This window comes from Drosophila mauritiana, chromosome 2L (assembly GCF_004382145.1).
Source record: "Drosophila mauritiana strain mau12 chromosome 2L, ASM438214v1, whole genome shotgun sequence".
NCBI classification, from domain to species: domain Eukaryota; kingdom Metazoa; phylum Arthropoda; class Insecta; order Diptera; family Drosophilidae; genus Drosophila; species Drosophila mauritiana.
Window position 1 is genome coordinate 2,560,982 of NC_046667.1, and position 118,238 is coordinate 2,679,219.

General features: G+C 44.5%; 11 protein-coding genes across 13 annotated transcripts; 8 read left to right on the plus strand and 3 right to left on the minus strand.

Annotated features, from left to right (window-relative positions):
- Positions 1-9,559: 9,559 nt before the first annotated feature.
- LOC117146320 lies at positions 9,560-10,775 on the plus strand. The gene is made up of 2 exons (XM_033312384.1): positions 9,560-9,922; positions 9,985-10,775. The coding sequence occupies exons 1-2, from the start codon at positions 9,650-9,652 to the stop codon at positions 10,552-10,554; spliced, it is 843 nt and encodes a 280-aa protein (XP_033168275.1). The 5' UTR covers positions 9,560-9,649; the 3' UTR covers positions 10,555-10,775.
- Positions 10,776-46,227: 35,452 nt separating this feature from the next.
- LOC117150499 (casein kinase I) lies at positions 46,228-47,409 on the minus strand. The gene has a single exon (XM_033317403.1). It carries the CDS (start codon positions 47,301-47,303, stop codon positions 46,344-46,346), a length of 960 nt encoding a protein of 319 aa, XP_033173294.1. The 5' UTR covers positions 47,304-47,409; the 3' UTR covers positions 46,228-46,343.
- Positions 47,410-47,554: 145 nt separating this feature from the next.
- On the plus strand, positions 47,555-48,059 carry LOC117150500. The gene has a single exon (XM_033317405.1). The coding sequence runs from the start codon at positions 47,593-47,595 to the stop codon at positions 48,016-48,018; it is 426 nt and encodes a 141-aa protein (XP_033173296.1). The 5' UTR covers positions 47,555-47,592; the 3' UTR covers positions 48,019-48,059.
- LOC117150498 lies at positions 48,052-52,118 on the minus strand. 2 transcript variants are annotated; one of them, XM_033317402.1, is made up of 3 exons: positions 51,842-52,118; positions 49,755-51,781; positions 49,589-49,689 (listed from the first exon to the last, which is right to left on the minus strand). In XM_033317402.1, exons 1-3 carry the CDS (start codon positions 52,008-52,010, stop codon positions 49,678-49,680), a joined length of 2,208 nt encoding a protein of 735 aa, XP_033173293.1. In that variant the 5' UTR covers positions 52,011-52,118; the 3' UTR covers positions 49,589-49,677. The 2 variants fall into 2 exon arrangements, with proteins under 2 accessions (XP_033173292.1, XP_033173293.1); XM_033317401.1 differs by having other exon boundaries at positions 48,052-51,781; positions 51,842-52,116.
- Positions 52,119-52,815: 697 nt separating this feature from the next.
- LOC117147300 (probable proteasome subunit beta type-2) lies at positions 52,816-53,630 on the plus strand. Its single transcript, XM_033314150.1, has 2 exons — positions 52,816-52,944; positions 52,996-53,630. The coding sequence occupies exons 1-2, from the start codon at positions 52,854-52,856 to the stop codon at positions 53,538-53,540; spliced, it is 636 nt and encodes a 211-aa protein (XP_033170041.1). The 5' UTR covers positions 52,816-52,853; the 3' UTR covers positions 53,541-53,630.
- A 212-nt stretch (positions 53,631-53,842) lies between these two features.
- Positions 53,843-55,037, plus strand: LOC117143350 (odorant receptor 23a). The gene is made up of 2 exons (XM_033308025.1): positions 53,843-54,558; positions 54,614-55,037. The coding sequence occupies exons 1-2, from the start codon at positions 53,843-53,845 to the stop codon at positions 55,035-55,037; spliced, it is 1,140 nt and encodes a 379-aa protein (XP_033163916.1).
- A 120-nt stretch (positions 55,038-55,157) lies between these two features.
- Positions 55,158-56,004, plus strand: LOC117143360 (probable proteasome subunit beta type-2). The gene is made up of 2 exons (XM_033308036.1): positions 55,158-55,254; positions 55,317-56,004. The coding sequence occupies exons 1-2, from the start codon at positions 55,158-55,160 to the stop codon at positions 55,850-55,852; spliced, it is 633 nt and encodes a 210-aa protein (XP_033163927.1). The 3' UTR covers positions 55,853-56,004.
- A 6,971-nt stretch (positions 56,005-62,975) lies between these two features.
- Positions 62,976-64,166, plus strand: LOC117145822. The gene is made up of 2 exons (XM_033311627.1): positions 62,976-63,071; positions 63,129-64,166. The coding sequence occupies exons 1-2, from the start codon at positions 63,016-63,018 to the stop codon at positions 64,063-64,065; spliced, it is 993 nt and encodes a 330-aa protein (XP_033167518.1). The 5' UTR covers positions 62,976-63,015; the 3' UTR covers positions 64,066-64,166.
- A 4,469-nt stretch (positions 64,167-68,635) lies between these two features.
- On the plus strand, positions 68,636-70,972 carry LOC117150831 (gustatory receptor 23a). 2 transcript variants are annotated; one of them, XM_033317899.1, is made up of 3 exons: positions 68,636-69,505; positions 70,675-70,833; positions 70,889-70,972. In XM_033317899.1, exons 1-3 carry the CDS (start codon positions 68,636-68,638, stop codon positions 70,970-70,972), a joined length of 1,113 nt encoding a protein of 370 aa, XP_033173790.1. The 2 variants fall into 2 exon arrangements, with proteins under 2 accessions (XP_033173790.1, XP_033173789.1); XM_033317898.1 differs by lacking the exon at positions 68,636-69,505 and adding an exon at positions 69,736-70,617.
- A 5,475-nt stretch (positions 70,973-76,447) lies between these two features.
- Positions 76,448-117,875, plus strand: LOC117150288 (protein O-mannosyl-transferase TMTC1). The gene is made up of 8 exons (XM_033317107.1): positions 76,448-76,752; positions 82,470-82,749; positions 103,420-103,530; positions 108,963-110,380; positions 110,486-110,600; positions 116,753-117,233; positions 117,297-117,381; positions 117,459-117,875. The coding sequence occupies exons 2-8, from the start codon at positions 82,721-82,723 to the stop codon at positions 117,797-117,799; spliced, it is 2,580 nt and encodes an 859-aa protein (XP_033172998.1). The 5' UTR covers positions 76,448-76,752; positions 82,470-82,720; the 3' UTR covers positions 117,800-117,875.
- LOC117150289 lies at positions 93,844-95,018 on the minus strand. Its single transcript, XM_033317108.1, has 3 exons — positions 94,935-95,018; positions 94,594-94,878; positions 93,844-94,537 (listed from the first exon to the last, which is right to left on the minus strand). The coding sequence occupies exons 2-3, from the start codon at positions 94,851-94,853 to the stop codon at positions 93,919-93,921; spliced, it is 879 nt and encodes a 292-aa protein (XP_033172999.1). The 5' UTR covers positions 94,854-94,878; positions 94,935-95,018; the 3' UTR covers positions 93,844-93,918.
- Positions 117,876-118,238: the final 363 nt, after the last annotated feature.

Consider the following 118,238-nt stretch of genomic DNA (forward strand, 5'->3'; position numbering starts at 1 on the left):
CGGGTTGTATTTCATTTTACTTCAACACTTCGTCCGGCGCTCGTGTGCGCCTGGGGCCAACTTTGGGCATAATACATAACACAAAAATGAAGCGAATTCAACCTCAAAGTTCAATTCAAATAACCACTCAATAGATCTGCCGACTACTCATGGGAACTTGGCTTCGCAGATGCCTTCTTCTTGTGCATACGAAATGGCCGCCGGCTGGCTGGAATAGACGATGAATTTAAATATGGCCAAATTGAGTATTGGGCACGTAATAAAAAAAGGGCACTGGGCGGACTGGGCGGACTAAGCGGACAGTCGGGCCAACGGACGGACGGCCGTTATGTATGGCATCGTAAATAAACCCTTTTTTTACTTAATCCAAATTCGTCCCCGGGGAGCAATTTGTTACACAATTTAAAAAGGGACGGGCGTCGGCAAAAGGCGTTTAGATTTAGTCAGAGTCCAGTCCGAGTCGAGCTGTGTCCTTGCCAGGATTCGAGGACTCGAGGATTGGAGAACTGGTGGGCTGGGAGACGACTCAGGTCAGTTGTGCATACAATATTTTCCCCATAAAATATTTATATTTTTTCGCTTTCCACTCTGCCAGTAATAAGGTTTTAAATTTCCATTCCGAATACATATTTGATGTGCTTAGACACAGCGAATGTGCTGGGCAATAAAAGTATCCGACAAAAGAAATGTAGACGGTCGAGAAAGATTCGCAATTGCTCTACTGGCTGTAGTTTCTTCTATTCGGGTTCTCCAGCTGCTGATTCGATGCACTTTGCTGGTATGTGAATAATGCACTCAGCCATTTTGATTGTATCACTGAAAGTTGAATGAAATAGAGATTTCTAATTTATGAAATAACTTTGTTGTACTATTTAAGTGGGTAGTAGAGGTACGATAGAAATGTGGTGATTTGAATTCCAATCTGAACTGTATCTACAAAATGAGCTTTGAGCCTAATCAACTGTTTCGAAACTCATTTTGGCCAGCAACTATAACAACTCGGCCAGAGACAAAGGCACATGGAAAGAGCAGTGGGGCGAGTTTTCCAAAAATTAGCGGAAACGGAAGCCAATCAGCTGGCAGCGGAAACCGCATTGTGCCGCAGTCCTTCAGTTTCGTGGCTTCGATTATGATGAGGCGATGGACTCCATGGACTGCGCCCATCGAAGGACGATGAGTTCGCTTTGGCTTTGCGGCCAGAACCGAAAATAATGGCCAAGAGCCAAATTACGTTTCCGCCATTTGGTGCCGGGCAGCTTTCGCTTGACCGGAAATTGTGAAAAATCAACTTGGGCCACCCGAGTGCCACCACCCAGTGTACGAGTGGCTTTCTCCCTCCTCGAAATGAAAGTTCGGGTGGTTAGTGCACGGAGTACTGACTTCGCAGGGAAAATGACCGCGTAACGAGCAAATTTCTATATAAAATAAACTTAAGCAGCATATTCGAGAGCAGCGAAAGGAAATACCCCAACGAATTTGTTTCACTCTCCAATGAAAAGCCTCAAGGAGTTGAAATTCGAGATGGACGCGTGACTGCTTAATAATCGTTAATGTGAGTTATAAATAATGAGGGTTACATTTTTGAAATAAGTTTTATCACCTATTACCATTCTTGTGAAGTTTAAGTTTTAAGATTTGATGACTTTCCTAGTTGAAATTCGCGCCCACCTCTATTCGATATGCCACCCCATTCCCCGAAAAGAGCCTGGCATCTGGCAAATGTCTGCGAATTTTATAATGAAATTCCAGAGCGTTTAATTATGCCCGGGGCAGTAAGTGCCATAAGCCCCCAGATCCGGCAGTGGAATTTGAACTCTATCCAAGCTCAGCTCTGCATGAAATGTGTAAAATTATTACAACAAATACCAGAAGACTCACTAAATCGAATTTGAAAAATCAACAGCCATGTGCACGGAAATTCGGCCCTTCGGCATTCTCGTGCAATTCAATTATGCAAATGTTGTAATGAACATTTATGGCTTTAATGGCGTTTCAGTAATGTTATTAAATTCATTAGGCTCTGTCATTTTTTGGATTTTACAATTGTTCATAATCCATCTCAAAACTCATACGTTTTGATAATGCTCTTCAGTTTATCCTATATCCTCCTGATCTTCAAGCAGATACAAAAAAGGTTAAGAAGCAAACCCTTCCAGTTTTTCCAGCTTAAATGCCATCGTTTAGGGCCGTCTTAAAGTCCCTTGTTAACATGCTCGTCCTGGCCAGTCCGATATCATCCATCCCAGCCGTATATATATAGACCTGTAGTTTGTCCCCTTATCTTTGCCAGTACGTGAGCCCACGTATGCGCATTCGTTAGCCAAACTAAGGCCGCCTGCAAATCCGCTGCAGACCATAAATTATAAACGGAAAATGTTTGGGAAAAATGGGAAAAGCGGGTGCCTGCGGGTCGCGCGATGAACGTGATGGGTTTTTTTTTTTGGAAAATGTGGGAATCGCTGCGGAAAGTGGCAACTGTTGCTGGTGCATTCGATAATTAAATAAGGCAAAACAAGATGTCGACAATTCGGGATTTGAATTAACACACATACCCGCACACGAAAGCTATTTAACTTTGCCGACCAAACATCCGCTTTTCCGCCGGGCCATTTTCCAACCGAGCATTTTCCGCGCACGCAAAATTCAAAGCAAGCAAAGTTGAGGCGTCGTGGTCGAGGCTCTGTGAAATTAAATAAGTTGGGGAAACCGCTAACGAGAAAGGTGTCTGGCACTAGGAATTAATGCGGCGGTTATGCCGGGCCGCCGGGCTCCAGGATCCGGAGTCCCGAGTCCTTGAAGAGACCTGGCAGCCCGGGAATCCGGAGGAGAATGGGTGGCGCACAGGTGGCGGCGGCGGCGGTGGTTGCAACGCGTAAAATTGCAAAGCACATGTGTTTGGAGCTTAATCTGTTTAGGCAACACGAGAAGCGCCTGCCGACAACTTGGTCTAAAACTTCAGGTAGCACTAACTTCCTTTGGCACCCCGAATGCTGAGGGAAGGGGACGGAAAGCTGGGGGCAGAAGCCGCACCAGCACACAGAATGATGCACTGCAGCCGGAGTAAGGAGAGTCTGGCAGATGGAAGCGACTTCCTCGCAGTCGTTAAAAATGTTCAAGTTTCAGCCTTTTGTTGCTCCTGACAGGGAATTTATTTCCGATGTCAATTTGTGCAACTTGTGGCTAAAATTTAATTGCCATTCTGGGCAATTGCATCGCCTGCTGCCTCGGGCATCAAATTTCAAGCCAGTTGGCCGAGACATTCCTGGAAATAAACTTGATTTTGGCCACAATGACCAAATGCAGTCCAAGCAGGCGGCCACACCTTAATTAATACACAATATTTGAAATTACTATTTCTTGCGGGTCGGAAAAGCATTTTCCTGGCCAACCGCAAAAATTTCGATATGTGCGAAATAGTGAACACTTTCATTTGCGGTTGGAATAATTCGCAAAAAATGTACAAATTATTTTATTTGCACATTGAGTTGCTTCCCTAAATTTAAATGCATAGAGAGAGAGACAAAGTTTCGGCTTTTGTTAAATATCGTTTTCTATAATTAGCCACAAAATTAATAATATTTTTCAGTTCTCAAACTAATCGGCTTAAGGTATTAACTTTTGCACACCATTAAATACTTCACCGACTTATCTAGTATCTAGATGCCCTTTCGAGCTGCAAATGTTTGTTCTGCAATGGCAGTGGGAAAAAGCATGGAACTTTCAAAGGACCATGGAAAATATTTGTTTTCCATTAGCAGTTGACATCCTTTGATTTAATTACCTGGCCGACTTAAGTCTCCGGACTTTGCATCGAATTTATCATCGCCGGACAGAGGGAGTCCTGAATGAATTATGCGCAGGGAGACATTATAAGTTTGCTTGCAGCAGTTTTCATTTCGCATTCGGCACTAGCTGGCTTACCTTTGGCCAGGTGCAAAATTAATATTCGTTATCAGTTTGTAAGCCCTGTGCATGTGACAAATAATGCCAACTGATTTACGGTCTGAGTTCCACACAAAACACCGTCAAAAAGCCCGGCAGGCTTAGCAGGCGGCTACTTTCGGCTCAAATGCAGGTGCATTTCAGGACGTGCCACCTCCACTGCCAGGACATTCACAGGACATTCTCCCTGCCGAGCGGTAATTTACCGAAAGGACCGAACGGCCGAAACTCAATTTATGCGAGCGAACAAATCCTCGAGCTGGCAGAAGTCTCATACAAAAGTAAGCGAACGAAATGGACAGGAAATATTTTCAGCAAAATGATTAGTTAATTAAAACGTCAGCCATCAGTTGCAATGAACTGTTTGCCCTTTGGTCCTGGCCAGGACATTTATTAATCGAAATTTGCACCGAATTTAATTGCTTAATTGAAGATGCCAGCATCTCTGTCAGCCAGCGGGACCAGGATCTCAGTTCTTGGTATTGCGAATGCGTATTGCCAACTTTCGATTTACATAATAAGTCGCCAATCTAAATTAAAATCAACGAATGGCCATGCCGCCATTTGCATTAATTAAGCGCTCGTTGGCCATCAGCCAGAAGTATTGATTAGGATCGCTTCTTTTCTCCGTTTCCAGTCCGTCGTCCGTCGGCTTCCTGTCATCATCACGGAGCAGCAGGAATGGCCCAAATCCTCTGCTCCGAGCATTGTCAGCGCCCCTAAATGGTTCAGGTAATAAACATAAAAACTAATTTCCCCCGAAAAAAGCCAAGAATGTTAATCAAAAGATCGTCCTGCTAGATTGCGGCGCAACAACAACCGCCAGGACGAGGACCGCAGCCAGGACACTGCACCCCAGCATGGCTGCCCACTGGATGTGGATGTGTGTGGGGCCACCGAAAGTCCTTGCTGGCTGGTTGGGTGGTTGGTAGGTTGGTTGGGTGGTGGAGCTCCGACTTCGGTTGCGGTTTCTATTTTGTGGTAATTTCCGTTTATGTTTTTGAATTTTTTACTCACGGCTGCGCAAACACAACTGACTGCTGATGATGTTCGGTCGCCTGCACAGGGCCCACTGTACTTTAACGATTGTCTCCGGTGAACTTTGCTCCCCTCGCTTGTATTTGTTTTTATGGAATTAAAAATTCCTGCTGGCGAAGGACTTCAATTAAGCGGCGCCGCAATTCCATTCCATTTAAACAAAGGGATTTTTAAGGCATATCTGCCGTTAAATGGCCAAGTACAGATTTGGCCAACCAATTAGTTTGTTACCATATATTTGGTAAGAATGTTTCGTCTTCTATTAGAGCTAGTTTAGTTTAGGCCTTCCTTCGCCTGATTTACCTGTAAAATAAATACTTTTATTGTTCAGCAGCTTATGCGAAAAGCCAAAGTTAATCCGAATATTGGGAAGCTCTTTATCGATATGTGTTTTTGATTCGTTTTATATGCATATGCATAAGTGAAGTGGAGTGGCCAGCAAACAATTGTTTTGTGCAACCCGTCGATTGGTGTTGTTTAAAATGCAAATGGTAAAAGCATTGCTGAGATAAGCACCACATTTGGCACCTGCAACACACACAAAAAATAGCTTGTATTAAAAGTATTATTCTTTCACGGCTGCTGTGCATATTGTGCATTAATAAAAAATATACAATAAAAAATGAAAAACCGAGAAACAGAACAGCAACAAAGCGGCAATGCTTTCAACTGTAATGATAAATGAACGCAAACTCCGGACATAAATCAACGAGGGAGGAGCAGGAGGAGCAGGAGGAGGAGGGGCGCGGGCACCTCTGATGCCGCTGATGGGATAAGCCCGACTTCAGCCGCGAACTAACTATATATATATATTCATATATATTTATACATCCCCCCTCTTGGATGATTTAAAAGCGAATGCCTCGGCTCCAAAATGTGTTGTGGGAAATATGCATAAAAGGAACACGGCGGGGCATCACAGGAAACCAGTAGAGGAGCAATACACCGGGGAATACACCTACACCTACACCCACACTCGCACATTGTTGTGTGTGCACGCTCACAATATTTTTAATTTTTCACATTTTTACCAAATGAAAACAGTAGCGAAGGCTGCAGCGAAAGGTGCAGACCAATCCCGGTCCCACAGAGACACCTACGGAGCGCGAAAGACCGCCCGGAGGCAAATGGCGCGGCCACAATGGCATCCATGTGGGTCACCAGGCCCCGCTCCATACCTATCCCAGTCAACCCACTCATCCTACCCATCCTGGCCAGCACCCGATTCCAGCACATCCATATGCATTCGCATTCGTGGCCGTTTCGAGTTGAAACATTTTTTATAAAACTACCCATTGCATCAGTGGGAATATCAGACATGAGGGTTACCTTAAAAGTGGGGATGTATGGAGGGATGAATATATATGATTGTATCTAGCTATATGTTAATAGATGTATAAAACATCTCTATCGTTGTGCAATCTTTAAGATCCTTTCTGTAAGAACCAGCTACCCTGTATTATGGCTACTGTGCAGTACTGGGTACTCCCCATTCGAACCTCCGGTGCCCATTACCCTTTCACTTGTTTCGAAATTGCATTGTGAATAATGTAGTGTTAATTCTCGAGAGTGCCATGTTCCCTGTTTTATGGGTTTAATGCTTTTGTTTATTGGTCTGCTGTTGCGTCAAGTAAGGCTTCTGTTGCTGTTGGTGTTGCTGTTTCGGCTTCGGATTCGGCTTGTGCCGGACTTCGGGGCAGGGATATGATGTGGCAGGATATGGCAGGACATGTGGGACTTGCTGCGAAAGGGATGCGGATGCTCGGCTCTCCTGCTGCTGACACGCGATAAGAAAGCGCGCATTGTTTGGGTCCTGGCTTTGGGCCCGGTAAGTTGTCCAGTTGGCCACTTGGCCAGTTGGACAGCTGACACGGTTAACAAATTAAATTCGGCCGACCAACGCCCCAACAATTTATGACCATAAGCAATCCTGGCCGGTAGGCAGTATCGTAAATATGCGAAACGGATACTCTAATGTCAACACCTCACGAATGCGAGTCGTCCTTTTGATGGGAGTGCCGCCAGTGTGCCAATGTTTCTATTTCTGAATCGTGGCGGAATTGATGTGGCCGACAAACATTTTAATCGATTCCTTACCGCCTTTCAGCACGAACACTTTCCGTCGCGTATGCATAAATTAAGCTCGTAATGGACAATCAATAATTATGATTGACAATACGGTCGCTGTCGCATTTATTCATTAATTGATGGCCTGACACATTTCAATTCGGCGATACAAGTCCGCAATTGGATTGCGTGCGTTTGTTTGATTTTGTTGGACTGCTGGACTGTTGGACTGTTGGATGTTTGGAATCGGAATCATATCGATGAATAAATTCGCAATTCATTTTGTGCGCCATGTAAATGTCATGTGGCGGAAAACGGCTCTATTTGAAAATGCCCAAAAATGATTTGTGGCCTAAATAATGTGAAAAATGCATCGACCGCAGTGGTTAATAATTCGCCAAAATGCCGCAAAAAGGGGATATTTTGTATGGGTTTGGGGTTTCAGTTTCGCCATTTATAAATGTATATATTTACGAAAGTTATGTTTGGTCAGTTGTGACTAAAAGTGTCATATTATATTAGATTAGTATAGAGTAAACCTTCCATTTTTTTATAAAATGATCAACTAAAAACTTCGCCCGAGTTCAATTTAAAGTTTAAAGTTGCTTTTCTGTGCAGCTAACTGCTCGATAATAATGTTTTTGTGTGGCAGGATGCGCACATCCGTGAGGAGCAAGGACACACATGGCCACACACGACAGACCCGAATAAACAATTTTAATAATTTCGTTTTATGAAAATGGCGCTGGGGTTAAATGGTTCGCGAAGAATGTGGGCGAGCAGGAAGGTCGTAGCGTTTAATGTTTTGCACGGATGCGAACCTGTTTTTGTTCCGCCCCATGGCGGCTCAAATTTCAATCATTCCGGGCGCCGGGCTTTGAAAGGCTCCGCGACCTTTGACACAATCCAATCCAATCAAATGCAATCAGCAAAAGTCGCTGCTGCAAATCTCTTTTAAATGAGCCACTAATTGCGAACTGAAAGATAATACACAAAGAGCCACGGCCCCGCAACCCGGTTACAAACTAATCAGGAGTGGGTTTGCTGAAACTGCTGAAATGGGGGCAAGAGGAAAAAACTGCGAAAAATCCTCTAGTTAAAGGAGCAATTATCGCAGAGATAGGAAGTACGGGTTTTTGTTTTGCGGCAAGTTTCGGGGATAACTTTTGCTCTCTGTTTGTGAGGCACGTTTATCAGTCGGTAAGTTTTGCCCCAGCCAGCGCACTCCTTTGTTAACTTTCCGCCCGGCTAATGTCCATCAGAGATATAAGGCCAAACTTTTATTTGGTAAGCAATGTCGGCTATCTGGCGGGGCTTTTAAAAGTTACCAGCTTATGTGCCGGAACCCTCACGGATCAACGGACATGTGTATTTACATAGTCTTAATCAGGATGGCTGATTTGCTGGCAGCTTCAACTCTTGGCTCGACTGGATTATGGCACATGTCTGGGCCACAAACTTCTTTCCAACTTGTTGTGGTTAATCAAAAAGCGTGCTGGATTGGCGAACTTTTAGAGCCCCCCCTCCCCTTTCACTGGGAAAGTGAGTGTGAGTTTCCCGATGATAAGTGGAGGAAATTACTCCTAATTCCCCCATTAGCTGCGACACTTTCCACTGATTACCACGGCACTGTTTGTTTGCTTGTTTGTATTCAATGTTATATCTATCTATTTCCATTTACAATTTCCTTTGAAATATTTATTCCTTTGTTTTCATATAATTTGTACCATTGAATTGCATATTTTTCTCTGCATCAAACAAACAAAATTAATTATCAAACTATTTTCGAGCGCTTTCGAGCTGATATTTCGCATTCATTAGCTGGGCCGGATTAAAATACACATATGTGCGTGTACATTTCGCACTTTTATATTCCATCTCTTAATCAATTTAATTATAGAGAACCTTTTTAATGAAATCCAACGAAATCTGTTGCTGAATATTAAATTTCTCCCACACAGCAGGGCCAAATAAAAAGAAAATGTTAAATTTAATTTGATTTATTTGCAGTGCTCGCTTTGAAGTTGTCGTTGAAATGAAGGGCGGAACTCTGATTCGAACGGGGACTGGGATTCACCACTCCGGAATGAGGACTGAGGACTCCGGACTGGAGACTGGAGACTGGGGATGAAGGAGCAGGGCAGGATACACAGCTAGATTGTGTATGATGAGATTATTTGAATTACCTTTGCAATCAAATTGACACCACATAGACGTCCCGGACTGACGGGGACAGACAGTTGGACAGGAAAATGACAGCTCGCCAGCGGGGCGGGGAGTCACTGCCACGCCCTCTGCACCGCCAGCGTCACCGCCACCGCCACCGCCTCCGCTTGGAAGTGCATCCAGCTGGGGAGCGGAAGTGGCAGGCAACCACCGACCATTCGGAAGCAAGTGTCAGCCGGAATACTTTACATTATTCATAGCAGCACGTCCAAATGAAATTTTCACTAATGCCCAAAACATTTTCATTTGAAACCTGTGCTCAGAGTAGGCCGATAATTGAATGTAACTGAAATTCCAGCCACTCCGCATAAGCTGCCATCAACGAGAGCACAAGGCACAAAGCAGCAAGCACATCCCGGAATTACATAGTTCGTATATGATAATAATGTCGGATTCGAAAGCGGAGTACAACTGGGGCGATTTGGGTGTGGAGCCGATGGAGAGCTTTGCATCCGGAATATGTGAGGAGTTACCCAGACTTCAGCAGCATCGGGAGCAGGTGGAGCAGGTGGAGCAGCTGCCGAGACGTGGCAGGCAGATTGTTAGCCAGGCCAAGCAGCATTCTCAGATTTTGGTCTCCAATCTGTTCAAGAATATGAAGATCTCCTGCGAGAAGCCCACATTTCCACCGCAGGTGTCGGCTCCAAAGGTAATGCTTACTACTAAGAAAGCCGTTTATTTTTATTTCGTATAGAATTTTGCATGCACTAGGCCTATCGCTTCAAGGAAATCTATTCCAGTCGCAAGGATCAGCTGATCCGCGAATGCGAGGAGCAGGAGCGCAAGCAGCGCGAGTTCCACAGCCGACCGATGCCCGACTTCCGTCAGGCGCACTCACGCCAGTCCTCCAAGGTCGTCGTGCATCGGATCACCTGCCCCACGACCCCCAATGTGCTCAAGAATTCGCGTGAAATGGAGGAGAAGCGCCGCTTGCGGGTGGAGCAGTTGCAGAGAGAGCGCGAGCTGGAGTGCCAACGTCACAAGATGCAGGCTCCCAGGGCCAAGCCCATTCCGCAGAGCAGCCGTCAGCCCTTGAAGTCCTCGAATCGACCTTCCGCAGTTCCTCCGGCAAAGGTAAAGGTCGAGCCCTTCAACCTGTCCGCCGAATCGCGCGTCCAGCAGCGGCGCATTTTCAACATCCAGACGTCCAAGGCGCAGGAGGCGCGCCGTCGCGAGCTGGAGGATCAGCGCCAACGGGCGGAACGGGAGGCCTACCAGAAGCTGCGCCAACGAACCACGTTCCGCGCCAGACCCAATCCATTCTCGCAGACCGCACGTTGACCTGGGGGATTTCCCTCTATTCTGTTTTTGCTTTTTTTTTCATTTCCTTTCGGGCTTTCATTTCGTTTGGATTTTCGTTGCAAATTTGTTTTGTTCGAAGAAATTAAATTACTATAATCACCAGCAGACAACCGCAAACGCACAGTGCGGGCTAAATGAATAGCTTTCTAACTGTATAAACTTGCATTAAAAAATCATGACATTGGGCAAAAAGAACGCTTCAATCGGAAGTGAGATGAGCTTGCGTTTTCTTAATTAATCACTCGTTGCTATGCCAATGCCCGCTGCTGTAGGTGTGCATGTGTGCTGCCGCACATTCAATTTGTTCATTTAAAATGGCTTAGGTCGCTGGCTCCATCAATCAAGTGCTCCAGCCCCAACCCCCCACCCACCAGATACACATATACATAGTATGGCCCGTATCCCATATCCCCGAGCGAACCGATGCAATCCCGTCCGCAGGGCCACGCCCACGTGTTCCACTACAAACAATTTGTTGTAAGTGTATCAATTGATGCGCCTGCATGTGTGTGAAAGTGGGTGTGTGGCGGGTGTATGGGTGTGCGAGTGTGCGAGTCACATAATCAAAAGCACAAATACTAAAACAAGCACTCAAACTGTCAAAGCGATGATTGATAGTGTTGACATTTGCTTTTTGGCTCCAGCCATCAGCCATAGGATCTGACTTTTTGCGCATTGAGCTCCTGTTAATGGGACGTTTTGGCGGCGGCCTCGTCCTTTCAAAAGATTCCATCTCCCATTTCCCTGGAAAACCGCTCGCGAATCCCTCTTTCACCGGCAGATCATCCACGTGTGTGCGTGTGTGTGTTTGGCTGAATGATGAATTGCATTGCATGTGTTTATCGAGCTACACTGGAACAGGTATTTATTGCAAATTTGCCGAGCAGGCTAAAAGGTGGGCATCCATCACCTGCTCTCGATTTGAATGGAAATTGAATGTGATTAAATTGTAACAGGCTGTGCGTATGTGCGTAGGTCTTACATAAGCTTGGGAATTACTCAAAGATGGTGCTCAAGTTTTAACCAAGGTGCTTAGGTTGAATTCCAATTTTACAGCACACATAACATTTGTGAGTTTTCTTCGTCCTGTTAGCTGTAACATAACATACAGCGAGGCTGCTCTTAACAGTCTGTAAACAGAAGGACACGGGGAAAACTGTGCTAACGGTTAACAGATACAGCGGGGTTGCTGCTAACATTTTACTATAGTGGTGCTGTTATCATGTCCTTAACAGAACGTTTGAAATAACGGCCAACCAAATGTTAAGCACTCTGGTAACATGATTTTAAGAGGAAAGAATTAAAGTACTTACTCTTGCCAACACAATTTTCTATTATTTACACTTTTTAATGCTCTGCAAAAAAAAAACTGGAACAAGATATGGTTGCAAATGGTTTCATAGATATTCCGTAAAAATAAAACCAGAACAGGTAATATTTTTTATGGGCAAGCCGGAAAGTGTTGGGCATGAATACGGATCATGTTTTACAGCGATTTGTTGATTGAAAAAATCGCCATTGATTGGAAATAAAATGGTGTGAAAATTCTTTTAAAAAAAGTTTGCATATTGCAGCTAGAGTAAATTAAATAGTATCCATTTCCATTTCAAGCCATTTGTGTTTGGTAATATCCTGAAATTTAATTAAAGTTGAAACCCAACGCAGAGCGAGAAAACCTACGACTCTTTCACGTCTCCTTATTGACAGCAACTTCCTTAAGCTTCTCTTAGCAGGGGAATTACTATCTAAACACAATATACATCAGCTGCATATCAGGTGACAAGTATCGGAGTTCATAATGGTGCGCCGGCGAAAGTGCGTGCCTTGCATTCCGGATGCGGATGCAAAAATCCGCGGAGTGCCTCGAATTTATACGAGCTAGCAAACGGAGCAATTGCGAATTCAAGGCGGAACAATGTGCCCAATTTGATGATGGAAGGGGGGTGGTGCGGCAGAATGTATACGTTTCTTGTGTTATTTTTTGGCTTTTATCGCAAGGAGCTTGCGGTTAAATGAGACGCCAGGACGAAGGATGCGGATGCTCGCTCCTTGTGGAGCGCGGAATTTAATAACGCGCCGATGCATGCAAAATAACGCATAAAAACGTAAAAATGCACACGCAAAAAAGTAAACAAAGCACATACATACATACATACACATTTATGGACGTACGCCCGCAAAACTTAACCCAAAGGGGGGCGCATGGCAGGGGGGCGTGGCAGCGCCAGTCGAGCTGCAACCGCCTCGGTAAAAACAATTTTCGCAGTCAATTTTCTTTTATGAGCAGAAAATATTTCACAGTGAAAATATTATACGAATATTGGCAGCCGTCAGCCGTCGGCGGTTTTGAGCCTGCGACTCCAAAATGGGCGTGCGCCTCTTTCGTCGAAAGTGGGCGTGGCGTGGCGCTGTATGTACAAAAACTTGTGCAAAAATTGGCCGACGTTTTTAAGCGCCCAGCAATACACTTTAATTGCAATGAAAAACCTTGGTAACGAAACGCCTCCATCCTTCACTTCGTCATTATAAAAAGTTCCATTTGTGAAATGTATATCTTTTATGGAAAATATCGTTTGGGATATTTGCAAAAAAAAAAGCATAGAAAATGCAGCGAATAAAAATGGCGATCTGTGTGAGCCATCCAATATTCGGTACTGCATTTTTTTAAGCTGTTTGATTTTATTAAAAAGTATCTTTTGTGCATCGGATTCTGTCAGGGATTTGGTGACACATTGAAATAAGTAGATGTATGCAAATAAGTAGCATTGTTGTTATGTGTCTTTGCCACTTTATAAGTAATTCTCTTAATGCCAAAGCTTTCGAAAAAGACGTGCTCGTGCCAAAAAAGTGAAATCAGAGGATGATACAAAGGATGAGCAAATTTAAAGCGAACCAATAAAAATAAAAGCCAGCATAAAATCCAAACGAACACCCGTCAGTCGTCGGTCTTCAATGAGGCCCATAAAACGAAACAAAAGTGGCAGAATTCCGAGTGCCAGACGCACACCAATTGCTGCAGAAAGTCAAAGTCATTAAAAAGTAATGTCATCGTCAACGTTTCTCAGTTTCAGAGCCCGGCTTTTCCCCATTTCCCCCAATCCCCCCTCCACTGCTTACTTTTCCGTACATTTCCCTAGTAGCCCGTGGCGCTTAGTTGCCATTTCAACTCCTTCAGCCCCCGTGCGCTCCATTAATGATGGATGACGACTAGACTCCAGATCCCAGAAACCAGATCCCACAACCCAGACCCCATATCAACTCACTCCAGCGAACTTCGGGGTTTTCCCTGGGTTTTCCCAGCGTTTTCCCACTGCCGCAGCTAAGAAAACCTCACCCAAAATGATTTGATGAAAACATTTGAAATTTTTATCGGGTGCAAATTTATGCAGAACTGTTGATGTCATCGCCGTTGCGTTGGCCGCAGAAAAATGATGACGACGCCGTTGTGACGTTGAAATATGAAGGCACCATTACCTTCCTGCTCATTGCTGGATGATTCCGCCTGTCGCCACCTTTCCCGCCAGCGAAAGCACTTCCTGTTTTTAACCGTGTACATGGCGGCTGGCGATAAGAAGTTTCTGTCGCTCTTCCTTTTATGGCATTTAATTTTGATTAACATTGGGCCAGCACTTAAAATTTGTAACAAATGACTTTGAAATTGATTGAATGCAGGCGTTCCTCGCTTTTATATGCATCGTAAAGATCTTTACAGTTGACTAAGCTGATTTAACTCACATATGATTAAAAATAAAACCATAACTGTTGAATTTGACTTGAAATGACTTTTTAAGCACGAAAAGTCTTACCACAAATATGCAACGTTCTTCGGCTATTTCAAATATATAAGTTTTTGCTTAATGGTCTAATGGAAAGTGTATTTCCTTGTTTTATATATATTATTTCAATGACTCTGACTGCTGTGTCCTTGTCTAAAGACACTATTTTGCGCTCTTCGAGTTTTATTCTCTATATTTCAAAGTACTTTAGTCTGGAAATTTTATATTTATTGAAGTTTTTCCACAGACACATCGATGGTCGGGCAGAAAGAAAAGACTTTTTGCTTCGTTTGCAACTCCGGGTTTATTATGGTCCATACACCTTGGCGAACTTTTTATTGTGGCGCACCTATTGCATAAACTTTAAGCAAATTGCAAATGAAAGTTTCTCGGATTTTACATGACAGTTTATGGGTTTGAAATGTAAGTGCTCGGTGTGCGTCGCTCATGGGGGAATCTCTGTGCTCCATGGTCTATGGTCTATGTGTACAGGGTCTATATGGTCATGTGGCATTCTCGTAATGCGAAAGTTTTGCTTTTTTATGCGTGTGCAGCACCCTGGGGGCGAAGTAGTTTCCGCTGTCGGTGGCGTCAAGTTTTATTGCCCCACGGCTTTGGCGCTGGGATGCGATTGTGATGGTTCCGGGTGGGTCAGGGCAGCCTGCTGGGGGTGGCACGTGCACTCCCACAGGTGACGATGGCCTCGTTTATGAACAAACAGCAAAATGTTGTCAACATTTCAAATTTATTTGTTCAATATACAAATACACACACAAACAGATGGCGACATGTGTATGTGGTGGCAGTTCTACACACGTCTGTGTGTTGTCTCTTTGGCAGTGTGTGGGTGTGTGTGTGTGTGCGTGTTATTAAATTAAACACAGAGCTACCATCAGTGGGCCAAAAGCATTCATTAGCCACGTTTACTGCACCCGTGGCGACCTCCATTCCGCCTGATGAGTTTTTTCCTATTTTCGGTTTTTTTTCCTGTCTCTTCCATCCTGCCAGCGAAACTTTCTGTGTTTGCTTTCTCTATGTACTCGGGGTTTTCAGGGGATATCATAAATAATATGGGTATTATGAAATGCACACTAATATTTAAGTACAAATATACAGCAAGGAACAAAAATTATAATTTAGAAACTACATTGTACAATAATATACTAAAAGTTAGTAAAACAAAACTATTGTGTGCACTGCTTTCATTAAAATGTATTATTTTCATTACACTACTTAGCAGATATGATTAGTTATTTCGAAAAGCAAAACCAGCTAGTAAATCATACCCATTACTTTTAGTGATATTATGAAACCGCGAACTTCACGTACGGTATCGCCTATTCGAATGTCATTCGGTATGTCTGGGAGTTAGGGAATTTTTTTCATTACTTTGTCTATTTGCTTAGCATTGTTGTGGCAGTTGCTGCTCGACTCCTGTTTTTGTTGTCCTGGCTGGGTGGTGTTATTATTGCTGTTGCGGCTGCTGGTGGTGTCGCTGGCGCTTCGTGACTTTGTGAATGTTGGATTTTAATATTTCGTCCTTGCCGGGTCCTTATTTGGCCCTCCAGAGCGTCACGATGACGACTGCTACGTGAGCCCGTTGGCACACACAGAAATGATTATTGCACACCATTTTGGCAGCCCGCCGACCTGCCCCTCTTCGTCCTTTTCGTCCTTCCGCGCTCCTCGGCGGAAGCCCATTGGCATTTAAATGTAAACATATAATATAGCGAAACGGGCCGGCTGCTGGTGCACTCAAATGCGATTCTGGAACAGCCCGGCCGGCGCATTAATTCTAATTAACTTTCTGCGGTCGTCTAACCCAAAACTCGCTTTATGAGCACTTTTTTGGGTTTCCGCAAAGCGGAGCAGAGTGGAGCCTCGGGTCCGAATTGCGTAGCAAATGAAGTGCAGGCAATAAAAAGCGACAAAGGCAAATGGCAAATGGCGAATGGAGCATGGAGATCCGTGGTACTGGGCCTCCTTACACCGTTTTCCGTGCGTTGAGCCATGAAACTGGAAATGAAAATTTATACGCTCTGCGGCGGGGGCAGCGGTACGAAGGACGAAGGACGAGGGACGCAGGATGAGGGTCCCGGCTCGGCGTGATTAAAACACCTGTGCCGACAGCTGCCTGGAACTCACACGCATACAGCTGAATTCATAAAATTAGTACCAAAAGCAATTGTGTTGAAAAGTTCTACAAAACTTAATTCATGAAATAAATGTTAGTTTATGATTACTTGTGAGTTTGAAGCAAAACATGATTCCTAATTAATTACACCCACTGCTACTTAGTTGAACGCGTCTGTAGCTGGAGCATTAGTGTCCAGCTGTTGGCCAGAATAACTCCCTTGATTGTCTCTGGCAGCTGGCTAGGCGATCATAGCTTTTCATTTCGCCAGGCTAATGAAACGTCATGTTATTTATGGCCAGGATGCGCTCTAATGCAAAGGCATTTCTCCTCATTTAGGCCTTCACCAGATGACCGCCGAGGGAGAAATTCAGGAGCAAATGGTGTCAGTAGTGGCTCCTTTGGGGGTGCGTGTTTTTTGCTGTGCAATAAGTGGGTAAGTGGGAAAAAACGATCATTTTACTCCTATTATCAATTGGCCAACGGAAAGGACCCTTCACTTTTCCCTCGGTCAACAGATAAACGACAATCGAAGCGTCACCAATGGAACCATAGATTTCGTTGGCACATAATTCATTCAACTATCCCCGAAACTAAACAAGCAAAAAGTTGAACTCGAGTCGGGCCATTTGACACGCTGTTCAATTTGTCTTAAAAATCAGTGCAGGACCCCCGAGTGCCCCCAAAATACTATAGAAACCCAACGAGGAGCGATCCAGACATATTGCTCACTTGTCACTTCAGTGAATGCGCTCCACTTCGCATGGGGGTCGGACTTGGAGGGGCTGGGATATCTCAAGGTAGGGCCAATCCCTGGGTTCCGGACTCCCGTCCAGAACAGACCTTTGCCAAAGCAACCCAAACGTGTTCGGCATTGATAAATTCTCGGGGCGTGATGGCGAAGGGAAGGCAAATGACTTCCAGCGGTCACGCCATTAAGAATGCTAATGTGTCTATTCAATGCGAGTTTTATGCAAATGGCAAGGTTAAAAGCAAAATAAGACCCGCGCTCGGGTAATGCGATAAAAAATTTGACACATCATCACTTTTCAATAAAATCAACAAATTTTATTTAAGTCACCCTCCCCCCGAGGATGCGCCTCGCTGGCCCCCGAAACTTTTTGCCCACTCGTCCTTTTCTTTGTGAGCTTTTCTCTCTGCTTTTTTCGCACAAAAGCGGTACCAGGAAGGATGTGGATTGGTGGGTGGCTGGGATGGCTGGAATGGCTGCTAAAATGGCAATGGCAATGGTAGTGGCACTGGCACTGGCACTGGGAGCTTATCCATTTTGGCCATACGGTTTTTGCCTCCGCCTTTCTTCTGGCTTTCCGCTTTTGTCCGACAACTGGCCATTGTGTGGGCCACGGAAATAGCCCATAGTTGGACTCCAGCCGTCGGTGGCGGGGTGCCTGTTCGGGATCGGACTCAACTCGAAAATACTTTGCATTTGGAAAATTTGAAATCCGGTTATGCTGCTAATTTCTCCCCACTGCTCTTTCTGATCCGGCTTACTGGGCCATTTCAGCATTCCGGCATTTCAGCCTCGATTACAACATCCAGCTGGGAGTTCTCAAAACGCTAACCCAAATGTCAATCACGTGATTGATGGCACTGACAATTGAGCCGCCAGCGAAACGGATTGGATTCAGCTGGCGAATACACTGCTTATATGCAGTCGGTTTGCCGGAAAACTCTGCTTCCCCTTCCACTTTCCTTCATCTAGGTTTTCCACAGCCAAATGCGTTTTCCGCTGTCAACTCGAGCCGCAGTTGGTCAAATGTGGCAGTTCGATTACGCGAATAAATGCACAGACGAAAAAGTCCTAATGTCCTAGAAACGGATCTTTTAATCCAATCAATTTGGTATCGGCTGTCATGAGCAGTTTTATGTGGCAAGTTATATAATTCTTATTAAACTATGATTATATTTTCTGGAGATTAGTAATTATTTATGGCCATTAGCTGAATGCTCTACGATGAGCTGTGTAAATGGAGTTAACACCTGCTTCACGAGTGGGTGCCAAAAACATTTACGTTTATGTTCATTGCTAAATGGCCTTGGTTTTAATTGCCTCGTTGCCCTTCGCTCAATTTGCCTCACCTTTCGTGTAAACATCGCGTGCAATTATTTTCCTTTTTCCGCTGCCCAAAAAAAAAATCGCGTTCAATTGAACAAAACGAAACGCTTATCAAAAACATTAAGTCAGCGCCCAAAGTCGCGACAGCAAACAAACAATTAAGATTGCCAAACAGTTTCCCTTTATTAGGTATATATAAAAATATATTTTTTAAAACTGTTGCAATATGCCTACTTGAAATACTACTTTTTATGATACCATACACGTAATACTTTACTGCCATTTTTAGTTACAAAGCCATGTGATTTTCCTTTCAGTTTTAATCACGGTTCCAGCCTACATTTTTCCCTATCTTGATCTGCTCCATTAAATATGGAACCCTTTTACACACCCAATCTGACATAAAAGTCGGCTTCATTAAAGGAAAGGATCTATGTTAGGGCAAAAAAGAAATAAAATAAAAAAAAGGGAAATAAAAAGAGAAATGTGACGGCAATTTAATTAAAAACTTATGAATGAGTGAACAAAAAAGTTTGCTCATCCTTAGACCTCAAGATGTTTTTATCGTTGTTGTTTGCACAAATGGAATCTCTCCCCCACACACACACACTCAGCACACACACACACTTGTAAGCACACACACACTCTCGCAGTGAAAGTTTACGCTGTGTGAGTAGTGTTTTGTTGGTGTGTGTTTGTTTTGGCCGGATGCAGATCAGCATACGAAGTCAGCTCGGCATCAAACTTTCCATAGCGTAAAAATATAATTGGAGAAATTTAAAAAGTTTTTGTTTTAGTTTCTGGCTTTTCCCCGTCAAAGGACCCCTTTTCCAGCATCAAAGGCGGAGAATTTCTGCTGTGGAAATGGCCAATCGTTCATTCACTTATTCAAATACTCTTTTCTTCATAAAACAGATTGGTAAAGTACACATTTGAATTCAGTTGGGTTTGTTTACAAAATGCCTGGCAAACTCCAAACGGAACGCAGTTTTTCGATTATATTCGCCCGCAAATCCAATTGGTAAATCAATTTCCCAGAGTTTTCGTATTTGGCCAGGGCTCAAGAATGCATTGTAAATGTGTTTACACAATATTGTCTCTTAGTCGCAATTTCACTTGGCACGTTCCCGGTCCGCATTTCTCAACGTTTACCTTCCAAGCCAGAAATCTAGAAATCCAACAACCCAGCAATCCAACAATCCAACAATCCCCCCGGACCAGTGCCAATCCGTTGGTTTAGTTTGGTTTAGTTTAGTTCAGTTTCGTTTCGTTTCGGTTTGGCTTGCCCATTTCATTGTGTGCACTCGGGAAAAAGTGAATAAGAAAATTTGTTTGCCAACTTTCGGTGTAATTTGTAAACATCAAAGAGAATGGCAAAGAAAACATGTCGCCGGCTGAGTCAAAGGGATCAAGAGTTGCTTTGCGAATTCGTGCGGAAATCTTCTACGTGTGCGGCATGCCAAGACCCGGAATATGTGCTCCGTGGAGTGCCCCCGGGTTGGGATTTTCCGGGGTCACCACCCACTCCATCGCCCTCATCGAAACTGATCCCGCAGGCGGAGTGGGTTCAAGGTGAACTGACTGCCCTGGCCTGGAAACCATTCTGCGTGCAGGTTACATCGCCAGTCAGCATAGATAATACATTGAGAAAAAAGCTTTGAAGATGAAAAGAAAATCCTACAAAAATCAAGTAATTCCTTTTTTTTACTGAAGAGTTGTTCTGTTACATTGAATGAATTATGGAATTTCTATAGCATTGACACGCTATAAGTAGACGAGACTCGATCGATTTTCCAGCTTGTGCTAATGAAGCGTCCAGTCGCAAAGTCGAGAAGACCAGAAGTCCCGGGCGCAGCCGTTCAGCTCAGCAAAGTTATGATAACAAAGAACTAATTAAGAAACATGACGTCCTTATGACAGGCCCAGCCTCCGCAGGACCACACTTCCAGCCCGCCACCCTCCATTTCAGCCAGCTTTTTGGCCGCATCTCTGGCGCGTTGATGGTCTGATGTACTAATTAAGTTTTGAACGTGACGAGAAATTGCAAGTAGCAATTTCGTTGTTTGATTTTTCGCAGCGAATTTCTCTGGCCCCGATTCTTTTGCCCGGTTATTTCATCTGAATAATTAGCTGCAAAGTGGGCAAGTCTCTGGCGGCGAAGGCTTGATGAGCTCCACGTCCGGCTGTGGGCGTGTGGTTTTTCCGGGCGGAGCTGCAAATTAGAATTAATTTCCATGATGCTTCGACAGCTTCACGCATAAACAGATGAGTTCATGGAGGAAAATAACTATCGTTGGGGGTTAAACAATTACATTTTAGTATAACTTTCGTAAATTTAACTGTTAAATTGGTAGGAGCATCACAAAATTCAAGAGGAGACAGACATCGTTTGAATCTACCATAGATGCGCAGAAAAGTATGCTACGTTTTTGAATCAGCGAAACAAAACCTATATTTTGGAGTTCTACCCAATTTCATACTGATGTGAAGAATCTGTTCTCTACCGATATTACTATTTAACCAGTTCGTATATATACTATTTTCTTGGTATGACTACAATCCAACTCATGAGCTGAATATGGCTTATGTATAATCCTTTTCGCGATGTCGGACATTTCCTTTCTTCTTACTTTCTTTCAGATCGCTTCTTTCTGGGCTTTCATTTCGCTTTGAAAATGTTATTGCAACGGAAGCGGAACGCTTTCCTTGCGGCGCGGCATCCTTTAATATGAGTTTTCCACGTTTTCGCCTTTGTCTCCGAGTCTTTTGTGTGTGGGAATGGCGAAAAAGCGATGATAAGAATTACCGTTGCGGGGATTAAGAAGTTTCGCTATTATCATTCAAATTATAATTACTCGCAATTGTTTTTGTAATGTTCATTACCATTTAGCGCCTTCAGAAGCTGCCTGCCAGCGCTTTTCGCCGCAGACATTTTCATAATTATTTTTTAAATTGCCATTTTCCAGTGTTTTCCGCTGGCTTGGGGCAAGGATTTGCGGCAAGTGCGATAGCATGTGTTAATTAGTTTCGGGATCTTCCGCCAGGGCCATAATCTTTCTTAATTTTCCCATAGCAATATATAGTTGACCTTCCGCAGATCGCAGAGACTAGAGGCTAGAGTTTGATGGGACTTCGCCAAGTGTTAAACTTGTGTCGCTTTCTTTGTTTTCCCGACAACAAATTGCCCGCAAACACGCAAGTGTATCTTCTAGTGAAATTAATTTTTCATAGACACGAAGCTCTCTTTTCAGTCAGTCGCTTTCGAGGTGGTGGAGTTGTCTACTTCAATTTATCTGATGATAGTTTAATTAAATAATTTCCACTCAGTGTCAGTCGCACAAAGCGAAAGTTCAATATGACAATGCAAATGTAAATATAACCCGCTCATGCTGCTACCCTTTTTTTATTGCATCGCAAATCTTTATCGGTCTGTGGCAAATTTATGATTTATTTCGGTTTTTTTGCAGTTCAACGCCCACAATTAGTTCCACTCAAATAAATCAAAAGAAAATTTGTGTAAATATTTACACAGCCAGCAAATATTGCACTTGCATTTACAGTCATATATTTTTATGACCACGGACCTGTGCATTAAGCCACAATGAATTCTCTTTTGTTTTTTATTTCTGGTCTGCCAGAATGCATTATTTATTTCTATTTGAACGTACATATCTGCAAAATTGCGCACCCGCCTGCGAGGGAAATTAAAGCCAAGGGTTTGGAAATGCCTTTCTGTCGAGATATTTAGATGGCACATATGTACACATACATGTACACATATAAGGCGGCCTTAAGCAAATGACATCGCAAAGTAATTAAGTAGTAGTCTTGTTCAAATGCAAGCACACATTGTCCTGCCCAGATGCACATTTGTGCTCTGTGTGTTTAATTACGTCGGGCATTCGGCTGCAATTGCCATTAATTTGAGTTTACAAAAGCCTATTTGTGATTTGTCAAAATTGAATTTGCTCCTTATCAAGATTTGATTGATGGCCAAACGTTGGACGTGCTCTGCTCCCAATTTGTGAGCGTCCACAGGCTCCTGCATCCTTCAGCTGCATCAGGTCCTCCACTGGAGCAGTCCCAGATCGGCGACTTGGTACTCGGTACTCAGTACTCCATACCCGGTAGTTCGTACTTGGTACTTGCGAGTGCTGAACAACTTTTCCCAACAGCACAGCACTTTGTTCCAGACATTTGATTGAGAGCTCTGCGAAATGCAAATGCAATGCGGATGTCATTCAAGGAGTGGCGAGATGTGGTGCGGGGCGGCCTCCCAGGGAACAAGTCACTCAATGCCATCGCCCCGAAAACCACCCACTGCACTCCACACATCAGCACATCAGATTGCATTCGATTGCAAGTTGATTGCGGCACTGCTGCATGCGGATGCGAATGCGGATACGAATGCGGATGCGAATGGAGTGGCGGAGGTAGTATCTAACGCTTTTCGGGCGCTTTAAAAGTGCAACGGCCATTACTCCACGGGCTCTAAAATGTTTCAAACATAAAATAAATTTCGGTTTTTTATGCACAGCATTCGGAACGGGTGTTAGATTTTACAGGGTCGAGGTGGGCTATTCCATTCATATGCAGCTGCATCATACCTTTTTTTGCTAATATAAATTTCACAAATATTGCCATTCGCTTTGCGTTACAATGCAAATACAACGTATCCGTTACGGGGATTTTTGCATAAAGGGAGTAAGCAACATTTTGTTCTATTTTTTTTGCTAAATGTTGATCTTCGTAAAAAAACTTAGTTAAAATAGGTTTGCTTTATATGGAGAGCTATGAGTTTCTAATTTAAAATTATTTATAATCTATGAAATATCTATAGGATATACTCAATTTCTAACTTTAAGATATAGCTCTACCTTTTTTTTTATATATTTAATCTCTTACCAACTCGGTATCAACAAGTCCGTAGTCCACAGTCAACTTTAATCCATTGCAGTTGTTGTTTTGGCCGGGCAAATCTCAAATGGAGTCACATTTTCAATGGCTGCTGCAAAACTTTTGTCAACTTGTGGGCGGCCAGGGGCGGTGGGCGGGGCACGGGCCGGGTTCGGGTCCGGAAAAAATGGCAGCCGGAAGTTGAAGTGCTGTTGGGAATTGCAAAAATTTGCTGCCTGCCATTGTCATTTTTGTTTTGCGCCGCGGCTGCGATGGCGGCGCATTCGTGCGTTTTATTCCCGGCCAAAACCCGTGAATTCAAAGCCGTCGGCGCAAAATCGAACAACCAAACTCAATCCCATAACAGCAGAAACAGCAAAAGCAAAAGCAACAGCGAAACTACCAGCAACTGGGGACTTTTGCAGCCATTGAAATTTCGCAGCTATTGTCAGATTTTGGTGTTGCCTGTCATGCAAATCCCTGTCACAACGTGAGCAGCCCATCAAAATTATGTTTGGTTTGACTCTTAAATGCGAGAATCTGCTGTGGGGCACCTGCGTGAAATATATTTAAGGATCGAATGCAGCTTAGTTGCCCGTAAGTCCCTCGTTCGATTTGCAAACATTGTGGAGCAAATGTGCCCCCAAAAACCCGATGCCCGATGTCCACTTAATGCCATTAATGGACTTTTAAGTGCCGGCCAACAGTGCTCTCTGACTTGCTGCCGAAGTGTTCCTTTGATGCTGGCGTGCATCTGGCCACGCCCCTGCCGAGGGGCCGGTGGGCGGGTGTCCTGTGGTGCGAGGTGCTGATCCCGATGATGCCGTTGCTGCTGCGACATTTAGCCCATAATCCTTTCGCTCGATGCTCCAGCACGTGCGAACTTTTCGTCACTCGCCTTGTTTCACTTGGTCGGCAAACTAGCAAAGTTTTCGCCCCAAATGGTGTATTTAAATTGAATGATTGCCTAAGCGAACTCAATTATTGGGAAATGGGATGGATTTGAATATGGCTGCACCGATATAGGACATAACAAACCATGATGGTTAAAATGAGATATTACACATAAGAATTGATTATTCTAAATATTACATTTAAATACTTACAAATAGCCGTATCTATTCTGTGAGAGGCTCATTGAAGCCGACACAGAAATCGATACGCCAGACAGTAAATGTATATACACAATAAGGACCCCCGACTCCTGCTCGTCCTCCTAATCCCCAGAACACAATGACTCGATGTCCAGATTAGACGCATCCAATGGAGCGTAACAAGTGGTTGCTCTCTTGAGGGTTTTGCATTTCAATATGCTTAGCATTAATGGACCTCAAGTTCAGCAACCGCATGAAGTAGAAGTACGGTGACTTGGGCTCTTCCAAGTCCAAATCCATATTTCCCAGGCAGCGCCGCCCGCTGGCCAGGAATTTGTTTTATTTATGATCCTGGTGGGCGATGCCCTGGCCATATGGCCAGCTCATGGCCCATCCGTTGGCACCGTCCGCCTGCCTCTGCCACAAGATATTTAAAATCAAATTTGTTTAATTTACATGCATAAACGCGTCAAATTTGCTTTAGAATTGTGTAGCAGGCCGGACAAGAGCAGCGGATGCGGATGCGGATGGATGAGGATGTGGATGTGGATGTGGATGTGGCTCTGGATGTGGGTTCCAGCTGGGGGAGCTTGTGTGCTCAAAGGCAACAACTGTTTCCGTTAATATAAAATGCAAATTTTGAACAATTTTTAGCATCGCCCCGAAATTGGTCCACCTCCCGGAATGCCACATCCTTTGGTCCTGCGGTCACTTTGGTTGCGAGCGGCACAAGATATGAGTTTGTAATAACCAAATCGGTTGGTTGGTCGGCATGGATGGGCACACCACCCCGTGTTTGGCCAAATGCAATGAGTGGTGAAGGGCTGTTGGAAATGATGGCCCGAATTCGCCGGATGTTGTTCATATCCCTTCTGTAAACGCACGGAAATACGTAGCCAGCCAAAAATGGAAATTTCGGCCAGCAAATGATGTTGGAAAAACAATTTCATGATGTTTTGATTTCAGCCACCATATGTGCGTAAACACGCACCCAACAGATAAGATCGTCCTGGTCGTGTTATCCTTTCCCCGATTCGATTGACAGTTGTAATTTAAGGCAGGCCGTGAACAATTTACACACCCGTCTTTCTGGGCAAGGACTCGAAGGACAGCCATTCCATTTCCATACGAATCACCCGGCGGCGCTTGACTTCGATTTTTGCCATATTTATGCAGTCATTTATTTACATTTTCTCACCCTCTGTGGGCATTTATTTATTTAGTGCTTATCTTTGAGGCGCATAAATGAATATCCAATCGACTCGCTTCGCCTCGAATGACGAGCCACCACAGAAATTCCTCGAAGGGGGGACTGCTGTCTATTTCTATGCTTTTGTAGCCTGTTTGTCCTGGCCCAGGGCATAGTTGTCAACTTGGCCATTTTCTAGATAGATCTGGAATACATTTGATGGCTTCGACCCCTGGAAATGGAAGTCAACCAGGACTCTTTGATCGTTTAAGTTGGGCAGGGATGAGAAACACATCGCATCATCAGTGCAGAATGTTGTTTATATAACCAAATACTTTACAGCACCTTCTTTAAATACTTATAATATTAAGGAGGTATTTATGCAGATGTATCTTTACCTTAGGGAACGAAATAAAAGTGAAGCATCTCTCTGGGCGATGGCTCGACCCTTCGGAAGTTGTCCGACTGTTGGCCAAAAAAACCCACTTTTGGCCAACTGCGTCTTTTCTTTGCACTCGTTCGAGGGGAAAGCGATACCCTCTGCTTCTCGTTTTCAAATCCGATTAGCATCATTTAGTTGGGCCACTGTTGTTGCTCTCGAAGGGTCTATTATTTCCATTAGATTGATTTCCCCCGAAGAGCTCCCATTAGAGTGTCCCAAATGGTTAGCATCTTACAATCGGGCTTAAGGTGAACTGACATTCAGTGGAGAATCAGACCTTTTTGTGAATTCTTTATTCCATTTATTCCTTCGTATTAACTACTAGGCATGTTTGCGATCCACTTTGCATTTGAGGGACCATATCAAACACCCCAAATGTATTCAAGATTTTAAAGGACATCCTCAGGATCCATACAGAAAAGCAGTGGACTCCTATGTTTAATTGTCTTTCAATTGCCTAAATCTTTGAAACGGAACCGAAATGGGATCGCACAGACAGACAGACAGACAAATGCGACCTGGAAAAGTGCCACCTCCTCGACTGAGTGACTTCAATTACCCCACACACTTTCGGATGGCAGATGGCAAAGTGTTTCACTCGCCAAACAAGTTCCAGATTGCATCTTTATCTCGGCCCGTACATATTCTTGCAGGCAATAAAAGTTTCTGGGCAATAAATCTGCAAGTTTCTGGAGCGAGACCTCGAACTGAGTGGAGGAAAAACATCTGCAGTCGGCGATGCACACAAATTGCCAAAGAGTTGGCCCGGGGAACAGGTGGCCCGGGATTGGACGGGATTTTATGTCTTGCAGGTCACTGAGTCACTTGGCCTCCATTTCTTTGGGGGGGTCGCTTCCGGGCGGTCTTATCAATAGGGTTTTTGATATTTGCGTTGATAAGGACGAAGCCCATCGGGAGGGGAAACCCTCCCCCATTTTTCGGCTGACGAAAGTGTTGACGCATACAAATTGTGCATTAGCGCAAAAACTCGCAGCTTTCGGCGCATTAAGTTGCAAATGCATTGCCCTCGGGTTCACGGGTTTCGGAGGTTCCCCGGTTTCGGGGTTCCCGGGTTCCCGGGCTCCGGTGGCTCCCACTCCGGGCCTCTTTTTCCCGGACTAACGCGACAGCCAGTGGCGAAAATCTGCGAGCATCCGCATTTGCATAAATGCAATTTAAAATCTGAATTATTCATGAGCCCCGCCATTTGGCCATTTGTCTGAATGACCACTTGTGGCTTGCTTTTCCCAAATGCACCACCAGCATGGCCCGATTCCGGCGCACAACCCGATGCCGAATCCAAATCCGAGTCCGAAAGCAATGCCCGGCCGGCCAGCCAACCGGGCGTATACGTATTTATTTTTTTATGGCACTGGGGTCGCCGCCGCCTGCATGTGACAACTTAATGGCTTCCGTTATTTGAAAGCAAAAGCATCGAAACTGCTGATGTCAAATTGTCGATGAGGATTAACTCTTCCGTCTGTGTACATTTCATATTAGCAGCTGCACATTTGATTTGCCCAGTCTCCTCCCGCAGGACCAAATGTTTATTCTGGATTTAGAAATTACATCGTGTGTGTGCTCAGTTTATTGGGCAAACACACTCGCCGGATGTCCAATGTCCATTACTCGAAGGCGGTTGAATCAATCTATGTATTTGCCAACGCTTTCGTTAATTACTCACTTTGAAGTGGTAAATGCACTTAGGGCTCCGTTTGCATTTATTGTAAAACTACAACTACAAATCACTGCAATTAGTTGAGTACATTGCTCGTGGCTAATATACACGTTACAATCATCGTTAATCAAAATCTAAATTTCATTTGGAAATTACTTATCAAAATCAAACGATACTGTTCCGACTCACACCTCCAGTCTTATATAGAAAGTTTTCCTTTGAAGTCGGCTAGGCTTTGTCGAAAACTTAACCGCACTTTGCAAATTGCCTGATAATGAAAAAATAAATATGAGGAAAATCGGCCGGGAAACCCTATAGCGAGAAACCAAAGGCAGAAACAAAGCCAAAGTTTTCCACTCTGCCGCACAAAATGTGTGGCCGTCCTGCTTCCTTATTTTTCCAGTACTTCCCTCCTTTCATGTTAACAATATTATAAAACTTTGGCGATTTCCTTGCGCCTCGCTTGCAGGTGTAAAAACTTTGGCCCCGCGGCCCGGGAATTGTGTTTCACTTTTCAATTACGGAATGTACTACAGCTGACCCTTATTGGCCCCGATAAGTCCGGAATTAGTTGGTATCAGCCTACGATTGCATGGCGGATGGGCCATGGAATACGGGGAAACGGCATCCAGGGAATGGGAACGGGGATGGGAATCACAACAGAGTGAAATTGTTTTGGATGCCGGCCAACGAGCAAGCCGTCTGCTGCGAGATAATTTCCTGTCATTATTTTGTGGTCTTCCGCAGTCGAACGTAAAAATTGCGACTCAAAGGTTTATATCCAGCACGGCGGACAAACAAGCGAGCAGGACAGATTGGGCCTCCGTAGTCCGTTGTCCGCAGTCCGCAGTCCGTAGTCCAGAGTCCGTAGTCTGCTGTCTGGCAGTTGGAAAAATTGACTGCATTGCCAACGGGTCAACAAATAAATTGGTTGGCCGGGCTGCCATGTTGATTTTGAGGTCATCGCTGATATTGCGGATGCGAATCGTTTTTGATTGCATTGGCCAACTGGAGTCCCGAGATGATGACGCAGTAACCGCACCGCCATGGCCATGGCCACTCCATTCCACCGGACAGACGGACCATGGACTACGGACTTGGGAGTCCAGACTCCCGATCCCCGGACTCCAAACTCGAAACTCGCAACTCCGAATGGCCCGACTCCGGGCTGAAAGCTGTACCGGCTCTACGGTGTATTAATTGTGGTTGCCACTGGTGAGAATTTCCATTTGCCATTTTAAGTGCGGCTTGACGTTGTTTTCATTCCCGTTAAGGCCATAAAAGTCCGTGCGTCAAATATTTATTACAAATGGCCATATACGCACACACCCACAGACGCACATCCATCCATTCGTTCGCAGGATGAAAGACAGTCGGGTTTTTTTGGCCACCACACCTGCAGAATGTTAAATAAATCAACTTACTGCCACTCACTGCATTCTGGCCGACTGCGGAATGCACGTATTTTAACATAAATGGAATGCTTTCTCTTAAGATTTGTATATAGATTATTCATTCAATATGTAAAAGAAGAATATCTAACTAAATAGCAAACTATTATGACATTGAATTTAAAATATTAAAATATTTATTTATTTACTAGGCAAAACAGAATGCTATACTTTTTGTCAAGTTCTCTGCAAAGCAATCACTTCAAAAGGGCTTAAGTTAAGACTTAAATTAGCCATCTTGTTAAGTCTAATACTAATCCAGATACATGATGACATTTTAAAACGCAGTGTAGCCTTCATGTGGCATAAGCCATAACCCTAACACCCATACAGTTGCAGACTGAGAGCAAGTCCTCTCTTTTTTCGACTAACTCACTTCGAAAAAAGTGGACACAACCGGCTTTCGAGTGTGTGCGTGTGAGTTTTGGTGAATATTTCACGAATTGAGCTGTCATGCAAATGTGGCATTTCTGTTTTTGAAGTTGACAGGCCTCGAAAATTGCAGCGTACATCTAGATTGAGGCATTGACATGGGCACGAAGTTTCCCCCCGTCAGCGGGGGCGTGTGCACACGTGTGTGTGTGTGAGTGTCAGTCGACTTATTGTTACACGGATCCTGCCGCAATTGTCAGTGCCATCAGTCAAGGATGTCTGACAGCCACTTGAACGAGAACGCGGATCGTCAGCGAATAGAAATGCCACACAGACCCAAATGTGTTTGTATATTTTGAAACACATTTTTTAGGATTTTGACGATTTTCACTTCATTACCATCAAGTAAATGGCAAAAAGGATACATTAGAAAAAAACGAAATTTCTTGGCAAGCAAATCAAAGTGTCTGTGCTTTGATTTCTTAGCTCACGATTTTGTTGCCGTTTTGGGCTTACTTTTGATTCTTAAACTTTCATAGTAAACACTAAATTTGCTAGATTTTAACTTTCCGAGTGGAGAAGAAAACAATTTCAGACTTTGGCTGTCACACAAATTTTGCCACTTAATGCGCTAATAACTCAGCTGGCCGCACCCGAAAAGGCAAGAGCCCAAGAAATGGTAAAAGTTTTATTGAAAGCGCCACACAATTTGTTTGTATATTTAAATTATCATACAATTTCCCAAAGTTTCGCCCGAAATGAGCGCTGACCCGACCCCAGCCAAGAACCCTCCTCCCCTCGCCACACCAATGAAAACCCCCTCCCTCGCCAAGTCATTATGGCCCCCATTTCGCTTTTGGACTCGTTTTTCGGGTTCTTTTGGCCGCCTTGCCATTTTGACTTGCGCCATTTGGTGTGGGTTGAATGGCTTGGGTGGTCCTGCAGTCTCGTGGCCGAATTACATTTGTGTAATTTTGCGGAAAAACTTTTTTATTTGCTAATTTCGTTAAATTAGAAGCGAAAATGAAAGAGAATTGCAAATGGCATTATAATATGCGCAGCGAACGAATTTTTGACAGGCACGTCGACGACGTCGCTGGCGGCCAAAATAATTACACATGTAATTTGAAATTCTTTTTAGTGTCCTGCCAATGCGGAAAACTTTGCAGAAATTCCTTAATTACCCGAAAGTGAGGCTGTTTCCTCGGACATTCCCACTTCTCCGCAGAGGCGCACTCAGTTATGGATATATTCAACACAAAAATGCTCAATTTGAATAAATGTTACTGAATAAATAACGCGTTGCGAGTTCTGAGTGCCGGGTGATGGCCGATGGGTTTTCGGGGCAGCTGACGTGCGGCTTTTATTCTTGTGAAAGGTGTTAATTGAGTGGCTTCATTTGTCCGCCGGAAATGCCCATCAATTAGGGTAATCACGCAACAAAGTCACAAAATGCCACGCCCCCCCGAGGGAAAACGAGACGAGGGCGCGGACGAGGACGAGGACGAGACTGTCTCATCGTTCGCTGGTTTCTGGCTTCCAGAACGCCGGCTTGGATCGTCTGAAAAACTGCGTGACTGACATGCCATGCCGCGCCACGCCACCAAGTCGACATCCACGCTCACATCTGTGTGCTGCCCGGTTCCAGGTTCGGATGCGGATCCAATGTCCACTGGCCCGTATCCGGGGCTTGGCCACCGCCTTTGTGTTTGGCTTTGTTTGCCGGCACAAAAGGCAGAAAGCGCTCTTAATTGGGCGGCTAACTGAAAGTGGCTGCGTCTTTGCCCATTCACATGTCAATCAAGGCAGCACCAGGACACATCCTCGTCCACATCCACATGAACATCCATTCCTGAACCCGGTCAGCCATTAGGGGTATCAATTTCAAAAAGAATCGAGCCCGTTCCAGGGTCGGATTGGGGATGGTGACGGTGATGGACATGGGGCTCGGAAAACGGGGGTCCCAGACGCCTCCTGCTGGCACAATCAATTTATTACACACCGCTGCTGACAAGTTCTACGAGTCCTGGCAACACAAGGGAAAAGTAGAACCCTCCAATTTACATCTTCTATTCCAGCACACACACTCGCGCACTCACAAAAAATACTTTAAACCATCTTTGCAAATAAACACAATTTGCCAGAGGTTGTATAAGGGAATTACTAAATATATTTTACTTTTTTTATAATCAGTGCAACTGATTTGCATTATTGAATAATTTTATAGTTGTGCCATAGGTTTTAACAAGCCAATTGTTGGGCTGCGTAAACTTCATAGTAACATCCTTGTAAACAAGTCCTTTGCACATTATGATCCCATCAACTCGTTTCTCCCTGTGCACAATGCAAATATTGTAGAGCATAAAATGGGCATTGACGAACGTGCTGCAACATCAAATGATGAGATTATCGTAAACTCGAGCCGGTCCATAAAGCAGGCCTAGAGAGCAGGACAAGACTGGAGGAGCGGCAGTGGATGGAGGTCAGGGCCTCTTGTGGCCGTAAAAGCGCTTAATAGTCCATTAAAGGGATTAAGAGGGGCACCAGCACCCGACGACTCCAAGGAGCAGGAGCCGTAAGAACAAATTTCCGAATCTGTCCATGTCAATAGATGGGCGACGTTAAAAATCAAACAGACCATTCGGGTCGTATGCGTATTATTGAAAACTTGCTGGAAAAGCGGCGGTGGGTAGAGCGGGACAATTCTTTATTGCTGCCCATTTGGCCGGGCTTAATACGAGCAAATTAAACTAAGCTCGGCAAATTGCGTTTCGGTCACGTTCCGAGGCCAACGGAAAAATGGCTCCATTTCCATTTTCCGTGGCATTTTCTCCAGCACATTCCATTCCAGAATAAACACATGCATAGAACGACGGCCCCCGCTGAAAATAATGCAATAAAAGCGGCATAAAAATAAAAACCAAAACAATGCGAAAAGGAAAGGAAAGCCAACAGTATCAGTATCTTGGCGATGGAAAAGTGGGAAAATGGCACAACGCGCAAGAAATCATAAATGTAATTGAGAATTTTATGGGGGTGCCAGTTGCCACCCACCCTTGCATGTTGTGCAAATAAAAGTTGAAATTGTCGCGTAGAAATTCTAAGAATAAAGCGGCGAATTTTCCACAAAGCCAAAAAAAAAAAAATAGGGCGGAAGAGGGCGATCCAGCAATTTCCACCACCCACCCACTCGCTTACACACACTTACACTCACACACACGCACATGCATGACGTTGACGCTTTTCCATTTAAACTTTTGTGGGGGGGCGGGATTTCAGTGGGTGGAAAAGCGAGGCACAAAGGGCGCCTATTCGGTTTATTGCCAGCAATCAATTAAAACGGCAAAGTCATTTGTGACAAAAACATTCACAGAAAATTTGACTTTTTGCGCCGGGGGAAAATTCTGCCTATGGCACGCAAAATCGATGGGCCCACTTTACACACATGCATACATGTTATTGTAATATTTCAATGTCACGTCCTTGGGCATGAGGGGCAGCGGTGGTGGGTACTGCCAAAAAACTGAGTAAGTCCTCCCATGCACTTGCCAAATTGAATGGGAAAAGCGGCGGAGAACAGAGAGTGACTTTCCATTCCAGGAAAATGCCAGCTAACGAGGAAATACTTCGAAATCTCGTGGCGAACAAACAAAAAATCCATAAAATTTTAGAATTTAATAAATGCTTTAATTAAGATGTATAGATATTTAAGCACTTTGATTTGAATTTAAGCTCAGACCGATTGCAAATCACCTAAATTTAGTAATCATGGCATTTTCTGTGACTTCTTAATCAAACTTTTCGTTTTCAATGCGTTGTCGTATTTGCTGATTTGAATAAAATAATTATATTTAGCTATCAATTTCACTGCTTACAACTAGTCAAATCCAATCAATATTTTGTTATGTTCAACGAAATGTGTAGGCTTTTCACAGGTTTACTGATTAAACCCACCCATATTCAATTGATGCTTAGTAAGTTAAAATCAATATAGAGCGTGGCGGCATATTTGCAGATTTAAATATGGAAACAAATCGCACTGGCTGCTCCCCCAAACATCGCAATTTCCCTAATCAGCTTAGAGGAAAACAAGCGGAAAACGCTTTTCGGGGGGCGGGGCGAAAAGGAAAAGCAGCCTGGGCGATTTCCCCGCCCAAAAGTCGCCACGACTTAGTTCGATTGCAATTAACTAAATACACGGAAACCCGAAGCGGTTTTGGCACGGCACGGTTTGGAATGAATATGCATTCCATTCATTAAATCAACATTAATTTATGTAATGTATTGTTTCAGTATCATTGTTTTTTGCCCCCGATTCTTTTCTTGCGCACAAATTCTAATGAACAGCCCATACATGCGTGCCACAATAATTGATATTGATGGTTGTAATCTTATTTAATCCCTAATTACAATCGCATTCAATGGAATCGAGCAGGTCGTCGGCTGGGGGCCAATATGTGTGCCAGCATCCACTCTGCGCAGAACAAACATCATACATAAATTATTTTTACACAGACAAGACATATTCGGTGTGCATAAGCCGCCCCCTCTGAATTGCTAAAAACATGCAAATACTTGGGGGCACACAGATCCCCTCCTCCCCGCCCTTCTCGAATGGAAATAATTTCCTAATTAGTTTGATTAGTCGAAGTAGTCGCGAAAATGCCTCCATGCCACATGGCTCAGATCCATTAATTAGCCCCGCCCACTTGGCCCCAAAGCATCGGATTAATTGGACAAACATCGCGGGGATAGCCTGGTTAAAGCCACACCACCGCAAGTCCTGGTTTTGGACAAACAATAATTTGCTTGATTAAGAATCAATCATAATTCGATTGCCAAACATTAAAATTTGAACGAAAGTGATATAGCACATGCACATGGGTGCCTCGCAATCGCAGCTAATTAACATCTATGCTCTAATTAAAAGTCAGTTGTCATCTATGCTGGCTTTTTATTTAATTAAGTTATTGATTGCAAAGCGTGAACAGCACTAATCACCACTGTTCGTGATTTATTATTTTGGCAAAGGGTTTTAATTAGTTTGCTGCATTAAATAATGATTGGATATGGTAAATTTGATTGCTGCACCATTTAAGCTCGTTAGTCACCTTAAATCGTTATCAAAACAAAGCATTTGCTGGTGGGAAATTCAGTTAATGGACTTCTAATCCACACAACCCCGCAAAATGCAATATGCATAAGGCAACCTTTTCGATTTTACTCTGCTATTTGCTTAAGTGCCGCGCCACAAGGATTTCCGCTTGTCAGCAGGAAATCGAGAGAAATAAAGAACTCGCAGCCTTTCGCCCCCTGATTTTCCCTATTCCCCAATCAGTTTCCAAAACCTGCGCTCCACTCTGATGCACATAAATGCAACAAATCCGCGGAATAATATGGATGTGGCAGCCACGGGGATTTTTCCGACCGGCCAACGGGGATTTACCGGGTTTCGCCCATTGTCACATGAGCGGCGATGTCAGTTGTTGATTAAATAAAAGAGTCCCCTAAAAAGTGGAATATATATATATAGGATATAGTGGAAGCAAAGCTGGGCTGTAACAAAAAATAAACTGAAAAAGTTAACATTTCTCATCGATTCCCTGGGCGGTCGGAAAAGTTGGGGGGGGCTGGAAAATGTGGAAAGTGCAGCGAATAAATAATGCAGGCCGAAATGTCAAACAGCGTTGTGCCAGGATGATTTCTGCGGAAGTCCTTGCGATGTCTATGTCTCTGCGAGCACTGCGAACTTTGCAGCATGAATAAGTCAGCTCAGCCATTGTCTGGCCGCCGGGAAAGCCGGAAAAACCCCCTGGAAAACCCCCGTGGAATATCCCCCCATGTCAGCCATGTCCTTGCAGCGTCTTCAGGACTCGTCGCCTTTGTTAAAAAGTTGTTGACGTTGATGCTCTCTACGTGTAAAAAGGTGAACAACATTTGTAGACTACTCCGATCCAACTCCAACTCGGAATCCTGACAATTGAAGTGGCATTTCGCACTCCGGCGTCATCTGTCTGCCAAGTGCCTTTTGGAGTTCGCTCACGTCACAATTATTTGCAGCAACTTGAAATTCATACCCAAGCCCCCGCCGACACCAACACCACCCCATCCCCAACACTCTCCGAATTAATACATCAAACAGCCACCCCCATTCCCCCCTCAGACCGCAACAAAGCAAAACAAGTAATTTCCATTGGGGGTGGTGGTGGGCTGGGTGGATTTGCTGGGTGGTGCGAACATCCCCTGCGGAGCTGCGGAAAATAAGCTGGACTGGCCCTTTTCGGGTTGAAGTTCCATTGTGTTTCATTACTGGATGCCAGTTTATTAAAAAATTTGTGAACTTAATGTCCAGCTGGAGGAGATGGCGATGCACGCTGCTGGAATTTAATAAAAACGTCAGAACCGAGAGCCCGGGGCAAGAAATCACAACCCTCCAAACTTGGAGCTAGGGGTGGAATAAAAACGTAATGCGCCACTTGGCCACTTGCGACACACGAATTTTAATTACTGCCCTACACTCTACAGCAATATATATGAATATAGAGAAAAAGTTTGACCACAAATCAATAAATTATTTATTAATTTGTTGTAATGCGACTGCTCTAGAACTAATTATAATCGAGTTAGGAATAACAAACTATTTGTAAAAACCTTTTTCTGAAAAGGATGTATAGTGCATAATTGTGTTGTATTGTTTGATTTACATTTAGTCAGGGGTAGAAAAAAAAGGGTTTGAAAGGTTTGAATACCACATAAGTGAATTCGGACATACAGAATTTTTGTCATCTCTATCTATAATTGTTTGCCAACCCTATGCGGTAGTTTCCCTGTTTCCCTGGTGGAGGTTTTTCTTTCCCATCTTTTCGGAGTTAACACAGAATTTCCTCCTCTGTTTTGGGGTGATGCAACCCAGGGGGTGGCTTCCGTTTTCCGCCCTCCAACTCCCCCCTGTGATTCCCCCCTTGCAACGACCTTGCTTGTTTGCAACTGTTGCTTCTGCTGTCTGCCCCCTGTTTGCTGTGCTGCGTGGCAATGTCCTTTGTTTTTCCAATGTGTCGCATCATTAATTTCGCACAGATATTTGCCTGCATCCCACCATCGACTCCCTTCGTCCTGCCAACGAATCACGCCTTTGTATTTGGCCGCTGTTGTTGCCATAAATTTCGATAATGTGTCAATTTATGAATGGCCAAGCCCATCCGAAGTTATCCATTCACCCGGGCAGCAGGATTTGCAGCTGTCAGCGTCTATTGATTGTTTTATTGATGGGCCCAGATTGACTTGGCCAGCGTTTTTTATGGCCTGCCAAGTGAATAGCCAGACGGGCAAGATAAACAGCCGCAATATATGGGTGAGTAAGTTGTTTTGGCTGACAGACGGCGGGCAAGTTGAAGATGTTTCATTTAGATATCACTCGAAATGAAGCCATGAAATATATATTTATTCGACTGCCAAGGAGCATATAAAATATCATATTTATATCCTTGTTTATTCGAAACTTTTCCAATTATTTACCTATCAGGAGGGTGCACGCACATAGGAGCTCATTAGGTGGAAAACGAACTACAAATACAGCGCATCCTGTGCCATCCTGGTTCGAGTTAAGCCAGCAGTTCGCGTAATTAGTTGGCAAAATGCTGGAGCACTTGGAAATGTACGTAAATTGTTTAATTGTTGTGCCAAAGGAACTGAATAATTTGCTAAATTTTCGTTCATTACTCGCACTGTCTTGTCTCGTCCTTGCAACTGGCTCTATTCCAATCCATTCTCCTTCGTGCTGGCTTTGCCTGGCATTTCGCATCATCATCAGCAGCAGCGTCCTTGGTCGCATCTCATCTCATCTCTCGGCGTCATAAAAGGCACTTCATTTGCATAAATGAATTCTGTAAATTTTGAGTAGCACTTGACGCTGCCAAAGAGATCACAACCGACCGGATGAGGAAGGCAGTGGCCGTAGCAGTGGCGGCGTACTACTAGGAATTCCCATCTGCGAAGGCTTATCCACAAACCGCAATTCAATGCGTAGGCCAAACAAATTGATATGAATGGCCTCGTTTCGCCAGGACGATGCCAAGGTCCTCGACTCGAGTTGACTCGACTTTCGAGTGCAATGCATCGGGCCCGTCGGTGCTTTCTATTTAATTAACATGCAAACTCCTCGAGCGTATGCGTATTCAATGTTGCCATTCAAGAGCTCACTTCATTCGCTTCTTCATTCGCATTTTTATGTGCCTTTCTCTGCCCTCAATGGGGAAATGGTTGGGGCTGGGATGAATACTAGTTGTGGGTGGGTAGTTCGCAAAAAGCCAGGCAGCTTTTTTCGGTACGATCCCAGAACAGAGAAATCAGATGTGATTTTACCAAAAATCAACAGGACTTTTAAAGCAAGTGCAGAATGAATCAAAAATGAATCTCGATAATTTAAGGACTTCCATTATTTCTCATCAGTTGCACCAAGGTGTGTAATTATTTATTCCAAATTTCCCACACACATGCATATATATTTAGCTACACATATCCTTTTGCTGCAGGGACATTCAACTTTTATCATTATGATGCGCAAACGGCAGCAACTTTTTCGCACGGTTGTAGCCCGCAAAGCAAATTAGTTACAGTTCGCGCTGCTAAGCGATTTAGTTTGTTGATTAAACTTTTCGCATAAACGCCAGGACCTCGCCCGAGGGTCGAGCGAAAGCCCCAGTAAAAAACCCAGCCCAACTCGTGAATTAATGTAGCAATTTGAGAATTATGCGTATTATTACGCATACGACGTGTGGAACGAACTTTAATTTGGCCAAGTTTTAACTGCAGTCTTTCAATTATATATCACATAACTCAATTAGGGCCCAAATAAGCATTAGCAATTATCCAATATGATGTAACGATTCGTAAACTGGTGGTAGATCATACTTTCCAGTAGGCAAATCTATATTAATTAGGCTGAGCAGTCACTTCCAAACTTATCACATATGCAAATGCCGTATGTAAACAAAACACAACGCACTCACCTGCAGGAAAAGTTTATTTTCCATTCATTTTGAAAAGTGCAATTTGGAAATTACATTTGAATAATTGAAACAACAAATGTTTGGCAGTAGAAATTTTGACATTTTAGAGACTAACGAGGTCGCTCAATTTGATGAGACAAAGCCGGATGAATAATTCATGCAAAAAATAAACTAACTGAGCCCCCAGCCTCTTCACTCAGACCACTCAGTCACATGTAAGAGCACTTGTTTTTCGGCAGATCTGGGATCCCGAGACATATGTACGTTTAATAAAGCACCCAGGAGCAGGACGCAGGACGAAGGACGACGGAGCCAGGCGCACACAATGCCCTGGCATTTTGCTCGCCAGCTGTGGGTAATTTGTAAACGTCAGAAGGCAAACATCGAGTCCTGCCGGCTATTCCCAGCTTCAGCTCCAGCTCCTGTTTCTGTTCCTGTTCCGAAGCCAGCCTGCCATGTCAGAGATCAGGGCCAACGCCACACGTCCTGAATGAATTCGCACGTGTCCGGAATGAAAGAAGTTGCCGGGCGACTGTTTCATTTTAAATACAATTTATTGTGCATGTCGGCTAGATGAAACTAAACTGAGCCACATCCCGAGCCGGGCATAATCCGCATTTGCTTCCCTGGCATTTAATATTTAATGCGGCCCCGAAATGTGGCAAAAATGCGATTAATAAAATAGGCCGCAGAACATGTGTCATTCTCGTACATGCCGGGTATGCGTGTCACTCGCTGAAAACTATTTCCATTTCCACTGCCATCTCCGATTCCCATCCCGATTCCTGGCCCGATCCTGGCTGTGGCTGTGGTAGGCTCCTCCAGGACTCCTGGCAGGACTCACGTCTTCGTACGTGTTCGATTCCAATATGGCGCTGTATTTTCCATATTTACCCGGCATAAATTCTTAATAATCCGCTCGAAAAGCTGCCACAATTGATAAGTGAAAAGCCAAAGAGCCAACATAAGTGGCACAGTGGCATGTGTGGAAAATGTGTATGTTCTTCTTCGAAAACTAATGCAAAATACAACCAATATGCTGGATTCATTTTTAAATTGAATCCTCTGCAGAGAATAATATATAATTTAATTGACAAATACTGTTGTGTTTTAATTTTCTAACATCAAATGGCCTTTTCAGTTACGAAGTGATTTATAAATAAAACTGTTGATTTTCTGGCGAAAAATTTAATTATGCAATAAATGAGTTGCTCGGCATTCAGCATTCAAATAAGCAAAATATGCTTCAGAAAACTCGAATCCTTAAATTCATAATGACGCCATTCCCGGACCAGAGCTCATTTCACGTTTGAAATATTTAATTTATTTTAATTGCGAGTCAATTCTTTTGATTTCTGCACTGCCATTATGAGGCAGTTGTTATTTTCGCATTTCTCCATTTTTTTTTTTGTTGAAGAACGCCAAGGAAGCGTTTCTCGAGGAGCTGCGACAAGTGGCAATTATGTGCTCACCCGGCCACCGAGTAGAGCACTCAAATTGCCGGCAAGGCGGGCCAAAATGCATTTAATTTCTTAAAGGGGCGCGTAATTAGTTTGCCTCGGTGACGGGCAGGTCCTCGTCCTCCACAACGCACACATAAGCAGGTGCACCGCGGCAGCTCCCGTGGAACAGCTCCTTTGGAACACTTCCAGGAGTGCCCACTAATGTGTTTCTTTGAGGTTATGCAATTACACACTTTGCAGTCAAGCAGCATAATGACGTTTTTTATTAGCAGAAGATTCAAGGGCTTAATGGTGGCCATTACTCAAAAAATGTAAGTGAATTAGGCCCTGCTGAAAATGTAAGTGTAACATAAATTGATAAGCTTACTCAAGGAAAGCAGGTCGATGTTTCTAACTCTATATACTCTTATCATAAATCAATTGCCAATGAAATAATATTATATTAACATCTCTCATATTCAATACAACTTTGGTTGTTAGAAACCCAATCCAGTTGTTCTACTGAAGCAATCAAAATTGTTTGCTGTGTGATTGGAATTCAGGGGATTCGATATTAACACATTTCGCATTTGTACCCCGACATGCAGTTAATGGCCATTCCTGGCATACGGCTCAAACACAGCTCACTTCCAAGATGCAGCCGAGTGCAGAGCACACAAAATCAAGCCGAGTCCTCGCCCCAGGCGACTTGGGGTGGGAAAGTCCTGGGGCTGGTCATACCACACACCCACACAGTGCCCCATTGTTTGGCCGGGTGTGGCTGGCACTCCAAGGAGGAGCCTGCTTGGAACCCACGCCACTTGGCACGTTCACCTTTGTGCAGATGGATGCTGTTTGGCAACATCCAGTTGAGCACCCACTTGAATGGAACTTTGTCGCCCCGCCAGCTCTCCATTTGCGGCCCGCAGGCGCTGCCAAAGATCAAGGATCAGCGAAGGAGCAGAGCCACTTCATCCGGGCTGCAACAACACGAAGGGTCCACAACAAAGGCCTGGACACTTGAACTGCGTAATCGCGCCTTTGTAGAGTCCTTTGGCTCTCTCGAAATTTACATTTTTAATGCAATGACAATGCAGGTACCGCATCCAATTGGCCGTGTTATGGAAAAGGTAACAAATCAAAATTAATACCATTAAAAGAACTAAAGTTCCGTGGTTCTATGGAAACCTAAACAAAAAGCCTTTTACGAATGCGTTAAGTGCCGACCGCAAAGGGCTGATATATACATTAAACCAACGCCCAGGTGGCAAATATCCTGTGGGGACATCCTGGCCACACCTGTCGCTGCAATCAAAGCCAAAAGTCAACGCCTAGGCTTTTGACCCCGACTTTGGACTGACAACTTAATTGTGGTCCTCGGACAAACAAGTTCTATTTTTCGCGGCGCACTTTCAACGCGCCCAATCCCAATGACAACAGCATTAATAATTCAATTTCGTGACGGAAGCGGAAGCGGAAGGGGAACTGCTAACGGGACCCGCTCCCACCCGCTCCGTTGTCTCAATATTTGGCAATTACTTGGCCTAAACCTGTGGCAGGTGCATAGCACAGCCCACGCCACTTGGCTGAAAGCGATATCCCAGGCATAATCCGTTTAACCTCCATGTCAACTGGGTCTGTTATGACCCGACGGCAGACGCAATCTAAATTACCTCTCCCTCGGCTGGGATTGGGATTGGGCCAGGGTCTGGGCTCGGGTTCGGGGTTGGGCTCCCCCGGATGTGTCGTCACATCCTGTCACAGGGCCAAAGTGTCGTTTTAATAAGCGTTTCGCAGCCTCACCTTTGTGTGTCTGTGTGCCGGCGATGGGATGGCCTTGTTTTCATTTTTGCTAATGGCCCACAAGTTGGCCATTGTAAATCCGACCTAAGACTTACGGCTCTCCATGCCGGTGATGATGTTCTCAGCCGAGGACATTAACCTGTGTGCGAGTGGGCGGGCAGGTGTGACTGCCTCCTCTGGGACGGCCTCATAATGCATTCCGGCAAATGATCTTATTACGCTCCGGCTACAAAAGGATGTATGAATGGCCTGTGTTCCGCTCTAAAATGGCAAAATCTCAGCACTTAAGGACTAGCTATCGAACATGGCTTGCCATAGAAGGTGTACCCATGCCAAAGATTGTTGTTAATGCCATTCTAAGAGGCCAGCATACATGCGAGTTCCACTACCCATTAGATACTAAAGGCTGAGCACATACAGCTCAATCTGGGAGTACGAAGCCCCAGGGGTGGATAACTGCAAATGCGTTGGGCAATTTGTAAATGTAACTAACAGATACAAATCTGCTCGGAATGCTTGGCCGGAAAAGAAGAGCGCACATAATCAAAATTAAAATAAGAATCTCATCGCTCAGCCGCAGATACAGATACAGATACATTCCGGGAGATATGACACTGGGAACAAACGACCCAAACAAATTACACATTTTCCTCCGCTTTATTGTCGGCAATTTATTCGCAGCTAAATTGAAATACACACCATTTACCTGCAGACAACAACGCACAGCCGCTGACTCCCGGTGACATTGACAAACTGGAGGAGCGAAATGGATGTGAAAGTGGGGGCAGTTGGCATGGGTTTAGTTCTGGAGCAGCCAGCCACATAGTGACATCATCTACTCCCGCTGTCCTGGAGTCACAGTTGGGGTCAAAGGCGCGATTGGATGCGACGGCTTGACATCAACCAAGCCCCGAGGAAAATTCCATTAAAAATATCAATTTCGATCATCTTGTTAATTAAACCGCTGCGAAATAAAACCTACTCTGCCGGCTTACAAAAGGATCCTTATCGAGATTGGTTTTCAAAATACCCTTACAAATATTGCCTACAAAAACTAACTCGAATATTTTGAACTAATAACTTGAGTTTCATTACCAACTATTTAATTAATATTTGATGATGAATTTCCTGTAATTTCTTATCAGAACAAATAACATATTTGCAAATTTAGAGAAGCAGTTAAGTGCTAGTAACAGCGTTTAAGGCAACAACGCAACTTCTGGCCCAGTGGAGTGGCCACACGTTGTATCCTTGCGTAGTATGTACCCATATATATCCACCAACTAACTTCCAGGACAAGGCTCAATTGCCGTGCTGAATGAATGGCGCTGGCTCGGCAGAGTTTTTGATTTTAATTTAGATAAAGTGCGCTATGGAAATCAGTTTTGCTGTAACTTTCCCGTTTATCCGTACTCGAATCGGGCCCAGACAACTAAACACTCCATAAATACAATAACAACAACGGCCGGGTGGTAGTGGGCGGGGCAGATCGGGGGGCGAGCTTAAGGTAAGCTGTAAATTGCACGCTTTCATGTAGATAATTAATCACCGCCAGCTCCAGTTTCGTGGGTAGCGAAACTCTTCCACTGGCCATTGAAGATTTGCTTTTGCGGCGAACGTAAATGTAAACGCGAATGTAAATGCAGTTCCATGCAAATTTATTCCCGATCTTATCCGTATAATTTTAACCCGGCTACACAATGCGAAAGCTGAAGCATTGTGTTGTCCGAGATTTATTGGCGGCGCCATTTTCGGAGGCATCCGCGGAAGTCGAATCAATTATACGCCCTCGTTGCACGAGAGGAAATCGAAATTATTTGATATAAATTAATGCAATTAACCATTCAGCTAAGCGCGTTGAGGGATAAGTATTTTAACAGGGATCAGCAGCTGCGGGATCGGATAAAACTGATTGATTAAAACATTCAACGAAAATGGGAGTCTTTAATTTGGTTATTTTGGCAAAGATCATTGTTAGACCACTTACTTCGATTCAAATCTGCTCGTACATTGACAATTTAGTTTATTCTTGTGCGAAGAAAATGCACTTATCGTAGCAAATCAAATGGAATACCCATTTATCTAAAATAAAATAAATTCATCGGGTGAAGTAAACACATTTATAAAGTATACACTCCTCTCTAGTCTCTGGCTATTGCTGGAAAACAATCAGCTCTCCAGCCAGGAGGACGAAGGCACTCGAAACTCAATCGCCGGAGCAGCTGGGACTGGGAGTGGAAATCTTGGACCTCCACACTTGGCATTGCAAATGGGAAAATATTTAAATGTAACTCAATTTCGAACGCAATATGCGCTTGGGAACCACTCACTTCGTGTCCTTCTGTCGTAATACATGATATTTTGATTTGATTTATTTATAAGTTCAATTTGTGCACATTATTTTTCCAATATTAAGCTTTGATGCGGATGCAGTCGAGGCGACTGCAGTCCACCGGGAAATGCAAACGAAAATCAATTCAATTTGCAGTTGGCAAGCGCAAAGCGAATGCCAAATGAAGATGCCCAATACTCGTGACGATGGGAGCATAAGTCCCATCAGAAAGCAGCCGCCAGCTCGGAGGAAATGGAAACATGGGGAGCAGTCTTTCACACATCGCAAAAAGTTGTGTCCTTTGCATTAGCAACCTCAAGTTCTTCTTGTCGGGCTGGAAAAGTTGCTGGAAAAATGCAGCAGACGAACAATTGCCGCCGAAAATAAAAGAGAGAGCGAGCGACTTTTCCTTTTTGCGAGCTGTTTCTTCAGTTGCTGCACATAATTACATGAAAAGAAAATTAGTGTCGAGATTCGCCTTGGGCGGCTCTTCAGGTGAAAACTTTTAATGAGCAATTTTCTCACAAATTCCCAAGTGTTGCCGCATTTAATTTTTTAATGAGAGACTTTCTTTCAGCCGCACGGAAAACCTAAAGAGAGTGCCAAAATCCGGCGGCAAGGATTTCCATTTTCATTTCGACCATTTTCCCCTTGGCTTCTCAATCAGTTTCGGCTTCATTTAGGACTCGCATATTTCTTTATCCTATGCGTAATTGGGTGGGTAAGTGGGTGTGGATTTGGAAGTGGGCATGTGTATGGATGCGGGTGTGGGTGGTGGTGCTCCATCTAGGTGTTTGTTTTTATTTATCGGCGGCACAGGGAGAGCTCCCTGACCCATGTTAATGGCCGATTGACACGCCACTTGGCCTTGATGGGGCTTTTAGCACGGCTCGCACTTGACTACTGCTCCCAAAAAAAGAAAAGAGACTGCTGCTCCACACTTTCGCAGGATTAATGGTGGGGGAAAGTGCTCGTTCTCGTCCTCGTCCAGGGGATTCCCACACTCGCCCAACGAGGTGCTAAGCGAGCGTGCTGATTGCTGCCATTTTTGATAAGAAGTCCGCATTAATAATTCCCTTGCGTTGGTTCCCACCGTTTTGACCAGTTCGGTGATATATGGCTCCAACTCCAATGCCTCATTAACACCAGCTACTTCACACCTCGTACGGAAGACAATTTAGGAAGTCATATACAATTATACCTACCGAACTAGATATTAATAGGAAATCTTTCCTAAAACATCCCTAACTACAAACTATGATTCAAATCAAATCAAAGCTCAACTTCAAATTATTTTCGACAAACTGCCAAACAAATTGAAAATTCTGCCCGCCTGCACAGTCGGCTTTCTTCATTAAGCTCTGATCCAAAGAACCAAATCCAAAGATGGCCGACTACACGGGCCTGTTCAGGTGCCACAAGGCGGTGATGATCCTAACCGAGGAGGTCGCACTCGCACCCGCACCCGCACCCGCTCCCGCATCCTGCTGAAAGGATGCATCCTGCTGGTCAGGTTTGCTGCCACATAAACAGGCAAATAAAGAGCCATTTGGTGTGCTTTCATATTCATAAATCTGCTGGCCGGCAAAGTAGTTCGACTGCCCACGTCCATAAATCGACATTTCCCAGAACCGAGTGACTTGAGGGTGGCTCCGGACCAGGCCCAAGGACTGACTGGCTCCCGACTAAATCAAGTGTCTGTTCGGTGTCAGTTTAATTGCAAACGTAAATTGGATGCTGTCATTTGCTACGTTTTCATTTGTTCGAAAGTTGCTCGGCCCTCCCGTTTCCAGATGGAATCTGTGCAGCATGGCACCCCTGGCTGTTGCCATTGACTTTTGCTGCCATCCGTTCTGACGGACACTTCTGCCAGCTGCTCCAGAATCAGAATCTCAGCTAACAGCTCGAATCTGCCCGGAATGCAAACGTTGCACAAATGCCAGTTTTGTTAATTGGACTCATTTTGGTAGCTGGCAGCTTGTGTATTTTAAATTGGCATTTGTGTCATCTAGAAAAGTCGGAGGGTTTTATTCAACATGCAATATTCATCGTACTACCCTGCAGTCCGAGGCCCTTAGACGACCTTTTTCGCCTCCACACTATCTTCCTTCGAGTCGCTCTTGTCGCTGTTCTTCTCGGCGAGGTCCCAGTCGTAGATGAGATCATTGGTGAACTTCAGTCTAAACAGTAAACCCAAGAAGGAGCATCTAATCATCCGATAGTCCGGTTCCTCTTCGAAGCCCAGTTGCCGGGTGTAGCAAATATAGTTGTGGAACTCGCTTGGATAGCCGGCACACAGGCTCTTCGGCGAGGTGGACATCTTCATCTCCATGATCACCTCCGCCTTCTGCAACTTGCTGCTGTGCAAGAGGCCTTGCCACGGCAGGCAACCACGCAGAAGGTACATGAGGACGTAGCCCACCGCTTCCAAGTCATCCCGCCGGGACTGCACGACGCCGCACAGTGCATTAACGGAGGCGTAGCGGGCGGTGCCGGCCCACTTTGTGCCGCGCCTTTGGGGAACATGCCTGTTCTTAGTCATGTCCCAGTACCGCTTGGACAGGCCGAAGTCGATGAGGTGGAGCCGGTGTTTGGTCAGGCCAACGCCCATCAGGAAGTTGTCCGGCTTGATGTCGCGGTGCACGAAGCGATGGAGGTGCAGGTACTCCAATCGGTCCACCATCTGCTCAGCCAGCATTAGTACAGTCTTCATCGAGAAGCGGCGATCACACATCACGAATAGCTTCTCCAACGAGTGGCCCAGCAACTCCATGACCAGCACGTCGTGCCGCCTGTTTGAGAAGAACTGGTACGTCAACGGGACTCCGATACCATATCTCAGCAGATTGTACACCGTGGACTCGACGGGCAAGTGCGAATGGCCGGCATTTTTGCGCTCGACCTTGAGAGCTACGTGGAGTCTCGACGCCAGGTGCTTGCCCTCGTAGATGTCTCCGAAGGATCCGGATCCCAGTTTTCTAATCACCATGATGCTGTTTACGCGGAGCATGGTTTCCAGTTCGTAGTCGTCCATGTCTATTTTTGAAAAAAAAGTGCTAAACTATTATATGGCGAAGCTTTACTGCAGTCTGTCACAGTTTTAGCTGACAAGGTTGTCGATGAACTTTTATCGATACCGACTATCACCGAGAATTGAGCAATGGGATATTCACCAACTAACTTTGCAAACAGTTCGTGAATAATAAGATTTTATGACAATATATATTTTTTTATTTTCCATATGTTTCAGACTCAGGAATATATGTCAAACCTCCAACAGGAAATCAAAACTATCAAAATAAGTCTTGAAAAAGGCATTCAAAATGTCTGGGCAAAAATATAAAAGTCGTGTATTCGATTCCCAAGATTTAAGAATAATGCAATCCGAATGCGAGCAGAGGGTAAAACAACTGGAAAAAGATGTTTACGACTGTTGCCGAATGATAAACAATGGCGAAGATGTTGAAGATATCAGCACTGCATGGGAAAAGCCCAGGGAAAAGGAAAATAGAGTGTCCTGGGAGTTCGATATGCGTGATTTTCCCATTGAAAATATTTGCATTCAGCTGAAAACTAGTCACATCTATGTTCGGGCTCATTATAAGAACGTGAATATCAAGCAAAAAATTTTAATGCCCCAAAATGTGGATACATCCAAACTTGCGGCGATTCTGACAGCCAGCGGAATACTGACCATATCAGTTGCAATTGAATCCCCCATATCTGACAACCAGAAGATGAGGTGTTGAATATGTTTTATCTATTTTTATTTATTATGTTATTCTATAGAAAAAGTATATTTTATTAAATCTTAATCACCGCTTTTGCAGCTATGGGGTACTGCAGGTTTTCCGGGTGTGATGGATGTAAATTAGTTGAACTGAGCGGGGTTTTGTGGCTTGGAGCTAGGTATCCAGCACATTTCAGACTCCGGCCTAGGGAATAGATTGGGACTCGGATTCATGTTCGCTCTGGGCTGGCACATGACACTGGGAACACAGGGGAATATCATAATTTGCGGAGTGGGTCGAAGAAAAGGCGACTGACTCCTGATTTGCTGTTCGGCTCGGAAGGTCTGCAATAGCTCTCGTTTCAGCTCCTCCACAATGCTTTTCGGGCAGAAGGATTCTCTCTCCAAATCAGAAACTAGCTTTGGACAACAAAGATCCCCTCGATTCGCTGATTCTGTAATATCTAGACCTCGCATAGCTGTGAATCTGCTTCCATATTCACCCTGGGACTGGCAAGAATTCGTTAAATTGGGATCGTCATCGGGATAGCAAACCAGTTGCATATCATTTGGCTTGTGGCTGGTGCCTTCTTCATTATTTCCTGACAGGCCACCACTGGAGCATCTACTTATGGAGGACTCTAAGCTTTGAGTTGATGTTTTGGGTGACAAGGTCGCTTTGCCAAGAGGTTTAGTATCTGTATTCCAGATCGGTGGTCTTGGAAAGCTTCGTAGATTTTGGCGCGGCCAACTACTTGTTTTTCTTGGGATTACCTCAATTTTCCTAGCTTCGCCAAATTGAAAATTGTGGCTCTGGGATCTGTGGCACTCACTTCTGTCATCGTTCTTCGTGTCCTGATTTTCCCATGTGCAAAGTGATTTCGCACTGCTACCAGAACTGCACATTGACCCACTAATCATACTTTCCGAGCTATTTGTTTTCAAGACTACCTTTTTGGGCACTGATTTCTCGAGGTTGTTATCCACCCTTTTTAGGCTCGACCTTTTTGTTATATCGCTTTGAAACAAAGTCGGTGGTCTAGAACACATTTCAATGGTGTATGGTTGGCGCAAGCCTGGTCGGGAAGGGTTTGGTTCTGGCCTAGAATTATAGGACTTGGACTGACTGGTTAAGCTCCATTTGGTGACATGGCGATGACGTGGAGGAAGGTGTTCCGAAGAGCTACCAATTCTTGCAGGCATTTCGGGTGGCTTGGAACTAGCCTCAATGCTCTTCTTTTTCAAGATATGCTCTTCCGAATGTATGGATGTTTGAATTCTCGAAGAATTGCTTTCGGAGCTGCTTTGAGTGGAGGAACAACTATTGTGGGTAAAGTGCGAGGAGGAAAACCTGACATTCTTGAATTGGTTTTCCCCACTAGCACTTTCACAAATTGTGCTTCCACTACTTTGTCTCGGTTCTAAACGAATTGCTGGTCTGGAGCGGCTTACTTTGGCTTCACCACTATTGCTTTTGCAGGATAAGCCACGATCCTCAACGATTTTTGATGACACTATCCTCGGACTGCCCGTCAAACTCACATCAGTGGCCCGAATCGTTAGGCAGACGTTAATTTCACTTTTTCCGATGGGATCTCCACTTATTCCCTCTTTGTAGAGACTGCAATTTCCACTGGACACGCGATCGAATTCCTTGTAGGAACTCTTCTTAGGCGAATCAGCAGTAGGTCTGAAATATCGACTGGTTCGTTTACTTAACCCCGGATCGTAGTGGTCATAGTCATCGTTATTTACCTTCGACCTTTGGTTGGTGGAGCTCAGAACATTGAACATGGAGTACTGGTGAAAGATCTCGTTATTATTTTCCGGCAGCTGTTTGTTGGTTCCCCTGTAAACAGTGGGATAGTGGCATTCCTTCCCCCTTTTTATTCCATATTTTTGGTGTTCACTTTCCTGAGAAGGAACTTCCACATTTTCCGACTGCAAAGAGTAATTACTTGCTATAGGAGCGTTTACGGAGTAATCGGGGCTAGGATGACTTATTTGAGCGCAGTTTAGGTTTCGCTGTGCTGGCTTACAATTCTTAATCAGTTTAGATTTGCTTCTGAAAATGTTCGACTTGGACAAGCATAGTTTTGACCTCTTAAAAAATCCAGATATTTTCTGCTTCATTGTTTTCCGCTTCCGACCTTTCCCAACATCATAGAGCGATGTTTGCGGCCTAAACGACTTCGGGGCAAAATTATCACATCCCGAATGTGATCTTTTAGATATATATTCCTCTTTTTGGGGATATGTAAACCTTCGATGCTTCTTTTTATACGGTATCTCGATAGTGAAAAATATAGATGATGGCGATTGACCGTTCTCACGAATTTTATGCGGAATTTCTGAACCATCGTTTAAGTCTGTTAAGCGAACAAAGTCAACCGACTTTTTTCTATCTGGCGAAGATTTATGATGACTACGAGTTTTATAACTATCATATTCCCCATTTGGCCTATCGTACTGTCCAACAGATTTAGTTCTTAAGTTTCTATGCGGCTCACGTGTTTCATTAATAACTTTTTTCGGGCGATATTTGTGAGGAAGTTCTTCTTTAAAGATTTTTCTATGGGTACTAGAAATAGAACGTTCTCTATGAGAATTCCCTTGCATAGTAAATCTGTCGTCTTGGACTTTACTTGGATACTTTTCGTGTTGAGCAGGACGTGAAATATCTTTTGAAATTTTGTCGTATTCTATTGGGTCTTCTCTCCGCTCTTTAACATAGTTGAAACCTTTCCTACGTGGAATTTCCTCTGGATGATTATTTTGTTTAATTCTATTGGATTTAACATGACGAGTTTGGGCTTCTTCATAGGGGGATACCTCAACCTCATTTACTTTAGATTCCCTTTCAGGCTTATAAATTTTAGTTGGATAGTTCGGGGACGGTGTTTTAGAGTAACTTTTGTAGTACTTAGGTTGAGGTTTCGGAAATGGTATCGGCGGTGCTTTACTGGTTTTTTTATAATCTGGATATTCGTAGTCATGGAATTCTTCATAAGGATTTTTATAGGCATCAGTGGTCGGTTCCTCAAAATAATCTCTGTAATTTTTGTAATTTTCAGGGGATTCATCATAGTCATTGTCACTCCCATATTCCGTTGAGTCATGTGGGTAACAATTTGAGGCATAGTTGGGTGGTAAAGATCCCGATGCCTGCCTACAATTCTGTTTCATCCTATAAGAACTAGATCGTAACTGACGAGGAACAGTTCCTCTGAAGTCTCGATGATAATCATCTTGAGTTGGATGTTCAGTAAAGGGATATCTGTAGTACCTTTTAGGTTCTCTGTGATGTCTATTTGTTGACCTTGGACCATGGGGGTAGTATTCATATCTGCCATCCTCATATTCTTTGTTAGCTCTTGGATCTTCCTGTTGTTTTGTATAATCAGAGGTTGAGACGACTCTATGGGGTTCATCTTCCTCTAATTCATAAGGTTCATCTGGGTAATAGCTATCAAAGGTTTTCCCAGTCTCAAAGTCTGCATAGTGAATCCTTTTGCTCTCATAGTAACCCGTAGAATCGGACGATGGAGATGGGGAAACTAAGCCCATTGCGGCACGACTTCGTCCTGATTTAATTGGTCTATAATGAAAGTGACGACGTCTGTCGGAATAGGCAAAGTTATCTCTTCGCCGGCCAGAAGTTCGTGGCGTATAATTCCCATGATCAAAATTTGAATGTCCGCGAGCATAGAATTTATTGGCTGCTCCAAATGACATCACACTCTCCGTAATTGGATTGGCCAATCCGCCACCGGGAGCTCGTCCTGGATTTGCGTATATATTGGGGTTAGTGGACGATTGCCAAATGTCGTTAATCAACTCACGCTTTCCATTGCAAACGGAGGACCTTGGCTGCGTAATCTTGTTTTGGTGGTCACGGCACACTCCGCCCGAAATATCGACATTGAAGAACATTAATGTCCGATTCCATTCATCCTCGTCCTTGGAGCTCTCCAAACGGATTAAGCTCTGATTCGTCAGCGTAAATGACATTTTCAGCAGCCACGGAACTCATGCTCCCCAGAGTCGTCATCAAATTGAACTGCAAATTTAATTCATACCGACTGTTTGTTTATGTCACTGTGTCCGATTTTTTGATACTCTTTTCAAATGCTTTAAAGGCTTAACTAAACAGTAGGATCAGATCTTAAAATCAAGGTAAACACTGCGTCCTGCGACCCATTTTATTATCCCAGCGAATTCCATTAACTTTCGCTTCCTTCGCTGTTTGCAGCTCCCGCATTTAATTGCAGTATAAATGCCTGAAATGGCAAACACAAAGGATGTGCGAACCGGGATGGAAATCTGGATGAGGATGGAATGGTTGTCATTACTTGAAGGGTGCTAGAAAATATGTTTTTAATTGCGGAAATATTTCCATTTCACAAATAGATGCGATAATTATTCAGAATGGCGCGAATTTCCATCACATTAAAAGTGCAGACAATGGGGGATAGTAAAATGCAGCTAGCGGATAATGAAAATCGTGTTCAAGTGCGGAAATGCTGAAAATTATTTCAATGAAACACAACTAAGTGCTTTTTAAGTGCCCCCCCACGGTGGCACAAACCGAACGGAAATGGACGCAGACGAGAATTGGTTGGGTGTTTGGTCGAGGGGGAGGACTTGATGACAGGACACGCAGGACTCTTACGGCCCCCGAACTTTATAAAGTGCACTGACAAGCGACAAATGCGTGGTCTAATATGGAAGGAAAGTGAGTGAGTTATTACTTATGTTCTGGCAACTGAATGTTTTTCTGTCTTTATGAGCCAGAAGTAACTGAGAAGGCTTTCGAAACACGACTAAAATTTACTGAAGCAAACATTATTTAAAATGGAAACCATTTTGGGTGTTAAAGGAACTGATTTCGTCATACTGGCCTCGGATACCATGATTTCCAGGTCGGGGATGTGGCTGGATGACGGTGAGTAGGCCTCTGATAAGCAGGATAGTAATAAATTATAAATGAGTGTAGAGGTGGAAAGGACCAATCGAATCTCGGACTGCTGCATGATGTCGACCGCTGGGGACGGTGGAGACTGCCAGCAGTTCTCGGATTTCATCCAACGGAACATGGATTTTTACAAGGTAACCAACGGATACGACTTGACTGTTCACGGAGCGGTGCACTTCATCCGGAGCCAATTGACCGCCTATCGCAAGAGCAATTGCAACTACAAGGTGGCGTTGTTGGTGGGAGGATACGATTTGAGCAGCGGTCCCGAGTTGCACTACATGGATTATTTCGGAAATTCGGTTCCCGTCCGGTACGGTGGCCACGGAATCGGCATCAACTTCTGTACTCCCATTATCGAGGAGTTCTACAAGCCGGACATGGATACCCAGGCAGCCTATGATGTTATCAAAAAGTGTGTGATTGAGCTGTATAAGCGATTCGTTATCAATTTGCGCAACTTCGATTTGTTCCTGATAAACAAAGAGGGCATAACCAAGATGAATCGCATCAACCTGGAGTCCTTTAGAGGGGATTTCTTAGCTGGTCCCAAGCGAAGGATATAAAACACAAAATAATAATCCAATTCCTTTATATTTTTTGTAGCTTATCAAAGATTTATAAAATTTGAATGAAAATAATTGTATCAAGTGATATATATACACTACTTCGCTGAATGGCAATCAAAGGGTGTACATTTTCCCAAGTTTTGGCTATACCTTGGTGTCCTTGATTAGCCCTCGGTAATGATTTAATTTGCGATTTAATAACCCCTAAGCTAATAGCGCAACTGACATCGAAAGGTGATATAAATGGTCGCGCTCCTTTTGAAAGTATGCCAGTGAAAGAAAGACACCAAGAACTCAAAATGAAGCTCAGCGAAACCCTGAAAATCGACTATTTCCGAGTCCAGTTGAATGCCTGGCGAATTTGTGGTGCTTTGGATCTCAGCGAGGGTAGGTACTGGAGTTGGTCGATGCTCTTGTGCATCTTGGTGTACCTGCCGACACCCATGCTACTGAGAGGAGTATACAGTTTCGAGGATCCGGTGGAAAATAATTTCAGCTTGAGCCTTACGGTCACTTCGCTTTCCAATCTCATGAAGTTCTGTATGTACGTGGCCCAACTAACGAAGATGGTCGAGGCCCAGAGTCTTATTGGTCAGTTGGATGCCCGGGTTTCTGGCGAGAGCCAGTCTGAGCGTCATAGAAATATGACCGAGCACCTGCTGCGGATGTCCAAGCTGTTCCAGATCACCTACGCTGTAGTCTTCATCATCGCTGCAGTTCCCTTTGTTTTCGAAACTGAGCTAAGCTTGCCCATGCCCATGTGGTTCCCCTTCGACTGGAAGAACTCGTTGGTGGTTTACATCGGAGCTCTGGTTTTCCAGGAGATTGGCTATGTCTTTCAAATTATGCAGTGTTTTGCAGCTGACTCGTTTCCCCCGCTCGTACTCTACCTGATCTCCGAGCAATGCCAATTGCTGATCCTGAGAATCTCTGAAATCGGATATGGTTCCAAAACTCTGGAGGAGAACGAACAAGATCTGGTCAACTGCATCCGCGATCAAAATGCGCTGTACAGGTAATCCACCTATCTATCACTACGTATCCAGTTCTGATAATTTCTCTTCCTTCAGATTACTGGATGTGACCAAGAGCCTCATTTCGTATCCCATGATGGTACAGTTTATGGTTATTGGCATTAATATCGCCATTACCTTACTTGTCCTGATATTTTACGTGGAGACCTTGTACGATCGAATCTATTACCTTTGCTTTCTCTTGGGCATCACCGTCCAGACATACCCACTGTGCTACTATGGAACCATGGTGCAGGAGAGTTTTGCTGACCTCCACTATGCGGTATTCTGCAGCAACTGGGTGGATCAGAGTGCCAGCTACCGTGGACACATGCTCATCCTGGCGGAGCGCACTAAGCGGAAGCAGCTTCTCCTCGCCGGCAACCTGGTGCCCATCCACCTGAGCACCTACGTGGCCTGTTGGAAGGGCGCCTACTCCTTCTTCACCCTGATGGCCGATCGAGATGGCCTGGGTTCTTAGTAGCCCAGTCATTTCACTCACATTCAATCAAGTAGTACCACTGAACACGAACACGAACATTTTAAAAGTAACACATAATATTCACAATAGTGTATCAAATTAATAAAATTTGTTGTTACCATGGCGATGGAAACTATTTTGGGGATCAAGGGACCCGACTTTGTGATGCTCGCATCAGATACCATGCAGGCCAAATCGCTGGTTTTCATGAAAGATGGTAAACTTCCTCTTGTTGTATATCTGATATTAGGTACTTATATAATGCCAATAAATTTGTAGACCAATCGAAAATCCATCGACTATCAGACTTCAACATAATGGCCACGGTGGGCGATGGCGGCGATACCATTCAGTTCACGGACTTCATATCAAAAAACTTGCATCTGTACAAGATTTCCCACGGATACCATCTGAGTGCCAAGTCAGCTGCCCATTTTACCAGAAAAACACTGGCGGATTATATAAGGACCAACACCAGATACCAGGTGGCAATGCTCCTGGCAGGATACGATGCGGTTGAGGGTCCTGACCTCCACTACATCGACTCCTATGGCGCAGCTCAGTCAATCAATCATGCAGGTCACGGTTGGGGCAGCATGTTCTGTGGCAGCATTCTGCAGAGATACTGGAACTCGAAGCTCAGCCAAGAGGAGGCCTACTCGCTGATGAAGAAGTGCGTCCTGGAGATCCAGAGGCGACTGATCATCAACCAGCGGAACTTCGAGGTGTATGTGGTGGACAGCAAGGGAATGCGCAAGATGGAGGCCATCAACCCAGGATCACTAAACAAGGAGTCGATTAGCCTGAGTTGGTAAAGGGAAAATATTAAAGCCGTGCTCGGCGCAACTCGTATGCTTCATAAAGCATCCTCTAATGCCTAATAATTGTGAAGTTGGTTTTTGGCTAACTTTCACTGCGATGCTCGAACAACTTCCCAGGGATTAGTTGACGTGACCGGTTGGATTTGAGTGGCCAGTAGGAACAGAGGGAGGTGGGCGAGTGGGTATGCTACATGCCATGGTCGACTGCCTCCGTGTATTAGCATATGTGGCCTTCTCTTGTTCTCCATGTGAGCCATCTGTCTGACTGTGTGTGGCACTGTATTTGTTTGTGCAACAATGACAGAAGCTGCACTCAAAAAGAAAAGAAGTCATTTGTACATAAATAAGTATTCTCTGTTGAAAAGGCATAGTCATATAGGCAGAGTCCACTTAAATGGTATCGTTTGACGGAGAAATATTGTTAGATATGGGTATGAAAACTTGTTGCATGATTTTCCCCAGTGCATGCCTCACATACAGGAAACGTATACGGCTGCGAATCGGAAGCAGAAAAGCCAACATGTCTCTATTTCCCATTTGAACAGCAGTCCGTCAGAATGTCGTTGGTTTGGAGGAGTGAGCGGAGTCGCCAGCAAAACTCATAAAAATGAGCACAGATTGCTGCAAAAATGCACTGAATTGTTCGCTGCTTGGCAGAGGTCTGAGTTGAGGGTTTTCCGAGCTGTGCTGCCTGCATTTTCCGGGATTTCTATGCTAGTCAGAGGGTTTTGTTTGTCCGCCAGCGTGGCAGTTGCCATTGCTAATTGGCCGCACATGACAAAGTATCGCCAATTGAGTGGATCGCCCACTTGCGGTGATCGGAACCATGAAATGTCAACAGTGACAAAGAAAAGGTAGCGAACGAGTTTACCTCAAAGGTACCGGTTTCGGTGTAGTAGCTAACTAGCTCCAAAATTTTCCTTTGAAGGGAATATGTATCTAAGCTACGACTTAAATTACTCACTGCTTTAATGGAGAATCAATTTCGAGTCTCCATTAACTTTACCGTGCATGCAGAGAGCCAATTTAAATGTTTGTTTTAATTACATTTTTTTGGAACAGCACTTATCAAGCTTAGCACGTAAAACGGATGCCATTAGAAATTAATTAGCATTTATGTATTGGAAAAAAAAAAGAATAACATTAATTTATCTATCTCGTCATGTAATACATTTTACTGCAAAAACTAATGTAAAAAATCGAATATCAATTATTATCATGGCTTCCTGTTCATTTTACTTTAAGTTTCCCTGTCGCACAAAAACTTTTCCGCAGAAAACTTTTGACATGTGAGCGTCTCAAATGAACGCGGCTGTCTCAGGACACCTGTCCCCCTTTTTTCCACCTGAAGCTGTGAAATATATTCACAATGCTGAAGGGGAGCAACTTTGGGGGCTGGTTGGTAATGTGCATGTAACTTCGAGTCACTCCCCCATTGTCGCCCCCCACCATCCATTCCGACCGGCAATTTGTGACGTTTAAGGGCGCAACGAGGCAGCGACTTCCTGACAGGACATTAACTTTCTCGCATCTTCGCAGTCGTGGCTCCATCCGACTGTCTCGCTGTTTTCTGTTTGCTGTTTGCGTGTGACGACTCTGATGATGATTCATGATGATGATCCTTGCAGTTTTCTTCTTCCCTGTCATTTTTCATGGCCCCGGGAGCAGTGGCTTGGGTTAGTTGCCTTTTTCGACAGCCTATTAGTTTTTATTATTTGCTGCAATTAGTTTTTCGGCCTCGACTGCTCAGCTCCGTCGCTCTCTTATGACATTTTCTCCACATTTTTCAACGGAATGAGCGTCATCTGTTGCCGCCGGCAATGTTTTCCGGTGTGCACTCAAAGAAATACTAACAATGAAACTAACTAATTTGAACGAAAATTCTATTGTCCGACTTGAATGACCACGTATTGAAAAGCGGTGCATTAGGAGTGAGGTTTACTTTTGATACAATTTTATTTTTCTCCAAGTGCAGTTGCTGAATCTGCTGTTTTTCTCGCTGGCATTGACAAGAGCCAAACAATGGCCCGCTGGCTGGCTGGCTGGTATCTATGATAAATTATGGCCAAAAGTCAAAGTCATCAATCAGTGGGCCATGTTTTATTTGCCGCCCGCGGCCGTTTGCCATTTGTTTCTGGCCAAAACCAGAGGCATATGCAGCGCCAGAGGATGGGGTATATATGTACGGGAGGAGAAGGTCGAGGAGCAGAAGCGAGCAGAGCGGCCAAAAAGGATTAAATATAAATCGCAGACGCGTAGACGGCGGTGGCACAGTTGTCGGTGGCCGGACGACAAGCATTTCGATTTAATTTTCATTAAAATTCACGCATTAAATATGCAAAGGGTAAACTGCGGCAACAAAGTCCTTCTGCCCGCCCGTCCAAAAGCAAAAGCCCATTAAAATTCCTTAAAGACTCTGCCGCCGGGGCCAGGTGACTCCTTTTCATTCTCGAGTGCTTATTAAAATTGCAAAGGTCCAGGATTTGCGGACATTATGATGCGGTGGCTGCGAATTTATGCCGAAACGGTCGACATCAGCTGCGCTTTCGTTCCTCGGCTGTTTAATTATGCATTTTTATCTGGAAGTCGTTGTGGCAAAGGGCAAGCCGTTTTTGTACAAAAAGGTAAAGCGCTTCTACTTTTCGCCACTAGAGTTATGAAAACTGCAAATGTACGGGATAAACCAAGAATAACCGTACTGGAGCGTGAATAAGCCAATTCTTTCATCTGAGTGACAGATATCCGGCAACGTTGCGTATACGCAACTTGTGATTGAAAGCAGCAGTGCCACGTGTTCCTGTATCGATTTGCTGCCTCCTGGAGTTGGGTATTGATGTCGTCACCAGAAGCATCGCCCGTGAGTCCTGACAATTGACAACTAAAGTTGCAATTAGGAGCAATGGCAATCCTTCCTACCATTTTACAAACCACCAGAGCCTCAGGATTACTGAAATAAAGAGAAAGAGATGGAGGTTTTAGTTATGCAGGGGAAAGCCTTGGGGAAATTAGCGAAAAAGGTAAATGTTTACGGAAACATTCGTTCGAATAGCTTTTTTCGGCACGCAGTTTATAGCACCCAGTTACATCATTAAGGAAAACCTTAAAAGAACTTTGTAAAAAGGTAAAGCGGGTTTTTGATAGGGGTTTTCATTTAATTCGTTTGATTTATTTTTATAGCATTTTCGGTAGATGTGCTTTAAAACCTCTGATTTTAAGGCTTACCCTACTGATTAATCCGGAGTGCCCTAGAAGGATTCTATTCCCATGGGATTACAAATTACAACATGCATTCAGCCGCCGATAAACGGCCTATAAATCAGCCAGTTGGCCAGCGATCGCGTCAATATTCGGCTCTTATGCAACCAATTTTATTTCGTTGCACTCGACGGACATAAATCACGGCTCCTGATGGCTGAAGCGGCGGGAAATTGGGTGAGGAGATGCCGTTTCTGCAACAAAATGTGCCCGGAATTAAACACCAGCGATGGCATAATTTATGGGGACGCCGGATTCCGGGCTCGCGATGCCCGGAGACAGATGTGACATCAGCAATGACCATCGGGACATTAATACGGCCCTCCAGGCGTGATGCTAATGGATTGCCAACTGGAAACTGAAGAGCACTCCGCTGTGCCATCTTGAACAACTCAGCAGGAGGCTTACTATGGGACCCTAGTTTTAGATACTCATTTTAATTGGTTGTGAAATACAAAATACAAAAAACAATTAACCTGCCAGGATAAACACGCTGAAATATTTTCTCACCACAGTCAGTAGTCGATCCTTTGCGACAGCTGTAAGCCAGCATTTCAGTCGACCATTGTTCGGCGAAAGAGTTGGTGTGTATCCATGCGATGGAGTCCCTTTCGTGCATCCATTGCTGGAACATCCTCGTTGATAATCCTTTCGCCTGGGCACTGCCACGCACTGCAGTCGAATGAAAGAGGGAAAAATTCAGTGGGGCGGCATATAAAAAGTTGCAGTTAAACTTTTCAGCATTTGTCAGAGTCAGAGGATTTGTTTGCCTTTGGGGCTGGCCAAAGCCAACATCCTGCCAGCATTCCGAAGCCTGCTCCTGCCAAGGATAGCTGCCCCCATCTCGCCTGCTTCCTGTGTGTTTGTTTATTTTGCTCGTTCGTCCCACTATTTGTTTTCTTTCCAATTTTGTAATTTCAAACTTTTTCTATTGATTTCTTGGCACGCATGAACACCTCGAGCAGAAACGACAGCCAGCCAAGTTGCCAAGTTTCCCCGAGGGCGGCTGCGTATGGGTGGGGATTCAATTTAAGTTGCGGGGACTCCCCCCATGATGACCATGCGTGGCAGGAGTGCACACACAGGAAAAGAAAGGAGTCCATAAAAATACTGAAAAGAAACGAGGGATAAGAAAACCGAGCGGCAGTGGCAAAAGTTTCCAATGCACTTAACACTCTGTTCCGAAGGATGGAATCGAGGAAAAAACTGTCAGTGGCATTGGCAACACATTTATTAATGTGTCAATCGGATTGAAGACTTTCCAAGCCAACGGGAAACGATAAAGTTTTTAGACAGAAAGAGATCCGTGGCTGGGATTACGGTTACGCTGTTGCGACAAATTATAAAAAATGCTCTTGGTCAGTTTTCGTTTGGGATAATAAACTAAATACACTTCCTCTCGTTTCTTTGTAGTTAGGGAAAAATCTTCATAATGATTGGAAAAATATAACTTTTAGAACAAAAGGTTAAAGCTCCTTTTAATCTGTTGCCTGATACCTGGCACGTTTTAATCAATTCTGCAGCGAAAATGGAAACATTAGGAGCCACAAAATGATTACATGACCCGTCCCCGAATCCCAGACCCCGATACCCATTCCCATTTCCATTTCCCCTTTCAATTGCCGGTCGGTCGCAAAGGAATTGTAATTATTCGAATTGTTACTCGTCGCTTGCCTAATGACTATTAGCTAAATGAAAACATTGCGTGCCGGCGACATTTTATTCGAGTGCACCACCGCACAGCCCCAAAACCACCCGAAAACCACCCAAAAGCCACCCGCTCCACCGCGAGCTTTATTTGCTATATTTCATGCCTGCCTGCACTTATCTCCGATTGTCCATCGGTGGGTGGCGTTGGCTTTTGGGGGTCTGGAACCAGCGACTCTCCGGCTGTAATGTAATTTGGCTTGGCCGGCGCTTCGATTCCACTTTATGTTCTAATTACTTGCACAACACAAAAACGCCACTTCAATTTGAATTAGAATGAGTGGGCACCACCAGCCGCCGGCTGCGGAGGAGGATACGCCCCCCGTTTCGGCCCCATCCCGACAACGGTTAAACCTTTATCCTGGCCACAGTTGGCGCCACAACTTTTAATTACAGCGGCACAAAATTGCAGATGCACTGCCGCGGTCTACGTCCCTGGGCCCCACTTTTCAACTCCATTCCAATTCCTATTCCCATTCGCACTCGCATTCGTTTTCGTAGTCCTGTTGCCGCTCCAAGTCCCCAAACCGAAGCCCCAAAGCAATGGCCGTGGCAATGGCAAATCCAAAAAGCATATTAATTGCGCACTGCGTAGGCGTCGCCTGTAATGGCCTATAATCGATTTAAGCACGGGCATTATGTGGGCTCGGGTCTAAATTGCAATTTCGTGTATGACAAATGGGCTATCGGAATACTAGTAGCTACACTCGAAAGTATCGAGCTGGAAAATACAAAATACAAACTATAAAAAGGATTACAAGTAAGGAAATATAGTTATATTTGATTGATATATTACCCTTAAGCATATTTTTCACATTTTGTTGAGATTTTAGGCATAAGTACATTTATTGGCGCAGTGCATAAACTGTATTTTCGAAATATAGGCTGCACGAAGCCAATGAAATCTAAATCAACTAAGCTCAGTAGCTATTTTTGCCTCGTTCTCTGCACAAACGAAAGCCCAATCGATATTTTCCCATTGGACCACCATCTTGACTGCATATCCTTGTTTATTTGGTTATCCCTCATGAAGTTTCCTTCCAATTAGAAGCTGTGGCGCGTGGCAATTGACCATCAAAATCAGTCTGACTGCAAAGACAGTGGCCCACAATTTGCATGCTTGATGGCTTGATGGGTTGAAGGGTTGACTGCTTGCCAGGTTGATGGGCTGATGGGTGGCTGGCTAGTGGTTCCCTCTGATATATGGAGTAAACCACCCAGGGCTCGTTATTGTTGCCGCTGGCTTCGCCGTCAATTGCAGCTGGCGGTGGTGGCTGCACCACAAAATTCAACGCAATTTGTAAAATGAAATCGATTCAATTGATTGTTGACTTCGACAAACACACATCCACACCCACTCTCACACCCATGCCCATGCCCATGCCCACATCCCTGTTCCCTGGATTGTATACCCGCACTGGCAGGTCGGCAGGACCATCGTAGTGCAGGAGGCGATGGTGACAGGTGTCTGGGGGTGGACGTGTTCATATCCTTGTCGTCCTGCCGTTTGTATGTGCACACACATATGTATCTGTACATACGGCACACAGTAAGCTCACGCGCGTGTGTGTGTGCACTGCACTTTGCTTGATTAAATTTCAATATTTACTAAAATGTCGCCGAACTCTTTCTGACAGCTCTGTAAATTTCATAACCGGAATCGACATAAAATATGGTCAACTGGGTGTAAATATAAGCTTGACAAGCGCATAAGTTGACTGAAATGCCACGCTTTTTTCATCCAACGCCTTTGTTGCTGGTAATTTGTTATAGTTTGTCATGTGCTTACAGCAACAAATGGGCTATAATGGGTTATATCCATCTAGATTTCATGGCTAACTGATATGCGGGCTTTGTGAGCGCATCAGATGGCCAAAGCAATTACTCAGCGGAGTGAAAGACAGGATTAACGTTTTGCTTTTGCCAATCAGAGTGATTCATTTGCATTCATAATTCCGAATTAAAAAAAAAATAAATGAAGACATATTTCATCTGCTATTATTTACGTATTGGCAGATTGATGAATATCGAGCAATTAAAACCTGGGCCATTCTTCGGCATTATGTAAATTAATGAATATTAAGCAAAATGTATTAAGAGAACGATCTCGTTTTGCTTTTCCTGTCATAATGATTCATTTGATATCATTATTTCGAATAACAAATACCTGGAGTAAACAAAGAAAGGCTTTTCAAATGGATTCCGTCATCAAAAGGTTTAAGGCGCTAAACCACGTGGATGACTACAAGGAGTATGTCCATGAGATGAGAGGTTATCCATTAATTATTTGTTAATGTGCCATTTACAGAAATGACGCAAGATTTGCTGGGGTCACGTTGAAGGAAGGGCCGGCAGCTAAAATATCCAGTCTGGATAAACTTTTTAAAGAACTCAAAATAAATGAAGGAAGTTCCGCAAAAGAAGACTTGGTTCCGGAGCCAATAAAGGAGGGTTACCTTTATAAGGATTACTTTAACAAGAGTCCCATCGAATTCCCGTGGGAGAAGGCCTATGAGAAGGGCAGTTCCCTGGGACCCGACTTTTACATCGACTATGAGAACGTCTTCGAGAATGTGGCCAACCTTGCCGAAATAGAAGAAAAACTGGAGTTGCACTACAGACCCTTCACCTGTGTAATGGACTTCAACTGCCGTTTCAGTATGTACGAACTGTGCCTGCTGTTGGCCGAATCCCGATTCGATCCGGGTAGCCATCCCGCCGTGGTTGTGAAGATCACCGATCCCTCTGCCCAGGTGAAGATCCATGCGGGCGGAAAGATTTCCTCTACCGCCTTGAACGCCGATTCAGCCAGGACTGGTCTTTTCAAGGTGATCAGGATTCTGCAGGATCTCGACTACCAGGTGGTGATCAAGAACTTCAGCAAGAACATCGTGAATGCCTCCTTTAGCATGCCATTCAAAATCGATGTGGATCTGATGAGCCGCCGCCATGTGATGGAGGTGACCCAGAACAGGAGCCGGCGACCCTTCGTCACATACACCACCGAAAATTTGGGCGTAAGATTTGCCGTCTTTCCCACAGGATTCGTTTTGGTCCTTCACTCGACCAGTCACTGCGAGACACGTGAGGCTATAGCCAACTTCCTGCCGATCCTGGCCAAACTCAAGAATGGATATCCCACGGCAGAGGAGAAACTTGGACAACTGGTGGGGGATATTTCCTACAAGTTGCTTTGGGAAAAGCAATTGGAGGATGACAAGGAGGGAATGTTGCTTTACTCTTAAAATAATAATATTACCTTTAAGCTTGTGCCTTGACTTTTTAAAAGAAAAAGGAAAACAAAATTCACCGAAATTCAGATGTCATAATGTACTTTTAATCGAAATGTAGATTGCCAGATACCGCGTATCCTGTTATCGCTTTGTTTCGTCCTGCGAAGTGCTGCGAGCATTTGTCATAAACCAAAGTTCTGCACGTGCCCTGTTTACACTCGCCAGCAAAGTTGGGCAACTTGTTTAAATACGTGATTTATTCGCCCGCCAGCTGCTGAGCGACCACCGAACAACCAGTGACACTCCACTCGGGCCAACCACTGGCACCATTTGCTGGATGCTGGATGCTGTATCCTAGATGGTACATGGAGTACATGGAGCTGGGGATCGGGCCTAGGCCTGGGGCCAAAGTTTGCAGCAAACACTCGCCAAACAAAAACAAGAAACAAATGACCGAAGAAGTTGCAACTGCGAACTGCAACAGGCGCATACATAAATAACGAAACATTTTCGCACACTTGCCGCAACTTTTCCGGGAAAATGTCACATTATGCGGAACAAGTGGCCGCCTTGAACACGTTTCCGACGTGCCACAGCACCTTTCCCAGTGCTCCGGACTTTTCCCCAGAACTTTTTGGGTGTAAACATTAAGGGAAGTCATACATTTCGTATTTGCGTAATTACCACAGGTGCGATGCGAAGTTGCAAGGCTGGGGGATCTGGCGAGTTGAATGGAACGAAACTCAACTTATAGCTAAATAAGCACAATATTCTTCTATTTACTGCCAAAGTAAACTCCACCAATCATAAATTTTTAAAATTGATTTTAAGGGGCTTTTTGTAGATACTTCATTCCAATTTCAAAGTCCACAACAAAACTTTGTTCATTAGATGTGCACACATCTTGCAATATCAGTTCGTTGAAATCTTTTAGCATTTTAATGCCCTTTTATAACAAGCTGTAAAAAGTAATCGCATGCGCACATAAGAAACTCTAATATGCCAGGGGATATCTAAATTGAACGAGAAGAAATTTCGATGGAAGAGCAAAATAATACGCAATTTATCTATGTTCAGCTGAGGTAGGCGAACTTCGAGGGCCCCAGGCGCTTTTTGGCCAAAAATATGCTCGGAAAAACGAGCAGAGAAAATTGGGTTGGAAAAACTACCGATACGATATGAAGATGAAGATGTGGTGGCAATCGAGCGAGGGAATCCGGGGAATCCGATTAAAAAGTTGAACCATCAAAGTTTAAGAAAGAAGACGAGCGGGCTGCAGATTATGAATCATGCATTCTTGCCCGGGGACTTTTTGCTTCAAAGCCAAAGCTAAAAAAATTATCCAACGTAAAGGGTTGCGGCTGCCTTTGAAGATTAGACAAGTTAGCCGGGAGTCGGAGTCCGCAGTAACTGTTTTCGCATTTATAAGTGAGCATAAACTGCATGAGCGAAGAAACCGTATTGAGTTCGGAATGAAAGAGTGCCGAGGACGAAAAGGACTCCATGCCCGTGCGAATTTAATAGCAGTGGGAACCAATGTCGCCAGGACTGCTGCCCACTTCCATTTTGTGTCTGTGGTTAACCGCAAGATTTCACTCTCCAAAAGGTGTCGCAAATGGACTTTTGCAATTTTAATAACTACTCAAAGTGGCAAACTGGTTCGTTAACTAGCCGCACACACACACACACTCAAATGGCACGTCCTGCGCCGCACCGAAGGACTTTTTGCATATTTAACCAACTTGAATTTAAATGAAAATTAATCCGAGTCCAGAAGCTGCGGCTTCCCGAGCCGCAAATGTGTTTGCTTGGAAAAATGAGACTGCAAACGAATTATTGCGTATTCAGTTTCTCCGCACACGTAAATATTTCATTGGCAAGGACGACAAAGGATTGCTTCGCCACTGCAAACAGAACAGCGGTTATATTCAATCAATGCTAAAAAACACAAATGGCGAGTGCATTATGCATTTCGCGACATTTCCTTAAAGCTGGCCAAGATCCTGCAAATCCACAGAATAATTCCGAATATACTGCTCAAAATATCCTAACCCCATGTCAATGAAATGCGTACTTCTGGGAATCGGAGGGTGGAAATACATAAATCTAAAATTCCAAGCGCCAATAAATTTTCATTTTGATAAACCCCCGTAAGCCTTTTCATGGCCGAAAACAAACTTCTGTGATTTATGAAGTTCTCGGCTACTGCTCGACTCCTTGGGCAATAAAACACAGAAGCCCATCACTGTCGTCTATGGACACGATACAAAACTTGTGCCCCCTCATAAGTATTCCAATTTTAAAGACTCGAGTGAGAGACGCGGAATATAAAAATATGAATCACTAATCTTTATGGGGCGAACCAGTGTTTTTTCAGGCCATAAAGCGCGAAAAGTTTTCTCGCAAATAAACCAAAGTGTCGATGCGTTGATAAAAACCGTTCATTTGTTAATAAAATTTTCATAAAAATCAACGATTTAAATTACAATAACATGGCATTTGCTGGCCGTTTGGTCACAGCTTGTCCTGATGGAAATCCATAAACAAAATGAGACATGTTTGCCCTCCAATATTGCTGATTTTCGCCCGCTGCGAGGGTTATATCCGGATAACGATGGGGGACATGTCATCATGGCCGACATTTGCGTCAGCTGGCGATCAAAGTCAAATTAAATTGGAACAACTTTCCGATGTCACATATTGCGCATAGAAAATGACTCGTTGTGCACAGAAGAAATTGCTTAGTGCCAATTATGGATTTTTGTCTGGAACGTGACCAAATAAGTAGAGAAAATAACGCACATGTGAAAGCTGAAAAAATTGCTAACACTTTTTGCCATAATTTAGTTAATGGAAAATGCGCGCCAGGTCTAATCCCCCGTTTTATTTCGAAATATATTCACAAACGCATCTAGCTAATTTGCATTTACATTAATCGATTGACTTTGGGCTTTATTCATTTATTAATGTGTTAATTAGCTCAATTATTGCGCGGCTAACACTGCGTATGCGCGATATCTAAGCCCACGGCTCACAGTTTCCCATATTCAGTTGTTCAGAGAATTCCGGCCACTCGTTACAGCCCAAAACGGCATATTTATAAACATTTCATTACGGGTGCTTCCCTATGTGTGTACGGCATCTGTTGTTTTTTCAATTTAGGCTCCTTTCGATATGTTAAAAAAACTGGAAGGCTGAGGAAGCATTCCGCCTGCTGGCAATGGATACTTTTCACCATGTGCCTGAAAGCCGCGCTAGTGTGCATGGAATTTCCCTTTATTTTCGTAAGCTTTGGACTAACTTACTACTTCTTAAAAGGAGATTCGGAAAACTTGGCTGAGAACGGTATCTACTACTGTGTTCACATGGTATCCCAAGTGGCCATGTCCACTATATCAACCTTTTGGCTGTTGCTTCTATGCCATAGTTCATCCTACAGCTCAATGTTCGTATCCGTGGGGAATAGAGTTCTCCAGATGGATCGAGTGGTCAGGAGATCCTTCGCAGATAAACACATCAGATATGATGAGTCGCTTGTGGTCAGTTTCGTGATCAAAGTCTTACTTACTATGCATCATATAGTGGCGCAATATACGCCTCACGACAAAGTGATAGTCAATGTTCGATTTCCTACAGTGAATGTGATTATTTTTGAACTATACTATTGCTGCTACTTCCTGTATCAACTGCTTCTGCTAAGCTGGCTGCAAGCCATAAACACTTTCTTAAACTCTTATATTGAAAACGTAAAAGACCGTGGTCAAATTAGTACCGAGTTGAGCCGCAAGTTAATATCCGTCTTCGATATCTACAAAGAGATGGGCACCATTCACTTCCGGATGACCAAGACTTGGTTGAGGGCCTCGTCCATGCTGTTCATCAGTATTTACTATACCGCCCACGAAAGTACCTACACGTTTTACTGCTTGTTTGCCTTGTCTGAAACACCGATGATCGATCGAGTTTACGTGTTAATTTTTAAAAAACTGGGCACCTGCTTACATCCACTTCTTGCGGTCCTGCTTATGGGAACAGCCAACGATCGATTGAGACAACTCGAAACTCAGCTCTCGCAAAATATCCTTCTCGTGGAGCTCCTTCACACGCCGCAGGATCATTTAGTCCTGCAAAAGTTTGCCAGACTCATAAGCTGCAAGGTAAGCTTGGCACTTGATATTTGTATCTTATTTATTTTGTTATGTAACCACCCACAGTATCAAGTTCTTCTACTGCAGCAGCAATCTCTGCCCATTCGGAATTTTATCTGGAACAGAAAAATCATTTGCGATCGCGATCTTGTCTTTGAAATCTACATTTACCTCATCATCAATGCCATAACATTTCTGCAGTTTTTGATAACTGACAATAAGAGCGTGTGCGAAGAAGGACTTTAGGAGTTTACACAGAATTACAGAGAATTATCTTTTAAGCTGTAATTACAATTAATTTAGATATCAATCAATGTCAAGTGTAAAGTGATTTGAATAAAAGGAAATATCCCTAGTCATGATTCAATTAACTAGCTGATTGCTATAGAGAAAAGCAATGGTAAGTTCAACCAGTTTCAGTTTATAAAGACAACATGGAGTCTTTGGAGTGCTTGACCCGCCGTTTCCTGGAAGTTATCTTCTCTCTACTGGCCTTGGTTCCACTTCCTCCTATTTCGCAGGTGGGATGGCTGTTTTTATCATTGGCCATTCGCTGCTGTTGGATAGTTTACATTATATATTTGCTGGACGTTGCCATCAGCTTTTCGTGGGTGGCCATCGAAAGTGTGGGAAATGCAGTGGGCACCATGCTGTTCGTGGGAAACTCCGTGCTGGGATTTGCGCTCCTGCTGGAGAGTGTCCTGAAGCAGAAGACCCACAGCCAGCTGGAGGATCTGCGAGTCCAGACGGAGTTGCAGCTGCAAAGACTTGGAATGTTCGGGAGATCTCGCCATGCGGCATACCTATTGCCACTTATTGGAGTGCAGTTTACATGTGATCTTGTGAGACTTGTGACCAATTTCGGGGAGCCGGTATCGCCCGTGTTTAATATTTCCTTACCACTAATGTGGCTACTTCGGTATCGATATGTCCAGCTGGTGCAGCACGTCATGGATCTGAACCAGAGATCGATCCAGTTGCGCCGATCCCTGCTGTGCCTGGCCTCCGGAAATGATCTGTGGCAGCCCTACGGAGTCCACGAGTTCCTTCAACTCCAGGCCCTGCGCACCACCTACGAAAGGATCTTCGAGTGCTACGAAACCTTCAGCGACTGCTATGGATGGGGAATGCTGGGACTCCATTTGCTGACCAGCTTCCAGTTCGTGACCAATGCCTACTGGATGATCATGGGCTTGTACGATGGCGGCAATGTCCGTGCCCTGATCTTCAACGGAGCCACGGGGATCGACTTTGGCACTCCGATTGCCACTCTATTTTGGCACGGCGATTCAGGTGCGGAAAATGTAAGTAATATTCAGGGAAACTTTAATTAAGATTTGAACTCAATCCTGACCACCTTTACACGCCCCCACTGTTAATCAGCAATGTGAATTTAAGGTCAATCAATCAGGCAGGAATATGCTAAGTGCAAGTTTCTGGCAAATCATAGTTAATGAACGATGACAATGATGGATTGTCACTTTGTCAAGTACGTCTACTGAATTTCCATCCAATTAAATCCTATTTAGTAACAATGTTTCCACCGACAAGAGTGCAAGCAATCTCACGAGTGGTCCTTAAGATTTTCCATCTCATTTTGGTGGCATTTTCTTTGAGATCAAGTAGACTACCTCGTTTGGTCCTGTGGTTACGGTTTCTGGGTTGGCTGACCTGGTTTATTTTCATATGGACTCAAAGTGTGATATATGCCCAAACGATTGACTGTCCTTTGGACTGCTCACTGCGGCATATGCTCACATTTTTCCAGACGCTCTCACATGCCTTCATTGTGGTTACCTCCTTCCTTGATGGCTTCCGAATCCAGCAGGACCAGTTGGACGAAGCGATTGCGTTCGAGGACTCCGATCCCTGGTTGGCCTCCACTGTGCTGGCGATGCTGGTTCCCATTTTGGGAGTCGAGTATTTGGTGTGCTCGAACGCGCCAGAATATGCCTTTCGTATCAGGGTCTATCACCTGAAAACGCTGCCCAGTTTCCTGGCACTGCAGATGCAGATTATATCCTTTATCCTGGAAGTTATGAAGGTGAACATAAAGGTTCGCCAGACCAAGCTGCAGCTGCAGATCCTGGCCAGGGAATTATCCTGTCGTTGGCCGCAGAGTAAGCAAAAGCCGCAGTTCTTCGACCAGCAGATCCATCGAGTCAAAGACCTAAAAAGGCGCTATAATGACCTGCATTATATGTTTGTTCGGATTAATGGCTGTTTTGGAGGCAGCCTTCTGACCATCATCATTGTTTACTTTGCGCTCTTTGTTTCCAACTCCTATTGGCTTTTCGTGGATATCAGAACTCGACCCTGGAGGATATATGCCAACTTGCTCAACTTGGGGTTTATTTTCAATGTGGCCCTGCAGATGGCAGCTGCTTGTTGGCACTGTCAACAAAGCTATAATCTAGTGAGGACACTGTGAATAGCTCTGCGTCCCTTAAACCTATCGTATCCATCTTTTCAGGGTCGGCAAATCGGTTGTCTAATTTCGAAGTTGGTAAAACCGCAGGGCAGCAAACGATACAATGATTTGGTGAGCGAATTTTCGCTGCAAACACTGCACCAGCGCTTTGTGGTCACCGCCAAGGATTTCTTCAGTCTCAATCTGTATCTGCTCAGTAGCGTAAGTACATCGAAAGGCACTGAAAGATAAAGTTACTAACTAAATTTCCATTCAGATGTTTGCAGCTGTGGTCACATATCTGGTCATTCTCATACAGTTCATGTTTGCCGAAAGGAGTTCAAAGCGAAGCAGCGGATGAGAGAATTCAGTTAACAATAGTAGAATAAAGTGTAGTAACATATATTGCATATATATTTCCTAGTTTCATTTCCCAAAAGAGTCTGGATAGTTTGCAGCCTGAATGAAACTATTTAAATGCTCAATGATTTAATTATGAAACACACATTCTCTCGGCAGCAGTTTCACTTTGTCACAGTGTCTCCTATAAGTGTGTAACCCTAATTATTTATGCCGCCCACGAGTTGGGAGTGGGTTGAGCTGAAAGTTAGATTGCGCAAAGTTTTATCTTCGTTTTTCTTAAGCGCATTTTACAAGTCCAAAAGGATGAGGAAGGATGCGGATGTGGATGTGGATGCGGGGGCGAAAGGCGAAGGGCAAAGGAGGCAGCAGAACTACTTCACGCATATTAAACTGACATTTCACAAGCAGAAAACTTTTTCTAATATGCAAATTCATGGCGACTAGGACAGAACTGGGAGTGGGCTGAAACAGCCGCACATCCTTGAATTAACACGTGCGAGTTCGCATTAATTTGTGTAAACTGGTGTTGGAACTGCTCGGGGTTACTCGCCGGATATGGCAAGGATCCGGATCTGGATCTGTATATGGTGGCAGCTAGGAGTAGTGTTCGAGGAGCAGTTTTTGTCGTTAGCTATGCAAATGCCGGGCCATGTAAATATTATTTACCGCACCAGCAGATGCTCAAGATGTAACTGTGCCGCCACTTCTGGCCCAAATTAGCATATAACAACTGTGGCAGTCGCTTATAAATATTTATGAGCCGCCTGGATTAGCACCACTTGCCGTGTACTCTTTTTGCCGCTTAAATTACTCGGCTTTGGGCTAAAAATACTATCAGCATTGCAGCATTAGCTTTCCATGCTAACCGGGTGTTAATCCTTTTCCAATACTTATAACTCGCCGGATATGGACATGTCCAAGTAGAGTCTCATTTGCGGGAAATGCCTGCCCTTCACCAGCGTCTGCCGATCCCTCGAAAACTATGTGAGTGAATTGAAGGAGCACTCTCTGCACAGCCAGAGGTTATCCAAAAGGTATTCCACTTGAATGGGAGCAACAATGAAGATCCTGTGAGCAAGGACGATTGGCATTGTCATTTTCAGATAGTTGCAATGTATTTTGTACAGTAAATTGTCCTATAAGTCTATATCTTTTTACTGGGTAAAGATACTATGCCATAGTTCTTACCTTCACAACTCAATCTAAGCGTTTTGGGCATTGCTGTTTAAGTTTTGCTCGGAGGGAGATGGGGAATGCTAATTGGTTTTTAGTGAATTATTAGCCAATCCAACTTTTAGGACTAATAGAAACTTGCATGCATGAATATTTTATCCACTTTGCGAACTGTTCAACTTTTTTGATGAATTCCCAATTTGAAGGAGGCTTTGTCTTCCCACACAGCCCCGAGCAGCGAATCATTTTCGGGGGAAGTTTTTAAATATTCATAAAATTTGAACGGACACAACTTTCGAAATTGAATTAGTCAAATGAACAAAAGTTCATTTACACTCCACATACGAGGCTCGGTTGTCCATACTTACAGAAAGCTTTGTGTGTGGCAAAGCCGAGCTCCGAAAGTTGGAATAAATGACTAATTAATGCAGAGTGTTCCGTATTGGGTCATGTGTGCGGTTTGCAACCTCAAACCCCATTTCATAGCCGTTCCCATAATTCAGGCCTTTGTTTTATAGTTGGCAATCTATTGCGATTTGTTGGCTAGCTGGAAAATATGGTTTTCCCCCATTTTCTGCATCGGACGCAGTGTGTGAAAGCGAAATTGAAGTTTTATGCTAATTCCAGCACCAGACCCAACCCCAGCCCCATCTCCCCCACTGGCTCCCATTCATCTGGCTGAGCCCAGGACCTTATCTAGTTGTCGAGTCCTGTCAACACAAGGCATTACAAGGCAATTACGAATTTGTTTATGGCTCTGACTCGTCTCGTCGACGTGCCACTGGCCCACAGCACTCGAAGATCCATCTTTCTCGGCAAGCTGGGATGGATTCGGGCCATGGAAAAAATTCACTTGAAATCGGATTCAATTTGAGTGGAAAGCCAGGTTTTGTGCACGGAACAGCCTGTGGCCTTATCATTAGCAAGGCCAATAGAAATCATTCCGTTCCACAATATGTGGCTATATCTGTTTGAATTTTCAAAATGCTAATTGGGCTGTACCTCTGGGTAAAGATTGAGTCTCATAAAAGGTGCTCATTTGTTGAATAATTGAAGACTCCGATTGGGAACATATAACCATTTACAAAACTTGTACCAAGAATAATTAATGCAATGTTATGGTTTTAGTCAGTTATTAATAGCCAAGAGTTCCGCTTCATACTCGCAAGCAATTGAGAATTATGAGCCACTCCCATATGCAATCACTTCCCAGCCTAATGTTCTTTTCCAACTCCAATCCCAGATGAAGAATTTAATCAAGAGGCACTCGAATTTGTTGGGGACACATGTATGTACATGTACAAATATAAATGTAGTACACATGGCCCATAAGTCAGGCCTAATAAAATTCCACTCTGCCAAATTCGAACGACAAAAGTAATCTCCCAACTCTGGCAGGACCACAAGGAAAAGGCGAAAGGCAGTGGGTGGCTTGGGGTGAAAAAGTGCGTCACTTAAAACTTTTGCACTCACTTGACCAGAAACTTTTATTTTCCGTTAGCAAATTTCCCACGGGTAAACCGGAGAAGTAACAAAATGTATATGTATGTATGTCTGTATGTAGCCCGGGCGTCTTGGCGAACAAAACTTTTTTCGTGTCCACAAATTGAAAATATTTCACAGTCATATTTAATTTTGGCAGACCGTTGGACCCACCCCCACCCGGTTGGACTAAAATCTCCGAGGTAATCAAAGATGTTTGGAAGGTCGGATCGGGTATATGCACTTAATTACTGGGGATGCTGCTCGCTGGCGAGAACTGGGAAGTGATACGGCTTAAGTTTCAACCTTGTTTACCCGTCACGGGGCAATAAAAATGGAAAAGTCTACACGGACAAAGGAGAATAATGAGCGCCTGGGAAAAAGGAGTAGGGCGGTGGAGGAAAACGGAGGAAAAACTAAATAAATAATTCAGTATAAAATGTCAGGAGCACTGGGAGCGTTGGCCAGGACAACGTAGATGTCTCGGGAAGTCGTCGCCTCTCAGCTGCAGTCAAGGAAGCAATTGTATTGTCTGACTGCTGTTTTCCACTTTAGTTTGCCACGCCCCAATCGCAGACGCCGCCCATTTGCCCATTCGCCCACCACCCACCGCCGCCTTCCGCCCACTGGTAACTTGTTGACGTTGATAGTCGTACGTGCCGAAGGTGAATGGCATCTGTGGACGCGAAATTGAATTCGTGCCTGGAAGTTCCCGCTCCCGATCCGCCAACTGGATTGAGTCGCACTGGGATACGGGGAAACTGGGATACCGGGATGGCCAGGATGTGTCAGGTGGCTTTACCTGCTGACTTCAATATTTTGTCGCATTACGTTGACAATTTAGATGTTTGTCTCGCGCATTCTCGCAGGATTCAATTTGGAGCAAATGCAGCCCGTCGTCAGCCAGCCGGGGAAATCTGCAAAGTTAACAGTAAGCCGGTAAGGGATGCATGAATCTGGGCATGGTCCCTGCCCTCCACATGGACATGTCCCGATCTGAGGCGAATGCTTACATAAAAATCAGCTGTCTATGTCCTGGCCCAGTCGTTCATTAGAGTTGTAATGTCCCTCCCTTCTAGCCATCAAATCTTTTCCACAACAATGGGATTTTATAGTTCATTCCTGGCCATCGAGCAACGAATTCCGGATGATCTGTAGGTATCTCTCTATTCAATAAGTTTTAATTACATATTTTGTGTAACTACCAAATAATATTAGTCTTAATCGTTGATTTTTAGTAATATCTTTTCACATAATTCCAAAAACTTAGTACTATCAATATTTTGCGACTTTGCGGTAACTTGACCTAGGTCAGAATGTCCATTCACTATCCTGATTTCAATTTACGTTTTTAGCTTCCAAATACTCTCACAAGCAAGTATAAAAATTGCCACAATTTTTTGCTCTCGCTCTAAAAATGTCACCATCTGGGGGTTGAGGGTCCTTCAATCCTCCGTCCACTTGCCGCAACGCCCGAGATTGTAATGTGACTGTCGCTGGCAGCAGCCCACCACCCACCAAACACCCACCCACTAGCCTGGATGGCATTTCATTGTTGTGCTTTTCTTTTCCCATTTTATTTATATAATGTGTCTCGAATGTGTGTCTGCGGGTGTGTGAGAGTTTTTCTATCAAAGCGCAGGAAACACGTGCGGGTAAAACATTTTTCAAGCTTTTAGCGCTGCATACAAATCAACCCCGAAAAAACAAAAAAAAATCCCATTCACAATAATTTGTTGAACTTCATAAGAGCCAGCGCTTTGGGTTAGTCGGATCGGATGAGTTGGGTGGTTTACGTGGTTTGGGTGGTTTGGGTGGTTTGGGTGGTTCAGTTTCCAGTCAGCTGTTGCACTATGTAAAACCCAAGTACAATAGATCTGAGGAAAATTAAAAACGCAAAACGCCAGGCGAGCAGCACTGACGTACGTCGGCATGTGAAATCATAGTTTCGCTTTGGTTTTTTGCCAGACTAATTGGGTTTCATTTCATATAATTCAAGGCACTTACTTATCAAACTTCATTTCCGTCTTCCTCGGGCTGTGAGCTGCATATGCCAGTGTGCCCATTAAAATGCCACAAATGCAAATTAATTTAATTGAATCCAATTTGGCATTCGCATTATCTTTTTCATTGTTCCCCCAACTTTACAACTGCAATTGCGTGGGGATGGAGATTATGTGGGCTGGATTAACCGCACGCTGGGAACTATTTTGTAATCCAGATTTATAAATTTATGCTAATGTGCGGTCCTAAGCGAATAAACCTTTATTCAAGTCTAAAAGCTTATTAGCAAGTCTGGCGAAATTTCTCTAAAATGGGCTTAGTCTGTAATTTAAAGGATGTGAAGATGGCATGAATAATTGTGGTCAGTCGACGACTTAAAGCTGCTGTATTATGTCTTATACCATTTTTACTGTAATTAGGTTGTTCTTAACACTGCAGTAAGTCGGTATTTAAATATAATATTAATATAATATTAAGTATAAGCTCTATACAATAATTTCATAAATAACAGCGGATTAGCAGCACTCGTTTAAATTGTTAACAGAATTATAGCAAAGGGGGACTTCCTGTTAAGATAGCGGATAAAATGCGGATAACTTTCCAAAAGAGAAAAATGTTAAAAGTGTATGGGTAGAATTGGAATGGCGAAACCCACCACTGTTGATTAGCAGCACAATAACAGTGAATAAGCGCGCTTCTGCGCAGTCCGTTATCCGGTGCTCCGTGGGGTGTGGTGTATGGGGGTGGGTTCGTTCGTTGTCGCTCGGGTCACTCGCTGCTGCCGCTGCTGGTGAATTTAGTCTGCCTGCTGCACTCGAATCGCGTGGTGGACGCCACGTTATCGGTTTTCGCCGGCTTGCTGCCCAAAAATCACGAGTTTACGAGTTCGGGGGGTGGCGTTTCCACCCGGTCTGAAACTGCGAAACGGCCTATGCCAATGCCAATGTGTGCAGAACATGCTGCAACATAAATTAAATCGAATTAAATCCGCACAAGATGCACACTAAAGTGAAAATATTGCAATAATTCGCCTCGCTTGTGTGCTGCACATTTCCGTTTTCCCGGCCTTAATACTTATGCCGCATTTCAAGTTCGAAACGGAAAGTAAATGAGCTGAAGGTAAGGCGCCGCACTCACAGGGAAATCGATACGATTGGCCGGTCCTATTCTTTAACACAATTCTGGGAAAACGTCCTGCTCGCCCGGCAGCTAGAAACATAATTAAATTACAACAGATGAGTTCATAAATATCTCAATTTATTGCCACCTTTCGGGGGAAGTGAACCATATTTCACACGGTCCATAAGGCAAGTTTAAAGTTAAAGCCCGGTGACTTTCTCTTCGCACATCCTGCGGAATGCGGGATGGGATTTTAAAGTCGAGGGCAGTGTTTAATTTATGGCACAAATAGCCGGGCATGCACACCTATACGTACGCAAGGAATGGCACGGAATGCCATTCATAAACAACGTCCAGCACCGGAACAGACAGCATATTAAAAATGTGACTATAACCTTGGCTTCCAAACAAGCTGTGGGCGGGCAGGCTATCTTGGCACCCATGCCGCCTGCACTTCCGCTGCCGCTCCCGAATCCTGGAAACCGCACCAAGGCCACAGCCACAGCCACAGGCATTGCACCACCACCCCAGCCAGTGGTGCCCAACTATCGATGCATCAGAGCTCCCACCTCAGCTTAAATCCGGCCATTAACCCATTTCCTTAAAGTGAGAGGATGTAGGAGTAGAGATTTCTGAACTATTAAAATCTTATTTTAAGTTAGTTTAGTTAGTGTTTTGGTTATTTAATTTGATAATGATATAGTACAATTTGTAGTCTACAAAGCTTGGCGTGAAAACAGTGAAGTTAGCACCACTGACTGAGGACCTCCTTCTAGGCAATCCCTTCTTGCACCCCGCTCTGGTTGCTGGTTGCTGTTTGTTATTTGTTATTTTTACTGTACACATGACAATAACGCCGGCGGCAGGCACAGCTCCTCCTGCATCTCCAGCATCCCCAGCCTCACATTTTCCCTGGGACTGTAATGCATCGTGGAGGAGGAGGATCGGCTCGGCACAAGAGCGTCTAGCAGCTAGCCCATCAGAATCCTTTCCAGCTCGGCCAGCTCGGGGCTTGTGCAATAGTTTCAAGTGGCCGGGCAACTTTTTCCATTATGAATGGTGCGGTTGCGCTTTTTTCCATCCATTATTTACGAGTTTTGAGTGCAAACTTGTTTCGCCAGCAAACAAGTGGCGGCCAGAGGATTAGAACACTCGCTCGACCGCTTTGGAGCGGTGTGGGATTCCGGAGGGGAGTCCGGGCACTAAGTGCTAAAGTTGCTGCCATAAGCCAAAGACAAAGCCACGCCTCCTTCGAAAGGGGCCAGCCGGATATTGTTTGAATCCCAGAACCAATTTGATGCCCCTCAATTACTCGTCTTTCCATATTCATAGCACACTTTATGCTGATTTTCCAGAGTCCTTTGGCATTCCGTTCCCATTTCGATGGTACGAGTATATGGTACTTTGTTAGTTTCCAAGTGATTTCTACAGTCTAAATAGCTACAATTTCTGTGTTGTTCTATATGCCATAAGGAGTGGCAAAGTTTTTCGCTACCGATACGAGTGTGATGAACTTTTATGTTCGCCGCTTGTTTCTCGTGGACTGCAATTTTGATAAAAAGTTTCGAACATGTCTGGTCTGGTGGTGGTGGGTCGATGCATTAATGCGTGTGCATAATTTTCAAAATCACTTGAGTATTTTGCGAAACAAAGTCAGAAGTTTCGGCAACTTGTTTCACGCACTTGCAGGCACCGCCCACAAACCACCGCCTCCCAGCCACCCAACCACCCCACCACCCAATATCAGAGGCTAGGCCGTCGCAATCTGCCGCCATGCACAAGTTCTCTCGTGCGGAGAGAGAATGTTCTGCATTCTCTGACATTGATAAATGATTTCCCCCCAACCCCCCTAAAAAGTTTAGCTGAAGAAAACCCAAAACAAGCGGGCCAACGGGGCGGATGGGCAATGCTGCTTGCAAAATGCATTCATGGCAGCAAAGCAAAATTGTTGTTGCTCACTAAACCGTGAACGGAGAAATTCGCCTGCTGGAATTATCGCAGCCCGGCTTTCTCGAGGACCAGTGACAAGGGCCAAAAAGGCAGAGCCTGAAGAAATCATAAATAAAATATAGAAGTAGTACAGTAGTGTAAGTACACTGGCCTGGTGCTTGTGCCCAATTTAATTATCCTCGGCAGCAAGAAAGAAGTGGCCTGGCCAAGAAATTTCATTCACTTAAAACTCCGGGGCGAAGTTCCGCCAAGCGAATGCAAATGAAAAGCCACAACGCATGCTCAAGCCGAGTTTTCAGTTTGAGTTTCCCGCCAGGCCCCCGCCATTTTCCGGCTTTTCCCCCGGCTCAACATGTAATTAGAGTGCGAGGAGTGCGCGCGGTTGCCAAAAATGTTGTGGTCGTGGGCGCTTTGATGTATATATATATATATATTTTGCGACATATATGCATGTGCGAATATCTGTGGAAAATGTAAATGTAAGTCTCAACATCTGGCTGGCCGCAAAAGTTCAAGTTTGCTGCTTGTCTGCCGCCGCAGTCCTTTCTCGAGTTGCCTCGCCTGCGTGTAAATTGGACGAATGTGTCGTTATGTCGATGTGTTGACATCCAAAGTGCACGGAAAGGACCCCCAGCAAAATAATAAAAAAAATGTGGCGAAAACTGCACAAACTTCGCTTCAAGTTGGCCAGAAGAGCAGCCGTTGGGTGGTGTGGGTGGTGCGGTCAAAACAGACAAAGTTATGCACTTGCAGTCTTCTTTTTTCAAAACTCCACACACACTCGAGTGTGCAACAATTTAAGCCAGATGTGGCATATATGTATGTATGAATGTATATGTGCATTGCGAAATGAGTCCTTCTTACGGTCTGCGTGGCTGAAATTGAAGGAGCAAGCTGTTGGAATGGACCAGAAAATAGGGATAAATATATTGAAAATGTATATTTTCTTATATTTTGCATATTCACATTAAAATAGAGCATATGTTTAAGTCTTTAAATGTGGCAAGTTAAGCTGCTGGAATCAACAGCCTTGCAATTACTATCATAAATAAATGCAAATTCACTAATTTCGAGCGTTAACCATTTAAATGGCGGATGGCCTGCTCTTCGAGTCCTGATCCCCGTGACTTATTCAAAACGGATACCAAACTCATCATTAATATCCTGCACATCGCACATAAACGCCGACTAGTTTATGTCCATATTGTATCGGGTATACTGTGCGGAATAAATTGCTTTTGAAATTTCTGCTCTTTGTACGTAAAAAAGGGGGAATGAATGCTGAAACGCATTATTAACGCACATAAAACTCGCATATAAAGTGATTTAAATTTATTAAATATAAAACGCCACCACAACGCAACGCAACGCATCGCGCCGAAGATGTGAGCGCATAACAATTGCAATAAAATTTAACGTGCTTCGATAAAAAAGAGTATGAAACCGAATGAAAACAACAGCGGAGCGGAACGATCCGCTTGCCAGAAGAGAACTTCATTACTTGTTTCAATGGATGGGAAATGCGGAAAAGTGCAGAGGCAGGAGGCAAGCGGGGAAAAGCAACGAATATGATGGAAAAACCGCTCACAATGGGCTCGACGGATACGGGACCATACTTCCATACTTTCATACAACCAACAAGCAACAACCAACAAATGAAGCGAATGAGTCAGTCGGGCCATCAACAAAGGAGCGCGTTAAATGTTTTATATTTAAGAGCTCGCCAAAGAGCATTCAGCCGGGCATAGCCATTCCTCCCCCTCCACTTGTATAGAGCACGGCCTCGTCATGAATAATTATGATTTTCAATTTAAAGAACATTTTCCCACATCACTGGCCATTTAATTGCTTTTCCTTCGATCGACTCGATACGGAAATTGACTTATCGACGTCGCTCTGCGAAAATGTTAGAGGTGCCGGCAAATTGAATTCAATTGTTGAGCCATTTTAAGCTGCTTCCAGGAATCCACTTTATAACAAATATTCCTCGTGTTTTTGCCATTAAAAAAATTAAAGTTGCTTGAAAGCCATGCGAAACAGATGGATAATAATGCTAGAAATCTGTATAAAAAGTCGGTTTGGCAAATCAAAAATGTGTTTGTGCTCACTCTAAGTATAATTTATGCGACAGGCGGTAATGTTATTATTTCAAATCAGGGGAATTATTATTGCACTGCCGTTGGATACACTCGCATATATAAATGAATATCATTTTGATTCCGCACTGCATGCAAATGGAATAAAAACGTGGCTAATTTTCCTTCCGCCTCCAAACGAAATCAATGCCAACTGTCAGCACGACATGCCACCCAAAAACTCCATTTCGTTTGTGGCTGAATAAAAACAATAAATAATAGAAAAATGCGCATAGAAATTGCCATTGAGATGGGTGAGGAATGGGGTGGGGGGTGCTGAAAATGTGCGTGACACTCGCTCCACTGTTGGGCTTTCAAAGTTCTCTATAAGAAAAGAAATAATCGAAACAGACTTCAAAGTACCCTGGATAAATGGTACTATATAGCTAAGTTAAGATTGAGCAATTATATGACAATTAGAAGTAGCTCCCTTGGAACTTTCTTAAAAAAAAGTGTTGGAAATATGTAGTATAAATTAGTTGAGAGTGTAGAATAGAAAAGCCCAAGGAGGTAGCTTTCTAGTCTAGCCTGCTCCTTCGACTTCGATTTTAAAATGTGTCCTTTGTGCTGCCATTGCCATATGCGCATTTTCACACAATAGACAACAGATACATTTTGGCGGCTGCCATCCTGACAGAACTGACATCGACGACGGCTATTGATTTACACGGGAAAATGGTGGAAAATGGCGGGGAGGGGGGAAATGCGCCAGAAATCCTTTTACTAATTAGGCAGCACATTTTCAATTACGCGCCGCAACGTAGCACAATGGATAGCACTACATACGTACATATAGATATTCTCCGGCGAAAGTGGGAAACTGCGAAAAAGAGAAACGAATTTCATACTAATGAATCGAAAACAATTGTCTGACATCAAACAAACAGCGCGATGGCATGTCAGAGATATTTAATAGCCGGCCGCAAAATAATTACCCCGAAATAATTTACTAAGAATTAGATACAAAGCCAAACAAAACAAAAGCGGGCAGCTTGCGCAATATAAATTAGAATTTGTTGTTTAATTGGAAATTTGATGCGAATTGTGCTGCACCAACGCAGCCCGCTTAGCCAACGAGCAAATTGAGCTTTTCTCGACGTATTAAATTTCATCAATATGTACCCATTATTCCCCCAGCATGAGCTTCATTATTTCTGAAAATAAAACGTGCACCCCCCATTCCCCCGGGCAGCAACTTGCTCTTCCTGGATTACTTTACACGGCAGCAGGCATGGCAGTGAGGTCCTGGCAGAAGGATCCATCCGGTTTGGCCATCAATTAGATGCTCTCCTTGTGCTGGACACTCGTGCAATGGAAACCCACATTTAATGGGGAGCACAATGGGTAACCAGCTCGTCATGGGGTGCATAGAATTTCATTTTAGAATCCGCAAGGCCATGACTTGAATGCATCGAATTGAATCGATCTTGATATTTCGAAGCACTCGAAGGACTGACCATCTGATTTGCCGACTAGTGTGGCATTTCATTAGGAATTTTTTGGCAATTTTATAAATAAATTCTGCAGCTGACTGAACGCATTCGGCTTCACCGAAGCCACACGTTATAAAAACACTTCTATGCATCAAAAACATAATATTTAATAAATAAATATTTCACATTTTCCTTGCAGTGCCACCGTGAAACGCAGACAAAAAAATAACACATGCAACGAATCCGGCAAGGATCAACAGCATTTTAATTAAACCACAACGAATTCACTTGATGGCAAAACATGAATACGCAAAAAAGCATCGTTGTTGCTGTTAAAATTCCTTACTTGCATAAAATATGATATGCATAAAATTTTAATACTGCCATTTGCGTTAATTAAACCATGAGCAATTCCAATCACCGGAGCCACACAAAGCCACTCGCTTAAAAATGCACACTCCCAAGTGCCGTCGTCCGAGGTAAGTTGTGAAAACAAACACAATAATAATATGAGATATTGCCCACGTCTTGAAATACAATATTTTCATACAATTATGTGAGCCAAGGCGCGAGGGGCGGGGGTAAATTTAATAAGAGCCGAGAGCTTTTCTACACATTCAAAATATTTTGACAAGTTTTTCAATAATGCAATAAAGTTGCCAACAGGGAAGCTAGCTGGTTGGGGGGAGGTTCTTTTTCCCAAGGCGCTCCAAGGACACTCCTGATGAAATGAAAATATTGCCCACAATTTGTTAGGTCCTGGCCGAGAACGTGGCCCGGAAGTGGTACTGGTCAGGAGCCGTCTTCCTGGCCATTTGCGGCTACTTGTTTATCTTCCTGCATTACTTGCTCCTTCTGCGTTTCGCGTTTTGCGTTGCTCCCCGCCAGAAAGAAAGATTTTTCAATAGACCAGAACGGCGGACGGGCAACGCATAAACAAATAATAAAAAAATAACACAGCAGCGGCCAGCGCGACCCTGGCAACGACCTTTGGGCCACTCATTTGTCAAGGCGGTGGATGAAGTGGAGTGGAGTGGGCAGTCCAGCGGCTCAGGAAGGAAGCCAAGCACCCGCGGCCCCAGGCATTCATCTTGGTGCCTGGCAACCAAGACATATGGCCGCGCTCCGAGCAAATCGCACTGCTCCCGTTGGCCAAAACAAATTAAAGCCCCACTTTAAGGCCCAGCCAACAAATCAAGTCCTCTGGCCAACTGGCCAAGTCGGAGTGAAAACCAGGTCCTGACACCACCGCAACGAAAACGAGACGCAGGAGACAATTTTTACAGGATTTACCTGACCGGCATAAGTAATCAGAGTTGATTCAAGCGCCAGCCAGGGCCAATCGAACTCTAAACTGTCGTCCGAAAACGATTTGGACACAATACTCAAATCGGGATTCGCAGGGCAGGGACACGAGGCCATCAATCTATGGGTGCTTCCTAAATCAGATTCACTGAAGAAAATATTTTCGTTCAAATAAAATATTTGGAGATTGCTGTACAGGGATTTCTTCTATAAAGTCTCTTCCATTATTTACTTATTTAAGGATCCTTATTTTAGTTTAACTCAGGAATCCTTTTACAACTCATAATCATATCTTTCGCAACGAACCCATTCGAACGCAATAAACTGCCCCAAAAGGTATGCTATAAATTGTGGAACCAAATTAAAGTTTAAGCGTTTCGGGGAACTTGAGCAATTTCCTGACCTGAGACCTCGGCTAGCCGACAATGAAATCGATTAAGCACTGCATGTCCATGTACACATCCCCATCCCCGTCCACATCCACGTCCACGTCCTTGTCGATGTCCTCAAACATTTGCAGGAGCAACTCATTAAAAAGCATTAAACGCCAGGAACGGAAGTCATTGAGGCTATCAGACGGAGACACGCTTCCGTTTCTCTACTTGAACAGTTCCCTCCATTTTACTTTTTCTCCTCCTGTTTTGTCTTCCTCTCCGGCACAGATTTACGGGCCCAAAAGTGCGTGAAGAACGGGTCTGGGTAGCTGGCGGAAGGCGGAAGCTGCAAGCTGGAAGATGGAGGCAGTACGTCCGTCCGGCAGAGATTGTCACCGGGCCAATGGTGTTGGAGACTTCAAATGATTTATCGCCCGATAGTTGAGTTCAAAAGCGAGACGCAAAGAGACAGCAGTCGGCAAGAAGGACTCCTCGCCCGCACAAATATTTATTTATAAAATTGTTATCCCAACCGGGCGGTCGGTCTGCTCTGTGTTTCAGCTCGGTTCGAGTCCTGTTTCCGAGTCCTTCGATTTTTTCATCCTGGCCTTCCGTGGGCTTCCTGGCCTGTGGAGCCGCGTGTCTTGCTCATTGCCAGGCATTCGCTCATTTTCAAATCGGATTTTATCAACTGAATGCCATTCTTGTGCAAATATCTTATCTCGCTGCCGCTGCCGCACAGGATAATGGCAACTTTTTTGCGTTCATCTCTGCTCCTTTTGGCTTTAGTCGCAGCTCAGCCTCGGCTTTGGATCCCCGGCTTTTGTATGGCTTTGGAATTATTTCGAAAGCGGAAATTGATTTTCCCTTCTTATTGTGCACGGTTTTTCGTGTTTCTGTTGCTCTGCTTTGCTTTGCTTTGCTTTGCTGATTTCCCCCGACTCCGGCGACAGTACTCGCTTTCCATATAAATAATTTGGCCAGAAGCTGGGGTGAGGGAGCAGCTCACGGCATTTGTTTAGCCATAAATGGAAACTCACTTTCTCTTTTCTCCCCCCTGATTTTCCCCGTGCCCCACCCATTAGGATGATAATGTGGCGATGATTAGAAGTCCCCGAAAGCTGAGCGCAAAAGGTGAATCAGTAAAAGTGGATTTCAACGCCATGCGGAGTGAAGTCCTCTTTGGGAAAATCAGATTGTTATTGGGAAACTATGCAAGAAATTGAATTTACAAACCGAAAATGTAAGGCTTAAATAAATTTCAAGTGTCGCACACGCTAAATGAAGAGTTCTCCACACGCAAAAGTTGCTCATACGCAACGTTGGCTACGAGGAGTTAACCAAATTTGGGCCGAACAGCGCAGCGTTTGTGGGCCAAGCTATCAGTGGTCCTGTCCTGACCTGGGCCATTCATTCTCGCGCCGGGGTCGAGCCTAGTCCGAGGTCCTGGAGCACAGCCCCTTATCCTTTGGCGCGTCTTTGACATTATGAATGATCAGCATAAATTTCCCAGAGCTACCGCGTTCCAGCTGCAGATGCTCCGGCAGCACAAAAAAAAAATGTAAAAAAGAGCGGAAAAGCGGGACCAGGGCAAACGGAGCCAGATAACTAGCGAGCAAAGTGAGGGACGGCTCAGAAATTCATTTCATTTCATTTCCTTTGTACGTGAGCAACATTTTTTATGCAATTCCCTGTAATAATTCTCTCGGTTGTCGCCTCTTCACGCATGAATATTCAAGCGGGCCTTCTGAAGGCCGGCTAATGAGACTTTCCATGGAATTTGAAGATTTCCCAAGCCGAATTCGTATCCGAATTGGTTCATTCACGGCCACGGCGAGTGGCTGCAAAATGTTTGGCCAACAAACTTGCACAATGGGCCCCAAATAAGGGCCAAGCAAATAATGTCAAACAAAGGCGGGGAAATGGAAAACTAAATTCGGTTTACATAATATAGCTCATAAAATATTTTTCGCACATTCATTGTCCCTTGAACCCAAAACTAGGCCACACTCCACTGCTCCTCAAACACAATTCGGGCATAAACAATAAAGTAAAACGACAATGGAGACGACGACGAACTTGAGGGCAAAATAACTTGAAACTTGAATATTTACATATGAAACGAAACCACCCACGCGACACAAGCCCACACATACACAGGGAAAAGTGTGTTAAATTCTGGAGGAGATGGGGTGGATACGGCAAAACCGGGATCTGGGGTCGGGTCTCGACTTCGAGTTCGAGACTAAACAGCACTAAATTAATTCTGCACAATTTGCATTAAAATATGCAAATAAAAAAGAGTCGGAGAAAGGCGGGGAGAAGCCACCGTTTAAGGCCTGCTCCGCCAACTATAGTATAAAGGGGATCCATCCGGCGGGCCATATACCATGTACCGCATACAGTCAGTCCCAAAAGTAAGCGTTAAGCATATGTGTGATCCAGTCCTTCCTCTGCAGACAATGGCGGTTTTTGGGGGGAGTTTGCCTTTTAAATTTCGAATGCCCCGTTTACGGCTTTAATGGGCTCGAAGCTCCGGGAGCTGCGTCGGTTTTTGGCTTTCTTTCCGGCTGGCTCGAGTGTTTCGATTATGAAAGTGCCACCCACATGCACATCATTGCATGCGGTGCAGCAGGATGGGCCGCAGGAGCAGGTTGGGGAGGAGAAGAGTAGCACAAGGATACCCAAGGAGCACGGCCACATGTCTGACTGGCTCGTCCGGAATATTACACCCGGAGCAGCTCGTTGCAAATTTGATTGTTCTTGGAGAGCGCGTGCCCCGATGTTGCCGCCAAGAAAACGGGCTCCAAGGATCCCGGCGAATGGGAATCATCTGAAGATGGGAGATGGGAGGTGGGAAACGGGCCCCGGGCGTCGGCATCCAATGAAGCATGAAACTTTAGCACACTTGCAACAGTTTCCCATTTTTTCCTACTCCTTTTCCACCCAGCTTTTCCTATTGCTTTCTTCATTTCTTTCCCTCCTCTTTTTTCTTGCAAAATATGTTAGCTGCGACTTTGGTAATCTGCAGTGGGTGTTCCATATCCGTATGTATATCCACACATCCAGTGAGAAAAATATATAATAGTGTGGAAAATGTATGTATGTTCATCCCTCTGAAAAGTACTTGAAAATGGCTTTAAAGCGGAAGTTTCTACAGTACGGAAGGCTTAAGCCAAATGTCAAGGTTAAAAGCCCAGCAAATATTTCATGAAAAAGGACTCCATGGTACTTTAAGATAAATGTATTTAGGAGCAGCTCGTTGGAGTAACCAATACCTTCAGTTTCCTTCGACTTCTGCAGTTTCAATTACCGTTCCGCTGCCATCCGTACAAATATATCTGCCACATTCCCTAACTCCAGGGAGTCCATGATTAATTTGAGCACGGACATGTCAATATACACGGGCAATGCTATAGCTTATTGCTACTCTTACGAACTCGCTTTGCAATGGTTCATCCTTGTCTACAGGATACCATACTAATACCTACATGGGTGCACATGCACACATATATCTAAACTATATACACATGTATCTATTGGAAAGTTGCAAAGCCACAAGCCAAACGGGTATTATTGCTAACCCGCTGCACACCGATGGATGTTTCAAGTGCATGTATTTTTCGCATTCGCATGTTTCGCATCTGCGAGCGTGTGCCAATCGATTTTTAATAAAAACTGCAAACGAAATCTGTAAGCATATTGTTTGGCTATAAAATTAAAAACCAACAAGCGCTCCTGCGCACGTGAGTGTGTGTGTGTGTGTGGAATGGCGAGTTTAGCGAAAGTTGTTTAAAAAGAAGCACACTGAGACAATTTCTAACCAACTTCGCTTAACCTAAATATCAATTAATGTCAATTAAGTTTTTATATCCACTCACACAAAGAGCACAATAACTTCACTTAATTTGTAACTTAATTCTCCCACTAAATTTGATTTGTACGCCCTTTTTTTCTCAGTGTCGCCAATAGAGGGAAAAACAGTTGTATTAGTACCCATTTACGGTTACATTTCCCAGCAGTAGATTTTTAGATTTCCATTTGCGATTTCGCTGCCCGTTGCCCGGATTCGTTGTTATTCTTCCGGAGCTAAACAATTTTCGCAAATGAACGGATTTTTTCATTGTTCTCGCCTTCCGTTCTGGTCGTCTGGCAAATAAAAACACGATTTTAGTTAATTACCGCTGCTGAACAGCGAAGATGATGATGGAGAGAGAGACATCGTCTGCCTTTTTCCTCCTGGAAAATCCCAGCTGCAACCAAGTGGCCACTACATAATAGCACCCGGAATCCCCTGAAAATGGGAATCTAAAGAACAATAAGAGCAACAATGCAGTCAATTGGCTCGAAATGAGTTTTTATGGGATTTGCATACGCTGAATAGAAGTTTAAATGTAAACAGGACGAAAATTGTCTGCAGTCCGCCGCATTTTCGCTCAAGTCCCAAAATTCCTCACCTTCTTTCAGGGCTTTTCCGGTTTTTCCTGCTGCTATGGCTTACAAAAAATTTTGAATTTGCATAATTTTAATTTTTATGATACGCGGCTGTTTTTCTTAATTGTTTCTCGTTAAGAGAGTTAAGCCACCGCGCCAGTTAATAAAAACAGAACATATTTAATGCGCGCAATTACTTTGCATACGTTACGGCGCAGGACGCAGGACGAAGGACGCAGGACTTCCGAGGACTCCGAGCTCCTGGGCTTGCGCCTAAAACACTCCACACTCCACGCAGATTTGTGGACTTCGAGTGTGCGTCGGCTCTTTTTACGGCCACGGAGCTGAGCTGCCTGTCCGGCTCTTTACATAATAAAAGCGTAAACACGTTTTCACCATCGCCGGACTGCAGGACTCCAGGACTTCAGGACTCGCAGAGCTCGGACCCAGGGCCTCCATTACAATGGCGCCAGCAGAAAGAAGAAAGGAAAGCCGCCACTTACGCGTGCCTGGGGCGAATAAAATTGGCTTTTTGTTTGGGCAGTTTTATGAATTGCTTCAATGCTCATTTACCGGTCGGCCTAATGGGTGCATTGCCACATGGCCCAGCCACCCAAACACCCACCCGCCACCACCCACAAGGTCGTAATGCTAGTTCTCTGCGGTTACAGATCCATAAAGTGCACAAGTTTTGGTACTTTTATGGTAGGGTGTCGGCCTGAATGCGGATTGAAGTACTCATTTTCCTCCGCCTCCAAAGGAGGGAAGTAGTGACAAAGCTGTACTAAAATATGGGGATATTTCAGTTACAACACACTACTACATATATGGATGGTACTATTAAAAATAGCTAGCTTTAAATGTTTGATCGAAAAATTCAGCCTTTCCTTTGAAGGATATACGTTTCCTTTTCCATTCAAGGAACTCGCAACATTTCAAAAACTGTGGCAAGCGTCACTCATTAACGCCCCAGTCGCTCCACTTGCAAATCAATTATCTGATGTGCCAAAAAAGTTGAGCCAGAATCAAAAACTCGTTGATTTACTGGCTCAACAACATGGGCGCGCTCCTCCAGTAGCTCCTCCTGGTATGGCCACAAAAAGTACTCGAGTGCTCGCACATATCATACGTATGAAGGAGCCCAACAATAAACTGGGTTAGGAATGCCAGACTCGACCGACACGATTTCAATTTGCTTAGTTGATAAATGCCAAAAATTAATTCAGCCAGCCAGGCAGCCAGCACACAAAATGCCTTACTCTTCTGGTTCTGGTTCTGGTTTGGGTTCTGGTTTGGTGCTGGCTTGTAAAAGGAACATACACACACATATTATAAATATGCATGTGTGTGGCTGGAAAATATTTTCACTTTTTTGCTGTGATTCGTTTTGGGGCTTTGGACTGCGAAAGAAAGTTGCCTTTTCTTCTGGCCGTGTCAGGCACAAAGTTGCACCGACTTTGCACCCACTTTCCACCTGCCTCGTTCGCAGATGTACTAAATAGTTTCTCACGTGACTTTCAACCATAAAAAATGGCTTTATTGCTGCACACGTATTCATTAATGGCAGCAATGAACTCACATGTGAACCCCCGTGGCAGTTTGGGCCACATCCCAGCCCATTCGATGCCATGCACCCACTACTTGTTGTTGGCTGGCAGGGGCTGCATTCGGAGCTGGTTGCAAGTCGTCTGCACAGGAAGTGCATATTAATTGTGAAAATTTGTGCGGATATTTCCTCGAAAAATAGCTGCCCTCCTTTGGGCTTTTCTTTCAGCCAGCCAAATGCATGGCATGCTCCAAAAATATGGCATTAGCTGCAGTTCGAGAGAACTTGCATAAAATGTGAGCTTCGGAAATGCACAGAAAGCCAGGCGGCTTATATGAATGTCGATAAGTACTCACTTCGTAATCTTTAATGCAGCCATAAAGTGAAAACATATTATATAAACATACACAAAAGATAAAACGCTACTCAAATGTTATTTAAACTGATCCCTTATTTAAAAAAAAAAAAGTTGTATAAATTCGCAATCAATCAAATTGGCAAATAATCCGCTGATTCTGCATTAATTCAGCGAAAGCTTGACCATTTCCCTGCCGTTTGCATAGTTTCCTTTTGCGCGGATAGGGAAATTCGCGGGGCATAATAAATAAATTTCCATAATGAGCGAAAAATGTCTGGATGTAAATCACTGAATTTTTCATTGATTTCGGCGGATTGCACACCACCTTGCCCAGTTCTTATATTATGTTTCGAATAATTCAATGCAGCGAGTGCCTTCGTCCCTGTCATCCGCTTGTAATTACGTAATAAGGCAGGGAATGTTTTAAAGCCGCTTAACGTTAACAATCGTCCTGGGAACACATAACTGGAGAAGAGGCGGCAAAAGTCCTGTCGTCCGGGGCGAAATAACATGTTATTGCACTTTTCTTTTAAATGAATGCAGTGAGCCCGACGTGGGGAACACACGACAATGGCAAGGCGCTGATAAAAGTCGCAGTGTTTGCGGTTGCTCCTCCTTCATCCTGCAGCTCGCCCATGTCCTTCACCACCCACCCACAGGATGGGCAGATGGGTCAGCAAGGGTGGACTGTCGTCGGGAGATGCATTTTCAAACCACAAAAATAATTAAAAACTTTACGCCCTGTCCCCGGGCAGCAGCACTCGCATTAAATCCTGTCAGACAGTCCCGGACAGCAGGACATCGGGACATCAGGACATCAGGACATCAGGACTTGCGCTCGCGTCGTGTCGGAGGTCAACCGATAAAAATCAAAGGAGCCCAAGTCTTGGCTTTAAAGCGGCGCGCAGCGGTTAATGAAATTGTCTGCACCATCCGGGTCGATAGTAGGCGCAGAATCCTTATGGCCGCAGAATCTCGTCCCCAATGCAAAGTCGCCTTTTGTCTCCGCCACATTCCTGGTTTGCATTCCCGGCCTTTTATCCTTGCCTTCACCTTGCCGCAGAAGTGCAAAAGCCAAAAGGTTTACGCACCATCGCGCCCGACTTGTCAAAGGCAGAAAAAACACGAGAAAGTTGCTGTTTGCGATTGTGGCCATCTCGAGTCATTCCTTTCATCCGGCTCCTGTTTTTACGTTAACCCATTTATTACTTGCGAAATTGATTGACCCCAAATTAAAGGGAACTGCAACATTATAAAAAAATACTTTTATTTTTTGGAAAGTTATTGCAGTAATCTCTAATGGTTACGGAGCAAAATAGTAATTAGATAGACTCTCGTCAAAAATATTAAGATATTAAATATTTCATGTGGTAGTTATTTCCATTGGCTTACAAAAATGTCACATTCAAATATCTAGCACCATAATTATGCGCAAATTGGAAAGCCTTTCATCAGCATTCCGTTGGAAGAGATAATTTCTAAACTATTGCGTATCCGCCCCGAGGGACCGTTCCTTCTGGCCACCGTAATTATTTGAGAATTGGCGCAGAGCGCAACTTTTCATTTGTCCAGAGCCACCAAAAAAAAAGGAGGATCTGCCACTGCCTCGAAATGGGTTAAGGCCCAAGGCCACCAGACCAGCAGTCAGTCATCTTTAACGAAGGAGCTGCCCCTTTTCGGGGGGCTGAACCAAGCAAAACCAAACTGGACTGGTCTGAACTGGCGAAAGTTGCTCCTGCTAGGCCCGTAAAAAACATTTGCGCAATGTCAACAAATTTGCGCGCTTATTAGATTTTCGTGGTTGCACACAATTTCGCCAACTAAGACCGCCGCACTAAGATAAAGTGCAGCCTGTGAAAATATGAATAAAATAGCGAGAACTAAAATGGGAATGGGAACTTTTCGCCTCGAAACGGAAGTGCACGCTGCGTTTTTCTGTGGCTCTCCGCGTTCGGACTCTGGAGTTTTCCGCCGATTTCCCGGGCTGCGGTTGACCGGCGGCCAACGCCCACACCGTGCAGGCGAAAGTGGGCGTGGCTGCGCGGTGGGGGAGGGGGGCGGCGGGTTGCCACGCCCATTTGCGCGACGGTCACGGTCGCCGGTTCTGCTAATGAGTTTTGTTGTCACTTCTTGCTGGCCAAGCACAAGTCGGGTGGTTGGGGATCATTTGGCTGCCCCATGTCCTTGCCTTTGCGTTCCTTTACTTGGATTTATGCGGCAGGACTCGCTCGAATGTGTGAGTGTTGGTGTATGTGTGTGGTAAGTTAATATTTGCTGCATAAATTCCAGTGCGTCGGAATTTACTGCGCTTCGTTTCGTTTCGCTCCTCTCGTTTTTGCCGCTCCTGGGAGGGCCGACTCTCCCCAGCGTTTTGTTCGCTGTTGTCCTGGAATTATGAAAATGCAGTCCGGCGCAGCTCCACTCACCACACTGTCCTGCGGGATGCGAATCCTTCGGACCACCACGCCATGGACACACGAACACAAGAATATTAATTACTTTTTGCATTTTTAGCTCTGCGCCTGGCATTCAAATGGGCAGATTTTAGTTAATTTCTTTTTCAGCGTAAATACATATAATTTTTGTTTAACTTAAGCTCTTAATCCGAATCCACTGCGCAGCACTAAGCTCGCAAATCCACCAAAAACTGCGTGCTTACTTATGTGGACTTAGTTTCCGGATGAGCCACAAAGGGAAACCATTGCACTATTTGATTAACTTAATTGCACCGCAGCTGTGGAATGCGAATTAAAATATTCATTACTTGGTTTTATTATGCAATAATGCTTTGACCTGAAAATTCGATCTGCTTAAAGTTGCCATTAACCGGAAAATGTTAAAACTGATTTCACTAACGTCCTCAGCAGCACTTTACCCATATGGAAATGCAAACAGCGAAGTTAGTTAGTCGGCCAGAAAAAGGGCTCCAAATTATCCACACTTTACTGGACAAAACTGGGAGCTGCATCCCCGCATCCCAACAGGACCTAAGCCACCGAGGCGATTCCGACGAGCTGCGTTTACAAAACAAACACCGAAGGCGGGCACACAAATATGACACTGAATTGTTTTTCATGTCGGCCAGCACAAATCGAAGCCACCTGGTCAGGAGTGTGGCTTTTGGGTTGGTGGTGCCAGGGTGCCAGGAGTGATGGAGCCGCCGGTTTCCAATTCCATTTGACACATTTTCGCTACCGATTCGATTTCGCTCGGTTTTGTCATGCTCGCTGTCACTTTTGTTATGCTAGTCGGTGTGCCAGCACCTCACCCAGGAGTGGTGGAGCCACCACTATAGCCATTCGAAACCATATCCCCCAGGTGGCTGGGCACTGCAAACATTCGATTTCCCGGGCGGAGTGCAGTGGCAAATCTGCATTGTAAATATGCGAGTGATGTGGACTGACGCCACTTAAAGGCAATGACTTGTGGCTTAGTATTAAAACAAAGTTTTGAGACCCATTTAAAGCTGGCATAGAACTCTCCAGTGTCTCCGGGCGTTTTTCCGACATTTATGAGGCGTCTCAAGATCTTGAGAGTGTAAGGGGGAAAACTTGTGTGCAGTGAAAAATATAGTTTATTGTGGGAACAACTTAAAACGAGCTGAAATGACAAATGGATTATCTTAAGGGATTTACCAATCGGTGGTCCTGTCGCCGTTCTTCTGGAAATGATTCTCCCAGAGCAGTTTATAGTCGATATCGCCACTGGTGAGGCTCAGTTTGCATTCAGCCTGATTCGGATCCTTGAAGCGGTACAATATGGGCAGGGTGTGGGCTATGGCCAACTTGGTAATTTCCATACTGGTGGCGAACAGCACGATTACGTAGCCCGTGGGGAAGATGGCTATCTGGACCGTTGTTTCCATCATCTTGTACACCAGGAACGGAAACTTCGAGGTGTCATAACGGGTCACTACCGGATTTTCCAGGTGGAACTGCATCAGACTCAGATTGAAAGGCACACTGAAGGTGGCGTTGACCGCATTCGTCTTCAGCCGTCGCAAATGAGGCGCATAGCCCAGAAACATCAGCTCTCGCAATATATGGGTTAGGCCAATGCGGGCGCTGCTCTTGCTAAAGGCCTGACAATAAATGTTGCCATGGGGATAGATCTTTATACTGCGAATCGGCGAATAGCGATAGACGTACAAGGCCGCATGCTTATTGGGGTCGAATGCCGTACTTTTCAAAGCCAGGTGCAGTTTCATGAGATGAAACTTGCTCGTGGTCAGGGCCAAGCAGTAGAAGGGTCTACGAGGATGAGATACAAATTAGTGTTGTGCATTTAGTTTGCGCTTCCAACTCACTTGTATATAATGTTCAAGTATCGCTCTAATTCCCCCAGTTTGCCCACATTTTCGTATATGCTCAGCCCATCTTTCAGCCTCGGCTTCCTTGGATTCACGATGGGCATGGACTTTTCCTGGCCTCCTTCCCTTCCTTTGTTCGCCAGGACGTGGGGATCGGATGGATCTTGATCAGAAGTCGACAGTTTTGCATCCTCAAGTGGCGTTTTCCGGGACGTTGATGCCTTGTTCATGACTTTACTGTTGATCGGGATTTCCATGGGCTTTGAGCGATTCGAATTGTTTCTGACGATCGACGAGAGTAAGCGGAAGCACTTTAAGTATCTCTTAGTATATCGTACCTGGATGAAATTATTCCAATTCGATTTAACTCAACGCTGCAAATACCAATTAAACTAAAAGCCTAATTTAGAGGGACCAGATCTTCTTAAGAGCAGAGACGCCATGTCGATAAGTCGGTAAAGATGCAGCCCTGAACTCATTTCGAGCGCATTTTTTAATTTTTGTCTATTAAAAATATTTTCTTTGAGCTTTAAAAAAATTGATATTAAATTAAAGAAAAATATAGTATAAGACTGAAATCGAATACAAATTTAATCATATAATGTTCGATAATGGTCGATGTTCGCACTAAAGTGCCCTTTTTCACCTTTGATGAAATATGAATGCCAATGAGAAGTTTCTTAATGAATTAAAACGCAACGATGCTAAAATATCAAAGGCTATTAAAATTTGGATGTTGAAAAACTCGTTGAATTCTGGCCATTTTAATTCGAAAAGTGAATTATTTAACAATTAATTGCGCTCGACTGAGTCCCATAGCAAGACCATTAGCTCTATGATTAAATTAAAACAATGCATTTGTATGCATCAATTTTGGGAATCCTCTAACAAACGCAAGCAAACAATCAAAATATCATTCAAATTCAAATCGCAGAAATTGCATAATTGAAACCCCATTGAAGTCCATTAATAACTTTATGCAGCAGTGCAAATCAAACACACCGACACGAGGAAATCAAACACCCACACCAACTCATATTTCTCAGCCGGAAAAGGGGGGGCGGCTAAGTGGGCGTGGCAAGGCCGGGCGCGCCCGAAGGACTTGACGTTAGCTCATCAAACCCGAAAAACCACTTTGCTCAACTCTTTTCAAAGTGCATACATCATCAGCGCTAAGCCAAAACAAAAAAGCAATGCAAAGGGAGCGAAATGAACGATGACGTTGGCGGTGGCGTCGGTGGGTGTAAGTGGGTGTAAGTGGGCGCCAGTGGGCGCTAGCGGGTGGTGTCAGTGGGTGGTGCCGGAGATTGGCGGTGCGAGGAGCGCTGAAAACTTTTGTGCAATGTTGATTTTTCCGCAAGAGTCGTTTTTTGCCAGCGTCGGACGGACAAATGGACGGACGGACAGAGGCGGACGGAGACGGTCTACGGGATCCATGGAATCCACGGAGTCCACGGTCGACGATGGCGGTGCTGGTCTAGGGAAGCCATGCCGCAGGCACTTTATAAAACCCGCAGCTCAGCAAAAGTCTTTCAATAATAATAATATTGGGGCGCAAGAGGGACAACAATGGCAAATGGGTGAAAGTGCCCGGCTTAAAACTCCCCCAACAGCACATATCCGCAGGTCATAGGTGAGAAGGTAAAGAAAAAGGCCCGCAGAAGCAATAAATAGATCTGTTGGTTACTCCAATTAAAGCTGTAATCGAATTATAAGTGCATACATATAGTGGGTAATTTGAACATCCGAAGGATACTTTTTCATCCAGACATTGCGACTTAAATAAAGTCAATGTCCTAGGATTTAGTGACAGGTTCTATGATGGTGGCTCCATTAAAAATCAAATGGCTAGTCGTGTAAATCACAGCCTTGACTTCGCCCCATACCCTTGTCCTCCAATGACCCGTGACCTCCTGGCGAGAGTGGGGAATTGAAAATGGCCAGGAGTGCGGGGACTTACACCGGGAAACGGGAAATGGTGCTTGGGTTTGGGTTTGGGCTCGGGATTTGGTTTGGTTGGCTTTGGGTTTGGAAGTGATGTTGCTGTTGGCACTGCTGCTGCTGCTGCTACTGCTGCTCTTCTGCTGATGATGATGATGACAAACAAAACAATGGAATCAAAGCGGTTAATGGCTTTTGTGTGTAAAATGAATGAATGCGGCAACGTTTCCTGCTTTCATTTGCAGCGTCATTTGCTCTGCTAGCCACATACACACACACATACATACACATGTGCCTCCCCTTGACCCCGCCCCCACTTTCCTAAGCCCCAATGGGGGGGGGGCGGTGCAGCGAGGTCATCGGCTACAGTAATTTTAGTTGCTTGTTTGTGTGCATTGCAAATGGCACTGAAAGAAATAAGTTACATACTAGTATTTTAACATTTAAACAGCTAAGCATTTCTAGAGCATTTTTTGAATAAACTGCAAGCGAATTTTCTTTCAGTGCACTCACATTCCCATAGGTAAAAGCTGTTACACGCGCTAATCGATAAAGGGGAGGGCATTCCTTGCCGGTGGGGCAGTGGGATGCTGCAAGGGACTGACATCGCCGGCATTGCAACTCCACTTTCATTATTGGTTTTTTGTTACATCCCTGCAACACGCCACATGCCACAAGGATATGCCCTCGAAGCCCGGCAAGATTTCGCCCGCCCAGCTCTTTGTACAACCGATAATTAAATCGAACAAAGGCTCAGATTTGACAGTCCCTTGCAGTTCCGGTCGTTTATCAACTGACGAAAAGTGGCCCGTACTCACTCACCGAATTTCCATTCGACTTTTCACCATTTCGTGTACGCCATCTTCAAGTGTCTTCCCTTCGGTCAATGGAAATGGATGAGCTGCATCTCAATGATTCGTTGTATGCCTCATTTTGTTGTATAATCCAGCAGTGGAGAAGACTTCCTTCAAAAATTGCCTCCAGATTAATTTGCAGACTTGGCTGCCGTTTTAAGTTAAAGAGTGGGAAAATCAGGAGCAATCCATTCCGCGGACAGGCAGCTAATTAGCCGATCAAGGACTGCCGGGGGCATGTCAGAGAACGCCCCTTCGGCGCCCATGGGCGTCATTAGAGGGGTTAGAAAATCAATAGCTCTATTATTTGGCGGAATGTCGACGGCCAAAACGAGGCAATTCGACTCGACGCGGCTCCATTCGATGTGTTGATTGACAGCCTAATTGAGGTTTCTTGACTTCTTCGATTGGGGGTAGGCCAATGACCGTTTTCTGTTTGTGCTAATAATAATATTGTTATTTTAATATGGGCACTGCGGCGGTGGTGGAAGGAAAACAGCTTGTTTAGTTAGTCATTAGGCTGGGGGTTAAAACACTAGTCTCACACCCCCCCAAACCCAAAACACATTAAATATTTGCCGAAACTCGCACTTGATGGCCGTTGTTGCGGGACTTCCGTTTTAATTTTTTATTGGCCTAACTGTTTAATGTCAATTGCTGAGCAAATAGCAATCAAACGCTTGCTTTACGCAATTAAGAAGCAAATACCGCCCCGTCTGCAGACATTTCCCGGACCTACCTAATTACCATCTACATTGCGTGCAACATGCTGCAAGACATCAAATTAACGCCGCCCGAATCGCCCCGCCCCCGTATTGATTCCCAGCCTTCGATTTGAATTTGGGCCTGGGAATTCGGCACGGGACTGGCCATTAAAAGGTCTGAGTATTCACAACTTTTTGTTCCGCACAACTAACAATGGGTTGATTGAACTCTTTATTCGTGGAAAAAATAAATAACCTCGCAGAATGAACAAAACCCGGTGAGAAGGAAGTTTGCAAACATTTATTCGTTGTTTGGTTCAATGTCCCATTGATGGGGGGTTTGAAGAACGGCGCCGAACTTTCGATTGTGGACTCAATTATGTGGCACATCAATTGGAAAAGTTTGCATTGTGCACTGGGATATTTAGGGGCAAAGAGTTTCCAATTAATTCGATATTCTTGCGCTTAAAGTTCAAACTACTCAATGAAGTGCTGGCCCGCAGGCAGTTGGCCAAGGAAAACTATCAAGCTGAAATAATCTTGAGCATAAAGCAGATTTCGAGTGTTTTAAAATGATTTCGAGTGGCACTCATGTGCTGCTCTATCCATCCACAAGGACACAAAAAATTTCAAACACAGCGCGATTTCCGTTAGTGCTCATTCAAATCGCATGCAAAAGCTATCTAGCATACTTTTGGCACTCACACCAGCGCAAACGCCAAGGAGTCAAGGATTGGAACTGTTCCAGATCTGCCGAAAGCCAGGTCCTTTGGCTTCGCGGGCAAGGCGACGGGGGCGGGGGCGCAGGACGAAAGGAAATCCAAGCCGAAACGGAAGCGCATAGCGCTGAAATAAAGTGTTGCATACTGTTCGGGGCAACAATAATAAAATATTGTATATTTTGCGGCTGCACAAAATCCAAGGCAAGCAATCCGTTTTATGGCACTTGGCACGAGCATATTTACTTTGGCCTTAAGCTTGCCACAATAATATTTATTTGCCAGCTCCAGCACAGATTTTAATCGCTTTTTGCGGCTTTATTTATGCATTTGAAAGTTTCTGCACTTATTTCGATCTGGAATTACCCATAAACTCGTATTTTTACGGATTTTAGAGAATTCATAGAAATAATTGGCACGATATAAATTTAACCTTCTTGCCTAAATTGTTTCCCTAAAACTGTTAAATGGTTAAATGTTAGGGTATACAAGCGATGCTGTACCCTTAAAGCCCAGACTTTCTTCAGTGGTTTACGCTCAGCTGAGTGCGACGTCCCACTTTTCCACCCACTTCCAAGGCCCTCTGCTTCCAATTTCAAAGTAAAACTTTAATGGCAACAAATGCTCCCCTGCCAGGACCATCGCCATTTTATATTTGATATTTTATTACATTACATTTCCCTGGCTTATTACATTTTGGCTTTTAAGCTGTTGACACAACTTGATTTCCGTGCGAACCGGGTTTTCGGACAGAGAGAGAGAGAGGGACAGACCGAGTGCAAGAGAGAGAGAGAGAGAGGGAGGGAAATAGAGAGTGGCCTGGTCAGTTTCCGTACATCCGCCCACCCATTCAACTCGTTTTGTTTCAATTTCTCCCCCTCAGACAGCTTCGACTTTTTCCCTTCCTGGGTTTTCACTTTTTCACTTTTGGGAAGTTGGAAGTCTGCCGGCTGACCCAGAAACAAAGTGTGTCTAATGGGTTTCTGTTATGTTTTTTGACATTTTGGGAATAATGTTTCCGCTTCCGGTTTAAGGTGTGCTGCGCTCGTATTTTGCTGCAACTTCCGCCCGTCTCCAGTTGGCCCAGAAACAGGGTCAGCTCTTAAGCTGAATAATGGAAAAAAAAATGAAATGTGAACAAGTGAAAAAATGAAAAGTCATGGAAATTTCCGCCTTTGCAAATTCCTTCGCGCTGCGCGAGATCAACATCAAAGATGTCCCGCCCCGATACTGCCAGCTAATTTCAGCGCCGTAAACATGACAACCTAATTATTTTTTCCATTCCGGCCACTCGCGACGCCGCCAACTGTGCAGCTGTGATTAATGGAGGAAGCTCGACTGCGACATTTGCATACGAAATTGAAAATAAATATTTGCACTGATAAATAAAAAGGGAGCCAGCGACAGAAGCCAGCTGCCTGCTAATTGCACTTTGACTTTTCGAGCGCGTCCTTGGCCGCATGCAGTCGAAATGAAAAGGACACGACTGAAGGATATCCTGCACTCAATGTTGTTGCATGACCTATAAAGCTGTCTGTCTAAGAGCAGGCAGTAATATATTTTGCACTACAAACTTAACAAGCCCGCCTCAACTTTTCACAATATCTTCCTTAGCTAGCTACTAAAATAGCAAGATTAATAGACTAGTTAGAGTTTGGCACAATTACGGGGTAGAAATACATCGTCACGATGCAAGGACAGATGGCTCGCGTCTGGCGCAGGAAAATTAGCAAAGTAATACCCGACGCCAGCTGAGGAGCCTTTCGTCAGGACCTTGAGGCCTCTTCATGTCTGCAGACAGGACACGTCTGGAGGGTGCTCGATGTCCTCGTTTTGCTCGCTTCTGCCACTGCTGCTTGCCTCGATTTCCCCGCCACCAGCTGGCTGTCCTCGTCTGTGGCGCCATTTGATTAATATATACTTGCCGCTCGTCGTCCTGTGATTGTCTCGCTTTATTTTCGACAATCGAAATTAATTGGACTGCTCGAGGAGGTCCTGTCTGCGCTTTGTTCTCAACTTTTGGCCCAACACCTGGCGACGTTTGTCAGGGTTAAGTTTGCGCGGAACTTCGAAAGACACCGACTCGACCTGAAGTTCTGCCTGCAGGCACAGCAAATACAAAGCTTAAAGGGCAAAAATCAATAAATATAATTAAGGCGGTTATTTAAAGTATCAGTGGGGAATTACGGGATGTCATTAGAGCGCCGGCAAAAGCCCGAAAGGAAATCCCATGTCTGTGTAGCGGATATTTGTTTAATTCGCTTCGAATTATGTTTAAATTGTTTCAATTAATTTGTTCTTTTGTGGTTACGCTTTGCAGTTGCGTATTGAAATTTAAACTGAGTATTAAAACACTCAAAAAAATCAAAAAAAATGGAAAATGTTGTGTAAAACATAATTATAAGCTACATACTGTAGTCTCAATATAAATAACGAGAAATAACAACATAAAATTAGGTCAACCTAATCTCTATGATATTTGAAGTCATTTCTATTTACGAATCATTGCAGGAGTTCCGAAAATAATGTTACTGATGAGTTTGCATAGACAGACATTCAGCCGGTTTCATCGAAAATCACTTTGGTATTTTTAGGGAAATCATTATATTTAAGAGGCACATTCCGGCAAACTATCGCTTTCATCCTCGACAGAGCCAATCAGTTGCATCCCCTGGGCCATAGACCCCATCATCATCCCCGGCAAATGACGGCCATTCATCCGACCCATTCCCATTCCATGGATGTATTTATGAAAGTATTTCGTATATGAGCAGTGTATTCACATTTACTATTTGCGTGGGCGTCATTATCGTCATTATCGTTATTAGAGCTCATTAGCAGCGTCATTGCGAAGCCGAAAAGGGAGTCCTTGCAGGGTATGGGTCGCTCCTTCAAAGGATGTGGGAGTGCCCTCGTCTCAGGGATTTGTGTGTTCATAATAGCTGGAAATCTTACTATTTTGGGAACTGCGATACCAGGAACTATGATAAATTTAGACAAATATTTAGTGAAATATGAACAGGTCAATCAAATAGCCTTTTTTCGCTATTTTCGTAACTATTTTGATTTGCGTTTTTTTAAAAGGTATCAAAACTAGAACCAGCTTATTATTGCCTTCGATTTTGATAAATCGTTTTACCTGGGTACCCAGAGAGCAGAATACCATTGTCATTTACAACTGCTGTGAACTTAATTCGCATTACCCCGTCTGCGCCTAAATCCTGAATCTGAATCCGAATCTGGATCAGAGTTACAGTAGCAGTGTACATACGTGGGCAAATACATACATACGTCTGCAATGTGCTAGATAACAATTTTCGTGTCCTGACCAAGGCATGACTGTTCAGTTGGTCCGAGAATCCGCCGGCCCAGTCATCCAGTCATCTGGCCACCCAGATACCCAGCCACCCACTGAGCCGATGAGCCGCTGAGCCACCGACCACACTCATTATTCGTAAATGGCGCTGATGGTGATGATGACAACAACACAAGCATGGCCAACACCAACCGAAAGCAGATGAGAATGGAGATTCGACCGGACTGGGTTAGGGATTCCGGGATGCGATTGGGGGAGCAGTACAATGGGAATGCCATTGCCATTGCCATCGCCATCGCCGTATTCTGCATTTCAGAGGCTGTGCTCCAGTATTGCATGTTCGGTGTTTCGCTTGGCAGGACGATCCAGAATGTCGTCGTAACATTTAATTTCCGACAACGGGGTGTGTTGGTTATTCGAAAGGGGTTACGCGGGAGGGGCCTTCGTGGCGGGGGAATTGTATAGACGGATTCCACGTAGACACAACATGTCTGCGGCTAATATAAAGCGAAGAATGCCATGACAAACGAGTTCAGCCAGAACAGACACGCTGACCACCACGATGACAACTACACTGGCACTACGTCAATGATGGTGATGAGGACGATGATGGCGGCATTTGTCCAGCCGGAACAACGCCGTCCCTTATCATTCCACTCCATTCCATTACGGATACTTTGCCCCACTGCGGCAATAATCATTAGGCACGTGCGTTTCGGTTTGTTTGCATTCAACAGTTTTGATTGCTGATTGTGCAGGGGTTCGATGGCCAAAAATAGGTGTGCTTTGTTGGCGAAAGGATTTGGTAAAGGTAATTATTCCTTAATGGCTGTCAATGCTCACTGGCAATACTGGGAACTTAGAAGCTTAACAACATGATATTCAAATGAGATTCACAGTGTTCTTTATTCGAACTCTATAAATGCCTTTTAAATGTATTTACACAATGTATCAAAAATTCAATGGCGCCCACCTTGAATTTGCTAACCGAACAAAAAAAAAAATTAAGTAATTAAACCGTGCTTAAGGCCATCAGCAACGGCAACAACATCGGCTGGATAAAAAAGGAAAATATGTAAATGTTGTCATAACGAAAATGCCGCAGAGAATGGCCCATCTGGACGAGTCGGAGGACCTGCCTCAGTCAGGATTAAGTGCTTTGTTCTTGCCGTTGCTGCCGGAGGAGGCTTCGGGAATGAATTTCAGCATATATTTTATGACACTCGACTTTTATATTTATATTCCGACTCTCTCTCTCTGACTGACTGTCTCACTTTTCCCTTCTGCAGCATGTCGCCGACGCTTTCCCACAAGGACCTCGCAGGACTCGCCGGCTGCTCGGCACTCGCTTTTGTCCTGTACCTAAACACACTTAACGCTGGATTTGTCTACGATGACAGGTGAGAAAAATTTAACCGAATTAAAAATTCCATATGTCAGCAGGTTGACGAAGGTAAATGGTCTGGTTTGGCTTGGGTGTCTCGTCCTTGGTCCCTTGGCTTTTCCGCTTTATTTTCCTGATGCCCAATGGCAATGCTTTGTCGCCAATGCGAAGCACGAAAAAAGGCAGCCGAAAAATACAAAAGTTTATTATTAATTGTGCGCCAAGTGCCGCCATTTATTTGATAAAATCACCGTCATAAATTCCCGGCCCGCCTAATTGTAAAACTTGAAGCAGACCAGTTGCTGGCTTATCGCCTGGGCATTGTTGATATATATGCGGCGCATCCAGATCCTCCATCCAGTGCCATTGTCAGCATCAGCCTCAGAATCAGACGGCGTTGGCAATGGAGCAAATTAAAAAACAAAATGTTGATTTATGCCCCTCTGAGCTGGGACCTGGCTCTTCTCACTCTCACCTGGCCGCATTGAAATGCTGCAAACGCAAACGAAATTACCCATAAATATCAAAAGTCATGTACAATGGACAGGAATTTCCCCAAGGACTCGGCCAGCCCTGCCAGCCCTTCCTAGCCTAGGATTCAGGAGTCAACCCGGTCTGCCTTCTCACCATGCGGGCCAGCAAGTTCTGCTCCTGGTTCAACTACAATGCCAGCGAACAATTGTCCTGGCGGATTGGGGGAATGTATAGATGTTTGTATTGGTGGAAGGGAGTGGGGGAGGGGACTGGGCCAGTTATGCACAAAGTGCTCAGCTCGATGCCTTGGCCGTTGCTCGTTATTTTGTGCTGTCCAGAAAACAAGCGCAAAACTTACCGCCACACACACACAAAAATAATAAACGCAACTTATGTAGCTCAGCTTCCCCTTTGTGCCACACGGAAAAGTTGGATGCGAGTTTATGTTTTTTGCTCGGGCGGAAGGTCCTGCGGTCACTTTCACGCAGTTGCCAACACCAGTTGGAACTGGCACTCTGAGCACTGAACAAAAATATAGTTTAATCCAAACTAAATCCAAGCATTAGGGAGCATAGTAGTAAAAGTTTTTTCTCAGTGGAGGAACCCACCTATCGGCCAGTTCCTTCGCATGCTCTGCGGTCATCCCACAACATGGCCACATGACCACACGAGCACAAGTTATTATTGTCAAGCCGGGCCAGACAAAACATGATTTATTAAATGGCAGAATTCCCTTCAATTTGTTTCCTATCAACTGGAAAAAGACCAATGGAATCGGGCTGCCGAAGGGGAAGAACATGTTTTTGGCACAAGGAAGCTCTGCTGCTGGCAATTGCAAAAGGGAGATATGAGATTTTAATAAGTTATGGCTGGCAACTTTTTGATAAAGTGTGGCGATCGAGAAGTTTGTCCATAATTGAGCTAATGTGATATAATTATGTGTGATTGGTGGCTCACTCTTCCACTTGTATGCTTCTGCTCGAACTTTTTAAAGCGACTGTTGCACCTTTAATATGCCCGCTTTTATTGGTCACCCGATTCACACCTTCAAGTTGATATATTTCCATTTTTCCAAAAGGTAAAAAAAACCAAAACCCTGCCAAACATCCCCCAATCTGCAGTCTTACAATAATTTATGTGCCGTATTAAAAGGACAGCAACAACAACAACAACAACAGCGGCTGTAAAAAATCAACAACAGCAGTAACAACGTTACGTATACGTAATTTTGATGGCACACAACCACCGGACGCTAGGCACTCTGCTCCTCACAAACGATGGTTGGGCGGTTTGATGGCCGTTTGGGTGTTCGCTTGCCAGCAGAGTAACAGAAATGTGTGCTCTTTTTTCTTGTACCTATATAAAATCGAAAATTTTCACTTTACATAAGCACAGCGGCAGCAACAAATACAAATGTTGTGGGTAGCCAGGGAAATGGGCAGGGGGAAATGGGAAAGCGGGCGGCTGGAACTGAACGGAAGGCAAGAATGGTGTCCACATTCGGTGCTGATGCTATGATATATTGTCTTCAACAAAAGCCAACCACAGTCCTGTTTGCCTGTTGGTGCTTTTGTGTGTGGTATATGAGCCCCACAGTGGAGTAGAAAGTCAAAATATTAAGGCACATTCTATCACAAATATTTTAGAGTAATTATTTAAACTATTTAAACTTGGCAAAAGTAGTTAGAGATTTATATTTTATAGTCTGAGACAAATATAGAATTTTTGTTTTATATCTTACTAATATTCCATACATATTGCATATATCTCATAAATTTGATTTGATAATTGCTTGATTGGTTCCACAGTGCATCGAGTGTGTTGTGGCTGGCTGTTCCTCCTCGATTGCCTGAGACTTGGTTCCTGCTCCTCTGTCGCCGCTTTCTCTTCAGGATCCTGATCCTGTCTCTGGCCTCCTGGTTGAGTTGAGAGTGAAAAGCGAGCGATAAGGGCAGCAACATGCCGCACTTGTAAGCTGCTTCAAGCCGGCCATTGTTGTTGTCGCCGCCCCTCTAGTACGCCCACTTACCGCCTCCCCCCTTACCCCTTACCACAGTTGCTGCTGTTGTTGTTGTCGGTGGGTGTTGATGTTTTGCTTGTTGCTATTCACTCACTAGTTACGATGATAAAGCACAAAAAAGGAACTGCGGAAATTCTGCTGATGACGATAATGTTGACGCTGACTTCGAGGTGACTTCACCTTCGACCCCTCGATGGCTCGGGAGTTAAGCCCATCTCCAGCTCCAGCTCTGCCATTCTCCATTTCCCACTCCCGTAGTTCCCAACGCAAATAGACGTCTTTTGTGTGCATTCGCCCCGAGGTATGCAATGAAATTTCTTTTATACCCGAACGCTACCTTGACATCGCCTTGCAAATGAGGCGTGGAACCATTTTTGGTTCCTTTCTGAGCTACAGGAAGCTTGGAAACGCTTGCAGCCAGAAATAGTAGTAGCTATATCCCAAATTTGCCTAGGAGTAGTACAGCAACGGTCATAAGATTAGGATTGCAAGCTAGTAGAAATAATAATACCATACATCTTGAAAGCATATAATTCAAATTATTATTAAATTATATTATTATATTACCTAAAACAGTTTTTAGTGTTTAATTTTATTACTTTATCGTGCGTATATTGATTTATATGATAGAATACCCTGGTATTTCAGCCACAACTGTGCCCAGCATGCGAGCATTTCCGACTTAGCAGCTCCTTCATATGCGTTCTGTGCTTTTGCTTTGTGCTCTTCCGATAAGAATTTGTTTGCTCTCAAGGACATTTTTGTGGCTGCTTTGGCGCAAACTAAAAGGGATCGGCTGATGCGGGGAAGTGGGGCGCTGGTTTCTTCGGAATGCCAATTGGAAGTGAAGTGTAGATGAGTGGGGCTGCATCCCGCACCCGAAAACCACTTACAGAAAAAAAGGGCACCGACGCAGGTCCTTCTTGGCAATAAGTCTGCTTTATGCACGTCTCTGCGGCGAATTTGTAAACCCAATTTGTGGCAACGCCATGCTGCAGCACCTCGTCTTTTATTACCATATCCCTGGCAATGAAAGAACTGCACACACACACGTGCAACAAACGCCGCCACAATTCACATTTCCGGTCACCCATGCCGTGGCATTCGAATTCGAATGATAAATAAAATATTAAATTGAATGCCCAATTTTTATTCAAAATGCTGTCTAACTTATGTGTTTGCACAAGACTTTTCTTTGGACTTTCCAAACCCACGGTGGCCTCCGGGCTCAGTGGATACGTATTTGTTTGCCCGACCTTTGAACTCCTGTGCACCCCAAAAGACCCTAAAACTACAGCCGGGGGGCAGAAAAAAGCCAAAGTAAATATCAGTGCACATAACTTCATTATTTAACAGAATGAAATTAATTTAACATTTGCGAAATGAAACGATACTCGCTTAAGTTATTAAAAATGTGACTTAAGCAAGCGTAATCAAACGAATTTTATTTCAAAAAGTGTTCAACAAGTAAAATAAATATAATAAATTGATGTGCCAGCAAATCGGCAAATATTCAATGTAAATACATATTAATGGGAAATATTTGGTGAAATTTTAATATTAGCGCGCACACAGATTAAACAGGACTATTAACTTTTTGCCAAACATCAAACATTCAGGCTAAATAGCACTTAATGATTAACATTTACACAACACTGTGTCATTTATAACTCCTAAAAGTTATTCAATTCAACGAATCGAGTGACATTGATAAATATATTGATGCAATATTGTTGCGGAGAACCCAACTGAGAGCCCTGTGCAAAGTTGGAAAGTTAATTAATAACATTTGCTGGGCACATCTAAAAACTAATTATGCATAAAATGGCCAAGGTATTATTGCAAGCCCTCTATAAATTGCCGCAGAACAGCAGCAACAACGCCGATAACAAACTAACCCTGATTATATGGCCACCTGACCCGGAGCGGAGCCACTGCGCCGGCCAAATCGATTAGGACAACAAGGAGCGCTACAACGGCGAGGCAATTACCAAGGACCTTCCACCACGTCACCAATACAATGACACCGGTGTGCTGTGTGCTGTTTGCTGTTCCAGTGTGTGTGTGTGCTGTTTTACAACAAAGGCACAAAATACGCCAGCAAATCGGCAATTAATCAAGTGGCAAGTGCACAGCAAGGACGATTGTGGGGGGAGGGGTGGGGCGCTCGAAAAAGGGGGCGGGGCAAGCGAGTCAACTGTCGCTTGGCACTTTAACAATATTTATGCCGAGTGCAAAAACAAAAGGACAATAAAAATGGGCAGACATGAAATTGCCACGAGTAAGAACAGCAGACCATTGCACACGCTATCCATAAAAAAGTGGTTTCTATTAATGAGTACGTTAAAAAAAACATAGGTTACAATTTTACAATTTGTTGTAATAAAAACCACATATTTATAATATGAATGATAAGTGGATTAATGTAACCGTTTGCATAGCAAACATTACCCACCGCAAAGTTTCAGCCAATCTAAGTAAAAGCAAAATAAATAGGACCATAGAAGTGGTCCCATGGAATCCAGGACTCTCCGACTTCGTGTAGCAGGAAAGACGAGACGAAAGGAGTCAACTCGGGGAGATCCGGCCACTTTGGGGAACTGTAGATGGGAGGTGTGAGAAATGAGGAGAGATAGACCAGGTCCTGGCTGTACAATTAATCATTTTAATTAATTGGACAGGTGTGCCACAGGTTGTTCTTGTCCATTCCGAGCAGAGGTAATGTGAGCCGAGTGTCTACATATCAATTTCCAGAAATAAGGAGCCACAAAATTAGCACCAAATATAGCTCATTATATGAAATCTAAAATATCACTTTATTTTAATTAGTTCGAAAATAACACTTGTATTCCATAATTTATCTTCCTAATTATCTAAGCTTTTGTAAATAAAAGTATTTTGTGTCAGTGTAACTGCAAAAATCTTTACGTTCCTACTTTTATCTTTTTTTACAGGCGCGCCATCTTGGCGAATGGCGACGTGACAGGAGCTCGCCCATTGGCCAATCTTTTGCGGAACGACTTCTGGGGCACTCCTCTGGTGGACAGCGGATCCCACGGCTCCTGGCGACCGCTGTGCGTGCTCAGCTTCCGGCTGAACTTCCTCGCCGGCGGAATGACACCCATGGGCTATCACCTGGTCAACGTAATGCTCCACTGTGTGGCCACGTGGCTGGTGTTCCTGGTGGCGAGAACGGTCCTGCCATCTCGCATGGGCGTCCTGGCCGCCGGCGCTCTGTTCGCCGTTCATCCCGCCCACACGGAGGCGGTGGCCGGATTGGTGGGCAGGGCGGATTTGGCCGCGTGTGTTTGTTACCTGCTCGCCTACCTCTCCTACCGTCGCCACATGATGAACCGGGAGTGGGGATCCCTCATGCTCACCATTGTCCTGGCGTTGGCAGCACTGCTCTGCAAGGAGACGGCCATCACGGCGCTGCTGCTGTGCGGATTGTGCGATGTCCTGTCGCCTGTCGGTCGGGAAAATAGCGATAAGGTGTGTGATGGATCCTTCTCAGGATTAGCTTCTTTCAACTTTCAGCGCCGCATCCGGTCGCTTAGCATTTTGGGATTTACCCTACTGTGCGCCCTCTACTGTCGACTGAGCCTCCTGCCACGCCCCTCCACCGCTTTCTCGGCCGCCGACAATCCGACGGCCCATGAATTCTGTTTTTGGACTAGGACTCTGACTTTTCTGTACCTGCCAGTGGCCAACTTTGGGATTCTCCTCTGGCCACAGGAGCTAAGCTTCGACTGGGGAATGGAGGCTGTGCCGCGGATCAGAACGCTTTGGGATGCCCGAAATATCCTGACGGCTGGCTTCTACGGATCCCTAATTGCCATACTGTGGAAGGGATCTGGACTGCGTAGGGCAGCCTCACCGATGGATTTTGCGGAGGTGGCGAACATTTCCCTGCCCCTACTGAGACGATTGGGCGGCAATAGCTGCCACACCTGGCTGGGCCTCACCTGTGCCTGCCACCACCAACTCTATGCCCCCAGCTATCGCTCTGCGTCAGCAATCTACTCCAGCTCTTCGCCCTCGAAAAGCACCTCATGGACAGCAGCCCCCATCTTGGGCACTGCCTTCCTGGTGTTGCCATTCCTGCCCGCCAGCAATCTGCTCTTCTACGTGGGATTCGTAATGGCCGAAAGGGTGCTCTATCTGCCGAGTGTTGGCTATTGTCTGCTCTTTGGCCTCGGTTTCGGCCATCTCTGGCAGCGGGTCAATAGCTCCCGGCGATCCCGCCTGATGCTCCTCTGCGGCCTGGCACTGCTCCTTGGCATCCACGGACTGCGCACCTGCAGGCGCAACTTGGCTTGGCGGGATGAGGAGCAGCTATTCCGCAGCGCCATCACTATAAATCCTCCAAAGGGTGAGTGCATACTCTCTTAGTTATTCATATGTACAAAATACAAGAAATAGTTTGAATCTATCTCCAGCATTTGGTAAAATCAATATATTATTCTATATATTTCAGCTCTGGGCAACCTGGGCAGCGTATTGAGTGCCCAAGGAAGATACGAGGAGGCGGAACTCGCTCTGAGAATGGCCATTGGACACCGGCCCACCATGGCTGATGCTCACTTTAATCTGTGAGTAAACGCTACCGACCATGTGGTGGTGCCCAAAAACGCGAAACACGAAAATCCGAAAACCCTTTGCATTTTGAAGCGAGACTCGCGCCTTAGCCGCGCAACACGGAGCCTGAATCCACAAAATGATGTCAGTTTTTGCTGGCCGTCTTTTGAAAATTCAAAAGCACAAACTGAATAGCTGTCGCGACCTTGGGCATTGGGTGCTGCGATGGTGGGTCAGTGGTGCGAAGGTGCGGCGACGGGTGGCTGGCTTGGGGCTGCTCTTAATGCCGAATGGCAGATGCTTCTGTAGTCGCTGTTCTGTTCCCTCTTCCGTTTGCCGGCAAAAACGTTCGGACAACATCTGAGAAAAAGCGACAAAAAAGAGTGGTTGGAAGTGGGTTGTTGGGTTGGCCTGGGCGGGCGAAGACTGTCCAGATGCATCGCGCATACAAATCAACTCGGTCAGAAACTTTAGCTCCAGCGCAGGGGGCACATGTTTTGCATCTTTTGGGTGGCAATTTGCATGCACTCGGCAGCCATCAACAGCAAATAGCTGCTGGTTTCAGTTTTTTACCCGCCCACAGCCACAGCCACGCCCCGCTTTTCCCTTCCAACCCCCTTTTTCCCGCCGGTTGTACTCCTTTTGTACCTTTGTGGGGGGCAGAAGCAACGGAACCTTTGAAACAATACGACTGAAATGAATGCAAGAGCCATTGCGCACCCTAATCCCCTGCAGATATGCTGTTAATTAGGCCAAAACTGAATGGGCTTACGAGTGAGACTCTGATTCTTCGAGATACTCGCAATTGCTGGCCGGTTGCTAAGTACACATGAGTTGGAGTTGGAATTTCCATCGAAGGCACATGCTCCGTTTAAAGGGTTCTCGAGAAAGTAAGGATTGGGGGCCTATACCAATATTTGCTGGGAAAATGTTTGCTAAAGATTAGTTGGAAATTCGTAAGTTACAAATGCATAAGTGAGCAGTTCTAAATGGGTTTTCAAATCATCCAAAAATGTGCCTTAAAGTGCAGACCCAATTTGTCACCAGATTCATCTATTCATTTCTGTCTGCGATCCTTTATGCCCAAACTCAAATACGTTCGTCAATGCAATAAAGCAGCAGCTGCGACAATTGCATTCCTCGGCATTTCGAGACTTTTTCCCTTTTCTAAAACAATAAATAAACAAAAACGCCGACATATATAATGTCCTGCACAAACATAACAACAATAGCATATCTGCGACTGCGATGGGAATGTGAATGGGAATGAGAATCCGAATCCGAATCTGAATCCGAATCAGAATCGGAATAGAAAAATACTAACAACATGGGAGAAATTGGCATTTGTGCTTACAAGCTGCACTTGATGCAACCATATGAGAAAATAAAACTGCTGACGCATGACGTTGGCATCCTGCTTATCCCCCGCATTTCCCAGGCTTTACCCAAACCCACCCCTCTCCCCCGTTCCCATTTTCCGGGGCCAATGACACTTCTACTTTGGACATATAGCAGGCACACTCCGAGCCAGCTTTGTACAGTCATAGTGCAATTTACTCGTTGCATCGACGCTAACGGCGACCGCCAACTGAGAACCCTGTGCCCAGACTGCCACATCCTCGTCCTCGTGCTCGTCCTTCCGCTGGGATTTGGGCAGCAGGACTATGCATTACGAGAGAAGCGCAAACATGCCAACGCTTAACGAATGCCACTCGGCGCCCCATCGAAGACACCCTGGGCAGAAAAGCGGAAGTGCTTGTCGAAAAATGTGTGGAATTCAATTAGTGGGGCAATCAGCTAGCGCGCGTCTCAGAATAGCTAACAATGGACATTTAATATGGCACATCTTTACATTTTATAATAAGTACAACAATCAATTAATAATGGATACATGGATAATGTTGTCCAGTACCAATCCTTTTTAGTTTTTTTTTCATACCAACCCCACTGTGGCGTTTGTGCGCTGACTGCTCCACTCCTTTTGAATATGCAGAACGCCACTTCCACTGCCGGCCGCTCCTCGAGCTGCTCGCACTCCCCGCACTCCTTGCACTCCTCACACTTTCCCCAATAGCCGCGTGTCCTTGCAGCGTTGTTCATACGCCCTGTTGTCAGTAGTGTTGCTGCTGCTGCTACCCGCTTGTTGTTGATTATTGTGTTTGACATAATAGGCTTTACGCTCCAAAAAAAAAAAAAGGGGAGAATAAATCCGTTCGCTTTGCTTCTTTGGCAAATTGTAGGTAAATCCCTTTTCGCTCGCTTGCCAAGTCATTTTTCCAGCTTTTCCGCCGGGGGAAAAGGCTGCTGAGGAGCGGAGCCCGAGCCCAATACAAATAATTGCTGAGAACTCCCGGGAGCCACGGACAATGGCAGCATCTGGGGAACGGAATCTCCTACCTCAGTCATGAATACCATAATCGTTCTTCGCCGAATTGCCTTCGTTTCGAGAAAAGTGGATGCTAAAACTATGGCAAACTGGGCGGTGGTGGGGTAGGAAACTCCGTGAGTGTATTAAGCGCTCTGTTTCAATGGAAGCCAAATATGCAGTAATTCCGTTTTTCCTCATTTAAATAAATATTTAACCAGAGCGTTTTGTTTCACTCGTCATGGCTCCGAAAAAGCCCCTTTAAACTGCTTATTGTGGCTGTGTTTATATATGAGCGGATTATCGGCTTATGGAAGACTGTTACATTAATGCTCATACTGACGATTATTTTTGAAAAGAAGTGTAGTTCATCATGCATGGCTCCCTTTTCTAACAATACCTGAATGAGATTTAATAAATATTTTTCATTTATTGCTCACTGAAATGTGATGAGTGCATAAAGCACGAGATGAACAAAACGAGAAACTGTTTTATTTTTATAAAAGCCGCATTGAAAAAGGTCATTAAATCTTCATTTAAAATTAGTTAAACATTTAATATTACTATAATAATCCGTATAACCCATCTAAAGTCTATTTACTTATCCCTTCTAATTGGGTAACAAGTACTCTGAGCAGAATATCCTGCCGCAGTATCCTTCATAATCCCGCAATATCCTTCATAATCCTCGGGGAAGACCCTTGTATAAAATATGAAAAAGCCAAGAACGGAGGAGAACGGAGGAGAAAGAAAATACAACTGTTGACGGCTTAGATAAAATTTCAAATAATGTCAATGACATAAAAGCAAAGCGCGAACTTCATAACTGCTAAGGCTTCGCTAGCCTGCAGGTTATTAACTTGGCTCAAAACGATACACTAGACGTTGGCCAACTCAGTGGGTGAATGGCCATGGCTTTGGACACAACTCCCACTCCTCCGGATGCCTAGCCGCTGGCACATTGGCCTCCGACCAAGTCCAAAGTGCTGGGAAGCCCAGGCAGAGATTTCATTTTAGTGCCGTGGAAAGTTTAAAACGCTTTTCTCGCCCACTTTCCCACTGCGAAAGCCTGCGTTGCCTTTGCAGCTTATCGAAAAGTTGTCTGATTGAATTTTTGCCCCGTCCACTTGCAAAATGCAGCCGGAGCAGCCTCTCTTCCATGGCCTCCAATTTGGCTACACTATGCACAAATTTCAGTTGAATGAAGAACTAGCCGTTTTTAAGGAAAACCAGAAAAACTCAAGTCTGATTTTAGGTGCTTTGATGTAAATGTTTTTCGAATTAAGTACTCTGACTTACGAACTACTTTGTTGCACACTTTCTGTATTTTAATAGATTTTATGAGCGCTGCTTAATCTGAAAGTCATAAGAGCAGATTGAAACGTTTACATAATGAAAGCTTTAAGCGCTGTGGCGAGCTGTGAACCTGCGATGGCTCGTGGATGGAGTGGTGTGGTATTTAAGAATTTTCTGTTCTCTAATCGAAAATCAATGGCAGGTGGCCTTCAACCCCGGCAGCCACCCATTGAAGAAGCGCCCGGGAACGGAGCTCCGGGGTGCCAGTGCGTCGCGTATAAGCAGCTGTTTGTACATTATTTACTCGTAAGCCATCAATAGCCGGGATATCTCTAGCCGGCACCTTGCGCCCTGCGGCTATGGATTTTCCGATCCCGCCACGTGCCACCGCCCGGAACATAAAGCATCCTGTTGCTCCCTGCTGCAAGGAGCAGCTTCAGCTTCAGCTCCTGCTCCTGCTCCTGCTCCAGCTCCTCAGCTGCTGCTTCTGTTTCTGATGCGCCAGTCAACTATCAGGGATTTGTTGTGCTGCTGCGCCGGGCGGGGATGCTCTGATTTTTAGCTGCAAAATGCCACAGCAAAGGATAAGATGGGTGGTGGGTGGTGGGTGGAAGTGGGTGATGGAAAGTCAAAGTAACAGGCAGCCAAACACCAAAACCAAAAAATCACTGAGCTGTATAATTCGATTTCTCGTTTTCACTCTTTCTGCTCGTTTTATTTTCGTTCAGTTGCCGTTTGCTTACCTGCACAAAGAAAAAAAGGGTGGAAAATGGGGGAAACCCATGAAAATAAATAGAATAACATGGCTTGTTTTTCTTTTGGCCCGCATGGCATTGCATAGTATAAAATAGAATACTCAATATTCAGTTGAGCAAATCCATGCGTTGTTCGGTTGCAATTCGCATGCATTCACTCGGCTCCTTTTTTCGCTTGTTTTATTTCCCCATTTCTTTTTTTTTTTTTTTGTATTCCTTGTTGTGGAAATGCAGCCCCAACTGAAGCATACAGATTTTAGAGTGAGGTTGGAAAATCGGTGAGTGAAATTGTGGGCAACGAGGGATTTTCAACATGGAATGTCGAATGGCTGCTCATTCGAAAATAAAATTTAAACAAATTCAGCCCTCTCTCCAAGCGCCGGCATATGCGAGTGTTCATTGAAAAGTTTGCTCACCCACTCCAAAGTGGAGTATCTAGTATCTAGTATCTGGTGCAGAAGCTAATCGGCGAATCCATGGGGTTGGATATGTAAATTTCGTAGATAAATTTGGGGTGGCCTGTGAAGAAAGCTGCCCATATTAAAAGTCATCCCACGATGACAATGTGAATTTGTAGGTTTTTCTGAAAAGGGTTCTATATTTGCGTTACTTGGCAAAAACAACAAAAATCTGGATTAATATATTTTTTTATTTATTTATTTAATTTGTGTGTGAAGCTTCCGAAATTAAATCGAAGAACAATATTTACATTTTCAACAAGTTAATCTTCCCTCTTTTTAAGCAGCTATTTCACTTCTGTACTAAAATTACATTCCTGTCCGATTTTAAAAACTGCATACATAATCCCTTTTTTTCCAAAACCGAAGTCTTTACAATCGACCCTCTTGTTGATTTTATAGCCTTGTCGCTACTCAACACAACATTTTCAGGACTCGCTGTTTGTTTGAATTATTTTGTTGCTGCTGCAGATGTGGCTGGTTTGCAGAAATAGGAGCAATCTGGGCTCGGCTTTATTTTGCCACATTCTTCTGGAATGTTGCAAACAAAACGCTGCCTTTATTTAGAATCACTTATCCATGCATGCGATCCGCCGAAACTTTGTGTTCTCTATTTTTGGGGCCTCAGACATCCGGGTTGGCAGGATGTGTAGGGATATGTGAGGATAACCACCAGACGACAAGTGAAATAGGTATGTGTATATATATGGAAATGTGTGGGCGATGTATACACATATATACATCGAGATGGGGGAATCCGGCTGTCCGTTGATTTAATGAAGCCGGCTAAAATCAACTTGAAGGTCAGCACTGTGCAATTAGCCGGTGGAAACCGCAGCAAAGCAAACTCAAAGTTAATTTACTCCCAACACTTTTGGAGGCTCCAGCCCTCGAGTTAAGTAACTTTACTTTCCCTGGTTTTCCCTTTTCCATTTCGCATATTTTTTAAACAATTTTTTCCAACGACTCCTTCTGTAAAGTGAAGGGCAAAAACTATGAAGAGTGCATTTCCTTGGAAATTCAAGTGCATTGTTGGGCTGCAGAAGCAAGGCAAAGTGCCAGAATGGCTTATGCTTAATTCTGTAAAACATTTGGCTAAAATTTAATAATAAAAGATGCTTTGGTGCTCAAAAACGAGAGAGACAGCAAGGAAATAAAGTCACTCTTTCAATTAAAACATTCGAAAACCATTCATTTAAGCAATGCTTTTAACTTAAAGAACTTAGGAAGGATTTAAGAATTTATTTGATGGATGATAAATGTTATACCCTGTTTTCCTTGCCACATTTTAGGGGCGTGGTGCACCAGAAGCAGCTCAACTTCAGCTCGGCAGTTCCATGCTTTCGCAGGGCCATCGAATTGCGACCCCAGCTGGCGGTGGCCTACTTGAATCTGGGCACATCCCTGATCTCCCTGGGCGACCATCGGCAAGAAGCCATCTCCGTGCTGCGGACCGGTGCTCGTCTGGAGGGGAGTGGGGTGCGGGATCGAGGGGCCCACGTGGAGGCTCGCTACACCTGCTACCTGCAACTGAGTGTCCTTTACCGCTCCGAAGGAAGACTTCAGGATGCTGCTGCGGCGCTGAGGGAATCCCTAAAAGCTCTGCCTTTGCTGCCTCAAAAGCAGAGGGCTGTGCTGCATCTGCGACTCGGCGAAATCCTGGCGGAGCTGCAGGATTGGAACGAGGCCGAGCATCAGCAGAGATTGGCCCTGCAATTGCAGCCGGAGCAGGGGGCAGTCTACGTCACCTATGGCCAGACGCTGGCCAGGAATGTAAGATTGCCACATGCCACATGCCCAATGATAATGTAATAACATATTTTATTGGACTTGCAGGGCAGCCGCCTGGCGGAGGCAGAGTCCTGGTTCAAAAGAGCCCTGCAGTTGGCGCCCTTGGAGCCCAGTTCGCATCATCATTATGGTAAGAATCAGTCATTTTCATGGTTTATAGCAGTACTGATATTAATTTATATATGTTACAATAACTTTTCCTTTCAGCCGACTTCCTGGAGCAGCAGGAGCGTCATCATGAAGCCCTCAGTCTTCGCTTGCGAGCCGCTGCCTTGGCGCCCCACGATTACACCCTGCAATCATGCGTGGCGGACGCACTGCGTCTGCTGAATCGCCTGGCCGAGGCGGAGCTGTGGTATCGAAAAGCGGTCACCCTTCAGCCACTGGCTGCCCATGCCCACGCCAATCTGGGCGCCATTCTGCAGATGCGTGGTCTTCGGAAGGAAGCAGTGGCGTGCTATCACAAGGCCTTGGAGCTCCAGCCAGGACATGCCATCAGCAGAGCAAATCTGGCCAGGATGAATGTGCACAAGGACGAAAATGAATGAGAATACACAGCTAGGGAAATAAAAAATGTAAATAAATTTTAGATAGAAGAGAATATATATTTTGTAAAAATAAAGAAAGCAATGATTGAAAGGTGTTTACCGTATTTAAAGGATTCTATTTCATTTATCCTGGCATTTAAACAAATATTTTGTTGCGAAAGCAACAATTTAAGGCGCATTCCTTTCAGCCGCAATTAGTTTAGCCAGCATTATGTGAACATGCCAATCTGTTGCCGACGCAAATTCCAGAAAGCCAAACCGCGCTGCGAATTATTTCCATATCAAGTCTTTGGAGCTTTCGTTTGGGTAAACGGAGCCAGGTGACGACGTTTCTTAAACGCAGACAAAAGCCTGATGAGACCAAAGGACTTGAGGCCAAAGGGCATCGAAAACAGAGGCTTGCTCGAAGCCAGAGGTCCTGGCAACGAGTGGGTGAGAC

Coding starts and splice junctions, on each gene's coding strand:
- LOC117143350 (XM_033308025.1), top strand. CDS start 53,843: ATGAAGCTCAGCGAAACCCTGAAAATCGACTATTTCCGAGTCCAGTTG. Junction 54,559..54,613: donor GATCAAAATGCGCTGTACAG/GTAATCCACCTA, acceptor CTCTTCCTTCAG/ATTACTGGATGTGACCAAGA.
- LOC117150498 (XM_033317401.1), bottom strand. CDS start 52,010: ATGTCATTTACGCTGACGAATCAGAGCTTAATCCGTTTGGAGAGCTCC. Junction 51,782..51,841: donor CTCCGTTTGCAATGGAAAGC/GTGAGTTGATTA, acceptor ACGCAAATCCAG/GACGAGCTCCCGGTGGCGGA.
- LOC117150499 (XM_033317403.1), bottom strand. CDS start 47,303: ATGGACGACTACGAACTGGAAACCATGCTCCGCGTAAACAGCATCATG.
- LOC117150288 (XM_033317107.1), top strand. CDS start 82,721: ATGCACACTCCCAAGTGCCGTCGTCCGAG. Junction 82,750..103,419: donor CCCAAGTGCCGTCGTCCGAG/GTAAGTTGTGAA, acceptor TCCCTTCTGCAG/CATGTCGCCGACGCTTTCCC. Junction 117,234..117,296: donor GCCAGACGCTGGCCAGGAAT/GTAAGATTGCCA, acceptor TTGGACTTGCAG/GGCAGCCGCCTGGCGGAGGC.
- LOC117145822 (XM_033311627.1), top strand. CDS start 63,016: ATGGATTCCGTCATCAAAAGGTTTAAGGCGCTAAACCACGTGGATGAC. Junction 63,072..63,128: donor CACGTGGATGACTACAAGGA/GTATGTCCATGA, acceptor TGCCATTTACAG/AAATGACGCAAGATTTGCTG.
- LOC117150831 (XM_033317898.1), top strand. CDS start 69,736: ATGTTTCCACCGACAAGAGTGCAAGCAATCTCACGAGTGGTCCTTAAG. Junction 70,618..70,674: donor GTCAACAAAGCTATAATCTA/GTGAGGACACTG, acceptor CCATCTTTTCAG/GGTCGGCAAATCGGTTGTCT. Junction 70,834..70,888: donor ATCTGTATCTGCTCAGTAGC/GTAAGTACATCG, acceptor ATTTCCATTCAG/ATGTTTGCAGCTGTGGTCAC.
- LOC117146320 (XM_033312384.1), top strand. CDS start 9,650: ATGATAATAATGTCGGATTCGAAAGCGGAGTACAACTGGGGCGATTTG. Junction 9,923..9,984: donor CGCAGGTGTCGGCTCCAAAG/GTAATGCTTACT, acceptor TGCATGCACTAG/GCCTATCGCTTCAAGGAAAT.
- LOC117143360 (XM_033308036.1), top strand. CDS start 55,158: ATGGCGATGGAAACTATTTTGGGGATCAAGGGACCCGACTTTGTGATG. Junction 55,255..55,316: donor GCTGGTTTTCATGAAAGATG/GTAAACTTCCTC, acceptor ATAAATTTGTAG/ACCAATCGAAAATCCATCGA.
- LOC117147300 (XM_033314150.1), top strand. CDS start 52,854: ATGGAAACCATTTTGGGTGTTAAAGGAACTGATTTCGTCATACTGGCC. Junction 52,945..52,995: donor GGGGATGTGGCTGGATGACG/GTGAGTAGGCCT, acceptor AAATGAGTGTAG/AGGTGGAAAGGACCAATCGA.
- LOC117150289 (XM_033317108.1), bottom strand. CDS start 94,853: ATGGAAATCCCGATCAACAGTAAAGTCATGAACAAGGCATCAACGTCC. Junction 94,538..94,593: donor TACTTGAACATTATATACAA/GTGAGTTGGAAG, acceptor TCATCCTCGTAG/ACCCTTCTACTGCTTGGCCC.
- LOC117150500 (XM_033317405.1), top strand. CDS start 47,593: ATGTCTGGGCAAAAATATAAAAGTCGTGTATTCGATTCCCAAGATTTA.